This window comes from Falco peregrinus, chromosome 2 (assembly GCF_023634155.1).
Source record: "Falco peregrinus isolate bFalPer1 chromosome 2, bFalPer1.pri, whole genome shotgun sequence".
In the NCBI taxonomy this organism is placed as follows: Eukaryota; Metazoa; Chordata; class Aves; order Falconiformes; family Falconidae; genus Falco; species Falco peregrinus.
In genome coordinates this window covers 89,596,390-89,729,006 of record NC_073722.1, presented here as the reverse complement: position 1 = coordinate 89,729,006, position 132,617 = coordinate 89,596,390, and the positions used below count along the sequence as shown (strand labels likewise).

The window sequence follows — 132,617 nt, the reverse complement described above, 5'->3', positions numbered from 1 at the left end:
CAAACCTATCAGATGACATGAAACTTCTGGAAAAAAGGGCAGAAGAGACATGACATGAAAAGGCACTCATGTCTCTTCACCATTTTTGTGCTTTCTTAATTTAAATTAAAAATGCCTTCATCATCTGATAATAATTTGGAAGATAGTTCAAATCAGTTTATTTTATGCTGTCAAGATCTGATGGAATGCCATTTTGGTAACACCCCTCTGGTATTTAGTGTGCTTTCTCCTTAGGTTTTTAGCATTTATAGTGACTCCTAGAACACAAAAAGCTAAAACTACTGAGTTTTTAAGGTATACTTTTTATTTCTGCAGTAATGTTTTTAAAAACATTTCCTCCATTTAGCTCATTCTAAATTTATTTTCTCCGTAGTTAACAACAAAAATTTAAAATGGAATGTCAGTATTTTTATTAGCTCTGATCTGTAAGCCCAAACCACTGAAATTGAAAACATATATTTCAAACAACAGTTTTTCACATTTGTGCATGTGCTTTTCAAAACTGTTTTTGAAGTCTCACGAGTATGGCCTTTTGCTTTAATGAAATAAATTATGTCACATATATGTTGGAGTATTTTAAAATTCTATTTTAGTAAGATTTGCAGTTAGTACTAGTACACTTGAACCATATACAAGGCACAAGGAAGACAGACTTTTAAAGACTTTCTACACGGGTAAGCCCATCAACAACTATCTTAATTTTCTATTCTATCTTGAACAGAGTATTATGGGACTTTCATGTAAGAAACATTGCCCTTTAACACCTGAGAACACAACACAAGTTTTACCGTCACAGACACAGAGTTCCAGGTTCCCTTTCCGGATAGAGAAAACCCGAGACCGAGATTTTTTTCAAACCGATACAGCATTTACAGCACAAGTCCTTGCAAGAGAACTTTCATACCAACACTTCACTTCAAATCTGAATAGATATACTACCGTAAAGCTATTTTTACAGTGATGCCACTGCATTTACATCTGATGATATGTAATATATTAGGAAGGATGTAAAACCAATACTGGCACACCTCCCTGGGGTGGATTTTCTGACAGCAGCTGTTAAGTTTCAGGTGCTGAATTTAATAACAAATATGGCTTTACACTAGAATTCCCTATGCCTACTCAACAAATATCCCTCTACCCAGACTTTTCTTAGCAGCTAGGATCAAAGAGTATTCAGGTGTTATTAAGAATTACGTATACATGACCTGCAGAGTAAGACAAGAGCTCCACAGCAACCTGCTGAAGGGGGAAAAAAGGGCAGGCTGCCGAGAACTAACAACAGATAGCTACTGTAGACCCCCGAGTTGAAGATAAAAGTACAGAAAAGTACATATATCACAACTGAAGAAACCAAGAACATATGACTCTCAAAATACAACGGAGCAGAATCACCTAGCCCAAGTCATTCAGGGTATTAATAAACAGTTATTATCCTCTGAAATAATTCAAGACCTACCCTCAGATACAAACTGCTGCACTGAAAATCTCACTGGGCCACAAGAGAGTAAGTTTTTCCAGATACCAAAAATTCACTGTAGATATGGAAAGCAACAGTGTTTGGTGGGTAGAGAAAAGGACATAATGCACAGATATAACAGTGATAATTCCACGTACAAGGTACTTCCCTTCTTTCATGCATGTATCTAATAGCCACATGCATGCTGAGATGAGCCTCTTTATGTAGCAATGTATTAAAATCTCACTGCCAACCATTACAAGAGGACTACATAGAGGTATTCAGTGTTTTTCTATGCAGCTAGGGACACAGGAAAATCTTAAGTTATAATCTCTGCTATACAGTATTTTTCCTGAACTCTGCAATTCTATTTGTAGAGTACATTGTTTTACATAATGAAAACTGCCTGCAAAGTGTGTTAGCTCCCCTTTATGCACTTGGCAGATGAACATGTGAGTCATCAACTTCCATCAAAGCAGTAAGAATGCCAGCTGCTTCATAGGAAGCTCTTTAAAGTGAGATTTTTTTGTTTTGGTTTTATCCTTTTTCTGAAGCACTTAGTGCTGGCCTTTTTTTTTTTTTTCCCACCAGACCTTAATTATGAATGCCTGTCCTAGGAAGATGGGAGATTCATAGACAATAATCCTTTACTTTTAAAAATCTCTTTAATAACAAAGTCAGGCTAATGCAGAGGATAAAGTGGCAGAATTTTTCAAAGAAGCGATGTATTTATGGCTTTACCCATAAACATATTTCAGCTTTGCAGTCGATTATTTCTTCATACCAGAGAAACTGACATTAAAAACATGCACAGAGAGGAAGCTATCTGCTTTATATAAATGGGACCCATCCCTTGATCTCTTAGGTAACATCTGTAAGAAGACAGACTATAGAAATAATTGCAGGATGCTCCTTTTTCAAAAATTCTAATTTGGATTTAGCTGGAACATGCAGAGAACGCGTCCTGCTTTAATCAACTCTGTATCCACCATGAAATTCACCATCCACAAGAATTCACCTTATTTTAAAAAAAAAAAATCCATCTGACTCAGGATTGGAATATTCACCCTTCCCCTAATTCATTTGGTTTCTGTGAAACAACGTGCATGTGCCTGAAACAGAAACTGAATCTTCCAAGTTGCACACGTTATCACAAAGTACCAGTTCCAGACTTGCCAAAGTCATTAATCTCTTAAGTTCTATGAAAAAGCCAACACAAGCAAATGAAGCTCCTAATGATGGTAATACAAGATTATGTAACACCAAAGCAGAAGCAGGACTTTTTTATTTAAACTGATTAGAGATTTTGTCTTAAAAAGTGAGGATTGAGGATTAGTGTTCATAAGCACATTTTAGATCAATCCTTAAAAAAAACCATACACACCCCCCCCCCAGAAAACCCCAGAAAAAAACCCAAACACATTGCACAACTTTCCTGATTTAAAAAGATTTAAGTTCTTCCATAATTACTCCAAGCAAAAAGACCCTAAGTAAGAACATAACCTGGAAAAAACAACAAATCACAGATGATAGTTTTTTGACATTATACTCTCATTTTGTAAAATAAATAAATAAATAAAATCAGCAAAAGGGTACCCACATGACAAGGCAAATCAGTGGGTATTGCTTTCAGTCAGGTACCGAGTTCCCCATCTCCTAAACCCATTAAACCTTTAAAAGAACACGAGACACTTGATTAAGTTCTACAGAAAAGCCTTCGGTCTGATGGGATAAACTGAGGGATCCTAAGCTCTGCTTTCAACACCAGGACATGTTCACTTGTGTAAGGCACCTTTTCACCCACCTTTTTTTTTTTGGTGGGCCAAATTCCAAAATTCTCTGTATAAGCAACTTGAGCGTTCATGCTTGACTATTACTATACCCAGAATTTGACAATTACTATAGCCAGAACTAGCTACGTTCCAATAAAAAAAATACACCAGCATGTTAGCTGAGGGAAGAATAAAGCAAAAGCCCATTGCACAGGCACCACAGCCACAGCACAATCACAGCTGGGGGGACAGTGCTGGCTTCTGACTGCACCAATGCCTACCAAATAGATGTTTCTAATCCAGAAATTTTCCACTATACTTCATCTTGCCAGGCTCTACAATTTAAAGAATATCTATTTAAAACAATAAACATTATAGTTTGATTCTAAAACACTTTGGATTAAAAATTCTGCTGTCATGGATCATAAATCTATAAATCAAAATTCACAGCATAAAACAACACGTTCATAACACAATCGTTTGACAAATCCAGTCTGTAACTTCCCTTTCCTATGAATTTTAATACTGGGTACATATTTAACACTAGATCACCAGATTAATTATGTTTTCTAAGTGCTGATGAAAAGTGAAATTCACAGCAAACTGAATTCTGACAACACATATGAAATACACAAAGTGTAAGAAGAAGGTAGTCGCTTAAAGTTTGCTGAACAACAGGTTCCCTAGCCTTCTACAGAGAAGTGTGTGTTTTATTCAAATTCCCACTGCACATTTAAACGTGCAAAATGTGAATAAACCATTTAGTCATTTCATTGTTTGAATGCCGGATCTGTCTTTGTCATGGTGGCTGAATTTTGAAAGAGCTGCAGTGACATCCAGTGGTAGTTAAGTTGAAACCCAAGGTTACAAATCTTGGAAACAAGACAATTCTAACCCATATGAGTTTCTGTTTGGCACCATGTTCCACTGAAGGAGAGCAGGACAGCACCTGAATCTTGGATAGCATCTTCCATGTCGTTACCAGAAAAAGAATCGGGATAAGCTTAAGCAGTTTTTCAGAAGACAGACCTTCAGCTGAAAAGGAGGCCAAGCTTCACTTCATACCATCAACCTGGAGCTTCAGAGCCTGAACATTTTCTACCCAGACGCCTTTTCCACTCAAACCGTTCACACCACTTTCAGGACCTAACAGACAGTTCAACTGCTGGAAATACCTCCCTTGCAATTTAATGTCTCTGATTATTCATCAGCTCCCAGTCATCCAAAAGCTCCCTGTACAGTCCTCACATTAAATACCGAACAGCTTTATTCTCTCAAAAGATTTCACCTCTCTTAAATTAGAAAAGGGAACATACATCATGAAAAACCAGACTCATAAAAAAAAAAAAAAACCAAGATCCCAAAACACAGCAGCAACCTCTTCCTACACTTACTAGGTATATATGACTGTGTGAGCCAATAATATAGTTTCAAGTTGTGTACTAATCATTAAATAAAAAGGACACCAATAAGTCAAAATTATTTTTCCAGCTTGCCTTACATCCCACAAAGCCTAAATTTACAACTGTCTCCAACCAAAGAGAACCACAAACAGATAGAAAATCTTGAAAAGCTCTTAGTCACGTGGTTTAGATTTAGCAGCCCTGTGAGGAGCAGGGAGCTGGACTCAGGTCCCTTCCAACTTCAGATATCCTGTAATTCTATGAAAAGCTGTATTTGTACAAAAAAAATGGTAAAGCACATTTCTAGTGCTCTTTACAAAACCTGTTTCAGAAATGTACGTTAATACAAAGTAATTTATTGTGTTAAGAGGGAGAAGCAGCTTGACTACTGCTGCACCAGGAGGTTAAGCAAGACTGGCAATAATGTAGATTTTTTTATGTGCAGTGTATAATTTTCAACTTGGTGTGTATTTCAGTGACTCTTCTTCCAAACTGATTACACAGATTTAAGACGAACCAAGTACAGAAAAGGTATATTGTGAATAGTAGCAAGGCAACATATAATGGTTATTGTATAGGGATCTGGCTATTTAGCAAATACAATTCTTATAACTGTCTAGAAACAATTTGCTTCAGATTTAAACTGAATTTCTTCAGGAACTATCAGCCATGTAAAAAGGCCAGACCTACAGCTCCATCGGTTTCAAGGTTAAGTATTCAATAACGAAAACAGAGAATATGTACACATATATGGTATAATCTCCTCCTGTTGCAGACAGAGTCATGTAGCTTTACAGCTTCCCTCAAGTGCTGTCCCACCCCACAGAAATAAAAAAATGGTTTCTTCATTACCTCTATTACAGATAGTGCAGAAATTGCTTGGTCCTTCACTATGCTTCTTCAAATGATCTGCCATATATGCTGCTCGCAAGTACTTCCCACACACCTGGCATGGAACTTTGTCTTCATGACATGCTAGGTGTGAGCGCAGTCGGTCACGAGTGGCAAAGGAAGCATTACAAGTCTGCAGGTATAATGAGAACCATGTGACTCACCAACTCTGCTAAAAGCACTGATACTGTCAAATATATTTAGTATTCTTTAGCTTAAGTACCTTAGATCCTGTGCAAACATGCAAATGACATGATGCACAAGCCATTTTCCCACAAAGAAAAAATTCAGATCACCAACACACTACGTAAGATGTGATGTTACTACTTGAAAGAATTAAGAAAGCAAGAAAACAGCTCTAACATACTACAGATAGTAAAACTTAAATCAAGATAGAGTTCTAAGGCCTTGGTTCCTCTCTGCGGATGAAGATACTAAAACTTTAAGGACTATTTAATGAAAGAAATAGCACAAACCATTTCATTTACAGTAAGTTCTGCAATTTCACTGAGCCATTACAATCACTTTAGACCACCCAGAATGTCCTGCCATCTTCCTAAATTTTACTTTTTGATCTGATCAATCTAACTTCAGTCCACAGAAACCCTCTGGAGTATACAAAGACATACGAAGCAAGCATTGGAGAATTGGCTGGGATGAGAATATGACTAAAGACAGTAAAAGAGCCATCATGGTATCCACAGTAGCAGCCCAGACAAATTGTAGAAGTGAAGCCTCAGAACTGCGCAGGTATCAAAATAACTGCATGACACTGTAATCTGTTTATAACTTACCCCTGATCAAGGTATCATATTGCACTTACTACCATGAAACAAGCTGGATTTGTTGTAATATAATATTGATTCTACTTGCCCGCTTCCCAGATGTAATCCGTATGATGAGTGAAGTCTTCCTCCCACTTTTATAATCATAGCAATTGGCAGGCATGCAGACTATGTATATAGCCTATTGTAACAGCCTGCCAGTTCTTCTGAAAGGCTTGCACTATCTCTAACGTGTGAAGGAAAATAAATCACCAGCAATACACTGTACAAGTTATTAAAGATATAGTCTGAAACCATTGCTCACAAATGCGAAAGGAAAAACAAAAGCAAACATACATTAGAATGACCAGACCAAGTGGGCAACAGTGACATTCAAGAGTGTACAGTGTTTTGTTTATACCACCTTTACATAAAATAACACAGTTTGAAGATGTATAACCAGAACCCCCTGAGAGATAATAGGAGGCTACTAAGTGACTTTGGAACTGGATATATTCTCTGTTTTTTCAAGTATCAGTGTGTAATTAAGCGACTGTTTCAATATAGACTTCTTAAAGTAACAATCTGAGTAACCAGAATTATAACTTCAAGTAAGTGAAACTGATAATACGGAAGAGGATAACCCATATTCTTTTATATATTTTAGTCAATCAAGAGCTTAATCCAAAAAAACATTGAAGGCAGCTGAAAAGTACCTATCAATTTCAACAGGCTTTACACTCAGTTGAGCCTAGAGATGCTTAAGTATGGTAAACGCCCATAGAGCTGAGGCTACTTTGCAGCAAGTACAAGACTTAGCACCTCAGAGGATTAGGGCTTAATGAACTTAAAAAGACAACAGTAACATTATCTGGATTTCTGTGATACACACAGTTAAACTAAGATCACCAGACAAAGAATAATAAATTACAAGTAGTAAATACTAAGAGGCAAACTCTTGAACATGAAAGATTTCTCTTCATTTGGAATCTCAGTACACAGCGCTGAGCAAAACAGGTGCAGCTTTCACTTACTAAAATGTTCTTAGAGGTAAACACTCATTTAAGGCAGGACTCCAGCACTGATACTAATCAATCTGTTGAATATCAACTAAAGATATGTAACTAGATAATCAAGGATGACAGCCAAGAGATCCATCATCAATAAGTCTAAAAATACTGAGCCACAGTAAGCATCTATACAAAAGCATTGGGAGTGCATTAGTTGATGAAGCAGACCAGAGACAAATCACATAAATACAGGGATGCCAGAAGTAAAACCGTATCTGTCCCATATTGAACTTAGCAGGTTGAAAGCTTAGGGAAAGGCAATATAATCATTTCTGTGTTTGATTTCTCACTCTTGCTGCTGAGTTGTGCAAAGTTCACCTTTGGATAAGCTATATAGTAAATATATCTGCAAAGAAGCTTAAAAAAAATTAAGTCCAGTGGAGAAAGCAAGAACCAGTTTAGCTGAATCATAACAATGGGAGAAAAGACTAGGTTTAAAGAAAACCCCAAAGTTAATATTCAAATAGTTAATATTTATAAAAGGTATAGAGAAAAAAAAAAGTTTTATTTTACAAAAGATGTGAAGTGCTAAATGAGCGCTAAGTATTTATCATTAATTGTTAATCACAGAAGAAAACTCTCCAGTGCTTTCCTATCAAACATTGCACAGGTATATAAATAGATCAAAAAGAATATATATAAAGTTTAAAAAACATTGTTTAAGAAATACCTCTTGAAGTTTCAACTTTCCTATGGATGTGGATGTCTCTGAGCTTATTCCATGGTGGCTGCCATTTTCCTGCTAATAGGCAGGAAGTAAGAGAAATTAGGACAGGAAGAAACTCATTCTGCATTGAAATCAATGGGAAAAGCACTGGACTTGGGATGCCAATTTTAGGTTTACTTAAATAAATCTTTTTCTTTGTCAAAAGCTGTGCTTCAATTTAACCTGCATTTTTCTCTTTCTTATTTAAATTGCCAGAAGAACAATCTGTCTCTTGTCTCTGAAAAGGAGTGCAAACTTCTGTTTTCTCCCTTTGTTCTTTCCCGTCCACAGATTTTCAGATCACCATTTCCTCCCAAACTGCAGCCTAACTTTCATACCATTCACACTCAAAAGCCAAAACCCCAGCTTCACCCCTTCCCATGACGAGTCAGCAAACTGATCTATCTCATTATGGCCAGAAAACTGACTTACCCCTTCTTCTACATCCAGAACTCAACTGTCAGATTAAAAAAAAAAAAAAAAAAAAAAAAAAATCATCACCAGTGCTACAATCCAGGGGAAAAGAGGAAAAGATCCAGCGTGCCACTTGGTGTCTTGTCTGGACACCAAAGCAACTTCTTGGATCCGATTTCTCAGCTGCCTTGGCTCTGTGGAGGCCTCCCCTATAACGAGTCTATTTGAATGGCAATGAAAAAGCTGGAATCACATCTTTGTCTGGCATCAGGTGCTACAGGTGCTGGAACTTTGGATAGTTTTTCAAAGATCTTTGAAGCACAGCCATTATTTTAGAGGGGTGAGTGCACGTTTACATGCTGAGCACTGAAAACTATAGCTGTTGCAGTGATGTTCGGCTTACAATTGTCCTGCTTCTCACAGTTTCATTTTATTTATTCTGAAGTTGGGTTGACACCTTCATGCTTTTGTTTTGTCGTCCAAAACGTACCATGATGCCACATAAACAAAACATTACATATCCACTAGTTTGCAAAGATATATGATGGCTCAGGTAAATGGCCAGTGGATTCTGTTCAAATCGTAACAGAGCACAACTTCCAAGAATGCCACTACAATAGAGGATTCTGGAAAGCTTTTCTGTTTACTGACAAAGTAATTCTCTTTGCAGTAAACATAAACAAAGCACAAAGCATGACAATAACAGGAATTTTCAACAGGAACTCAACAGATTCAAAAAACGATGCTCAATGCTGTTCAGGCTACCCTCACGGGGAGCTAATTTGCCAAACAAAATCAATGGAAAATGGGGAAACAACATGCTAATATTAAGCTATTTTCCTTCTTATTGGCCAGATTCTGTGTTTAGATACACGTCATGGAACAGAAGTGTTACTGGTATTGAAATAATCACAAGGAGAACCTTATTAATTTATACATTAGCTTTTGGATTTGAAACACATTTTCAGTGTGATAGCATCTCTTCTGAGGTTTGTACCATGTGTATCAGATCTGTACATACTTCAGAAGATTTTCTAAATCTGACAGGATATTATGAAGTATTTTTTGCAAAGACACATAACAGCTCTTTAACAAATTTTCTACACCTTAAGATTCATAAAAAATTAACTTTGCAGAGTTAAGCATTCAAAAATCAAGAACAAACCAAGCCTGAATGACAAACTCGACTGTCCTGATGCTTGTAACCTATAGCCTATACTTTTTTAACTAAAATGAACGGTGCATACAGCATTATGGCACTTTAGACAACACACAGTGAGAAAGACTGTTCTTAGAAACTGTTATCACACAATAACATGTCTGCAAGGAGATGGAGTTGAGCTTGCCTGGACAACCTTCCGTATTTCTTTCCTTTCTAGCTCTTCATGTATCCTCTGACTGACACAGGTTTTATATTTAATATTCTTAAATCAATCAGCAAACTATAAAAAAAAATCAGGCATCAGTTGGCAAAGGACAATTCATGCCTATCAATGTTATTCATAAACGGTGTTCGTTCAGTAACCCTTGCTATCATCTGGCAGAAACTGCTGTGTTTCTGTTTATGCTAGGATCTAAGTATTCATTTCCATACTTGCACACAAATAAATGTTTATGGAAAAAATTTATAGTCATCTTCAGTTCATCCACCCAGACCTCTTGCTATCCCCAAATTGTGAATTCTTTTTGTAAGTGGAAATTTGCAATTTATATAAATCTATAACCGCTAAATCATCTTAAGAAGCTTAAACCAATCTAAGGCTTTATATAGGATATGCAGTTAAATCAATGTGAAGGCCATGTGGCCTGATTTTCAAAGGTGCTGGGCTTCCACAGATCATATGGAGGTCAAGGGAAACCTTTAGATGGCTCTATACGCCTGAAAAACTGTTCACTGGATTATCAAAGTTTCAAAATGTTTCAAAACTTGCACAATTTGGAGGAAACATAGGAGAGGTGTGTCGAGATGGGGAAAAAATTGCAGCTCAGGAGGCAGCAGTCATGTAGGATTGACTAGGTTCATAAAATCCGGTTAAAAAAAATCAGAAGAAAAAAATCCTCTAACCTTCACTGTCTTCAAAGAAAATTAAAATGATCTTGCTCCAATTTTCTTTAAATAAATAACTAAAGGAATCTTTCTTCAGAGACCAAGCATAGTGACTTTTAGTCCAACAAATCACTCAGAATTTGCCCAACAATGATGTGAAGGCAGTGGGTGATAGTGGAAGCTGATTCTCAACTTTGGTTTTAATTAATACCTCCAGGCACCTTTTAAATCTTTCTACAAATTAATCACAAAAGATCTTTCTTGATTTGATCTTTCAAACCCTAATGAATAATACAACATTATGACATTGTATTACAAAGGATACTGTGATGCTGTTATTTATATTCTCCCTGGGATAAAAAAAAGCTTCCAATTTTGCTCAGTGCAATGTTCTGAAGGCTATGTGATTAAAAAACCCAAACCAACCAAACAAAAAAAGCCACAAAAAAGAGGGTATCTTGGCAGGTTTTGATAATTTACCGATTTTATTTGAAATTATTCTAAAAAAATGAAGTCAGCATTGGAGCCTCCTGTTGGCAACTACAATAAAAAATAAAAAAAAAAACAAAAGGAGGTGGGGGTGAGGCACAGGGAATCATCGGTGACATTGACTCTAAGCCCAGGGCAAGGTGGCTGGGTAAGAGATCCAGGGTGAGGCTGGGATCAAGCATTAGGGAAGAACATCTGGGAGAAGGGGAGGGAGGCAGGAGAACCAAAGCTGTAGATGACACAGGGGGCTAGGGGACAGGAGGGACTTAAAGCAGCTGTCACTGTTGAACACTTATTTACAAACAAGTATCCCAATTCACACATACAAGGTATTTTTACTGATACTTTGCAATTGTCTGCACACACAAACACAATGCCAAAGATTACCCATACCCAGTCTAAACCCCTCCAGCTCCTACCTGACACTTGTGAGGTCTCTCTGAGGTATGCACCTGTTTGATGTGTCCATTCAAGTGGTCTGGCCTTAAAAGAAAACACACATAAGGACACTTAAAACAAAAACTAAAAATAAACATAAAATTTTAACAAAAAAAAAAAAAGAAAAAAAAAAGAAAAAGATCCCAGTGGTGGATCTATTACAAATATAGTGATATTTAACTTTCCAAGAACCAGATCACCAACAATTGGGACTCTACCTGGATCAGTACCCTCTCCAACTTGCTAAAAAGGCAGCATTTTCTCAGGAAGAAATTATGACCGAATGATCAGAGAAAACAGGAAATACAAGCTACAGTTTTCAAGCCTGTACGTCCCTTTCCAAAATCCTATTTAGATCTTGACAACCAGTGCACTTAGATTTACAGTTGCTGAATATTTGAAAAATCAGATCCTTTTGGTTTATGTCCCAAACACAGATGCAAGACGACAAATTTAAGGACCTCTGTGCAGAAAGACCGACTCTAAACTCTGTTGTGGTGACACGTTTTCCACCAGCAAGAGGAAAAAATTCTATCCTAACTCACAACTTGGCGCGGAGACTGCACTGATACAAATAAAGTGCTCTGAAGGTCCCAACTAGAAGGTGCAATGGAAGAGCAAATTATTACTGAAAAAAAGGTTAGACCATTCTTCACAATCAGTAAAGTCGGCTTTGTAGAGGAGAGGACTGAATAGCTGCAGATTTCCCTGGTGGGAGTTTCTCCTACTGGGAAGAAAGCTTTTCATTGTATGAGGCCAAAACTGCTTGGAAACAAGTCCTCCACCCTCTCCTCCCCCAACTTTCCAGCTGCGCCAATGAGAGGGCACGGGATGGAATTCACGCACTGCAGACAGAAAATAGACTGAACTTTGCAGTCAGGCTGTTAAACCTGATGCTCCAGCGAGTGGGCTGGAGCAGTGTAACCGGCAAGACTGGTTGGGGGTCCTTCTAGGTACCTCAAGCCTAGCGACCTCACGTGCTGCGCTACTGGATGAAGGAAAGGATACTGAAACGAGACATCGCGCTTCCAGCTTCCTTTGGCTGCTCCTACGACTGAATACTGAAACTTAAAGAAGGAGTCTCTATTTTTCATTCATACTTCGATTTTACAAAGATATGCAGACATTTTTATTGTTTACTTTTGTAACAGCGCTCCCTCTGCCTGTTCGCATTAACTTACTGGGGAAAATGAGAAAACATGTATCTTTCACTTTCCCTTGTTGACAAAAACCTTTGACACAGCAACAGCAGAAATTTTGAAGTGTGAAGTAATGAAAGTTGGCAGATGATCCCAGGTAGCACTATAATAAGAAAACTACCTTCACTTCTAGCCACAGATGAAACTTTCATTTTAAGACTTTCCATCATTAAATCTGCAGTCCTTATGAAGATGCAGCCCTAATTATTGCTGATTAAAAAAAAAAAAGGGGGGGGGGTGTCTAAGTTTTCTTTACTTATTTCAGTAACAAAAAGTCCCTCTATCAAAAAGAGGACTAAGAGGGGCACAATACCGATGTATATAACCTAGTAGCCTTTTGATACTTTTTCGTATCTCAGTTCCTTCCCTCCTCTTAGAGCAATCAACTCCCGCAGAAAAGCGACTGCTGCTACAGAAGTAATACAGCATAAGCATCCCCCTCCCCCCACTACTTCTAGTCTCAAAGCGAGCATCAAACTTCTGAAAGAAGTTTCAAATTCATTAACTCAGACTATAAGATACCACTAACACGACTACGTGTATCAAACTACTTATTAAATTAACTCCCACAAACAGCAACAACAAAAAAAAAAAATCAGCAACATTAAATGCACAGATCTTACGTATGTTGCAGGGCAGAAACAGGATCCCCTTCAGAAGGATGTAAACCCAAAGGACACAAAGATCATGTATTAAAAGATACTTGATGCTGCAGCCTTTGAAATCTCACCTCTTCCTTCACATTTGGGTGATAAAAAACATTACGAACTAAGAGAAATGAAGGGAAGTTAAGAAAAAGAAAATTTAAAATGGATACGAGAAAAATAATAATCTTGAGATGTATTAATATTTTGCACTTCAACAGCACCTTCAAACTACCTGCAAATCAGTAGTCTCAGGACACTTTTGTGAGGTAGGTAATTACTTCAATACCCATTTCGCAGAAGAGTCATTTGAGGGAGAGACTAGCTGATTTGCCCAAGGACACGCATACACCAAGTCTGGGACAAAGCTGGGAATGTTACCCAGAAGCCAGCTGACTCCCAGTTCTGTATCTTAATTACTTTTAAACCCTTTCAAGAGACTGCAGAATAGCATCCCAGTGGAAATGATGGAAGTCTCATTTCTCGAGACATTTTAAAGTGGAACAGTCAAACTATCCTAAGTACAAACTGTTTTTGTTTCCCAAGGGATAGGAAAGACAACTTCCTAGGTCTCTGTTTGTGTCTATGGTCCTTGTAAGTACTCTCTTACCTGGAAAAGCCTTTTCCACAGCTCTGGCAGATGTAGGGCTTTCCCACAGAGCCATCGTGAGATCGAACATGATAGGACATCCTGTCTTTCCGCTTGAACCGTAAGCCACACACTGGACAAGAGTAAGGCTTCTCGCCAGAGTGTGACAGCTTGTGCCGATTCAGGTGGTACACGTCCCGAAAAATCTTGCCACAGATCTCACAGGCCACCTGTTTCCTCGTCCTGCTTCTTTTTCGGGGTGCATCGGGGTCATCCTGACCAGGGACACCATTTTCACCCAGTCTCGGGGGTGGGATGTCTATGTAGCCCAGCTGCAAACTTGTCACCCCGTGTTGAGCCTCGTGCTGCCGAAGACGATTAGCATCCGTAAATACTTTTCCACAGAGGCCACAAGGCAGGATACCAGCCTCTCGCAGGCCCCCTGGGGTACCAAACATCATGGAGTCCAAGAGATTGGCTTTACGGGGACGCCCTCTGCCCCTCTTGGTGCTTAAAGTGGGGGCACTAGCAGCAACATTCTGGAAGGGTGAGGCCAGCAGCGGCGGGGACAGAGGTCCTGCCACCATGGGCAGGCGGTCCACACCCTGCAGAACGGGTAAGGAAGACTGCGCAGCAGTGAGCGCAGCCCGCGTGGCCTCATCTTCAGGCATACCAGCAATGCCGTTGCCATTGGGTGCCAAAGCGGCACCATTGGTCATGTCAAGAGGGAAGCCGAGGTCCGCAGCCCCCGGACGGAAGAGCATAATGTCGGGGCGCGTGGGGGGCACGAGGAGCTGCACATTGGACTGCTTGATGACCTCCTGGCAGATGTCAATCACAGAGCGCATCAGCAGGAACTTGGCAGCCGTCATGAGCTCCGGGAAGCTCTCCAGCCGCACCACGATGCGAGACGTGTAGGCGAAGTCCAGGATGTCTCCGAACACCTTGGAGCTGATGGTGTGCATCTCCAGCTCCCGCCCGCCCCCGGGCGCCCCGCCGGCCGCCGTGGCCCCACCGGCCGCCGCCGCCTCTGTCGCGCCCCCCTCCGCGCCACCGCCGCCGCCTCCACCTGCCCCGTCGCCCAGCTGCGCGCTGAACACCGACTCGAAGTACTCGCTGCAAGCGGCCAACACCGCCCGGTGCGCCGGGAAGCTCTCGTCGCCCACGCGCAGGAGCACGTCGCAGAAGCGGCCGCCGTTCTTGCGCTGCTGGTTGAGGCTGTGCAGCATGTCGGCGCTGTGCCGGCTCACCTGGTACGTGTAGCAGCCCGACGAGGGGCCGCAGGCGGCGGCCTCGCTCACCCGCTCCATGGGGCTGCGCCGCCCCGCTGGCGCCCGCAGGGGGCGCGCGCTCTCAGGCCGCCCGGCGGCGCGCGCCGCCTCCTCCTCCCCGCCCCTGGCCGGGCCGACGGCGGCGGCGCGCGCTGCGCTCCCTGCACAGCGCGAGGGGATTGCAGGGGGGGGCGAGACAAAAGGCTCGGGCGGCGGAGGGGCGCGCGCCGCGCGGGGCCGCCGCGGCCGCCGGCGCGCAAGCTCCGCCCGGGCCCGGCCGCCACGAGGCGCTGCGGCCGCGGAGGCCGACGCGGGAAGGGGCGTGCGCGGCGCGGCTGCAGCGAGCCGGGAGGGAGGGGGCTCCGGCGGCTGCGGCTCCGGGCTGCCGGCTCCGTCCGTCCCTGTGTGTTTGGAGCGGAGGAAAGATGGCAGCGGCTGCACTTCCTCTTGCACTTTCACCCCTGGGGGGAGGAGAAGGAGGGGGCGATACCACCCCCCCTACAAAAATCCAGCGGGGGCCCCCCGGCTGCTGCTCCCCGACCAAGCGCCGCCGCCGCCGGCTCCGGTCCGGGCCCCGCCCGCTTCGCTGCACCCGCACCACCGGCGCCGCAAACTTTCCTCTCTTCTTTGGCCGAGAAGACCCCCACCCTATTCATAGAGACCCCCCCTCCAGCCACTCGGGCTCCCCCCTGCCCCCCCGCTTCCTGCCCCCCTCCCTCCCCGCATCCGCCAATGCAAGAGCAGCCAGAGCCAGCAGGCCGGCCCCCACCCCGCCCGCCCGCGGGGGCTGGGGGCTGCAGTCTCCCCCTTCCCCAGCCCCTATCCTCCAATGCCGAGCCGGCACCGAGGCCCCCGCCCGCGGCACACGGGGGCGGAGGGGCTGCGCTCGCCCCCTCCCCCAAATATCCGGGCTGCAGCTCGCCCCCCAGCCCCCCCCTCCCGCCGGAGAGGGGGGGGAGGAGGAGGAGGAGGAGGGGCCGGGGGGGGGGGGGGGGGGGCTGCAGGCAACCTCTCCCCCTCCCCAGGCGCAAATCGTCCAATGCAAACCCTCCCGGAGCTGCAGAGGCGCAGAGCAGCCCCCACCTCCTCGCCTCGCCTGAGGAGAGCCGATCCCAGAGGGGCCAGGGGCTGCAGCTCCCCCCGGTCTTTCATCGCATTTCTCACCCCCACCCCCCCCCCGCACTAGGCTCAACTCTCAGCCTGACTAAAAGAGCGAGGCGCCGGCATTGTGGGGGAGGGAAGGGGTACACCGGGAATTCTTCAAGTGCAAAAATGCCCTCCACTCGGGAGCGGTTGGGAGAAACGGTACCAGCGGGCCGGGGGCTGCGGGGAGGCACAGGCAACTGCACAGCCCCGAGCGCCTGCCTCCATGTTGGGGAAACTCCGGTGCCCCGCGCAGCCTCGTGCTGCCCGCGCACCCCCGTGCTGCCCGCGCACCGCAGCTCTGCACGCCCCAGGCCCGGGTTACCCGCTCCGGACCGCACCGCCGGTAAGGCGCTGCCGGGGGCTGCCTGGACTGTCCGAGTGCTGAAGCTTCCCTCTGTGCTCCAGGTCTCTCTATGAAGAGCTTCTATTTCAACATCAGCATCGTTACTCATTTTCGGCTGAAATTTGCTTTCTGCCTCAAAGAATAGTTTTTCTCTACTTTTGAAGAAATATCCCTCCCCCCGCACCCGCCAAAACACACACACACTCCTAAAACTGAGTTCTTTGTTTTGTTAAAGCCAACACTTTCCAAAGTGTTGAAGGGCACTTTTTTTTTTTGCATTTGTAACATCAAGCCTAATTAAGAATCCTTGGGTGACCTATTCACGATCTAGTATCATCGCTTCAACTATTCCGTGGAAAATACTGAACTCAGTGCATGCGAGGGCATCACGAAACTACAGAGCCTTCCAAGAGCTCGAACCCAGCACTTGAATTAAATAGTGGTGGAGCTGAAAAAGCATTCTGGGTACTGATGTGCAAATGAGCGCACCAAGCTTCCAACTTCCAAAATGCAATATTACATTAACACTTAAGGCCACGCAGTGCCCTCAGCCCGTACGCCAGATTTCTACTGCTTTTGATAGGTGCTGTTTGTCTACTCTGCAGGCAGAATATTACCGGTAGCTTGTTATTACTGCATTATGTATGCACACACCCTGATATGAACATACATGTTTAGAAATTTGAGGTGGTTTGAGCAGTACCAATGCTGACAAACCCAGCTCAAACACAGCGTATTATAGAGATACTAACTACAGCGTTCACATTCTGTAAGTCTGTCTGTGTGCCACAGACCCAAGAGCTGTAGCTGCTACAGTGAGGAAGATGACTATATTTAAACATAGTAGCCCAGGCTGCATGCACACACACAGAGCAGTTAAAAAATCTGAAATTTGCTTATCTTTCCTAGTGGCTTTGGTCAGTTGTGTGCCTTTCCCCCAGTGGTTTATTAATTTGCTTTCTTTTAGTCCCCAGCCTCCTGACATGGTTCCTGCTTCCTATTTCAGTTCCCTCCTTGCCTGTTCTTTGTCTCTCCTCTAGGCAGGGGGAGGGGGGTCCTGCCGCTCTCACTGCACTTTCCTCAGAACTTTCTCCAGTTGCCATGGAATGTTCTGGTTTCAGCTTCCAGCCCTCCTGTTTAAAAGGCACCATCCAACACACCCTGCCTGCTTCTTTAGGTAAAAGCTAAGTATTCATCCCAAAGCATGGCTGTTTCTTGGCAAGTGACCCGTTCACACTTGCCATGAGGATGCCCGATCAGCATGCTGGGAGCTCACATTCTGCAGAGCTGCTGGATGCTGGTTAAAGATGACTGCCCACACCTTGCACTCCCAAGGAAACCACAAGGGACCAATACAGCCGTTCACCTTAGCTCCCCAGCGCTCTGACACGGTAATGGCCGGATCTCCCCTTTTAGTGCTTCCACTCTTACTGTACTGGCCTCCCTCACCTTACAGCTTCACCCACACATTGAAAGGACCACTCCTTAGAACTTCTGGTCCCAAACTCACCCTGTCTCAGAATGTGAGGCTATCTAAGTAGTCATTCAACTCATGTTTGTTACATAGTAGCCAGATTTATTCTATTTACAAATAAACAGTTTGTGCCATAATGAGACAAAAACTGGCTCATCAGTATAAACAGACTTGGAAGATGAAATTCCCTAAATTTAATGTGATGCCTAATTGTCATTTCCCCATAGTTAACTATGTAAGTGTACAGGTATAATTACCCTTGAACTCACTTATCATCACAACTAGCTAGTTACTGTCTTGAAGACAAAGTTCCAGATGATGTGAAAGTTTTAAATCTGAATTTTAAAATTTACATTTTCAGTATACAGGATTTCCTCTCCTTTCCAGATGATTCCTAATCTATTTTCTCTGACATCTTCTGCACTGGGATCTGCTGAACTTCTTTTGAATTCATCTCTCTTTTAAATAAAGGCATTTTCCTCAGCTACTTTATTCAGCTTCTCACTATTTCCTGCCTCACTTCTGCTCATGGGAATTCCTGAGCTGTCCCTAAATGTTTTGCAGCTGTCTGGTGTCTGCTGAAGCACTTTGATTGGTATTTCCATAGTATTAAAAATCCTCTTTTGCTCTGAACATGTGTGTACCATTTGGGACTGTACACTGCTCGCTTCACTGCAGATCAATTGCTACTGGCTTTACTCAGAAGTGCAGACCTTAAATTGGTCTGCAAATACAGGAGGTAACAAAAGACTGTGTTACAGTCGAATCTACTCAAACATATTTGGGTATATGTTAATTGGACTTGAGTCATACCTCTTTGTTGAACATTCTCAGCTCAGGAACTGGTGCAGGTCTTGAGGCTACTGAAATCTTTCAGACTACTCTCCATTATTATACTCTTTAAGAAGGTTAGTCACTACTTCACATGGATTATAATATGAGCAGAAACATTTCTTCATAGCACTTGTGCCAGCTAATTCAGTCATATGAACCGTTTCCTTTTTATGTGTGTTCCACAGAAATATATATAACATTGCACATTTCACGCCATGGCACACTTGCAATTTCAGTTAGTAGCTGTCAGGTTTTTTGAGCTTTCACTGGAATTTTAATTAACTGCAACTGATCTAACAAGCAATTAATTCAGCATTCATTACTTGTTAGGTTGATTATTACTTAAATTTAGTTTTTAAAGCTTGCTCTATTTCTTGTTGAGAATCATCCCAAGAGAATGCTAACTCTAGCAGCAAGGATTCGCAGACTTGGAGACAGCACGATTTCCTCTGTAATCCAGACGTGGGTTAGTGATTTGTCAGCTTTCTCCTCTAGAAGCATATGAACAACTCTTGTTTAAAAATACCTAGGGTTCTCATAAAAAAAAAAAAAAGTGCTAATAGGGAGGTACATGATGCTACGAAAATTATGCAGAAAGAGTTATTTTAAAAAGGGAAAACTGCACTGTTTGCTTTTCTTCTTTTTGATCACTCTCCTCACTGCACTCGTGCTGTGTAGTCCATCTGTTGCATAGCAATCCACGACAAAGTCTGGGGAGCTGATGCTAAACTACAGAACTTTTTGTTGTTAAACTAATTTAACACAGTCTTGAAAGCCAACCTTTGATACTTAATCTCCCTTTTGTTCCCCTCATTTCTACACTCTGCCCAGTTTAACTTATTCTAGATTGCCTGAAACCAAAGCAACCTGAGCCATTCAAAACAAGATTGCCACATTAAGGATCTGGTCAAAATGGGAATACAACCAGGGATTCCATCTAATCCACACCCCATGAATTAGGCATCCATGCCTAACTAAGCAAACCTGACAGACAACTTTCTCTTGTAAAACATACATTACAATACAATGCAGGCAAGTAGCAAATGTTTGGTATTTACAGATTAATATCTAAACTACTGTGCTATCCCGAGAAAGACAACTTCTCCATAAATACTAAGCAAACTAGCATAAATGAGTTAATCCAGAAAGACAGCTAAGAACGGATGACCTGTATTTCTACAACTTTCAAAAGATACACAACTTTCTGTCTATTGCCTCAACAGTCAATTAAGATGTGAATTGCATCAACCAAATTCCAGGGTCGCTTCACCTCAGGCAATCAGTATTATGGCTCCATTGAAGCAGGGGTCCCCAAACTATGGCCCGCGGGCCGGATACGGCCCCCCACCCAGGGTCCTCAATCCAGCACCCGGTATTTACAGAACTCCCCCACCCACCCCACCCCACCCCCGCCGGGGGTTGTGGGGGAAACCAAGCAGCCGCAGATGACTTACCGTCACTTCATCCGTGCGCCGGCCCCCTGTTTAAAAAGTTTGAGGACTCCTGCATTGAAGGCTCAGTACTAGGGATCTCAAAAATCTTACATTTGATAGCGGGTTCTCAAAATCTCTTTTGTCCAAACCGGTGTGATAGTCATCAGCTCATTATAACCACCTTAAAAAGGTTTGTCGCCCCTTCAGCATGAGCAGTTCTTCCCTAAAGTAAAATAATAGGGTTAATTGGCATTAGTATCAAAGTACAATTGGGGAGGGGGGGAAGGGCAAATTTACAAAATTGTTACTATTGGGAAAAAAAAAAAACCCACAAAAAACCAACAAACCCTAACGGGAAAACCACCTTAACAGATTCTCTATATGCCTTTTACAGTTCCATGGCCATAATTCTTAAAATCCTAAGTACTCAGGTTGAGGTTATCATTTGATACAGATTGTTTTTCACTGGGCTGGTGATAATTTCTGAGAGGGTATGAAATTTCAAGAGCCTTGTTTCACCTGATTTAATTAAATCATGATTTAATTTCCTCCCTGTCATTCCACCTTTTGTAAACTGTGCAGAAATCCCACCACTAAGCCAGAAACGTAGTGCCTAGCAAGCCCACAAACACACACGTAGCATTACTGCAGCTGTTTGCCAGTATATTCCACAGCTTCTGTGATAAGGTGAATTACCAAAACCACAAGTGCTGTACTACCAGAGTGGCTCAAACTAAAATGACCTTCTCAGTGCACTGTGAATAGACTCGATACCTACAAGTACTGGAGTTGTTTATCAGAATAAAAAGGAGGAAAAGAAAAAAGGAATTAAAAAATACTTAACTAGGCAAGCATGCACTGCTTAATTTTAAGAAGGGTCTTTCTGTGATTTTAATGAAGCATACACTACACAAGTTATCATGATTCATTTCATACTCAGTTTTCCCCACATATTTTACAACGGTAAATTTTACATGGTTATCCTATTCTCAACATACTTAGTTTGCATCTCACATAAGTAAAACTCTCACTCAACCTAAAATAATAGCTGTTTCAGAAAGATTTTCAGAATTTAGCCCATAATGAAGCAGCTTGTTTAAAATCAGTAGTTTGACAGAAAACACACTAAATGCATTAACTACTCAGCTCTCCTACTGAAGTGATCTACAGTTATCATACTCACAGGGCAGTGCTACCGAAACATGAAAGTTTCAATCATTCTGCGGCAACTGCACATTCCTGTTGTGCAAAAATAAAACTGAGGCACAAGTAAAGGAAATGACTTGTTCAAAATCAGTGAGTCAGCAAGACCAGTGTGTAGAATATGGATTTCTGAAACTCATTTTTGCTACAGCACTCCATCATTCAGATCTTGCTAATGAGGTATGTGCCATTTCAGTCACATTCCTGTCATTGTAGCTTGATGAAACAAACATTCCTGTTTTTTCCAATCACTGATTCCATACTGTGTCATGCTTCTTAATTGTTTGATCAAACCGTCTTTATTTCAGATGCAGCTTTCCTGCATTTTCTAAACACCCTATGGCATGTTGCTTTCCTTACTAAAAATATTAGGAAAGTGCTTATGTTACATACTTTCAGTTTATCAGTTTGTAATTCATATGAGTACTTGATAATTAGTTTTTTCCCCTCCATATCTGAATCTTTATTCTGTGTTACCTGACATAGTATGCAGTTGGGTGCCTGAGAGATTGACTCTGCAAATGTTGTGTAGGTTACAACCTTTGGAAATATACCCTTGAATCTTGCAGTTTATCTAGACTTCTTAAATGGAATTATCTCAATTTAAAAAACATACATATACATTTTAATTAAAAAAACAGCAATTCACATACTCCGTCTTTCATCAGTGCCCACTATAAAGCTCAATTAACCTTTTGAGTAGATCTCAGTCTTTTGCATCTCCTTTCATTTTCTTTCAGGTTCCACTGGAGACTTTTTCCTCTTCTGACATTATATCCAATTTTCTATGAAAATTTACCTTGATTTTTCCTTTCTCTGCCTGCCTTTTTTATTATTTTAATAAACTTTTTATCATTTGCACTCCGTTTTCCAGTTTTGACTGCTGTTCCCAGAGGACATCATTTATCAATTCCCAATGATACACCTTTCAGTCACTTTCCCAGTTCTCACACCTAACTTCCCATGGTCATAACCACGCTGTTATCCAAGTACCACAATACATAAAGCATCTTTATGTTGAAAAATTCACAACTGTCATCACAGTAAATAAAAATAATTAGACTCTATTCATAACCCGGAAGCAATGTCTATTGAACAAGCCTTTCTGAAGCTTAAAAGAGGGTGCTGCTATAAAGTAATATGAAGTACTTTAAATATTCTAACCAATTAGAAAGTGTTAATTTGGCTAGAAAAAAAAAATCAGACAAATTACTTTTATTAATTAAACTCTTATTCCTTTCAGGTAATTAAGCACAATACTCAACACTGAGAGAAATTTTTAGGTGCTTAAATTCCCTGTGGGATCTTTGCTTGAGTAACTTTCTGGGGAAAAAAAAAAAGGGATTTAAGAGCATATACTGAGCAGTTGTGCATTAAGAAAACTATGAATAGCTAAACAAAGAAAACAAAAAACCACCCACTAACTACATTTTCAAACCATGTATTTAATTGACCTCTTTGTTCATTCATCCCACACTTGGAAAAATAATTTTTACTTAGACTCAATACATGGGATTTGGAGTGAGTTTGTAAGAACAAGTTCTGAAGTTAACCATCATCTACCGCAAAAATAGAGGTGGCCTTAAACCCTGATTTGAGCATTCAGAATCTGCGTTTTTCGCAGATTTTTCTCGTGTTACTAATACGGACCACAAACACAGACTGATTGTATGGCCAAATTCAGCTGAGGCATAAACAAGTCCCATTCCACCTGAAGTAAGTAGGAGTAAAATTATACCATGACCAAATCTGCTACATCCTATGTTGAAAACAAATATTGTTCACAAGGCGTAATTAGAACACCATGAACAAATATGCAGTGGTAGGTGCATTTATATTTACCCCAGCTTAGATGAGCTAATATTACCAGGAATAGTAATCCCATTTTATTTGAGATTCGATTTTGGTAAGCTTATATTCACAGTTCCTATCATAAAGTTTATGACATTAAAGGCTGCTTTCTTGATTAAGATAAGACAAGCAGGATATAGCAGAGGCAGAAAGAGATAGCAAATAGCAGTGTGATTTCCATTGCAGTAGTGCGCACTCCCTCTCTCTTTTTTAACTGTAAATTGAGAAAGACTTAAGGATCTGTAACAATTCTATTACCGGAATTGTTATAAGGTCAGTTAAATTTTGTCAATTGTATGACACTCAGAATACTGTCTGAAGACATGGCAGGTGGTTTTGAAGTGTCATTATAACCAGTTTGGGCCCAGGAAAGTACATTTTTTAAAACAAAACATGTTAAATTTTACATTTAGACATCATATAAAAACAGACTTTGTAATAAATTGAGACAGAAGGGCCTTCTGGGAAATGTTACTGAATACGGACAAAAAGGTGTCTATAAATGATTCAAATTCAGACACAATATGATAGGGAAATAAACTTGGAGACTAATATAAAAAAAACTTAAATAAAATAGATTTCCTTATGTAAAAAAAAAGGTTTTTTTTCTAAATCCAGCTATTCGGCTTCTTGTGATACTGTCTAAAGCTGGAGGTACTCGGTTCTTAAAAGTTTGAAGGGCATCATTAAAAAAAACTCCTTTATTTAATTAGCTTGCATTCAAGGGATGGTTACAGATACCCCTGAGGCAAAGTGGCATGGCCTAGGCTCAGCTGAAAGGAGCCGTGAGAAAGCTTCGGTATGGAAGTCCTGGTTTTATAAAGCATCGGCTAAAGAAGGCTCTCCTACGGGCAGCTTAGCAGCTCTAACCAGTTCAGCAGGGCTCTGGGATCCACACGCACATCTACACACCTGGCGGTGAGCAGTACTGCAAGGACTATAAGGAAGACCAGGGCAGACAGAAGCAGGTCTCCGCGAAGGTCGAAGCGCCAGGTCCAGTTTCACCAGAGGGAAAGGCACAGGCCAGCTCCCCTCAGGGACGCCAGCGCCCATGGCTCCGTGCGCAGGCCTGCTCACACACCTGCCTCTCCTCCCCCCGCCGCACCTCACACACGGTTTCTCTCACAGACACCCAGAACCTCAGCCTCGCCGGCTGTCACGCTCGCTCCCAGCCCCGCAGCCTCTCTCACAGACCAGTACCTCAGCCTCACACGACCCGTTTCCCTCCCCGCACCCCCCAGCCTGCTACCATGCCACCTGCCACCGAGCGCAGCCGGCCCATGCCCACTCCCCACAGCTGCCTCTGCCTCGCTCGCTCACGCTTCCCTGCTCGCACGCCCTCACGCTTTCGCGCTCTGCCTTGCCCCCCTCTTCCCTCGCTTTCATGCTCTTCCCCTCGCTTTTCTCCCCCTCGCCCCCGGCGCCGCAGCCCGCTGCTGTGAGGCAGCCGCGCAGGGGGCGCTGCGGCGGCCCCTGCCCGGTCAGCGCGCGAGCTGCCCGCCGCTTTCCCGCCCGCCGCTGAGGCGCGCTCCCGCCACTTCTCGCGAGCGCTGGTCTCGCTCCCGCGAGCGGCCGCCGTGCGCCTGCGCGCTGCCGGGCCGGCCGGGCCTGAGGACGGGGCTGGTTCCGCGGTGGGCTCTGGGGCTTCCAGCCGCCAAGATGAGCGGCACGCTGGCGAAGATCGCGGAGATCGAGGCTGAGGTAACGCGTCGGCCTCGTCCCTGGCTGGGACCGGGCGAGGCACGAAGCGCCAGGCGGGGCAGCCGCGGTGCCTTCCCGTGAGGGGACGGTGCGGCCCGGCAGAGCCTCTCCCGGTGGTCAGTCCTCGGTTCCGTGCTCTTGCAGATGGCGCGGACGCAGAAGAACAAGGCCACGGCTCACCACCTGGGGCTCCTGAAGGCCCGCTTGGCCAAGCTGCGCCGGGAGCTCATCACCCCTAAGGGCGGCGGCGGCGGCGGCCCCGGGGAAGGTGCGTTGTTCCGCGGGAAGGCGTCGGCCGCCTCCGCAGAAGCGGCCGCTCCTCACGGCCGGCGTGCGGGGTGTGTGAGGGAAATCGATCTGACAGGGGTGGCCCTTCTCCGCTTAAATTGTGTCAGACTGTCTGCTGAATAAATCGGAGCAACCTCCTTCTCTCCTCTCGTCCTTGTCTCCTCTCGTCCTCCTCGGTGCAGGACCTTAGCCGTGGTGTGCGGCCTGTCCCAGGGCTTTGGGGTGGAGCCTGTCCTGAACCATAAATGAAGGAGCTTCTGCATTTTGGCTAATAAAACCTTGTATTTCCAGAACTCTTAGGAGTTCCACAAGAAGCATCGTGCAGCAGCCACCTGTTTTTATATATAAAGGTGTGAATTTTCTAAGCTGCAGTGCTTAAAGAGAATGCTCTATCTGTACTCAAGTATTGCCCACTGGGAAGCCTTGTAGCTCACACTGCAGTGACAGGTAAACACCTTGGTGTGTTGTACAGACAAAGGGGTGCAAGACAATGTAGGTTGTGAACTCCCTGTTTCATACTTTCATCCTCCTTGTAGGGAAGCTTACCTGGCTTTCAATCGGGAAGTATTAAAAGCAATAGCAGGACTGCTGTCCAGAACCTTAAAAGATAGAAAATGTCCATCTTCAAGTGAATATTTTTGCTCCTTATTTTCAGGTTTTGATGTTGCAAAGACAGGTGATGCCAGAATTGGCTTTGTGGGTTTTCCGTCAGTGGGGAAATCTACTCTTCTGAGTAATCTTGCTGGTGTATACTCTGAAGTGGCAGCGTATGAATTCACTACACTAACCACCGTGCCTGGAGTCATTAGATACAAAGGAGCAAAGATACAGGTGCGATCCTTTTTGGTTTGTTGAGGATAAATTGGTATATATAGATGCAGTGGTGTTACGGCTGAATGGTGTAGCATGACGTTAGTAGGTTAGAAATGACATGTATAAGTGCTTGAGAATATAGTGGAAATGTTTCCATGAGGTACTGATTTTACCCTGCCTTTCACTTTGCTCTGGGAAGAAGTTCCAGTAATAGTTCTCATATTCTCTTTGAGATGATCTGTTCCACTGTACCAATAGGGCACATGGGGTAGTACAATATATGAATCAAAACGGAAACAGTTTTGCCATATTTTATTCAGATTTGTGGTAGAGTCAGTGGTTTAAGAAAAAGGTAAAAGTAGGATATGTTGTTTTCTCCATGAAGAAAAATACTTTTCTCATGAGTTACCTTCTTTCCTCTGAACAAATAGCTACTTGATCTCCCAGGAATTATTGAAGGTGCCAAGGATGGTAAAGGCCGAGGACGGCAAGTCATTGCAGGTGAGTATATTAGAGCTGGAGGCAGCATCCTATCACTGGTTCACAGCTGTAGTACAGCTTATGAGAATGAATGGTTGAATCACTGTTTCTGCTCTCTATAAAAAGCTGAATTGTATGCTGGAATTGAGCTGCCTGCTGTGAAGCAGTAGCTGTTTTCATTTCGTTCTGTTTTCAGTTTTGGCTTTATGCATTTGCTGAGTTCGTGCTCTGCATTGACACTGCAATGAAAGTATATTACCAAGTTTGAAGTCAGATGTGGTCCCATAGTAAACAAGGCTGCTGTCTTCATTTCTTTGCCTAGCTTATTCTCATCAGTCTGGGGTCTGAATGTAGAGAGGAAGGAGGATTTTTACAGCCTCTGTGATTTTTAGAACATGTAAGGATCTGTCTATCAGTGATGCTTGGCCAGCACTACAAATTTCAGTCTTGTGCTGAAATTTAAAAATAAGCAATGTGCTGGCCTTCAGGGTTTGAATATTGTCATCGGTCCACTGAGCCATATTTTGTGTTGTTTTGACTCAAATTGTGGGAGCATACTTTTTTGAGAGATTACTTTCTTTTTCTGATTCTTAGTTGCTCGAACCTGTAATCTTATTCTGATTGTTCTGGATGTGCTGAAACCACTCGGTCACAAAAAAATCATAGAGAATGAACTGGAGGGATTTGGAATTCGTCTGAATAGCAAGCCCCCCAATATTGGCTTTAAAAAAAAGGATAAAGGAGGCATTAATCTTACAGCCACAGTAAGTTGGAAGTTTTCTTTAACCAAAATAAAAAAAATACTGCTTGAAGAAAGAGGCATTTGCAGTTAATGGCATGCCTGGGACCATTCCTGTGCTGCGACTTTAGAAGCTGAACTGCTTGTTGTACTGTGCTGTAGTCAGCTACTTTTCTGGGATGCTATCCATACCTGTCGTGGGAGCCCTGACCCACCTCCTTGCCCTCAAATCAGAGGCTTGGTCGCTTTCCAACAGTTAGAAGTTCCAAGGCCTAAAGGAGAGTGTGCAAAAACTGCCTCTTGTTAAAGCGTTCTTCTGGAGAAGATTGCTCAGAGTTCCCGGCCTTTTGACCTGGACTACTCCTCATTTCCCATTTACCACTGAATCTTTAAAAGTGTAAAAGTAGCCAGAGTTACCAAAAACCAGAACTCTGCTCTAAGATCTAAGTATTTAACATGTAGTTGTCTGGGCACTGAACTAGTGGATATGTGGGTTTGCTTTGCAACTGGTCCCAGATTGACAGGAAACACCTGAAATGTCTGATTGCAGCCATCAGTGTGGCATTAGTGTAAAGAAAGCTGTTAAGATTTAAATTTTTTCCCTCTCCTGAGGCTAACTGTGTAAAATAATCAAGTCCAGTAACTTACCATGCAGTGATTTCCAGGTGATATGACATGATTTGACTGTAAACTCTTCCATTCCTTAATACTGTGTCTACGTACAGTGTCCTCAGAGTGAGCTGGATACTGAAACAGTGAAGAGCATCTTAGCAGAGTATAAAATTCACAATGCTGATGTCACACTGCGCAGCGACGCCACTGCTGATGACCTAATTGACGTTGTTGAAGGGAACAGGTACTGTTGGGACCCTGGCTTTGACATACCTGCAGTTTATATGACAAAGAAGTGTCTCTCAGCTTTGCTTCCCACAGAAGCTAAGCTAGCAATGTGGTATCAACATAGGGATATCCTTTTGAAAGCGTGATTTTTTTTTCTTTCCAATGAAGGTATTAGTGTACAGCTGCTAGGCTGCTGTAATGGTATTTCCTTCTCTTTGCAGGGTTTACATCCCATGCATTTATGTCCTAAACAAAATTGACCAAATTTCCATTGAGGAACTAGATATTATTTACAAAGTACCCCACTGTGTACCAATATCTGCTCATCATCGCTGGAACTTCGATGATCTGCTGGAGAAAATTTGGGACTACTTGAAGCTAGTTCGAATGTGAGTCCCAGTTGCTGCCTTCTGTGGAGTTAAGCATAAGGCTGAGACTGAAGAATGTTTCAGGAATGGATGAATGATGATTTTTTTATAATGGTTTTCTACTAGCTGAGAACTCTTAGCTTTCAAATGTTGATATCTTAAACATACTGATAAATGTTTACTTGTAAATTGTGAATTGTGCTCCTCTTGTCTGTTGTGTGACGAACAGAGTTTCTTAATAGTCACAAGTGCTGTTTTGAACTTGTAGGGGAATTAAATGAGGGCCTTGTGAAACCAAGTCCAAAGTACATCCTAAAAAAATGGCAAAAATGTGGAATTCCAACCAAACTTTGTGCAAAGTGGTGTATTTCAGAGGTGGTTCTTTTTTTAGCCTGCCCTGCATTCAGCCCTCTTAACAGAACTGAATTTAGTTCTTCATGTAGCATTTCAGATATTTTTACTATAAATTATTTTAGGTTTACTTCATACTTCTGATGCATTTCTTTGGATGAATTTATGAATGAATCTATTTATACTCATAATTCAGTAACTGTAGGCTTGTAAACTTACATCTCTCTACATGTGACAATATAAAATCTATAGACTTTGTCAGTTTTATTCCTAATATATATTGAGTTTTTCACAGAAAAAAAAAAATCACAAGTCAGAACCATTATGCTGTAGATGTTCTTTTCCATCAGCCCATTCCATTCCTGTTTCATTGTCTTTTAAGCAGCTACAGAAAGCTCACTAGGTGATAAAACCTTTGCAGTTACAAGGGAGAACCTGCTGCAGCCATTGGGTACTCAGATGCAGCTTAAGAACACCAAACAATTTACAGACTGTCTGTCATCACTGGAGTAGTGGAACTTGGCACAGGCACCTAGGGATGACAGTGCAAATGGCCTATGAAATTTCATGATGGGTTGGAAGAGAAAAGGAGGTGTTGGTATTGACTGAATGTTCCATCTGCATTACAGCTACACCAAACCTAAAGGGCAGCTCCCAGACTACACCTCGCCTGTGGTACTACCTTACTGCAAGACCACAGTGGAGGATTTTTGCATGAAGATCCATAAAAATCTCATTAAGGACTTTAAATAGTAAGTATTATTGTAAAATAATTTATAGAGAATAGTAACTAATCTTTCTCCTGGTTATTACTTCATTCTCTTGTAAGAAGGGAAAACAGGATTTGGGGTTTCTTTTTAATGTTGAATGGAATAGATCTACCTATGGCAGTTTGTCCTGGATACATTTCCTCTATTGGGAAAATGCTTTTCTTTGTGTTTGAAAGTAGTGCTAGCTGCAGCATTACAGGCCGTTGTCCTGTATGCACCAGTACTTTGGATGACTTCATACTTTGTTTCGATCTGCTTGTACTCTGGTTCACACAGACCACTCATCCAGGTACTTGTGGGAGAATAAAAATAGCTCTTAAGCATTGCTTTCTGTATTAGCTTTGTGACAAAAATAGCTGTTCTGCTGTTTGCATATTGTATTTCTAAGCCTTTTAAAAATTATTTTTCTTCTCCTTTCAGTGCACTGGTCTGGGGTTCATCTGTTAAACACAATCCTCAGAAAGTTGGTAAAGACCATACTCTTGAAGATGAGGATGTTATTCAGATTGTGAAAAAATAAAGTTGTTCTCTCATGGTTTGCCACTGTGCCTGAAATTTGTCATTAGTTGTTAGTGGCAAAGAACAGGCTGTTTCTATAAAATCTAAGAAATGGGTAGTGGTTTGTTATGGTACCTTACTGGATAGTAAAACTGAGGTTTCTGGCCAACTTGTACTGCAGTGCCCCATTCTGGCAGAACTTAAAGATGAGAAACTCACGTTAAGTAACTTTCACAAGGACAAAAACCTTACAAGGAAGCTTAGATAGCTGGGATGATTCTGTGTTGCATGTACATCTTTCCAGATTGGAAAAAAGCTCACACATCAAATTATTTTGTTCTAAATTAAAACAAAACCTAGACAGCAGAGGCTGGATAACTGTGTCTTGTGAAACAGTGCTAGAGGGCATAGAGTTCTCACTTTGCCTTAATCTGAAATGTTCTCGTTTAGAGTACTTCAAGGCTATTAATAGTCCTGCAGTTGTGGAAAAGAGGGTAGATTCTGTTCACAAGCAGTCACTTTTTCAGTTGTTTATACTAGTGGAAGCTAGCTCGATGCTTGTGTTTCACTGCGTTAATGACTGGAAGCTTTTAAGTTTTCTTAAAAATGTTTCCTACTTATTTTAGAGAAGTTGCACAAGAGGAGGCTGCTTTAAAAGCAGTGGTTCTTTTGCTTTTTAATGGAAATAAAGCTAGAGCCCTAACATGAACAAAAAACTTACCAAACATGTTAGGCCCTAGCACTTAAGTCTGCTAGAAAAAGGAAGTAGGGGCATTTTCCTAGATGTTTCAAAAATGCTCCCTCCTGTTACTACACACAGAAAAAGTACTGTGATTTTGGACACCCATTCAAGCACTACATCCTTGCAACAGTGATCACTCACTACTTAACCCAGTAAGAAAACATTTAACCCTTGATTATACTCCACACATTTTCCATAATTTTTTTCTAAGCTTAGATGTATATTTCTGCATATATTTCAGTGAACTGAACTCCTGCACAGGTGCTGGGGTTATCACCCTGAATTGGAAGGGGAGAAGTAGGAGCTATAAACAGTGAACCTTATTCATAGGACTGGTTAGTTTTAGAAGTTCTGGGTACACTGGAGTCTCATTCTTCACACTTGGCTGTGGCTGTACAAAAACATTTAAATGGAGCAGTTCCATTATGTCTTCAACAGGACCAGTTACCTTCAAAGCAGACTGTGCTCCCCCAGATGGACAACACTAACATCAAAACTTTCAGCAGATTCAGCTCAAACCATGGTTTGAACTCTCACACAAAAACAATGCTGAAAATTAATCAATATACTGATAGTGTAGTTTAGTTCAAGAGTAGTCGATACAGACAGCTGGTAGAATCAACTTTATTTACAGAATGTTACTGGGAAAGTGTCAAGTTAAAAAAGTATGAAAACAATCTTACAAGGACAAGCTGGTGATTGCATGTTTTACACAGATTGTTTTAGGAACCCACTAGAAGTATGGGTGACCCCCAACAGATTCCACATGGGAGATATCAGCTTGCTATTTCTGTACAACATTGTCTCTGCTGGACTGAAAAAACCCCACCACAGCATGCTGGCAATTGTTACAATACAGGCAAGAAATTTTTTTTTTCTGCTGCTGGTTTTGCATTCAGGGGGACCTAAGAACAAGTTTGTGAGAATTCTGGTTTTGCCTTCACCTTTAAAAAAAGAGCACAATGGCCTAAGCTAGATAGAAGACATGACAGCAGTACTAGACTCAACACAAGTGAAAAAAGTGAAGTGAGGAACCATGCAGTAAAAGGACGGAAGAGAACATTTAACTGTTCAGGAACGTGAGACAGGCTTAAAAAGGAACATAGTATTTTAAAACCAAATATACACAGTAAGATCACAAAACTACCCCATCCTTCTCCTTTCAAGCCACAGAACAAGACTCCAAAGTCAAGTTTCACAGTAATTGCATCAGTAGATGCACACTCGATTGAGGACAGCTCTTGGGACTCCCTTTGACAAACAGAACTGAAGGCAGTACAGAACATACCACAGCTATGACTGAGGAGTTGAAGGGTGAGGATTCAAAGGCTCCATTTTGATAACCTTTAGTAACTGGTTTGAAAAATTGAAACAAGGAAGATACTGCAGCTAAACAGGGACCAGCACCAGCCCTCTTGAAAGAGCAAGACCAGTAGGTACCTACAGTCTGTTTGCTTATGGCAGACTGAAGATCTGGCTTTGTCATTACTGTATCAGGTCCCATCCTCAAGGCTGTTTGAAGACTAAACAATTCTCTTATTTGGTGTCAAGAGTCATACAAACACTCAGACCTTTGTTACACAGACAGCAGGATGGGGGCTTCTTACTTTGAAACTTTAGCTACGCTTAGTGCACAGTACATGACCAAAGAATGTGAGAGGGAAACCTAGAGGAGATGAGCAGCAAGAAAAGGCAAAGCAACTTTATCCTGTTCACTCACACTTAGGATATGCAACTTTAATCTTAAAGAAAGTCCCACACGTACAATGGAGAAAGATCCAAACCATAGGCACAACTAAAGCTCAACTGTTAACCAGCTACTCTTTATGTACAGCTGTATAGATTCAAAAAGGCTATTCTATGTGTATATATACAAAAGATTGTTTATACACAAGTCTGTACACAAGGGTCTATACAGTTTAGTTTTCTGTGGGAGGAATCCTTAGCTGCTACCTCTACACTAGAGAATATCAGCACTTCATTCACATATCTTACAAAAAACCAAAAAAAAAATAGACACTTCCAGGATTAAACTGGCTTTGTCTTGCATCTAAATTTCTTCAGGCTTCACTACTCAAGCCATAATGGATCCTTTAGTCTTGATGCAGACATGAGACCAGGACAGGTGCCATGTGCTTTAGTCTCTCAAAAAGAAGTGTTGCACAGAGTGCTGAAAAATAAAGCCCCAAAAAACCCAAACAGAGGTGAAGTCCTGACTACGGACATTTTTATCCAGTCTAAAGAATCATAAGTGTTCCACCCAGTGGTCACCATTCACTGCCGGTATTCCAGTTCATCTACACTGATGACTTTGGATGGCATGGAAGGGAGAGGCTGCTGCAGGACATCTGAACCAAACCATTTTGCAAGGCCAATGGGGGAGCCACTTCTCTGGCTGGGGCGATGGTCAAGCTGTGTGTGCCCATGAGATAATCCAGTCCGAGGCAGCACATTTTGAGGGGTTGTTTGCACACCAGTGGGTGATCCCTGTGCTCCAGTGCCTGTGAAGTGTAAGGGGTGGAATAATACATTCACCAAACATTGATATCTGCCCTAGAACAATCACCTGAAAGCATGCAAGCTGAATGTGGCTTTTATGCTTTTCATTCTGTTAGCCCTGGCAAGTCCAGGCCCCACATGTTTATTCTCATTAGCACTCCCATAAACTGCCTCACACTGCCAGTTCTGGACATAGCATCATTCAGGTTTTAACTGGAAGGCCAGCATCAAATAGCATTTTATTTGAGATAGTGTGTGGCCTCTCACCCAGCAAGGAAAGACAGACTGCATACATACTGCAAAAGGCAGATCTCTCAATAGCAACATTATCTTTAACCCAAATGCTTGGCTTAGACTTCCTTCTGGCGTAAGAGCCTGCAGAGGCCAAAACTGCTCCGATATTCAAAATCATTGATCTTGTTAATTTAGATACCCACACAAAGTAGCTTCCTGTTAGCACAGTATACTGAAACAGCCCAACAAATATAGTACCTGGAGCAGGCCAGTCAGTGTTCTAAAACTCACTCTCCTGTTTTATGTTTTAGCCTACCTGATCGCTGTAGTTGCTGTTGCATCATCGCTAGCTGCAAAGGTGTCCCAGAGCGTGGATTTAAGATGTGATGGCTTGCTGTTGGTAGTGGATAAAAAGGTTGGCCAAGGATGGGAGCAGATATTCCTTGCAAGTGGGACAGGTCCACTCCAGGAGGAAGCATACCTGTTGGATAAGAGTGAGGAAGCTTCTTAATTGATAAGCATAAGGAACTTACAAGAAAAACAAGCATTTGTACATTTAGATGGGTTGAGTTCATTGCCTGGTTTCAAAGGTAAGTGTTAGTGTAGTAAAGTGTTACTAGTAATGAGTATCAGTTCATGCTGTTCCTAACACAAAGTCAGTCTTACAGAGAACACGCATCAACTTCAAGGGAAAAAAAAAGTATGGATTACCTGCTTGCAGCAGAGGAAGATGTTGCGGATGAACCCCCTGTGCCAGCATTCTCTGGACCAATCCTGGATGCAGTTGATGAGCAGGTCGTACAATTGGTACATGGGGAACAAGGGGTACTTGATGAACAGGACGAAGAAAAGGGCCTCCTGGTACTGGGGAGGCCATTGTAGGAGTCTTTCTACCAGCTGATTTAGGCCTGTAGTCTTGCTCTTTGGTGCAACGATTTGCTTGGGTAAGAGTTGTGGAACATGCAGAGCGTTGCAGTGCAGGTAGTTTGGTACCTAAGGTGGGCAAAGTTTCTTGATCTGCATTCTCCACAGAACTAGACAGTAGGTTATCTTTAGCTAGAATTGAATACAACTATTATAGTCCACAACTAGAGATTACCCCTCATGAACATTACAGCTAATGGCTGGATTTGATAGCTAGATTCCAGGACTTGCTGAACTTTGGTCATATATTTTTAATAGTAAGCATCTATCTTTCCTGGATGCTTTTGACCAAATTATTTCAAAACAGTAATAAGGATGTAATTTGGAGTTGTGCCAGAAGTCTAGCCTGAAGTGGGGTTTTTGTTTTCGGGGTTTTTCCCCGCCCCCCCCCCCCCCCCCCCCAGTTTAGATGTGTCTGGGGCTTACCAGCAGCCTTTATCTGACATCTGCTTAGCAAAATTTGGAACACTAAAGCACTTCAAGAAACTATTTCCACAGACCATTTAAAATCAGTTAGACAAAGCCTAAAATATCTTGGAATCATCTGCTACCAGTTGAGGTAACAGTAATAGCTGTAAGTGCTAAAAGGAAAAAAGAGAATCTACTGTATAGTACAAACTGCAAGCCACCTCTGCAATTACCCATACTGAAGTACAATGTCACCACAATTAGGCATGTTAATCTTACTGGGTCAGGCAGTTTATATTAAGCATTTCCTTTTAACAGCCACTTATACCAGTTAGGGTGACAAAATGCTTCCTTGACCTGCTACATTTAAGAGTTTAATTGGTCTCAGCTTTGATTGTTCAGTTCAGATGTCTCAAGAGGGCTATAAGTTGCTTGTATTCAGTTACTGGTGTGGAGAGGTATGGAATGTTACTGTTAATATGCTTGTTCATCAAGACCAGTTGCAAAGGAACAGTTTTAGTTCAGGCCTCTCAGTGTCACTATTGCTCACTGACAGATACGGAAAAAAGGGATTTAAACCCAACACTGCTGGAAGACTGCACTTGGAAGGGTTAAAGCTATGGAGAGGACAAGCTTCCTCTCCTTACAGGCTCATTTCTACGCCCTCCTCATCTCCACAAATTGGGAATGTCTAAAGTTAGCCTGGGTGTATTATGTGCTGGAAGCTCTCTGATTCTATTCCAAATGTCTTGTGTGTGTGTTATTTTAAAGCCATTACAATACCTTCATTTGGCCTCTGATTTTCATCTTTACCATCACTGACTTTCATTTTCCCAGAAACTGGCTCCTCTTTGCTCTTCTCCTTACTCTCATACATCTTGCGAATCACCGAGGTAGGTGTAAAAGAAGGAGACAGCTATATAGAACATAGTAAGAAGCAACACTTTACTCAGTGCTCATGATCTAGGCCACACTATCTTAGCTGTGGGTGGACACCAGTTCCAGCACATCCTTTTCATTTAAAGCTCTTCTGAATCAGCCCACTGCATGCCCATGACCTTAATTCACCTAATTCCATAGCTTTATTCTATAGTTTAAGCATTTCTCTTTAGCTTTTGCAGAAGTCCAATACCTTTATTAAAACCAGCAGATGTTCTCAAAGTTAGATGTACTTTAACAGGTTTGAAACAAAATAGATGAGCTGTATTTTAAGTTACAGCTCTTTCCTCTTTGCTATTGGTTCAGAACAACAGCTCAACAGAAGTTTGTATAGAACTGCCTTATCTGTATTAACTCAGGGCTGCTTGACCTGCAAAAGACTATTGCCTCATTTGTATTCCCACCCCCCCTCGAAGTTACATAGCATCTGTGGAAGCCACTTAACTGGTATACAAGCAAAAGTACTTGTTTGATATAGCAGCTGATGATCCACATCAGTACTTGCCTGCAGCCCAGGACTAGACTGAATTAACTGGAAAATTTAGATCAAAGCAACCTTCTACATAGAACTGAAGGCAGTGAGGCAACAGCTTGGCTTGGAGGTTTTGTTTTCAAGTGACCCTGAAGCTCCTCAGTAATATTTCAGCCTACAACCAGTCACTTCATACCAGAAAATCTGTTCTCTCAAGTGGCTAATGGCTTTCAGCACTTGTCTTCTGAAAACTTAAGTACCAAAGTATGAGGACCTGAGTTTTCATAGTTATCTTCCACTGGTTTCAGAAGACCAGATCAAGATAATATTAATGGTGCTTCTTCAGTTTTAGATAAGCTAGTGGTCAGACTTTTCCAAAGTGAAGACGTTCAGTTAAGTGTGAAGCCTAATTTGTTCTTGTATCACGTGGCCACTGATATAATGTGAACACGATCAACTCCTCTACAGCCTCCCTTTCTCCCATCAACTACAATTGCTATAATCTAGTTACAGCCCACACTTTTACAGCTTTTCCTACAATCATTACACATTAGGTACTGACCATGCTAGTAATGGATGCTATAGGGGCTGGAGAAGATGCATTCCCTCTGTGTCCTGGCACAGGTGATTTAGTCACTCGCTGCTGCCTGTTAACAGATAGGAAGTTAGTAAGAAGCAGCTCTGCTCTCAGCATAGACTGAAAGACAGGATTGCCAAGACCAATACAAGTCTGAGTGACTAGTATCTAGTGAAACAGCACATTGAAAAAGTCAGTTGACAGTGTACCCCTTCAATTTTGCAGTCAGATACTCACCTGTTTCTGTAGCCATCTCTGCTTTTGTCCATTTGTGGTTTACCAAAGCCATGCTGATAGAAGTTTGCTGCCTGTATGGCCAAGTCATGTGGTAATGCCAGTCCCTCTAGTGTAGCTTGCTGTATTTCCAAGGGACTCATCTGAAGTAAGAGTTGTATAAAAAAACCCCACACAAGTCAGAGGTTGCATTTTGGTTGTTTTGGTTTTTTTTCTTTTTTTTTTTAAAGATACTGAACATTTACTGCTATAGCTACTAATGTCTTCAAAGTAAGCTGCCCACCAACAGCTATCATTTTTACTGACAGGCAACAGAAGTCTCAAAGAGTCTTGTACTTGAGGTACTAAGATGCCTCCAACTGCAATGACATTTTGCAACTGTACTAAATTAGACTTTGCATCCTCAAACTCAGAGTAAACTTAAGCACAAACATCTGAATACAACAGCTAAGTATGTTTCCACAAGTTAGTTCTAGAGCACAGAATATAAAAAGATGAATACACATTAAGCAAAAAGTATTTAATCTAACCTGTGCAGCAACTGGACTCATGGGCTTCCTTACACCTGGAAATGGGTCACCAAGCAATTGCTGAGAACCTTGTCCAAAACCTAAAGAACATTCAACAGTTTTATTTAAAAGGACTAACAGTTTCTTTCAATATATACACACTGTACAACCCCAAGTTAAACAATTCCACATGAATTGAGGATTCTTGTGAAGACTCTCAGCTCGTCTCTAAAGTCTACACAGAGCTAGATCTCTTCCTTGACAATAGGCTGGAAAACTACCAGGAAGCTACTGGCAGTGCTTTGCAATACAAATGGCCAAGTAGTCCCTGAAAATTAGCTTACTATGCAGTAGCTGAGCACATTACTCCACACCAGAATTTACTGCAAAGTCTAGTTCATCCATCAGACATCTACATTTTTTGGAGATTAATTTAACATTACAGACTATTAAATTCAAATGCATCTTTCACTCAAGAAGCAGACGCTGACCTAGTTGCCCACCAAGTGCCAGGAAGTTTTTACTGTCCTGCAAAGCATTCTTTAAAGCAAACTCAAGTAATAAAACAGAAAAAAAACCTGTTTTGCAACCAGTCTCACCAATGGGTGAAGATATTCTGTGGCGTAGATAATCCGCAGAAGCAGCTCGAGTTGGAAACACTGGTGGAATAGGGGGAGAAGGTGCTCTCTGCGTCAGTAGAGAGGCTGCAGGTTCCAAACCACCTATCAGGCCACTTAAGACATTTGATGAAGCAGGTCTGGTAATGGGTGGACCAAGAAGTTCCTAAGAATAAGCAATGAAAGAATGTTCAGCATACAGTCTATTTATACAAACTAGCTCATTTTACTACACTATAGGCTATGCTATTTATAGCAAGTTAGAGACAAGGCAGACTTGTGCAACTAGATACTGCAATTCTGAACTGCCCTTAGAATTAGGCACTTAACCAGATTTTTCATTTTCAAGTTGTAAGCATGGGAAATAGCATGACAAGAAATTTCTAAGCAAGCTGAACTAGTTACTAGTTCTTTCTTCTCCATAGAGTTGCATCTGACTACTAATCCAATAACTGCCTTAAGTGTCTTATTTTAAGATAATTTTTGTTTTCCCACTGGGGATATGCTTTTAAGTTTTTCCTACCCCCACTAAGAAGTACCTGCAGAATATTCTTTGACAGAGGCTGGCCTGGCATCTCTGGAGGTGACATTAAGTGGCTCTCAAGGCTCTGCTAAGAAAATGAGAACACTGTAAATTAAATGTAGATACAAGCAGCATCAAACTCCTTAGAGACAATCCACATTTGTCTCAGTGACAGAAGTAATTTCACCTGTTCTGTTAGAAGCATATGTTATGCATCAGCCCAATAAAACTCCAGTAAAGTTAAGGGCTGAGCTGGCTCACCAGATCTTGAACTAACTGTATGCCAACTAGCTATGTGCCTTATTCAAGTCTGAGTAAGATACAGGAATTTACATAATTGCGTAAAACTGAGATGAAACATTGTGCCAAGCAGTCAACTCAAACTATGCACAAACTGAGAAGCGTTCATGTATTAGAGAAATTATTTAAGATATTCTTCTAGGCATCAAAATTGCCTGTCAGCGTAAAGGGAAAGATAGAAATGAAAACCTCAACTTAAGGCATGAAATCAGTCTGCAAATTTTCCACAGGGCAAATTTACATTCTTCACTATCTTTTAGTGAACTGGGATGAGGCTAGAAGTCCTTGGGCATAGTTCAGCAGGAAAAAACGGATGCTTATGGTGCCAAAAGTAGTTATTGATAGCTCCTGGGTCAAGCATGCTCTTTAGGCAGTTAGCAGCAGAATGAAATGTCACTCTAAAGCTTAGTATCATCTTCTAATATTAATCTTTCAGCTAACAAGCATCCAGTTTTATCTTGGTATAAATAATTTTTAAACCCAAGCATAAAATATTAGATTGTGCACTGACATACCCCTATTAAAACAAAAATAAGTGAAGCAAGACATCTGAGCTTCAGGTGTTAGCTGTACCTGTACTACAAGCATTTTAACAGAGCTGCCTTTTAATAGCAGCACTAAGGCAACCATTTAACTAACACTAATGAGTCTTCCACAAAGAGTAGACTAAGGCTGTCTGTTAAATGAAGTCAACTCTTAACTCTGAACTGAAAAAGCCCCATTTTTAATTACTTCAGCTATGGGAAAATGGCCAAAGCACCTCCTGTACTTAACCCTGCAGGCAACAACATTCTAAATTTAAGCCCATATTTAATATCATGCTGCTGTATCCAGTCATGGCTCACATGTTACCAGACATTTCAGTTCATAGCTCATGTCTTAGCACAGTTCAGAAAAGCTGGGTGTCTGCTACTTACATTGACTTTGGGCTGTGAAGGTAGAGTCCCACTTGCCTTCATACTGCTGACTAGTTTGTTAAATGCAGTCATATCTCCATCTTTCTTTATCTGTCTGGAGCCAGTGACATTCAATGCTTCCTCCATTTGCTCGGCCATAAATGGAGTAGCAATTTTTCCCTCCTGATCCACTTTCAGGCCTTTCAGCCCAGCTTCAACTTCCTCCACTGAAAGTACAACTCCTGAATGTGCTGAGAAATAGAGAAATACTGGTAAACCATAGCTTTCTGTTTACAATTGAGCTCAATTCTTGTGCAGGTGTCAAATACAAGTTGTTTGAGAACGAGGAACAGCCTAAAACTTGTCTTCTGATATTCATACTAGCTGTCAAACCACATCTGACCTGTGTTTAGACTGATACTCTGATATCCAAATTCAGAGTATTGCCATGCGCAACTACAGGCATGTAAGACTCCACAAGAACCTGTTCAGGTTTCAACTGAAGTTCCTACTAGCTGTCATTTATCTCACAAGACATGTTGTTAACTATATTTTACAACTTCACTTGCTTTTAATAGAGACTATTCACCTGACAACTGAGTTTGTTCTTTTTCATTTGGGAAAGTTTAATTTATCTTTTACTCCAGGAGACCAGATGGTCTTACAGCCACAGTGTAAGCAATGTCAAATTGTTTGACGCCATAATAAGTAGAGAGAATACGTACCTGGAAAATTTAGATACTTCTGAGACTCAGTTACACACTTAGCTTGGTGTGCATGAAGTTGGAAGTAGATTTTTTTTTTTTGCTCAGAAATTAAAGCCACTATAGAAAGATTTCAATGGCATAACCAGAATAAGGTACAAGTGTTATTGAGCAGTACTTTTCTCCTGCATGGGTGTACATGAATACCTACTGGTGCCTGACATCAAGGCTAAACATGCTTTATGGACCAGCTAACACATGTCACAATATGACACCTTAAGAGAAAAGGAAGAAGAGACAGGAGCATGCCATGGGTTGCTGTAACAGATGTTGGCCCAAAGAAGTAAGATTTACTGGAAATCTGGGCAAGAAGATGGAGAAAAGAAACAATGATGTAGGCATGCAGTATGGAACATGAGAAAAAAATACAACATTGGTGGAGAGGAACTGGTCTGAAAACTCCACAACACCTGAAGCATTTTACAGGAAAACAGAACCCACAGCAGGCACTTTTGAGTGAATGGAAGCTTCCCCACAATTTTTCATTCCTTCATCCTTTGTTTATGAGGATCAACATTTAAAAAGCTTTTAGTAGGAGCATCAGACTAAGCACAACACAGAAGACTTCTAGTTCTATTTAAGTCAAATTAAGCAAGTTCTTCATATGTTAGCTGACACTCCCTGCTCCCAGACTGGATGCTTAAGAATATTTGCAGTGCTTGGATGCTTTCCTTCCTAGCCATTTCACAGAAATCAGAGTAGCATTACTTTTTGTTCAGTCCAGTTTAAATGGCAATACATGCTGCTTGCCAAGGAGAAACCAATTTGGAATTAGACCTTGAGATTTCAAAGACCACATGCATTTTGTACCCTTCATGCATGCTGTGGGCCTGAACATGCAGATCCCTAACTTGGAGGTGCCCTTGAACATCAAGTTTAAAGTCAGCCCTGAACTCTTTAGAACAGCTGATGCTAGCAAAAGTGAATTCTAACAGACTAACTTCCCTGGAGTCCCACGATTCTAGCCAAGTTAGCATAGCTAAGACAAATCTGTTCCTATGTTGTAGCTTTATGTTAGTTATCTAATTAATGCGCTGAACAGCAAGCAGAGACCACTGTGCCTCAAGTGCTAGCAACAGTCTTGAGAAGTTCAAGTTTACAGTACGCACTTGAAAACAACTGACATCCTCAAGCCACTGTTCATCTTTTTAGGTACTGATACTTTATAGATCAATGTGATCCATTACAGATGCTTCAAGAATGACTTAAACTAAGTTTTTGTTAAAGCCACAGTTTAAATTCCACAGTTTCAGAGCTGACATTACCAGTCTCCAGTATGAAAAACTTATGTGAATTCCATAGACAAAGCTGAAACTCAGATCAAGACTTGCATCATCTTAACTTATGATTACTGGCCAGTAAAGCTGTCTGATAGAGTCCTGATGTCATCCTGTGATTAGGATGAAAAGAATCAGTGATGCTACTGACACAACTGAGATCTGTTTTCAGTAGTGTAAGTAAACCTACAATACTTCCTACTCCTGGACTTGGCAGTTGAAGTTTCTAGAATACCAAGCCTCTTGCCTTGAGATACTGCATCACCAGAACTTGACAATATCTGAAGAGGCACTTACTGCTCTCTCTAAGCTTTTCCTTGTTGGCTGAAAGACTTGAGAGAAGAGGTTTTAAGTCCACTTTGGCTTTCTGTAGCATTTCTAGGATGTCCACTTTGTTTTCAGAGTGGTCTTCCAATGGAATGGGAGCAAAGTAGTTTCCAGAGTTCTGGCCAGGGGAGAGAATGGCTTGCTCTAGACCTGAAACAGTAAAACCAGGAGCACTACGACATCAGTTTACCCATCCAATGTCTCAAGATGAACATACACTGGTAACCAACTTCAATATGTCACTGAAAAGTTATGCCTCACACCCCTTGCCCAAGATCAGCTGGAAAGTCATCAGAAAGCATGACAAGAACATTTACAAAACAAAAAGAACTTAGCTGCTTACTCTAAGAGCTTCCAAAAGAAATGTCAAGCGCTTAAACTGTGGGAGAATTCACTACCCTAGGATAAAGCTTTATCTGCCATGTTCTTATTGAATGAGTAGGAAGAAATATGGAAGGACACTACCTCGCCCTGCATTGTCCTATAGTCTTACCTGCTAGCCTCTCCAGCTCCTCATGTGGTGTAGATCTCAAGCTGCTTGACGGACTTCCAGAACGACTAGGATTAGAAAACCACCTGCTGAACCTGCTGGCAGAAACTGAACCTTCCCCCAGCACATCCTCTATCATCTAGGTTAGGGGAAAAAAAAAAAATAAAATAACCTTAACAGAAGCAAGATCAGCTGTACTGTTGAGAAGCTGTACTGTGCAACCAAGATTCTCCTGCTACAGACAACTAGATGCTGCTCCCGGAGTTTCAAGACTTTGAACTGCTTTTTTTTTTCCTTCCAATATGGCAGCATTTGTGGAGTCAGTTAGCATAACCCATCATACATCTTTTATACCAAATATTTGTTCAGAGTAAAACTACCTGAAACAGCATAATCAAAGCATCCAAAGACCATTAACTGCATCTTTTAAAGCAGATGTGCCAAAGATAAAAAGGCATTTTTTTCTTTTAATTTTAATGCCATTTTAATGCCACAAGAATTAAAACAAACTATAACAGCTAGTAATTCTGACAGATGGCTCAGGGCTGGTCCCTATCACTGTACAGAAGGAGTACTCTGATACACTGGATTGTCTGCAGTGGCGATTCAGTTCAGTTCCAGCACTGGCCGAAGACAGTGCAAACACTATCCCCTGACCTCCGAGCAACCCACAAGGGCTGGGGGAGAAGGCCAGCAGCTAAGGCTTCCACTTCACATGCTGAACCATCCTGGGAATAAGAGGAAGGCAGCATTCTTCAAGCCAGAGCCTGCACCATCAGCAAAGCACTGGCAGCTAGTGCCTCCTGCCTCCAGGCAGAACAGAGTTCACTGAGCAGTACTTCATAGCATTAGTCTGTCAGAAGTCACTACAGTTTACAGCAACTGTTTAAGGCTTTTTAAGAATATTTGTAATGATTAGCAAACAGCCCATTATAAAATTTAAGCCAAACTAAATCTTTTCCCATCTTGCAAGATAGCATCCAATTAAAAGCCCACTCAATAGGCACAGATGCAGTTTCACCATGCAGCACATTTACTTTTAGACAAAAGTAAGAACAGCTTCTTTATGCCAGAGAAGCTGTTTTCTATGAAACAAGGGGCACTCAATACTATTTACAATAGCAAAAAACCCCCATAGTGTTGATCTATTTGGCTTTGATTTTTAAATCTAACATGTTAGAACAATTAAGACTGCTATGTCAGGAAATGTACAGATCTACTATGAACACTTGTCACAGACACGTCACCAATAAAAAGAATTAATATAATACATTTGACTAGTCCAAAACTCATTTTTGACAAGTTACAACATTTGCCCACTAAAGTTTCATCAGCAGATATTTTGTGACTTGAGAATTCCCTGCTTCTGAAAGGAGTCACCATTTTGCAGAAATGCTGAAAATCAGATTGTCAAGTCAAGACTTGATCATTTATATCTTCTACAGGGAAAACAAACTCTCCACTACGTACTTGTCAAATTACTGCCACTGTATGATAAGCCTTTTTTAACACGAGCAGCTTTTCCACATTAAAGACTAGGTCAGGATTTATTTTTTGTAAACCTTAATATTTCTAAACCATATCAGGTCTGTTTCTTTGCTGTCAGAATAAAAATTTTTTTAAACACATTTATGTCTTGACAACACTAAGCCCTTTTACTCAAATTCCATCTACTCAGTTATACCATATAGAATAGGAAGAAAAGCTACTAGCTACTCCTGACTAGTGTAGGAGAGGTCAGAATAGAAACATCATCAGTTTATGAGTTAGGCCCATACTTAGTCAGTACTTGCTGGACCACCTTACCCCTTCCTGTGGTGAAAGAGCACGCTAAGGTGCAGTTACAGCTTTCAGACTGAAAAATCAGGGAGTGCCAGCCATTCCCTATACCTCTAGAGACCAGAGGTTCAAGAACTACATGGTACCAACCAAAGTACCAGAATCCCCATCAAATCATGGCTGGAGGTAAAAATCCACTATTGGAAGAGACTTGCGGTATAAGCGTCAGTCTTTCTTCATAGTCATGTTACTAGCTCCTAGGTATCCGCAGCATCCCACATCTGACTTGGGTTACACAGAGTATCTACTAGTCACATCAACACTGTTCAAACATGCTTTTGACTACATTAGTAGTCTATGTTTGTTCTTCCAACTCAGCAGCAGTAGCCCTAAACAACAAAATTAACCACTACACAGAGGTTTAACTATTAAAGATTCAAACCTTCTCGGACATAGAACCTTTCAACCACATTACTGGTATTGATAATGATGCAACTATCTCTCAGAGCCAGTATTCATCAGGCATCTGTCTCCAGGCTTACTGCCTTCCAGGAAGTTTGCACAAAACATCTATTTGCTGTGATTCCCAAACTTAGATACAAAAGGTTGTTTCCAGCTATACTAAATTTGTACAGTTAATATTCTCTGATCTTATCTGTAATACTTCCAAAGAAGATCTATCCAGGATGCTGGTTTTTAAGCCTTCAAGTAACGATCAAAAGAAAGCAAGAATCATCAGCTGACTTGCCTCATACACTTTCTTTGGGCATAGAGCCAGTCCCAGGTATATAGCACTTTAGAAGTAACACCCTAATACTCCAAAGCTAAATCTCTGCAAATTCATCAGACTGACACACAGCATAAAGCTACTTTCACAAAGCAAGAAGCTTTAGTTTTCACTCAACACAGCAGCAACCAAATGCTTCTCATGAAAACAGCCAGTCTTTAAAGAGACAAACAAAAAAAAATACCAAAAACCTCACCGAAGCCAGGCCTGGAACACTTTTATCCAAGTTAAAGAACTCATTGAAGTCAAACTCTCCTGGAGCTGGTTCTTGTAAAACTGCTTCCCTAGGAACTTCTTGATCTGTTGGAGTTTCACTGGCAAGGACAGTTTGCACTTCATCCTCTTCTGCCACTCCACCATTGCATTCTACCCCTTAAAAAGAAGGCCAAGTTATTGCCAAATCGCTGAACTTGACTATTTCCTGTGGGAACAGTGCCTAAATGTCAATGCATTTGCCTAGGAATTGGAAGCACAGGACCAGTTACCTAGCCACCTACGTGGTATTTCTTCAATTATCTTGTGCTGGCTGCAGTCTACTACAGGAGAAATTAGCACCCACTGTAACTCCTGGCACAGAGCTTCTAGTTGTAATTAAGACTGCCTGCTTCAAGAAAGTAAGAATTGCCATTTGAATCCTGCATAAAAAACCGCATCTTGATCAACCCAGAAAGCACACAGAACATATCAGATGTTACGTCACACCAAGCAGATACAGATGTTCAGTTAACAGCTGCTGCTGTTTTTCCATTAAGAATCCTTTGGCAGCTCCTGCTTTCTTCCTAGGTGCCCCAGAGAGCAGACTCTTTGGAAGCTGGTACTTTACATGAGTTCTTTATATTGTCAACATATGACAAAAACCACTCCTACTCCCACAACAGGAGCAAAGCACGTATCATTTTGAAGACTCTTCAAGCTTGCATGAGTGCTGCAAAAAAAACCACCCTGTGACGTGACTACAAACTTAGTATGCTTGAATTTTTACTACATTTTACTTCGGTGAGTACACAATTAAACCTGAATTCTTCAGGTTTACATTGTCCACCTGCAGAATTTCTAGCATTTAGAAGTCATCTCTACTGCCTCAGAGAAGTTTATACCGCAGCTTTTGCGGTGGTAATAATTGTAAACTTGAAGTCCAATGACTGCAGACAAATTTAGACAGTCTCCAAACTCAGCTTAAAGCTGTATTACTGGCAGCTGAATGTCTAACTCTGTGTTCCTAATGTTGGTATTATTACAAAAAATTATTTCAAGTACCTCAGAGCATCAGCTTAGTTTAAACAAGCCTTTAGCACCCAGCAGGATGCAGAAATGGACAAGACCCTTTTAATGGCCTACAAACTCCTGAGATGAGTCAATATCCATACAAGGTTTTTTCCCCCCCGCAGCCTCTCAGCCCTGCCTTCCTTTTGGAAAAAAGGTAGTATTTTATTAAAGGTATATGCAGTCTGAAAAATCAGTTACAGGCCTTATATCTTGTGCTTCAGGATGACCAAAAGCTATGCAAGTTTAAAATAAAGGCTAGTAAACTGCATTATTCTTTACACTTGCCTAGATCTATAACAGTCACCCCTCTATCCAGCAACACACCATCATAGCAGACAAGCAAAGCTTTTCTCAGATGTGCCATTACCTTCTTTTAGTGAGGCTGTGCGTCGTCTTGTACGTTTTCTCCCTTTGTGATCCTCCTCCAAAATTTTATCATCAAAACCTGTGAGCTCAATGGTTTCAGACTGACTTGTAGGACCAGCAGAGAACCACTCAGGTTCCTCTTCAGTGTAAGAGTCATTCCTCCTTCGCTCCCCAAAGACACGTTTGCTGTCACCAAATTCTCTCTGGAGTGGGATATTAAAAGCATTAACTGTAAACTGCTCTTTCTTAAGATACCTCCCTGACCACCAAAGCAAATGACCACCTCTTCACATTTTTTCTTTTTTTTTTTCTTTTTTTTTTTTTAAGGTTTACATACACACTCTGCATGCTCAGCAAGCCTTTAAATTTTAGGCTTCACAGTTAAATTTCTGCTTCATTACACTGAAGGCTATTGGTCTGCAAGAGCCTGTATAAAATCAGTGTTGTATCCCAAGTGGCAGGCTAGTGGCTCCTCTTTTTTTAAAAAAACCCAAAAATTAAAAAAAAAAGCCTGAAAATGGAAAACTTCCATCGGCTGAGGTTAAAGACAATGCTTGCTGACAACTGCTTGGTCAAGAACTAAAAATTATCTATAACACTTTTGAGTATCTTGCTATTAAGCCTACCACAGGTAAGGTTTGAGAGATGCACAGTATTAGATGCATGCCATTTGAGCTGTCCAAAGGATTGAAAACTAAGTTTTTGAAGCACCAAGTGCTCACCCTTTACACCATAAAGGTGCTTTTAAGAAGCAATTGCCCACTTGCATGGAACACTTAACTACTGTATGCAGTGAACTTGCCCCCGTTGCTTTTAGTGCAGCATCCCAAACTTCCAATTTAATATTCAATCAAGAAAAGAAAGAACAAACCCTGAAGCGTTTATCTTTGTAGTCCCTCTCACGATCTCGGTCTCTTGCATCTCTAGAATCACGTAATTCTTTTTCACCACCTCGGTGGTCTTTATCAAAGTTACGAGAAGAGATAATTCTTCCACTGCCAATCCTACGGCCACCAATAACACGGACACCATCATTCTCCTTTTCTAAGGGGCTCCCTGCTTGACGTGAGCTAATCGCTGCAGTTACATGACAGCCACCTCCAAAGCTTCGCCTTTGTGGACTTAAGATTACATCCAAGTCATCTTCTTTTACTCGCTCTCTTGGATCTACAAGTCAAAGACCACATGAAAAGCACTGAATTTAATGTCTTAATAAATGAGAGTTAACTGTATAATAGCCTTCTGTTCCATAGCCTTGCTGCTATCCCACAGCTTTTTGAAGGAAAAGACTCAATTTATTTTGGCAAAAACTTATCTGAGACCATAGGAAGTACAGAGGGAAAAAAAAATTTACAGCTGGATATTGAGAAATCATTGTGGTCTCCCATGCAGGAAGTACCTGCTTTCCCACTATAGACCTTCTAAGTAACTCAGTCTTTAATTGTAGTGAAATTGTCTCCTGCACTTGCATTATTACATATGTATTCACTATCAAATGGCAAGAATAGTGGGATATAACAACTGACTGCTAGCTATGTTTGTTCTTAGATAACCCAGAATACCATAAACTATAGTTGGAGCAGCCAAGACTTCCTTGACATTTAATTCTATGCAGTCAAACAATTTTCAAAAAGACTTTGTTTAGTCTCATTTGTGTCATCTCCAAGTGAAGGTTTTGCCAACAGCCTAGGCTCAGTTTTGAGTCTTGTGCTACAAAAACACACTTACCTACTATCCTACGCATAAGGGAAGTCCGATCCAAATCCAAATCTTTTTTAAAGCTTTCCACTGGTGAAGTTCTTCCTGAAGTCGGATATAAAGATGCATGCCACTTCTCTGGATCCCAGACACCATCACTACAAAAAAATTTGCAGAATTGTTTGCTACTTGTACAGGTTGCTAGTCAGTAAGTTCTAGGTTTTCAGTAGCAGTACTATGAATTATTTATTGAACTACAAGCAAAACACCTTCCATACCCAACTTCTAAATCTTTGCCTTTATCATCTCATACATGGCATTCTGGATCCCTTTGGCAATACTAAGGAAGTACAATACCCAGGCATCCAGATTACAAAAGGGACAACATATGGACATGTTGTCCCACTAGTTACTGGAAGTTTGCCTGGTACACTGAAAAATAAGAGCACATGCTGCTGTTCCAAAGCATTCCAAAAATTTTACCACTTTACTATTCAGATTAATTTACTGTACAAGTAAGATACTGCTGTTCAGCAAACTTCAAAACAAGCCAAGAACACTCTCCCCTTCATTTTTAAATGCAGTACACTGTCAACACGGGAGAGTAATCCATCAGGCGAGTCAGCTTGTTGCAACATGACCTAGTCAGTCTGTGCTACACAGCCATCTATATTCTTTGTAGTTTTTCCTGCAAGTCTGTAAGATTTTCTTGTGTGAAGTCATCTTTCTGCTGGATCTCACATTATAATCTTTGGTCAGAGCACAACATTCTTAGCTAGAGCGTTAAGCCTCTCCTAGTAGATTACTACTTCCGAAAACACTGTCATACACTAAACTCTGGAGCACATATGTCCTTCATCAAAACAAGTCACTTCGCTACAGATTTTTTTTAAATTTTAACTTATATTTTGAAACAATGTATATAGTTTTTTAATAATACAGAAAATACCTGTCATATTTTTCAGAAAGACAAGAAGGTCTTCGCTTAGAGTAGGGACGCTCTTTAATATCCAGCAGTTCCTCCTAGAAAAAGCAAGAAGTTAGTTCCAGCTCTTATCCAGACAAGATTCAAGTGACTATCTATTCCAGACTGCCTGTTCAACTCTGTTTTAATTTGACAACTGAAGTTTACCAATATGTTGTTTCATTTCCTGTGAAATACTGTAGTGAAGACTTGCCATTAGACAGCAAGTTTATTTTTCAGTTCTTCTACCAGTGGCCACTAAGCAAACACTTCTTTGCAGCACTAAGCCTTACTAAGTCAGGTTCAGTCCTCATTAACACTTCAAAAGCTGTTCACATCATACATGTTTACCTATTCACTTCCCTGGACAGTTCAGCTTATAAGCAAGATAGGCATCATTGATAGTGGAGCTAGCAAGTTCTCGGGATGCAATCAAAATCGGTATGTTTAATGCTGTATAAGATTCAGTAGGTTAAAAAAACCAATACCACAATACCAGTTACTAATGTAGACCTGGAAACCCCAAACAAGCTTGCTATTTCTGACCACCACCCAAGATATCTCAATGTACATTATCCAATTATCTACTCTACCCAACACCAAATTAATGCTGAGTGATTACTTCAGTCTTCCCACTTTCTATTAGCTTTCAAATACAGTCCTTAGTTTACTATTGCATTGCACAGCCCTGAGCAGTTAGTCATTTGATGCAGACTAATAATCAATCTAGGCACACTGCCGTTTGCTACATCTAAAAACCATTATCAATGGTGTGATCATCACTGTGTTGAATCATCATTAACTTGGCTGCAGCCACGATGCACATTTCTAATAAGGCTTACTCTAGACTTCTCCCTGGACTACCTTTCTTCCATCCGCCTCACTCCCAACTGTACTGAATTCACTCAGAGCTGTGCAGGAATCAGTGGCAGCTGGAAGGATAAAGAAATCCCGACAGCAGATGCCATACATCGGCCAAAATGAAGAAGGAAGTCTCTTTACCTTTTTCACAAGAATACAATATCCTCTAGAGCTTTCACATCATTATCCCCATGTGAATAAAATAGTTTAATTAGCCACACAAGCTTGATACTTGGAAGTTTCCAGATGGCAGCTTGGTAGCTGGACAAAACCTTAACATGTACAAACACACACACGTGTTTGCAAACATCACCCTGTACTAGCCTTCAGCAAAAAGAGTTCCGTTAAAGGGAGGAAGCCTGGCCTCTCTGCCCACAGCTTCCCAAAATAAACTTTGATCTATGAGCAACATTAGCGCTGTAATACTATCATAGCCTGATGCAGATATTACAAGTATTAACAGCACTGTCCATCACCAGACTTGAAATGGACTGTTTTGCTGGCCACGAGAGGGAGTCCACAGACCCTCAGTCAGATCCTATTGCAATTTTGCCATTGAAGTGAGGAAAATTCGAATTGTTTCTTGGCTTTTGCTCAGTAGCTGTGCACCCCTGGAGCAACAGCTTCTACACAACTAGAAAAGACACAGCTTGGGACTATATAACACTCTCATAATAGAGAAGATTAACACTGACACTTCCAGAGCATGGTTTTGATTGTTTTTTGTTTTAATTCACACACTCGTACTTTAAGTGTGTGGGGGACAAGTGTGTTCAGCTGTTATTAAACAGTTTTACTCAAACAGTTTGTAAGGACTCATAGTATGAGAACTGCTTTCCTACTGGTAGTAAATGAATAGAAACTGTTAAAGGAAATCAGTCCCCTTTCCAAATCAGCAGCACATGTCCTGAAACAGCATTCCTCCCATCCCTAATTAATAGGAAACTGGATCATGAGAAAATTCCTTACAACACTGATTATACAAGCACCTTAAACCAGCTGTATTTCAGATGCTACTTGTAAAAAAACCACAACATATGATGCAAGATATTTTAACACAGATTAATTTCTGATGTTTCTTGACTTTAGACTCCTTCGAAACCAACAAGGAGACAAGACTAGGTGCCTTCTAGCATTAGTTCTGCAACTTCATCCTGATCAGAAGCTATAGGTACTGAATTCACAACACTGAAGCTACAAATGCATCAGTTCCAGCGTATGGCTACCGCCAGCACAACCTGAATACTGCCCCAAAAAGTAGGCAGAATTCAAAGCTACATTCAGTTATTACTCTTGAGAGGAGTCAGGCAAGACCAAACAAGTATAAATGCTGCTTTTCCAGCAGAAGTTTAAAAAGACAGCTCCTCTCCTTCGCTTTGTAGTTAACTGAATAACAAGGTCTGAACAATATCACACTTTGCCTTTTAGAAGATTAAGTGTAGGTATTTTCCAAGGACTTAGAGCATTATAAAGCCAAAATACTCCCATGCAAGTTTTGCCAATTCTGAAAGTACTTGGTTTATTGTTGATGTCTAGCCCTATCTCAACAGAACAGAGCCACAAAAATATTTTTTTTCTTTAAAAAAAAAGTCTACTAGGAAGCTAACAGTTCAGAAATTCCTCAAGTAAGATAACATAGCCAGCAACAGTACACTGTCTCACCCTGTTCCGTACTTCAGGCCATTTGTTGCAAAGTATCTTAATAGATTTTCACAAAACAATGACCACCTGCTCCCACAGCTTCCAGTGATGGGACAATCAGCCACCATTAACGGCTCTCTAAAAGCACATTTCAGCAGCTCTACCAAAACCCCAAACAAAATTTGAACCTTAAACCCCACAGTGTTATCAAACTCACTTAGCACCGAAAGAATCTTGATTTGCAAGTTATTTAGTTGGTGTTCTTCCACTCATGCACATATTTAGGTATCACAGCTAAACAAAAGCATCTGCGTTAAAAGTTTTAACACTAAGCATCGGATGGAGCAGTAAGTGCTTAGGCTTCCGGCAGCCACATACAAGCACTTTTAAGATGCCAAAAAGCTTTTCTGTAAACACCTCAAAGACCTGGTGTGCTTTACGTTCCAAGGAATTGGCATCTACTGTAAGGCAATGTTTTGGTCAACTTAAAGGAACACTGCTAGAAACAGAACTAAAACTCTGAAGCGCAAGTACTTGATAAAGCTGGTAGAACAGCATACTTCAGCACCTACCATAACCTCTCCGACGCATGCTGTGAGGTGCTCCCGTGTTAAAGTAAGATGGTGGGAATCAAAAGTATATCAAGGATGGGACTGCAGAACCGCATGGTGTTGAACAAGCTGCTGGTTTTATCCCACTGTGCAAATCCTAATCCAGGCAAAGCCTTCCCAGCTCTGCCTCACGGCTTCTCTCCCGCGGGAGCCCCCACCTCCGCCTGGCCTCCGGGACCCCCAACTCCGCGAATACTTTGTGGGAAAGAGGAAAAGGGGAGCAGGCCAACCTTTGTGTAGCGGTGCGGGTACTTCGTGGCAATTCTGTTCAGCTCCAGGAAAGCATCACCGTTCTCCGCCTCTGTCACAGCTCCTCTTTTATCCATGGCTCCTTCCAAGCCCCTGACCACGCACCTAGTTCAAGCAAACCCAAGCCGTCAGATCCCGGGACGCCCCCTCCCGCGGGTGCGCGCTTCCCCCCGCCGTGGCGGCCCGGCCCCGGCAGCACAGCCCCCCGCCGCAGGTACCCCAGCCGCAGCCCCCGGAGCCCGGCCCCGCTCCCCTGAAACGGCTCCAACCCCACGAAGGTCCTTCGGCAGCCGCGGCCGGGAGAGGGACCGAGAGGCGCCGGGACCCCCAGCGGCCCCGGACTGCCCTCGCGTGGCGGCGGCGCGGCCCGGCCGAGGCCTCACTCCCGGCGCGCCGGGGCCGCGGGGCAGGGGGGCGGCGGGGCAGGTGACTCAGCGGATCCTCACCTGCCCCGGCGGCCCCGCCGTTCGTACTCACCGCGCCGGCGGCGGGTCTCCCCGCGGCGTTCCGCTGAAGGCCTCACCGCCGCCCGCGGCGTTTCCTGCTGTCGGCCACCGGCTCTGCTTCGCTCCTGCTCGCTCGCTTCACCGGCGGCACCCGGCGCCGCGCTCGCCGCCTCCGCGCCACACGCGCCCCGGGCCGGGCCGTCCCCCGCCCGCCTGGCTCCGGCCCCCTCCGCGCTGGCTCGCGCGCCCGCTCCCTATTCGCCCGACTCTGTCTCTCCTCAGCCGCCGTAACCGGGGCCTTCCGCTGCCCACCCGCACCCATTTAATGGCCCGCGCGCAGGCGCGGCGGCGGGCGCGCGCACCGGGGCTCCCCCGCGCGGCGCCTGACCGGGAGCGGCGCCGGGGCCGCGCTCCCCCCTCCCCGGGCCGTGTGTCCCCGGTGGCGGGCGGGCCCGCCGGACCGTCGCCTCACGCTGCGAGCGCCGCGGTGGGTGAGGGCAAGCCGGGGTGCCCCGAGGGCCCCGCAGGCACTCTGGGCGGGCAGCCCTGCGGGGGAGGCGGCCGCCGGGACGCGGTGCGCGCCATGTGCCGGCGGCGGGGCACCGGGGGGCGGCGGGGCCGGGCGGGGAGAAGGGCGGGAAGCGGCGGGGCGAGCGCGGCCCCCTCAGCGCTTCAGGCGGGGCCTGGCGGTGATGGCGGGCGGCTGACAGCGCCCTTAGGGCGCCCGCCGGGCTCCTGCCGCCTGGTGCCGTTCCCCGGCTGAGGGGAGGCCCGGGTGTCGCCGCCTGTGCGGCCTGGCCCCGCGGCGGGGGGTCCGGCGGGGCCTCCGCTGCCGCCAGCCGTGCTGAGGTGCCAGCGGGCACCCAGCGTGAGACGCCGGTGCCCCTCGCAGGCTGCCCCCTTGGGCTGGTGTGATTTGAAACGCCCGTTTATCAGTCTGGTGTCAAAATGGAAGTTGGCGGGACGCACGGTACCGTGGCCAGTGGAACCGCTTGCTCCGAGACACCTGATAAATTTAAGGAGCAGACATCGGTTTTGAAATCAGTTTAAGGCATTTGTTTAGAGAGCGGGGCGACTGGCTGCGTTCGCCTACCGTGCCCACTGCCCTGCCACCTCAAAGTCCCCACCGAGGCCGTGGCGGCCTGGGGGTAGCACTGCTGGGAGCAGGGGTGCAGTGGTCCTGCCCTGCCCTTCAGTGAGCCTCTGCCTGCATTAAAAACTAGTTACCTGTAGAAGGAAACAGAAAGAAACGTTTCTCCCCTTTCTTAAATTACAAAGTGCTGTGTTGTAAGTGGGACAGCACTGTCGCTGTTGGGAGGTTTCTCCTGGCAGGTTGGCTTTTCAGACAGGTACACAGCAGGACTCGGGAGCAGCCAGTGGCCTTGCCAGGTGCTGTGGGCACTGTCTCTGAAAGGTCCGGCATAGCGGTGTGTCTCGCAGTAGCTTCCGCACGCATCGCTACTGCGAGCTGAAGTAGTTTTGTTGGCTCCTAAAGGCGCATGGTTTTCCCGGACGCCGGTCCCGGGGTACTGGCAGCGGCAGAGCCGGATGGCCCAGCAATGGCAAAGCGCTCGTTGCTCTGCCCCCGCACGCGGTTCAGCACCAGAGCACAGGCAGCCCCGTTCCCGCGGCCCGGGACGGCCGTTTGTGCCTGAAGCCGGTACCCATCTGTCCCGGCGGGCGGGCAGCCCGCAGGCACGGGCTCCGCGTAGCCCCGGCCCGGGCAGCGCTCCCGCCGCGCCGCAGCCCTCCGAGCCGCAGGGGGACGCTGTGGCGGCGACGCCGAGGGGGGCGGGCAGCGCGCCTGGCCCTCTTGGTGGCGGTGGGCGGGGCTTGGCGGGCGGGCGGCGAGCGGGCCTCGCTGAGAGCTGCGGCCTCAGCTGCGGGGGTGGCGTCGTCTGAGGTGGGGTGGGCAGAGTTCCCGGGGTCCTGCTGCTGTCCTCCGGCTCCGGTCAGGCGCTGTGGGGCCGCCCCGAGGGCCGGTGCCCCGGGCGGTCTGCCGGGGCCCAGCCGGGCCGGGCCGGGCGGGAGGCGGCGGGGCCCTCCCGCCCTCAGCGGGGCGGCCGGACCCCGCGTTGTGAGGCGGGGGGGCGGCCCTGGCCCCCAGGCCGTAGGGCAGGGCCTCAGAGCACCAGCCTGTGGCTCCGCAGCGTTTGTCTACAAGCACAATGAGTGTTCAGATTGTAATTCTCTGCTGAAAGGCATTACGTGCAGGGAAACTCAGACTGCAGTACGTTTAGTTTGGCTTGGTTTTTTTGTTTTTTACACTTTAAACCTTGCTTACAGGAGTGTCCGGTTTGGATCTCGCACTTGTGAGGAGACTTCAGCTCGTAATTCCAGGTGCTTTCCCCGAGTCTTCCTCTTCCTGAGACCTTTGGCAGGTGGGAGGTTCTGTACATACAGAAGATACCGCTGGAATTAATTGCTTGCTTTATTTCCTTGTGCTTATGAAGGGAGAGAAGCTTAGTAGTTAAAAAAGGTGAAAAGGAGTCAGTTTGATTAGGTACCAATTTTGTCAATCTTGATTATTAATTTATTTCTAAATAGGGGAACTTAGGCTAATTTCCTTTTTATGGCATCTTTCTAGCACAGTTTTATTTAGGTAGGCATAGTTACCACCTTAGGATTCAAACAGTTATGACTTTATTACCAATAGGTTATGTTAGCCCGGTATCATCCAGGTCAGCAAGGTCATGTGCAGACAGGTGCTTTTCACATTAAACATCTAGAATTACATTATGCTGTTTGTATGCAGGTCGACTGAGTGGAGTTCCTCTGATTGTTTATCAAGACACAGACTGCGTTTAGCATAGATCCATTTGATGGATTCATCACATATAACAGGAACCAATTTATGCATTGTCCAAAGCTAGTATACAACATTGCAGTGCAGAGAGTCCGTGTGTTCGCTACAGACTTGGAACTATAGCAAAATGGAGAAATCCAGAAGCAGGTAAGCAATAGTAAGATGCTACCTTGTTAAAGACCTCAGCTGCAATTTGTTTTTTTTTTTAATTATGGTATCTTGGGCATTCTGTGAGACAGAATAAAGTTTAGTTGTTCTTATGTGAGGGCTTATCAGTCTCTATGGAATATTATTAAGGAAACAACATTACAGAACATTATTTTAGGGAAGTACTCCTCTTAAAAAGAAAACAAAAAATCCCAACAAACACACACACCACCCCTACCCCTAAAACCATTAGGAAATACAACTTTATGGGGTTTTACATTATCATAATGTTACCGAAATCTCGGAATGAAAAACTTGCCAACACCAATGTGATGTAGATAAGCAGACACTTCTTTATTGACAGCCGGGTGCGTGAGTGAGTCCTCTCATGATCAATGCACACCAAGCTTCAAAATCATACACCTCATATATAAGTTATTCATACATATTCATTAAGTATTCATGCATAAACATCGTATTCCCTGAAAATCATTGACATACTCTCACTTTGTATGTTAATTTGCTTATCAGTCCTTCGTGCAAATTCTTCCAAGAATTGTGGGCAGGGGTCTTTGGGAGGAAGGCTGTAGGTCTTCCTAATGGTGTACTTTTCACCTTTTGGCTGGTATGTGATGGTCTTGCAAGTTTGCAGTGTTCTTATCAGTCTGAGCTAATTTATGTCCTTGTCGACCATCTGTTTCTTCTGCTTGTTTCTTTTAGTCCCTCCCTCTAGATAACTTATAAACAGGCCCCTTGTTAGAGAAAGTTAGAGAAAGACTCCTTCTTTCATTAGTTATTTCATTATTTCTTTCAAACTATGGTTACATGACCTAATTACTATACCTACATTCTTTGAGTAAATATATTTACACTTAAGTTATCCCTATTCCATACAATTTCTTTATATCAATTAATAAAGTTCACGATTTCTTGGCAGGTAACTACAAGTTGTTTCATTCGGTTGCACTCAGTTCTTGGCCTTGGTACAGGGCTGTACAGAGGATTTCATAGCAGCTTTTGTTGTGCAACTACTAGTTTCATTAAAATATATTTCTTATTTCTCTATATTTCTATTAAAATGAAAATCAAATAAAGTTAATTAATTCTAACCATTAATAAATCTGTAACAATAACATTCAAGTATAAAAAAGATGTTCTTGAACTTGAGGTATTAGACTGAAATGTAAGATATTTGGATATAGTTGTTGGCCCCACCACAGATTTATTGCATGGTGTTAAGTCTCTTACTCTTCCCATGCCTCTATTTCCTGACTTCACTAAGGGAGAAATGATCCCTCTTTGACTCTTATTTTTCATGGTTACTTGCCATGAATTTTTGTGGATGTGGGCTGTCATCACTAAATATGTGGAGCACATCCAGTGTTTTGAATTTGGGAATAATCTGTTAAAAATTACTTATGTTGGAAAATCATGAAGTATTCACATGCTTTAGACTTTACTACAAAACTTTTACATGTTCTACCCAAGCTTGATTTTTTTGACTACTTTGCCTTATGTTGTCACTGGATATGGTCAGACCAGGTTTACCGTTGGAGCAGATTAGATGGTTTTAAAAGGAATTGGCCCTAATAGACATGTATGCGAACTCATGCTGAAAGCTATTTTGCATAAATTTAAAAGTGCCTGAAACTCCTTCAAAAGTGCATCCAGTTACCTTAAGTGTACATCTTGATGTGAACAGAATTATTTTGTCTGCTTGATGGGGCCCACCTCTTTCAGAAAAAATTCAAATAATATTTTACAGAACAAGAATTTCTTTCACACACAGAATATAGGTCTTGTTTCATCAGCTTTGTTTTAGCTCCTTGCAACTTAGTGGAACAAGCAAAAAATACAGTATTTCTTCCTAAAAGATTTTTTTTGTGGGTGGGTTTTGGTTTTGTTGGGTTGCCCCCCCCCCCCTTATTGGTGTTAGTTCTGTGAGCAGTTATTTAGCTGTACTCCTGAAACTAATGGTATGGATTGTTCCATTAACTTTGTGGAACCAACATTTTTTTTCTGGCTGCAGCCATGTTTTCCCTAGCTCTGTTCAGGTGATTATTAGGGTGAGACTTCAGACTATCCTCTTCTGTTGCCCATTATGGCGTTCAGGAATGTATTTGTGGTTCTAATGTGCAAATTTTCAGGTTGGTGGCAGTATTTGTTTTGGGAAAGATGCTTTAATACAACTGGTTCAGCTAGTTTTATCTGGTTAGATATTTTTTTTTCATCATTCTTGTTTTCAGAAAACTACTGAGACAAAATACCCAAAATTCATAAGAGCATACTTGTTATTTTTCAGATCGTATCTACATGTGAAAGTAAACTATGATGGAAAAATAATTTTACTTTTTAATGATGAGTATGTAAAATCAGGAAAAGATTTTTAGGTTTTTTTAAAGAAACACATTTAGTTAAAATATGAGTAAAACTAGGAAAGAGTTCTTTGTAAAAGAACTGTGTATGTAAGTGCATTTCATGTTAAAATGGGAAATTCTTGCTTCAGTTCCCTGGTCCTCAAGAGAATTTTTCAGCAGTAGACAGAATACTTGATATGTTGGAGAATAAAAGATAGAAACCCATGTTTAAATCCTTTCCATAAAGGCACACTGTATGGACACACACGGGAGGGGACGCACAAATGTGTTTTAGTGCTTTTTCATTTCAACTTCAGAGGAGAAGGGAATTGCCTGTGACATGATTGCACTGAAATGTGTCTTCATGCTTGTCTTGGGGAAACAATTTTAGAATTCCAGGTAGTGAAAAATGCCTGATAAAGAGTCAATAAACGTGTGTTAACATTTTGTACCTGTTAACTTCTGTATGTGAATGTATACCTTTGTTATAGATGAATTTATTGAAGTAATGCTACTTCTTTGCAGTTCATGTAGTTTTACACAAAACATTTCTTCTTTCGTTTTAAGTTCAAAATCTCTGAAGGTGCATGAAATCCAACAACTACTTAGGCATCCGGTGGAAGCAAGTGGGCAATGTCTTGCTCCCCAGCCTGACAGACATCAATTTCAGGACAGAGGTCATGAGAATCTGGATCAAGTTGCGTACACCTGGCATCAAAGAAAAAGGTTAAAAGAATTCCAAATCAGGTGATAAGTACCAAACAGTTTTCACTGGATGGAGTAGGGGGATCAGACTGAAAGAAATCTGGTTTTAGTAGTGCAAGTGCAGTCTAAGACAAAGGGTTTTATTCACAGGCATGCCAGACAGTTCTGAAGATGTCTTAGGGTAACTTGAAGACATGCATTGGCACAGTCAGATTTCCTACATCTTTGATTTTCTAATGTAGAATTAAAGAATGGCTATTTCACAGTGTGTTTTGGTGGGGGCTTCCAGGTATAATGATTTAGTCTTGCCCTCCTCTTGTGTTTCTTTACTTCTGTTTGTTGAAGGGAATCTTGAGAAAGATGGGATGATAATTGTTCAGAGATTAAAAGCTTAATATTTGTTGAACAAGGGGAGCTGATCTAGCAACTCAGACTTGCTGGAAGATGGAGGCCCTGTTCAAATGTGTTTTAATTACCTTATGATGTCTTTGGTGCTTAGTGGGGCCTTCTGTGTGGCAATTAACTCTTAAATCCTTTAGAAAAAAAAAGGGGGGGGGGGGAAGGGTGTTTGTATCACAATCCGAGTTGAACTGGTACTAGGAAAAGCTTGCTGAAAAGCAGAGTTGCTGTGGAGGGAGGTAAGCAGAAGGAAGATCTGCTGGTTTCAGGCAGGGTAAACATTAAATTGGCTCAAGTAGTCTGGAAGCAAGTCTGACTCAGCTGGTTGACTTCAGGGGGAGTGATGTTACTGCTTCGAAATCACAAAAAGGCTCCCCAGTTAATCACCAGCCTGCTCATTGGTATCACAGGGTGTAAGTGGGCTGCCTGGAAGACATTTTAGCTGCCTTGGTTTGCAGTTCAAGTCTTGCAGTGATGCTTGAGCCTCTCTTTATGCTTGCTGAATAGTCCTCTTAAAGGTGCTACTTTCATGGTGTAAATATTTCTTATATGCATTGATCTCTGAAAACCAGATCCGTAGTTTCATTACACTGGCATAGATGTTCCTATTTTTACTGCTGCCTGGGGATTAACAGAGGAAGAATACAAAGGCAACTAACCTTTCCTTATATTCCAGATATCTAGCAAGGAAATTCTTCTGTCTGTGGGCAAAAAAGACATTTGGACAAATTCTCCCTTCCAGAGCGAGGTAGATAAAATGACAGAAATCAAGGGGGGGGGTATTGTGGGTTGTGGGGTTTGGGTTTTTGTTGGTTTTTTGGTTTTTTTTTTTAGTATGATTTAGTGCTGTATCGTTGGGCTAAAAGAGCACTGGTAGCCAAGAAAATGTTTGGATGTCTTTTGAGATTGCTTGAAGGTTTCCTTAGAATACCTTTCTTGCTTCTGCTTTTTGTTTGTTTTTAATAATCGTGGTTAAACTTTCACTAAATTCATGAGCATTGTGGTTGCCTTGAAGTTGAGCTGTATGTGCATATAAATGATGGGGTATGATTGTGATACCTGCTTTAAATTTAACAATTTGTTGAATTTATATATATGTATATCTTGAAAATCAGTTTATTTTACTGTTTGCACTGTGGTTCTTAACATTTATCTATATATGCTTTGTATCTGTCTGACTTTGAAATACCTGTGGCAGGTAATTAGTTTCTGTTGTCAGTGTTCTGTCAGCTACTGAGAAACCAACTTAGATACCCTTTTCTTGTTTTGCTTTAATTTGCATGTTGTTTTTTGTTTGACCACACCCATGGGAACTGAAGCAGTTCCCAGTGGGAAGACCTGCCTTTGTTACAGTCAGAATAAGATCAGGACCGTGGTTATCCAGTTTCATTGTACTGTATCAAATATATTCTGACTGTCTGCCTTAGTTGGTAAATGGAAGTTGTCATGTGAACCTTACTGTTCTTGCTGTCCCATATACTGAATTTGTATTACTTTGGCTGTGTGTAAATTCAGGACAATGATTATTTTATTTTTTTTAGGAGCATGAATGGAAATACATTCAGCAAGGAACATAATAATTAATTGCCGTTTTAGATTTAAGAGTCCCCAGTTCTCTGTAGCTTTTATTTGCAATGTTCTGTTAATGCACCAAATTCAGAAAAAAATGTATAGTTCATTTCTTTTTTCTTTTTCTTTTTTTTTTTTCCTTTTCTGCGTGAGTGCTTGGAATGACTTAGCAACTTGGCTTGGGGTAGGTAGCTATGAATTGCCACTTGTGAGAGGATTCATATGGTTTCACTGAGGGACCTCTAGGGATTCTGGGCCTAATCCTGTTGTTATTAGACGTGACCAATTTCATTAAGCTAGTGGGATAGTTCTGATTAAAGGTTGTGCATCTGGGCTTGTGTGCTTTTTGTTTGTTTTCATGGGTCCTTCTATTTTCCTTCTGTCCTTCACAAACACAAAGAGATGAGAAATTTTTTGAAAGTATTCGTACTCTAGCTGATGTTTCTGGTTCTTAGGCTGCTACCCAGGTCATCTTGAACACATGGAAAAATGTTTGAGAGAATATTTTAAAATGGAAAAGAAAAGTTATTTGCTTGAAATAATAGATTATGACCATTCTTTTTAATTAGGAGATCAAAAGCCCAATTCCCTCATGTAGACCTTCCTATATTTGAAATTTTAGTTCTTCACAATTCAGTTGAAAAGTGGCATCACTTATTACCTGGTCAGGTATGTGATAATTAAATATGAGTGTAAAAGCAGAGACTGTTCTACTGAGGTTAAAGAATTTGAAGGTCATACGTGATTTGTGAATCTATTTTGTGCATGGCTTAGCATCCATTGGATGGAGAAGGTACATGAGCAGATGAACAGCTTTGTTATTAGTGTAGATGATGTACAACTAGCTGAAGGAGTTCTTAAGCCTATTTAAGTGTTCTTTGGGAAGATTTTAAATCTGGCATGACTTCAAATCAGCATGCTGTTTCTAAGAACACAATGGAAATATCAAAGCATTATAAAATCTGAAGTAGCTTTTGTATTTTTTCTATACAGAAAACATTTTCTGTTAAAATAACAAAGAAAAAATTAGCAAGGAAAATACATGTATCATTATCAGCTGTGCTGTTTGAGTAAAACACAGAACTGAGGATGAAAGATGCAAGTTATTCATAGGTTTAAAGTCAGCTGTCACTTTGGGATTTGGCAAGTCTGTTAACAACATCTGTCTTTCCTTCCTTGACATTATGTGAAGTGTTTATAGTCAGTAAGGTGATTGCTTCTTGTCATACTTCATGGAGTCTTGGAATAAAGCATCATAGTTGGTTAGTGGTTTTTAAATGCAATTAGATGCTGTTAGGCTAATCAGACAAGACTGGAAAAGAGGTAGCATAATCTTCATTAAAACTGATTTGTGGTCAACCTGGAAACCTAACCTGTATGAAGTCTCCCATGTCCAAATCTTTTGACTGTTTAGATGCTTGTATGACCAGAAGATTCTTCAAAAAACTTTTGGAGAGTGGAAGGAGTGGTGGACTGTTTGCAGGGAAAGGAAGCTCAGCCTCAGGGCAGACAGCCATTACAGGTTTGTGAAATTACTTCCTATTATTGTGCGTATATAAAAGTATGAGAAATTTTCTTTAGGTTCTGAAGGAGTTCTTAATACCAGTAAGCAAGTAATATCAACAGGACCTCTAGGCCAAGAGCAATGTCTTCATTGCTTATTTTCATATTTTTCTTCCCCCTTTTTTTTAATATTTGCTTGCTGTTGTCTTAGGATGAAGTAAAAAATTTTTTATCCAACATATCTTTAGAGTGGAACTGAACTTGAAAGAATCCTACCTCTAGGCCTTGGTAGCTATTTTACTGAATGGCACCTTTCTTAATTTTTCAGGCATTTACTGTATAATTTGATATTCAAGGCTTGGAGAGCCTATGTGTGCCGGCAACAAGGAAAGAGGAGCAAATACTGTGTTGCAGAGTCTCATGGTAAGTGAAGTAACTACTTTTATTTGGGCATATATTGAGATGGGAGTTTCCATGGGAAATACTTGCACAGAATCTCTGTCCTTTGTACATATTTGCACGTTGACCTCTCCCCCACCCTACAGAAGTGTCATGCTTTTAGGTACAGATGGTTGTCTGTCTAAAGCTGGCAGGGGTTTTCCGTTTGATGCACTACTGTGTAGCTATATAGTTATTTAGGGATGCCAGTGAATAAGCTTAAGGGCCTCTCCATCTGCTCTGGATTGTGGTGTTTGTTTTTGAAGGGGTGGTTTGGTTGGGGGTGGTGGTTTGTTTGATGTGTTGGTTGATTTGTTTCGTGTTTTTTTTTACTTTATCACAATATGTGTTCAAATATATATTTTTTTTTGATAGAATATGTTATTGGAATTCTTTACCAACTGTGGCTGTTAAAATGAGATAATGATTTATTGTGGTATTAACTGCACATATTTTATTTGTATTCACTATTCCTTCCATCTTGTGTCTTGCAACTGAAAAGAAGCCCAAGCTTTCGAAGTGTACTTTGTCTTGTTGTGTATATTGTCTTAATTTTTGTTCTGCAATGGATTTGTCCTCCTGATGAAGTTGCATGTATTGGTTCCAACTTCCTTTGGTTTCAGGGAGTATGTTTCCCAGAAGGGGAGGATGACCCCTCTTTTAAAGATGATAGCGTGGTTTTGTTCTGTGCTGATTTGCAAAATAAGTTAACTCTCTCTTTTTTTTATATGAACGTAGCCTCAGAATATTACATAGACTGGCACCTTTGGAAACAAATGGATAGGCTGTCTAGGTTTCCTTTCTTACTGAGTGAGGCCAGAATACTTAAGAGAAGCAGCTGTGTGTTACTTAGGCAAAAAAATAGAAAAGTGACCTGTTTTAAGGTGGGTTAATACTTGATTCACCAGTTCACAAGGAAATTTGTGTTTAAAAGAAAAAGGTTTTATTTTAGTGGAAGTGTGGAGCAGCATAAAATTGATTATGTTTTTTCTAATAACTTTGCTTCAATAGTGTCAGTTCTGACAAGCCAGACTGTTGTGAGGAGAAAGTGCAGTGCACTGCATAAAGTGGTAAACTGGAATTTGTGACACCACTTCTGCTTTTAGCTGCATGACCAGCCTGCTAAATAAACTTGACTTGTTTCTGGTTGATTTCTCTGCTTTTAATAGAGAATAACTCTTGAAAAGCTGCTGCTGAACCTCATGAACTTTTGGGGTTTTTAAACGGAATGAAAGAAAATCCTGTAATTCTTACCCAATAAGGTGGTTACGCTGGATATTGTTACAGAGTGATATACCCTGTAAGCACTGAAGACAAAGCAATGCCATTGTCTGATAATTCACGCTGGTCTGAACAAGTGGCATGATGCTGTCAGCGTTTCAGATTCTTGTCAGTGTGACACCCTCAGCCAGGGTGGATGGTCGCGGCTGCAGCTGTGGCGGCTGTTGTTTCAGGGTTTCCCACGAGGTGTCACTGCGGGTTGAGGGGACTGGAGGTGGGGGACAGGTGGTGGTACTGAGTGGTTAAAAAATGCCAGGTTCTTGCGTGAAGTTAAGATGCTGTAATTTTTTTTGTTGTGCACAGCAAAGAAGCAAAAGTTGCTCAGGACCTGGCAACACTGGCTGGTCTATGTTGGTGTTCAAAGGACAAAACATGGGATGCAGTCTGTGGCGCTGGCATTCAGGGAAAGAAGCTGCTTGCGGTAAGAATGGAGTGGAAACAGGCAGAGAGGCACTGACCCTAAGCTCATGGTTTTTAGCGGCATTCTGTTATCTTTGTCCCATGTTCTTTTTTTTTATTTTTTTTTTTTCCTTTCTGACGTGTGTATGTGTGTCTGAATTCCTCTGGTATGCCCATAGACGTGGGCTTAAAAGATTGTTTTTAATACCTTTTTCCAGTGAGAGGAGGGTGTTTTCTTAGGCCATCAGACTACGGAAACTGTGTTTGAACGTGTCTGTAACATTGTTTTGGCAGCATATCGTGGGCAGTGTGGAGAAGACGGCACTACCAGAAATGCACTGGGCATAAAATGAATATTTTGGCTCTGCAGCATTGGGCCCAGAGTCTGCAATTTCGAGTAAGTCCCAGGAGCTTCAGCTACTAATATTTCTAATGTTTAAGTTACATGCACATGTGACTAAGGTGGCAGATTAATAAAAAATAGGTCTTACGCTCATTTGCTTCACAAATTGCAGTACTTAGGATGGAAGAATGTATTAGGACATGAGAAAATGGAATGAAGCTACATTAGGGGAAGATCAGGTTGGACATCAGGAAAAGGTTCTTCACTGCTGAGAGGGTGGTTGATCACTGGAACAGGCACCCCATGGAAGTGGTCACGGCACCAAGCCTGTCAGAGTTCAAGGAGTGTCTGCACAACGCTGTTAGTCATATAATTTAGTTTTAAGTAGTCCTGTGACAAGCAGGGAGTCTGATCTCTCAGGGGTGCCTTCCAACTTGACATATTCTGTGATTCTATGGAAAAGGTCAAAACAGTTGTTTTACAGGAAACATTTACAAGAAATCTAGGCAAAGCAAACTGGATCCATGTCTTAACTTTTGCTAGGAAGCAGACTGTCCAAAGGAATTATTACTGTCTTATAGAATGCCTGATGATAGTGAAAGTAACAGAGTGCTCTCTGCCAGAGAAACTCACCATGGGTAAATAAGAGGTAAAAGAAAACAGGTGTGTGAGTTTGCAGCTGTGGTATTTTGAGCAGGGCATGAAGGGTAGTTGTATCCAGCTCTCTAGAATGCTGAACTCCACAGAGGCCCAATCCACTGTCCTGTTAGGAGACAAGATAGCACTGGTCAGCTGTTTGATAGCACCGTGCCTCTTTGTAAGACAACATTTCTTATGTCCTAATGAATTTCTGTGAGTGTGTTTAACTCCATTTTGGGGTAAGAAACTACAATCCAGCATTTCATATTGTTGAGAGGTTGTCAGCTCCTTTGGTAAATTGTTCATCTTAGCTGAAGTGAAAACATTCGGTGGAACTGTAGCTTTTTGTCCATTTTGTTAAAACAGGTGATGGCATTTAATTTAGCTTGTGCTGTAAGATGGCAACACTGCCTGTTTGAGGCCAGTGTTCTACCAACGAGCTAACTCGTGATTTGGGAATTTTTAATCATCTCAAGATGTGATTCTCTTTTGTATGAAGATACTCTGTCTGAAAGAAGGCTTCTTGTTCAAAAAGTATTATTTTGGCCTTGTAATGGAAAAAGTGCGAAAGTATCAAAAAAAAAAAGGAAAAAGGACATTTGATATCAGCATTATTTGTCTTTCACCTTTCCTATGCTGACATTCCTTTGGCATTTGTTTGGTTTCGTCAGTTGGTATTTTTTCCCCCTTGTGAGGAGGAACCTCTTTGCTCATGGCTTTCACTTTCAGATCTCATGTGGAATTTCTTATTGCCTGTGTGTTCTTCCTCTTCTCTTCTTTGTCCTGTTTCCCTAATCTTGTCTGGTTTTTTTCCTCTTTACTGACCTCCCTCATCATTTGTTCTGTCAGGCTTGGTTGCAGTGGCGAGAGCTGTATTTATACAGCCAGCGTGACAAGCAGAAGGAGACTAGGGCAGTAACTCACCGTCAGCACTGTGAACTGAAGAGATGCATGGAAGCATGGCTGGGATACTTAAACTTCCACAGAGCAAAGAAACTTCAGAATGGTGAGTGAAAATGGGAGAACAGGGCTCAACCCCTTAGGGCACAGTGATTTTTTTAAATTTCTATTCTAGGAGATGCTGCAGTGTTTCTACTTGGTCACATATGAAGAGATGCAGCTTGGCCTGTACACTGTTACAAGCCTGGCTAGCTAAGGGAAGATGACCTGCCTTACGTATGATTCAAAAGAAAATATAGTTCCATCGATGAAAACTTGCATGTTGCATATTATATTCTGACTGAGGTATCTGTGAGAAGAATGTATTCAGGACTATTATCAGTCAATCTGTGTGTGGATTTTCTTCATAGTCAGACAAATCACAACTCACCGGATGGTGAAGATTATTACACGAGTTCTTTTGTTTCTTCCCTTGGAGTTACTAGAATGAGTTCAGACATTTGTGTGAATTGCCTGTTGATCAGTGGTAGTGGAAAAGAATCCATCTTGGATATCTGGGAACTGGTAATAGGAATATGCTGAAATGTTAGCAAGCTTGCGTATGTTGAACGAGTGACACAGTGTCTTAACTTCCCTTTAAGTCTGTACAGTATGTTACTGCTTTAAAACTGCCTTTGTGATCAGTAGGAAGAATATAGGCCATAGCTGAGCATTACTGTGAATTCCTACTACCATTTTTCAGTGTTAAAGTTTCTGTCACTTCACATCCAGTGGCTTAAATGTCATGGCCTCATCTGATATAAATGAGCCCAGAACAGAACAAATTGTGAGTAATTTGTGTGTTTGTTTCCTAGCGCTGGCCCAAGAGCATTACCGAAGCAGGATAGTCTGGCAGTATTTCTCTGATTGGCGGCTGTCATGGGAATGCAGGAGAAGACTGCGTGCACACCGAAAGGACATGGAAAAGCTAGCAGCAAGGATTGCCTTACGGAGAGTCTTTGCACACTGGAAGCATTGTATCCAGTCTGTGTTTAGTCCCTGGCAGGGACAGGTTAGAAGTGTTCCTGCAGGGGAAAGACCTGATTAATAAGCAGGAATGTTGTGCAGTGGTGTGGGTGACAACAAACATCTTATCATTAGAAAGGCCTATGTAAGGCCATACTAACAATTAATAAAGCTGTTGCAATTATGGATGCTAGCCTGTTGACAGCTAAGAGCCTGCAGAAGATAATTTAAGGTTGGGAAGGAATTCCTTATTTAGCAGCGAATCAGAAATGTTGTGATAAGCCAGCAAAATCTAAAAACTTAAATGTAATCAAGGCTTGTGCAGGTAACAGTGCTGGAAATTCAAATATTGAAGCAAATTTAGATGGAGATCTAGTGCCCCTCTGTGGGACCAAGTTGTTCATATATCGGGAGGGATGTTTCTGCGCAAAAGATACTTTAACTCATTGATAGATGTTGTGCTGTGTGTGGAAGAGACTCAACGGTGTGAGCTGGCTGAAAAACACTACAAGTGTCATCTGTTGGTAAGAGCACTATTACACATCAGGTGGAAGAGGCTGTGGAGAGCATTCAAATACTTCTGACTGGCAGTGTGCCTCATAGTAACGGTGGGGTGTGGGTATGAAGTGGGGGATGCATCATTTTCTGCTGTGGTGAGTTTGGATTGAGCATCAAGTTTTTAAATTCCACCTGTGCTGGAATCTGCCAGTTGAATCCAAATGGGGGAACTGGTGAACTACCAGATTAATCTCGATGGTATTGGGCTACCGTGTTCCCTGGCCATTTCACCATGAGGTTGCATTTTCCCCTTTCATTTTCCCTGGTATTTTTTTTTTCCCTCTGTAGTAGTGCATATATATTTATTTTCACATGAGTCCAGAGACAGCTTGTTGCATATGTGGGCAATTAAGTTACTCTTTTTCAAAAAAATAAAAAAACCCAACACCCCACTCCTCAGCCCCCAGAAAACCCAAGACACACACCCCTTCCAAAAGAAAACCCCAAACCCCTCAAAATCAAACAGAAATCCTTGAAGGCTGTCTGAAAGGTGGGCACAAGCAAGGCTCCAGCTTTTTCAGACAGATTATTTTCAAGTGTGGATCAATACCAATTATCAAAAGAATGGCAATAAACCTGTTTGGATCATAGATTGAAAACATCAGTGACTATAAGAGCGCTTTAAGGCAGGATGCTCTCATATGCTATTTGCCATTCTTATCCCTGAATCAAGCTATTGTGGGACTGTAGACCTTGCGCAGAGGAGACCTGAAAGGGAAGTGAACCTCTTCTATTTTTGATAAGGAGCAAGTTACAAGCCTTGAACTGGAGGAGAAGATAGATTGGGAATGGACTTGGGTAGTCGTGTTGATAGCTGAATAAGGAGTTAGGTGTCTCGCGATAAAAGCCTGGGAAATTGGAATGAAATTTTATTTTAGCTGGCGAAGTGACAGTTTGTGAGAGGGAATTGGTGCATGGCTTTGACAAGTTCATAAATCTTTGCTATTGCAAGAGCAGTGTCAAACATAAATTGTCTGTAAGCAGCAGCCAGTTCTAAACTTAGCCGTGTTTGCTGATTTGGATTGCATGAAAGTTGTGTACATTTCTTGTTGTTACAGAAATTTGGATTTAAGGGTCTTTGGCAGAATGTCATGAACACTCGTCTTCAGCAAATGAGAAAAAATCTGTCATACCGTCAGCATCAAGTTACTGTGAGTTTTACCTTTTTTTTTGTTCTTGCATTAGTTTTTCTTGAGCTTTCCTGTTGGCTTCCACTTTACCTACAAAATGCTTTCTTGTTAATTTAGTAGCTTTGTTCCTAAATACTAATAGCCACAGTAAATGTCTTGTGTAAGTTAACGGTCAGTCTTAGATATGTTATTTTAGTTTTCTGTTTTTCTATGTTTATGGTGACTTCTACCAGAAAAACTCATAGCAGGTTATAAAACAAGTTTGGTATATGAAGCAGTGCAGGAGGCAACCATTGCAGCATGCAGTTCCATTCGGATTTTTAATAATTTCTTGCTTTACATTCTTCTCCTGCCTTGATACCTGTATTTTTTCATGTCTTTGTTGTTTTGTTTCAGGTGCTGCAGAAGTTCTGGAATCGTTGGAAGTCTCGTTTGGAAGAGAAGGAGGAAAAAGAGCAGCAAGCCTTAATGTCAGTGGCTCATGCTCGTTATAGGTACGCACGGAAATATCAATATAAATGTATACAAATGTGGGATTTGTGGCCTTTTGGTTCTCTCTTAAAATCTAGTAGTACCTTTGGGGGTTTATTGTGCTGATGCTAATTGCAAATTGTTCATTACTCAAATAAAATATAAAAGCATCTGCTTCTCTGTGAAATGGGAGAGGGAAATCGGTTAAGCCTACCTGAGGCTTGCTTACATACTGGTAAGAGCAGTAGGTTGCAGCACGAGCACGGACAAGAACAAAAGAACCTGAACTCAAAATGGTGATACTGGTTACGTTTCACAACCTCAGTTGCACCAAAAGAAATCCTTTACAACTGCTGGGAGTTAACTCGAAGTTTGCAGTATGGAATTACTGGGAATCTCTCTTCTTCAGAGGTGCTTGGGTTTTCTGTTAAATGGATGCTGTGGGTTCTCATCATCTCTTAAAATTCAACCAGTACCCTTTGTCTCAGAGTAATGATGTATCTTACTAACTACTTTTACTGGCATATTATGGAGGCACAGATATGCGCAGGAGTTACAAGAGTGTGTACTTGTTCGTTGTGGAAACTGGGGGTGGACGGGTGGAAATACTGATTGAGAGAGGAGATAAAAAAGGGTATTTGTCTTTTTTGAGATGCCTTAAAGACCTTGCCTGGGCTTGTATTCTTATTCAGGGATGGAGTGCTGACTGTCCAGGTAGAGTTGTGATTTATGATGCTATTAAAACCTATTTCCCATTTCCTGTATTAGAATACTAACAAAAAATTTGCTTTCCTTGGGAAATGATATGTTTGGAAATAGGCTTTTAAAATGAGTCCCTTCCTAGGAGACTTTTTCCTTTGTAAGCTGAGAGAAAAAAGTGGTTCCTAACGTTGAATCTTCTTTCCTGGTAGACTTGGGACCTTGCATCTTTTGTTGGCAGAGAATGGTCATACCCTGTGTTGTAGATGCATACCTTTCTGTCATCTGGCTTTGCAGTTGAAAGCAAGCTGCAGAAAATCTGTTTTGCCTTGGATATTGGCTTGCTTTTGGGAGATTCACAAACAGGGTTGGAGGGCAGGCTGAGTAATGAGACACCTGCATTTCTGCAAGCAATTAAGAGTTTTTCCAACTGGTGTGAGAGTGCAGCTGTGGTGCATTAGCTTACCCTCTGGAGACAAGGAGAGAGAAATGGCTCAGTGACTCAGGAGGTGTAGTGAAGATGAGTTGCAGCATGCAAGTGCTGCAATGTGACGTATGCCTGTCTCACCAGGGAAGGGGTGAACAGATGGTTTGAAGGCTCTTGTTGGTTCTGTAGCCATACCTTGATTTCGTGGGTCAGGAATGTTTTTTCTGTGAAATCTTTTCTCTTTAGAAAGGGTATAAACGAAATCCTATTTCCTGAACACAAAAGAACAAATTATAAGAAGTGTGTTCCTGGTTCAGAGGTCTGGGGCTGCTTGCCAACCAGAGCTAAGTAAAACTTTCATGGCAGCTTGCCAGAACTCAGCTTTCCTGTTGGTATCTGATGCGTGTAGGTGCTGTCTCACAAGTCAGTGCCCCAGTTGCTGGAAGAGCTATCAGCTGAGATTTGTCAGTGTCTACAGATCAAAGACACTCTTGCTGGCAACTACCAGTACCCTCCAGGAAGACTTACTTAACTCATGTTTTTTACCAACCTATAAACTTGTAATGAGCTGTAACAGCTACCTACTGAAAATTACCTGGTAAGAATCCCAAATATTTTTTAGGCCTTTCTAGACTCGAGAAGAGCTGAGGCTTGCTGACAGTGTAATTAGTGTGCCCACGTGACTTGAGTTCTGGAAATAACTGATGTAGTCTGAACTGCGTGCTGTTTCTGCTAGGCTGTAGCTCTGATTTCTGGACTAGAATGCTTCTACTGCATGCTCGTTCTGTGAGAGAGTTGTATAGTGCTCAATCACAAATATAAATAACATTTTTGGGATACTGTTTGAGCATTCTTGTGCATCCCTGGGGAGGAGGAGGCAAACTAGAAAGTATTATCTTCATCTAGAGAGAAATAAGCTTTGATAATGAGGGCAACCTGACCTTGTTCATAAACGAAGCTCTGGTAGAATCTCCAGTGTTGAGATCACACCACGCTGCTCTTTGTTATTTGTTGTTAGAACTTTTTTTCAGGTCCTGTCATGATGTTTGCTTTGTTTTTAAGAACAAAAGTAGAGTAGGGTTTTCAAAATATTTCCAAGGGAGGAGGGAGTGGACTGTTTACAGTGGAGAAGAAATAAAGGGTTATTATGTACTTTTTTCTTTGTGTGTGTTTATAAATAAAATTAATTGGTCAGAAGTCAGACGAATCTTTCAAATTATCTGAATAAAAGCAGGGAGTTCTGGTAACTTTAGAAAGTTCATTAATCTGGTCTCATATACTCTGGGTAAGATTTCAGGGGACAAATTGTTTGGTTTTTTAACCTAGAGAATAGTGGGGACATATAGCTGCCTCATTGCTAAACAAGGCTTGCATGATTTGAAAAGTGAAGTAACTGAGTTGTAGATGGATTGGTCTTTTGTCATTCATAAAACCAATCTCTGTTCTGAGGGGATTCTTTCCTGTGCTGACATTCTTCCTTGTTGCTTGCAGGAGGGTGTTGATGAGACAGGTATTTGACATGTGGTTGCTGAACACCTGCAAGCAGCAAGAATACCGAATGGGAGAGAAGAGGGTAAATGTAACTTTTACCTGGCCTTGCTTAGGAAATGGAGGGGATAATTTCTTAGTCACTGCCTGTGAACACGAGCTAGCGTGAGATGGACTTGGGTATTGTGAATTCCCTTGTCCCTGGTGGGGGATCAAGTCAGGGGAACCAGATAACAGCTGATATTTACTCACCTTTTTAAAGTTAGGCTGTTTATTAATAAATAAAACTGAGCTGTTACCAGAGGATAACTATTCACACAGTTCATTCACTTATTCCCTCACTCACAAATGCGCGCACTCTCTCTCATGCTCTCTGTTTCATGGTTACCTGGTTGAGACAATAACAGTAATAAAGAGGCAACCCGAACCTATTTAAGAAGCGCAGGGTTGTACTGACAAACTAATTGATTCTGGGTTGGTGTCTATAAAGTCCCTTTAGAGATCATTTCCTAAGATGTATATATAATCCTGTAGTCTTTATATATAAGCATCTACTGCTGCTTTTTGTGTGGTCTGAGTTACAGAACTCATAGTTGATGGTAGCGTGTGTGGATGGCCTTGTGCAGATATGGTTGACTCGTGGTGTTCTGAGATTATCAGTCCTTGTGAGTTCAACAGGACTGGTTTCTGGAGCTTATCGGTTCTTGGGAGTCTTTCACATGCTGCTTATCAATTTGTATTTTTACCCTCTTTGGCCTGCTGTTTTCTGGTAGCAGTTTCTCCATCCACATGTGAATAGGTATCTGTAAAGCACATTGACATAAACTTGCAGCAAAAGTGTTTTGACATGTCCGTTGCTATTCAACGTGGGAAGAGGAAAACAAACACTGGACAGTTTTGTGCATGTCAGCTTTAAGGAATTGTCTTCTGTTGTTTTTAACTGGCCTCTGTCATGAATTCATTGCCACCTTTCATTATAGGCTGTGCTTCATTTTGAAAGGCAGCTATTGCGTTGCTTCTGGTGCTTCTGGCGTAGAAGAACCACTGCACGTTTGGAGGAGCAAGAGGGCTTGGTTTGTGCAAGAGATCACTACAGTAGCTTGCTGCTGCTAAAGGCTTTCTGTCTGTGGAAGCAAAATACTCAGGAGAGAAAAACAGAGTAAGAAGTTTTTTTAGAAGGGAGAATTATTTGGATTGGCCCTGTGGTGACCTACTTTTGTCAAAGCAGGATTTAATTCACAGTGATTCTGACTCCCTAATTGTGCTTTGGAATCTACTAGGTTGTCTTTCGGTAAATGACTTACTGGAAGTAGCAAGTGTGAACTCAGGTCTGTGCTAGAGGGGTTCAGTAATGTGGATTCATTATAGAAGAGATAATTAAATTATTTTTCTTATAGGAGGCTCAAGGAGGTGCAAGCCTTAAGATTTCACGATTCAAAATGTCTGCAGCAGACTTGGAACAAATGGAGGGAGGTGAGATTTAACAGATGGGAAAGAGCTTGAATCCTTTTTGTTATGTTCAGATTGCTTGTGCCCATATGGCTAGAAATTAAATTGTTTATTTTAAACACTAATCATTCCTAAGCTCTCTTCCAGGTGGATAAAATCAGTTCAGTGTGGGTGGAACAGGCATTGTGTAGGGAGGAGAGGGAGTTCTTGGACTTGATTTCAGTTGTCTAGGTATAGTAGGAATGGGACTACAGTTGAGGAGGTTTACCTGAGAATGTAACCAGAGTTAGTGTGATTCAGTTGTCCCTCAGCAGTCCTGTGTATGACCTTCTCAAAACTTCACTGAAGTTAGGAGTTTGCAGCAAGGCCATGGTGCAGGGCCTGTAGTCACGTACAGGTCATAGCAGGCGCTATCAGATGGCACTTCACTTTTATGCTGAGCCTTTTCCTTACCATGATGTGAGGTACCAAATGTGCCCTGCAGCGTGTCTTGAGAATCTGTGAAAAATTTTAGAGTTGATGCTAGTATGTTGGTCCAGAGCTGTTAACTTGAGTGAATTGCATGAGTCCTCAAGAGGATTCTTAGAAAGGGCAGGGGAAAAAGCTTCAACAAGGCCTTTTGCAGGAATAGCAGGGCGCAGCACCAGTTTGAGTGAAAACTTATTACAGGAAGGTAAAGGGCTGAAGTTTTCCCAGAGACTGGGAACAGTCCTTTTTCCTCTGCTCTCTGCTGTTGCTTGTTTTCCCTCCATCACGTGTACATATCTAACCCCCCTCCCACCCTGCCCACCCTTTATAGTACATGGGACATCAGCGTGAGAAATGGAGGAAGCTGGTGCAAGCAGACACGCACTATCAGCACACATTACTGGGCAAGACCTTGAGAGCCTGGAAGGTAGGAGGGAATGTCCTTTTCTTCGAGGGACTTGTCTGTGTGTGCTTAAGTGTTTGAGTGAGAACTGAAGGGCTGCCGTGCTGTTGCACTCTGGGCACTTACACACCAAGGTAGAATGGAGGCTATTGTAGATGTGGTTGTGTAAGCTTTAGCATTGCTTTTTAGAGCAGAAGAACCAATGTAATCTTGTGGCGTTGGTGAAGGGTGTATATAATAGCTAGCATGATCTAGTGTGTAATGACTGTTCATCTCAGAAAAGCAGCATTCAATTTTAGTGGCTGTAACCTCATTTTTTTTTTTATCCTCTTCTACTTTACTGCTGCTACTACTCTCCTACGCTGCTGCTAAGAGTTTCCAAATGTCCTCTCTCCTCCAAGATGTTGGCAGTTGAGGGAAATTTTACTTCTCGCTGCTTTTCCTGCAGAGTTACCAACATAATGTACAGTGCATTCTATACCAGGTAGCTGAAAAGGAGAAACAGCACACCAGACTACTGCTGCGGTAAGCCTACGTTTCGTTGTGCAGCACGAGAGAGAAGTGACTGCATTGCAGTCCAGCACTCTCTTTCACTGCCGTCTTTGTAAATTTTTGAGTGTTTAGTGCTGGGAATTGACTGTGCCATGCATTGCTGTTACTGTGCAGGTCATCTAGCTAAGAAGTCAGCCTTTCTAGATTGCCATCTGTTTTGCTTTAACTTTTTTTTTAATCTCTGTGTAGTCCCATGACAGAATAAGCAGACAGCAAACTGTACCATTTCATGCAGTGCATGGATTCTGACTGCTGTGATATTAAAATTAAAACAGCCTGGAAGATACAGAGGCTGTCTTGCATTACAATGAGGAGAGCGATTAAAGATAATATCACTTTGTATTGATTGTAGTTGCTTTTAACTACCTCATTTGTTCTAATGCTGTACAACTGGAGGCACTTGCAGAGCCTGACTGACTCAGCTTAGGAAGCTGGATTCGAGGGTGTGTTCTGGTTTGTACTGCCTTCTCTTCAGCAGAGACCTGAAGGGGCAGAAGTTGATTTGCAAGATTGACTTTATAAAGGCAGCTGGTTTTGGTTCTCCTGTGAGTGGGAAGGTACCAAATGACTGTGTAAGAATCATTCTTCGTGGCTTCTGTTTGTTTTTTAATTTTTTATATATTTTGCCTTCAGACAGCTTCTGTGTACATGGAGAGAAAATGCTCTTGCTCTCATATGTGAAGCTAAGGCAACTACTCTGGCAGATGAGCACTACAGGAGAGCAATCCTGTCCAAGGTAGGCTCTGTGTAGCAGATCCCAAGGTCTAAGTACAAATGCTGGTTCAGGCAAGGGTTAGGTAATGCAATTAGAAGGACCGAAAGCTTAATCTAAGAGCCACTATTAAGAAAGGTCTCAAAAGTTGGACTGCCATTTTACTCCTCCTACAGGTGTCTCTGAAACTTGTCTCTGAGTTCGTTTGTGGTTTTTTTCTTTTCCTTTCTTTCTCCCCATTTCCTAGAAGGAAGGGAAAACCAGTAGTATGATACAGCATTGTAGTATTACCTGGAGGGGAGCAGGCAGATGGATGGAAAAGAAGAATGCTTTGAAAAATGCCAGGGCGACCTTTTGAAATACTGATTTATTTCATTTGTAGGAAATGTGCACTGTCTTGCTGAGCCTTATGTGCAAAATGAGATGGAAATGGCTATGGTGCCAGCAACGTGCAGTGTGTTGCTTCCCCTACCAAAGAACATTGCAGTGTCAGTCTTCTGTCTCTTGTTTGCGTTGTATCTTTAGGTGTTGCTACAGTGGAGATATGCTGCCTTGCTACAAGCGTGTTGCCGTAAGCAGAAGGCGATAGCTGTGATGGAGGCTAGAAAACATTTGGATATAGGTGAGCGGCTGGAGATACTAAACTCTCAAAAGACTTAGTTATCTGTGCACAACCCTTAGAAAGACGTGGCTTAGTAGGGCAGTCTTTTGTGTCATCTGCACATCTGACTGGATGGTTTATTAAGCCTACAAAGGACGTCCCCCTAGAACGGGGAATGAGTTGGGTACTCAGTGATCTGTTGAAGGCTGCTTGTTTGACTTCAGCTGCTCTGTTGGTTCCTTTTCTGTGTAAGAGACTGTAACGCTCCCTTTCTGAAAGAAATTATCCATTACTAATTGTGAGAAGCTCAGCCGTCTCTGTTTCGAGGGCAGTGCAAGTAATCATCAGTTACTGCTTCAGCCTTTCTCTAGTAATTAATACAGAAAGGCCCTCAAACACTAGAAGCATTTTCATGGTACCTGCCACGTTCTTGACATGAGAACTGTGAAGCACAGAGGGCAAATGATTCCCTGAAGATTATAAAGAGTGTCAGTGGCTGCAGGGAAGACTTGCAAGTCACTGCTCACTGTCCATTACCTGCAGTGTTTCACAATCCTTCCTAGTGCTGAGTACTCTCAGTGCTGAGTATTGACAACTGAAACAGTCTGAAAGGGCAGCTGATCACTTGATACTCTCTGAGATTAAGTCTCCTTCTGCAACAGTAGTTAATTTATCTTCTAACAGTGCGTTTACAGACCCTGTTTCTTCACTGGAAGGAATTAACTAGGGAGTCTCTGATGCTGAGGGCACAGCAGCACAGGGCAGTACAGCACCACAAGCAGCACCTGCTCCGCAAGTACCTGGCGGAATGGAAGAAATATCAGCAGCAGTGTCTTGAGAAAATGGTGAGAAGGTTCAGCAGCCTCCCAGCTAGTGACCCAGGCTGGGAAGTTACAAGTTCCAGTGTGGAGGAGCAGGTCATGTCGCCTGGTGAAGGGAATGGTAGTCGTGGCTGAGGAGGAGCATGACAGCCTTGTGCGTTGGGGAGGAAGGAACATGCCTGTGTCTTGCCTGAAGAAGATTTGGTACAACTAACTGACTTAATGAGACAGGACAAGCTGGGCTTGCTATGTGTGGGATCACTTACTGATAATGAGATCCTTGGTGGGCTTGTAGATATTTGCAAATGGCGTTACACCTTAGGGCACTTAAGATACTGAGGATGGCCTCAGTAGAGAAAAGGGAGGGTGGCAAAGGCTGTTTGGAACCTGTTCTTCTGTAGTAGCATTTGGCTTAGAGAAGTGGGATTTGTCTGCAAGTAGCTCGCTGTTTTATTCCCTTACAGCTACTACAGAGACAGGGAGATCAGCTAATGACTCGCAGACTTTGCTCTGCTTCCTTTTCTTGCTGGAAGACACAGGTAATGAATTGTTCCCTGGGTAGGTGTCCTTATCCCTTCTTCTTCATATTCCATTTACACATGAGGACCAAAAAGATGTATTTAAATGTTTTCTGGATTTTTGGTTCCACTAGCACAAGAGACACCTTGCCATATATATACTGGGTGAACTGAGCAGATTGTTCTGCTGTGGCTCCACCAGCAGTTCCTGTCTGGTTGATGCTCTGGCTAGTGTTTCTGGTACGGGATATGTAAACTCCTGACCTAGCTGCTGTGCAATTTTTTTCCCCTGATAGCTGTTGCAGCAGCGATGGGAAGAGCAGAAGACAGTGCAAGCATTGTGGCACTGGTCCCTTTCATTGCAGAGAAAGGTAAGGATCTGTGGGAGCTGGGGGCAGGCAAGTACATTTGCACATGTGCAGATCTTGACTGCTGATTTGACTGCAGTCGGCAAGAGTGCACATTGAATATCTGTTTCCTTTCATCTTTGGGGTGCTATGTGTTATTTTAGGACGCTGGAAAATTGTCCCTAAATCCTCTTATCCGATTAAAAAATTTGCGCTTGTTTTTCCCCATCCAGCCTCAGCTGACTTAAATCCCTGTCCTTTTGTCCTTGCGATAGTGCCCTCCTGTTGCTGTAGCTCTGCCTGTTACTGTCCAGTGGAAGGGAAGGTGTTCCTGTCTGCAGGGGGAGTCCCTGGCCCGGAACCTGTCTGTAACACTCACAGCTATCTGTTGTTCGTGTTGTAGGTGTTTGGTGCTTGGCTCAGATTTGCTAAGGAGCAACAGCAGAAGGAAGATCGCACTGAGAAACCCACAGGAGCTCACCACACTGCGCTTCTGAGAGAAGGTGTAACCCGGGTCTTGAGATATACCACTAGCGTGAAACAGTTGCAGGCACAACTCCAAGGCCAGCACCAGCTGAAGGTGACGGAGACAAGTGATTGCTCAGATATATCTAGGACTGGTCTGCTCTGATCTACTCTGTGTGTGTGTGTATGTATGTATCTGGGAGGCTGACATCTTGGTTCTTGTTTGGATCTGACATATGCTTTTGCCTGTCCTTTCATTCAGCAGAGACTAGAGCACTTCAGACTTGTGTTGCTAATTGTGAACCTTTCTTAATTAAGCTGTTTCAAAACTGGCCAGTTCCTACCATAGGCAATGTTGCTGGATGGAACCTTTGTGTATGGCTAAGGTCTGGTCTCTAAATTCTGTGCTAGAATGAAGCCTCAGAGGCTGCATCTAATCCTGTCTTAGCTTTAGCACCACTTAAACCTTCAAATGTGGGTTGTGTCACTTCTGCCTCTGAGTATCAGCCCAGCCCTGTGTGTGGAAAGGAAGATAGGGATGCCTGTATTGATTGCTCTCTTCCTGCTCCTGGGCAGCTTTCCCAGCTCTTTTCCAGGTTTTCAAGACACTAGTTGTTCTGTTTGCTAATGTGCAGCCCACCTCATTGCAGAAGTACCCAGTTAATTCTCCTTGCCCAAACGTTACTGCAGTGAACCTGCTTAGAGAGCTGGTATGGGTGTGGGGTCATCGGAAATCTCAGTTCCTTTCTGCGGTGTTCTCCCTGGGTGGCATGGTGTTACTTCCTATTCTCAGCCATCAAATGCTCTACTGTTGTTCGTGTTGGCAGGCAGCCTACAACCTTCACCAGTCAGTGTGTCGTTGTGCCATGCTGTGGAAACAGAAGGCTCTCTCCAAGAAGTTAAATAAGCCTTGTTCTTTTCTGCCATCTCTGAAGAAGCGAGGGGTGTTTAAAACACCTGATGTTAGCCCTGGGGCAAGAGGGCATTCAGCAGAGGAAGAGCCGTGGACTTCAAAATGTAGTCATCTACCGTTTCACCCTGCTGGTGGGGACTCTGTTCTTAGTGATCTGTGAGTTTGAAGTTCTAGTCCCTCCAGCATTTCTCTAGTGCATATATGTAGTTTTGCATGTATGTTGTCTGTCTGTCTTGCTCGGTATATATGTAGTCTATCTGTCTCTCATTTTTGTATTTCCAAGTTTTTGCACTGGCTGTTAGTCCCATGCAGTTTCCCTAACTCTTTCTCTGACCCTGCATCACACGGCTGGCATTGCAGAGTTAGACATGAGCTGCTGCATAATGTATACACCAGCCCACAAATAATGAAAGAATTTGTGACTTTACACTTACGTATCAGCAACAGGTAGAATCAGCTAAGCTATATACTATGCACTATGTGCTTCTCAGTATACAGCTATGAATTCATGGAGCGCTGGTCATTTGTTGTAGGACCAGTTACACAGAGAAACATCTGAAAGATGTGGGTGATGAGACTTTTACCGTCATAAGAGCTTGTTTTGCCTGAGTGACCTAGAGCTGTCACTGAAGCTCTTCTATTTATTTTTTTTTTTCACTGAAGTAATGTATAGGCTCTTTTGAAATTATAAATGCCAAGATCCTGGCTGTGCAGGAACTGAACTTTCTTCTTGCCCCTTTCTTCCTCCTGGGGAAGCTATTCCTTAAAAAATTCATACTGCTCGTGGAGCAATTGCAAGGAAGAATCTTCCGTGAAGCTTCTCAGTCCAGGAGAGGAGCCTTACAGGGAAATAAGGTGACAGCTTCACATTTCTTTACGCTGCTGCCAAAAGTAGCTCTGCCTTGTTTGGTTCCATCCACTGCTCCTTGTCATTCATATGGTGAACCACATAGCAGCATTAATACAGGTTGAAATTCAGGCTTTAAAAATTATTATTGCGTAGAAGGGGATTGTTGCAGAGCAGGGATGAACGATGGGATAGGACTGTTTCTTTAGGTGCAGTGCCAACTTACGCCAATTGAAAATAATCCTGAATCTGGGACATTATTGGTTCTGTTTGTTCTTTCCAGGAATGCTATTCGACGAGCAAGGTTAGCACCACAGAGGCCTGACTTCCTTCTGGAATCTCTAGAAAGCAAAGAACTGCTGGCACATCCTCTAATGAGGTAGAAAATCTGGGTTTAAAAGTAAAGAAAAAGAGGGTGACTTACAGTGGGCCTTACACTATGCTTATCCCCTCAAATCCCCTTACCTCTGTAATACAGAACATTCAGTAATTACGGGCTTGTGCGTTGTTTCATTAGTGAGAGATTTTAATGGAAAAATAAGGCACATCACTTACATCCAAAATTAATGGGCGTAGTAAGTAAAGTTTCCTTTTCTGTCAATCTTGCCACATAAACTGGAAAGTTAGAGTTGTGCAGGATGCTTTTTGGCTCATAGATCGTATTTGCTGCGTAACAGGTTTGGGTCTGCATTTAACTGATCTGCTGGGGAATCATTAATGATTCCAGTAATGCAGAGCCAGAACTGAGTATTTCTCTCTGTCTTGGCCGAATTTTGCTGCTCTGAAAGGAGATGCTTTTTTTGTTGTACTTTCCCCAAAAGGTCTGTGCTGCTGAAATCGTTCAGCTAAGCAGTGCTTTCATGGTCTTGAGTGCTCTGCATTTGTTTTAGTTATGGTGTCACTTAGCGCTGAAAGTGAGGGAACTGAAACTGCTCTTCATAGAGAAGCTGAAATTGCTTTTAAGCAGATGTTTAGAGTGAACTTTTTTTGGTGAAACTGTTCTGTATTTAGCTTTAGAGAAGGGAAACATCCATAGATTTCCTGTCAAAACCCATCTGGGATTGCTGCTTCTGCTGCTCTCTTTCTCTTGTCCCCAAACCAAAATAAGGCAGGGTTTTATTAATGGGTTGAATTCGCAGCTTTAAAGAAATCGTTTTGGCCTGGATTAACGTGGAGAATTTGGAGCAGGGCAGGTAGGAGTAATGGACATCTTAACTGCTTTGCTGCTTTTTTTGTTTTTAAACTGCTGTGGTGTTTTGGTTTGGGGGTGGTTTTGTTGTTGTTTTTTGTGTGTTTTTTTTTAAAGTGGGGTTTCCCATGCATAGTAAAGCAGTTAACTGGAAAGCTGTATGCAAGGGAGTAACAAGATTCCCTGTTTTTGCACTGACTGCAAAGCACAAGACTAACAGGTACCAATGTAGAGTGACCTTATCCTCTTTTTACAGGTCAGAGGCGCCCTTTCAGCAAACACCTGCGAACAGATGTGCTGCCCAGACTGGGGACTTGGTGGCAGCACCTCGGATGGAAGAAAGTACCTGTAAATGTCTATCTCAGATGAGCAATACCGCTCATTCCTGTCCATCTCTCATACGTGCTGCTCCCCTGTCGGTACCGCTGTGGACACACAACACGCACCATACTGCTGAGAGGCCAGAGCCGTGGTCTCCTTCAGCTTTTGTGCCCCAAATGAAAGCTGGAGCAGGAATGGTGAGTGTATTGCTAAAGGAAAAAGTGCGCTTACTGGGCTACCGTCAGCGGGAATGCTGCTTGTTGCTGGCTTTTCCCCCGACTCTTCTGGCCTGCCCATCTGGTTGCTGAGCCAGTTGTCATCTGAAAAGTTGACCAAAACTGGCTCTGGATGCCCAGGAACTGTTTGCCACCAGTCTGAAGCAGTATTTCGCTAGCTGACCAGCCCACATGTGTGTTATACTGTAATTCGTGCCTTTTTTCCTGGTCTTGTGTCCTTCCTAGCTGGATGCTTTTCCTAGTAATTGACTTGAGGGTGCTGCTCCTTCACATAGCTCGGGGCAGTTACAGCTTGCCAACCAGATTACAGGCATTTAAGAGTAACCTGGTTTAGGAGCAGTGGATATGACTGAATCTCAAAAACTGAAATTTGCTTCACCTGCAAGTAGGTGCTTCTGTGTTAAGCTCCTCTGTTCCACGCAGAATGGGAGGCATTAATCTGATGAAATACCTCCATGCTAGAAATGAAAGAGCCCAACGTCTTAAGCTCTGCTTCTTCTGTGGTATTTTATGAGGGGCTCAGTGACTATAGGGGGTGTCTGAGCTGGAGTAGGACGGGGTAGGTCAGGTGCAGCCTGCTTGTAGGGCTTACTCAAGAAAACCCTTTGAGGGAAAAAACCCCAGTGTCATTCTGACCTTGTAGAGAGGAGGTCAGCCTGCCAGTGGTCACGCAGGAGCCTCTTCCCAAGACTATCAACAGGCCTCTGCGGAGAAGTGGCGACCACACTTGCAGCCGCATTTGCTGTCACCTGAAGACTTGGTGGGAAAATGGAGTCACCAGGCTGCAGGTAGGTCCTCAGATCAAAACCATAGCAGTTGTGTGTCTTCCTCTAGTATGTGCAAGTCAGCTCCACAAAGCCTAAGGGGAGACAAGGCAGTCTTGTATGCCTGCATCAGGAGGTGAAGGGTATCGGTCATTCCTTTTTGGGATGGAAATAGTTTTGTGGATTTTCCTGAATCGGGGGCTAAAGCCCTGTTGTAGGGATCGAAGGATGGGAAGTGCTAGGGGCCAACTCCTTTCAGCAAGAACGCGCTCAAGTGCTGGGGCGTTCCTGTGCACGAGGCTGAATGCGCAGCAGAACTCACTGCAGGAAGGAAGAATTCACTCAGTAAGGTTCTCCACGTTTTCTCTGGACTTACAATGTAGTTGTAAAGGGGACAGTGGTGTCTAAGTGCCTCTGAGTGTGGTGCTTTTAATGACGTAAGGACATGGAATTTGTGTTCGTGGCACCAGACTCACTACTTAGTTCTAGAGATGTAAAAAGCTAAATCACAAATAGGCCAGAACAGTATTTGTAGTACTAAACCGTTCACTAGAGCAGAACATTTCTTACCTCTTTCTGTATGTTAAATCTGAGTCTTCAGAGCTTGTAACGCTGTCAGGACTCCTGCCCCCTCACTGTCCCTGATCGTTTGGGCGGATAGGTCCATGTCTCAGGGTGACAAAATGTGTGAAAAGGGCTCGGGAGTACTGAATGTTCCCCGTCTGGTAGCCTGACTTCCCTTCAGAAGAAGCAGCAGCGGCAGTCTGCTCTGCTTCCATTGCTTGCGCCTTCTGTCTTCCATTCAGCTGAAGGGGAGGAAAGCGAGCACTGTCCCAGGCAAGAACCGGTGTCGCAGAGAAAGCTGGAAGTTGAACTCCAGTGCATCCAGCAGCAGATGCAGTACTACTTCAGCAGGAAGCAAGAACTCAGGTATGTTGAGAAGCCCCTTTAGCCAGCCTTTCTCTGTGCTGCCAGCTCAATACTGCATTTTTTGTATCTACTTTGAAAATAACCAGTCTATTCACAGCAGAACTGTGAATGAAACAGAGAAAATTTCTAGAGATTTTTTTCTCTTTTCAGAGGGCACTCCAGGTGGGAGAGAGTACATGTGCAACTTTTTGTAATTAGCAAGTGGCTTAATTATACCTTTGGCAGCTATTGGAGAAAGCATGACAAGGGTATCGTTGGGTGTAATCTGAAGGCAGTACAAATGAACTTGGCAGAGAAGCTGAAATTTAACTTTTAGCTCTTTTATCATGAGTAAAGGCTTCGCTTTTCCAACTGTCAGTTAAAAAACAATATGGCTGGTGTTTGAACACTTCTCTGCTAGAACAGGAAAACATTTACAAAAATGCTCAAAAGAAAATGGGGCTTGGAGGGGATTCAACAGTCAGAGGCGGAGGAAGTCAGGAACTAGGAGCAGGAAACGGAAACACCAGTTTCCAGGCAGGTTTCTCCGCTTTCCAGCATTTTTATTTATTTTTTTTAACTTTTACCATTCACTTGTTTAAGACAAAAAATTGGGTCTTAGTTGCAAGTATCAGTTGCAAGGCTAAGTTGGCTTAGACTGTTGAGCTACTACTTGGGATAAGAATCCTTCTAATCCATTTTATCAGGTCCTGTTGGCAGCAGGCACGGATTCTACAGAAGTGGCTAGAAACAAGCACGCAACCAGAGGATCAAGATGGTGTGCAAGGAGTTCAGGAAGAACTGGAACAGGTGTGTAAGTGCCAAACAAACCGGAGTTACTTAAGTGACCATCGCTATGCTGTGCACTTAGCCTAAAGGCTGATGGTAGTTGTGAGGAACTGCATAGTAAGCTGTTCCCGGAGTGCCAAGAGCAGGGAAACTTGTAATCAGAAGCGGGGAGCAGCACACACTGCTGCGTAGATGCACCTTCCTCGTGGTTCAGAAATGTACCTCCAGCTCAAACAGGCCCTGCCAAGACTATTTCTGAGCTCCACAGCAGGCTCAGGTTTTTTTCTGTGGTTTCTCAGGACAGCGCAGCTACACTACAGTGACTGCACCTGCACTGCTCGGTCCCCAGGTTCATACGGCCGTGCGTGCGCGTACTGTACTGCTGCCTTTAGCGCTCGCCAGTACTTGGCTCTCGCCAGGTGACACAGCCCTGTCACTTACCTTGTTCTTCATGGGGTAATACAAAGGCTGCTCGAGCTCATTCGCTGTCAAAAAGCCTGAACGCCGTCCTGCTGTACAAACAGCTTATGCAACTGTCTTTGCTTTCAGCTGCAGGTGAGGATCGACACTCTCACCAAAGCACGACTGAAAGAGAGACGTCACGTGCAGGACCTGGTTGCCCGCCTGCGTGACATCCAGACTGCTCTGGGTACATAATCCATTTCAACCCATTTTTCAGCTCACGGGAAGGACTTTTTGCCCCTTTTGTAGCAGGGGAGGATGGAAGAGATGTATACATTCTCTTAGCCTACATATGCCATTTTTCTTTTATAAATGAACTTTAATATTTTTGCTTGCTTTATTTTATTACTATACTGGTTAAAAACCAAGTAGGAGCCTACTGTTCCTCACACTGCGCTCACAATACCTAGTTTAGGTTACCCTGACACTTCAGAAAGATAAGCAACACTGATAAGACTCTTTATTTCAAAATGTTTGCAATTAAATGAGTTCATGTCAGTAAGTCATACACGTTGACATACAAAAATACCGTGCTACTGATACAGTTGAATTAAATGGATTCTCCGTGCAGGAGAAATTCACAGCATTATCAGTACCTGCTAGGAACTTTGCTTTCACTTCCAGGGTGCGTTGCTGACAACTGCGTAACAAGTAATATTTGTTAATTAGCTAGCTCTGCACAGTATTAAGACCATCACAAAAAAAGCCACTTGCACGCTGAATCCTCCCCTTCTCAGATTTCTAGTAAAGCAAACATCAGGTAACCAGTCCTCTGTTACTACGCTAACAGGAATCTTCAGATACTGTGGATGATGATGCTGAGTAGGAAGAAATTAAAGCTTAAATTGCTTTGGCTGTGTCTGGATGTCATAGGTGCCCAGTGGCAAAGGGGGAAAAGATCCAGTTGTCTGTTCTCTCATCCACTAGAACAAATTTGCTTTCTACTGTTAAAGTGCCACTGAAGGCCAGTCACAGCTTTATCCTCTTGGGGTTGATGTTTGCCTTAGTCTTTTCTCACTTTCAGTGGTTTAAAAAATGCACATTTCTATAACATGTAGATGGTAATATACTGCTGCAGGAGGAACCTTGCTAATGCCAAGAAGCGTAACAAGATAGGTGGCTGAGAGCCACTTCAAGCTTTCAAACTCCCCCCTGTGTAAAGTGAGGAAACATTGACTCTCAGAGCCAAATGAATTTTCTCCTGCTTGTCACCCAAACAGCCACCATCATCTGTGTCATGGCTGGGCTACATCACTTTTGAGGCAGTTTATCATCCCTTCTTTCCTGATGACAAGCTAAGCATACAGGACTTGGCAAACCAGACATTTGTACAACAAAATTATATTCTATTTTCTGCAGTGCATACAAAGAAAAGTTTTTCTTTAGGAAACTGGAGCTGGTCAAAGCCTACCATCTCCTTCAAGCAGCAGAAACGTAGCTCAAGCAAGGAAGTAATACGTGAAATCTTTCAAAGAGCAGAAAGGCAGGTTTCATAAACTCTGGACAGCCAAGTCAGTTCTAAATGTTTGAGTACCTGGACTTGAAAAAGTTTATTCTCTAAAAACAATTGATACATTGCCTTAAAACTCAATTCCTCTTCTTCACTTTGGTACCAGTTTCTATCAGTGCCATATTCAACAGATCCAAGGTGTTAAGATTTTTAACTCTTCTTGACATGAAGTTACAAAGAGGCTCTGAAGTTTTACGGTAGGATGAAGCTTCAGCATAGAGCTTTCAGCCCCTGGTAAGTATGAGGGCAGAAGTCAGGGCTGTCGTGCTGTTTATATATTTTGAATAAGATGAAATTGTTGCCAATCCATTATAGGAGGGCGAGGTTGGCACCTGGGAGGCAACCTGGGATTGCTTGAAAGATCCGTAATATTTTTTATACACAGTCAATGCACAGGGCATTTCCCTCCATGCAATAAAAAATGATCCTGAAGTATCTGAAACTGTTCTGTAAGTAGAAGAATTAATTCTTCAAGAACTTAGTGACAAAACAACATTGAAGATACATAGCAGAAAGCAAAAACCTATTTTGGCTGCCATCCCATTGCATCCCAGAAGAAAACCAGCCCCTATGTCTTCTAACCCCTTAATTCAAGAGGTGAAGTAACTGTCTCTCATACAAACAAAATCTTTAAGGCCAGAATAGCAAAATGAAACCATGGGTTAGGAATAGGAGACACAGCTTTGCCTTTTTTTTTTTTTTTCTTCTTCTTTAAAAGAAAATCCCTCGATAACCAGTTTCATCATGTGGAATGTAGACACAGTGTTGTCAAGTTTAAAATACAGTGCAGTCCATTTTTAAAGGGATAATGTCAGGTAAAAATTTAAATTGTCTAACAGTAGAAAACCTGGATGAGTAATTTATTGTATGAATGCTGTCTGTTGTACATTTTGCTTAGTTGGGGCTGTGAAGCCATACTAGCCCCTTTAACTGGCAATCTATGCATTCACAGGCTGCCTTTATACAGGAACGTCTGCTTGAGTGTTGTAGAACAAAATAAATACAGGAACACATTCTTTAGTAAAGGTCTGACTCAGCCTGTCCCTGTCCCTTTAAATTCAGCTAATCTCCACCTCCACCCTTCCCCATTGCACCTGCACAGCCTAGGAAGGCTTAAAAGGGACTTAAGATGCCTTAACAACATAATTATCCTGTGGCACATTGAGGGGAGAACATGAAAGACTACAGGCACAGGGTGGGACAGAAACCTCCGTCCACTGTCACCATCTTTACAAGGCAGCTGTCCCTGATACGTCTATGGTCATTCAGGTCTCTTTCTGCATTCAGCAGCATGTAAATGTAGACCCAGTACTCTCCAGTTTAACACAGCAGTGACATCTGTGTTCCTCACCCAGGTCCTGCTGAGTGATACATATGTCAGTGAAACACTCAGTGGTGTGCTACGCATTCCTTCCTATAGAAAACCTTCTTGCTGAGAGAGTTTCTATAGAGAGCCCAGCGCTTCTCCAAAGCGGATCTTCTGTCCGGCTTTGAGGTGGAATTTGAAGTCCTTGGGTGCCTCGAAGATCAGTACGATCGTGGAGCCTAAGTTAAATTCCCCTAAATGTTCCCCCTTCCTCATGGGGATCCCCTCCTTGTTGTTGTTGGTTATGAAGCTGAAGTCATTGTAGGAACCTTTAGAGTAACATGGACTGTTGGTATGCAAATCCTGTACGGAGAAGAGAGAAACTGTTACTTGAGGATTTCAATTTCTATATTCCTTAGCACAGCTGTGGACTGTGGAGATCTGGAGATCCAGGCATTTTCAATGCAGGAGGCTTGCTTACAATTCCAAAGTACAATAGGAATATTAAAAAAAAAAATAGTCTATACTGGCACTGGCTTCCTTATTTAAATCAGTCTTAGAACATCAGTATTGCAAAACATCTTAATTTCAGGGTAAGAATATTTTTTAAAAATTTTTTTGTAATTTTATTTTATTATACTGTACCAATCACCCATCAAAACCAGAAAGCTGCCTACTGCTGTCTTGCTTACCTGGTCAAAGTAGATGCGGATAGAGCCCACATTTGTGGCACCCACGGCTGTTAAAGAGAAAAAGCCGTATTTCCAGTCACCTGTAAGGACAACCCGTTCATTGTGGCAGAACAGTTCCTTGATCCAGCGGGCAACTCCAGGATTCACCGACATCAGAGAGCCTACAATAGTGAGAAAATGGTTCCGTTAAGTTGTCTGGTTTGTAGCAGTATTGTAACGCTATCTGAATGCTATTTTCAATATGACTGTAACCGATCAAGTAAAGTCTGTCACTGGTTTGTAGCAAGAGAGGCAAATGCTAGGCACAGCGAATGAAAGACAAGGCTGCAGTGAAAACAAAAGGGTCCTAGGAAGATGTAATCTTCAGTCTCCTGTCCAGAATGATCCACACTCCTGGGCAGGGTTCATACTACTTTTCATTTTTCTTAGCAGAATCAGAGGAAAGCCAATGACCCTGCTCATTCTTCGTTTTAAGGCTAGAATATAGTCTGGAACACCATCTCCAGTTCTCTCTGCTCGAGCACAAAGGGTTTCAGTTTTCATACCTGAAAATGGTTATTTTCAGGCTGACTGGTACCCCCACTGCCTCCCTCGGCTTTCACTTATTCCCATCTACAGCTTCACCGTGACTGCATTTCCAGACAGTTAAAGCCTGCTCTTAAAGGAGGGAGCAAGATCTGGGGGGGGGAGTCCCTTTCAAAATGTCTGCATTAGCTGAAGCCTGTTCTAGCAGCAGTCATACCTACACCTCTACCACCAAACTGAGGTGGTACCAGGGACTCATTCCCACACTACAAAATGACCAGAGGGTGTTTGGGAACAAGTCAGGTCAGCATGCGTCAACAGTTACTTCAAAGAACTAAAACTAAAAAAAGCTTGAATACAATATTACTGTTTTCACCACTTCTATGGGATTTGTTCTGGTAAACTATACTACTATAAAATTCATTACCATTTGTGACAAATCACTTTTCTACTGTTACCTATCATGTGATGGTACAACTGCCCCAGCAGTGTGCCTCGTTCAGCTGCGGCCCATACCCGTGCTGTCTGCCATAGCTGCTCTGCATCCATTTTCTAGGAACGGAAACATACCTGGGAAGTGACGTCGGTGTGCCACTCTCCAGTCTGTGGGTGAGTGGAAGCAGTGATAATCCCCTGGTGCAAGGTAGATTACACAGTGATACAGCTCATTCCCCTCCTTTGTGACTAGTTGTTGCTGAAAAGAGTTACCAGCTGGGGCTGCAAAGAAACCATGGAAAGAAAGGGGTTAAAGAAATACTTCTCGCAGTCATCTACCACAGCTGAGCAGTCTACAGGAGAACCAGTGGTGACAGCAGAGGACTAAATGCAGTCCACGTATATTGTTGAGACAACAAAAAGATACGCTTTGTCCAAGGATCCACTATTTCAAAGTGTTCTTTTCCCTTTACAGCAGAATTAAATCCTGTATTGTTTTAATAATTTTAGAATTTCCTTCTTTTTGGAATTTGCCCTTCCCTAAACAGAACAGGAACTGAAACCCAGTGAAACAGAATTAAAACTACCCTTTTAAGAACAGACTTTTCTCAAAGCTACCCTTTTAAGACAGAATTTGTGAAGACTCCCTGGTTTTATAAAGGGCATCAGTTGCATTTGTGCTCATGCTGCAAATAATGCTACTGTTTGCAGAGCCGTAACAGCACAAGTCATTACAAGTTTAGCGCTTGAGCATAAATCATGTTATAGAGTAGCTTATACAATTTTTGCTAAACAGGTGCTTGGGCACACTTCAGTCTGACAGCAGGAATGCTACTGTCTCATTATGGTGGCAGATCTTGGGAGTTAATTGTAGGACCCAGGTGATTAAATTCAGATAATTGGAACGAGCCAGGCAAGACACTATAAAGCTGCTGTTGAGAGACGCATGTTTATCCCCAAATAAAACCAAACAAAAATCAGACCTGCTTTTGTTCCTGACAATCTCAGAAAGGGGGAGGGGGAGAAAAGCAGCAATTGCTTTTCTCATGATCTCTGAGAACACTGAAAGGGCAGAGCAGAAGAAACACAGCACTCACCCTGGCTAAAATGCAGTTGCTCTGTGGAGATGCGAGGTCCCAGGAAAGATTCCAGAGAATAAGTAACCCCTTTTACTTGCTCTACTTCACAGGTTTTTACCTGTCCAAAATTAAGGATCTTTCCATCAGAGGGACTAATCTACAGGGAAGAGAAAAAAATTAAACACATTAGTAATTCATTATACCTCATAAAGCAGACACGTTCCTTTGGGGGGTGGGAGGAAGCTGGTAGTGTAAAGCCTTCGTTTCCTTTTACTCACCACACTGTGCACACAGCAGACTGGCCGCGCTTGTGGCTTCAGCTTCCTGCGGAAGAATTCGCTGAGGTTTCTATAGTGATGCAGATCTTCAACAGCTGCCTCCTTCATATTCACTCCGAATGTCCAGATGTACAGGCTGTAAACGGGCTTGCGGAGCCATGTAGGCAGCTCCACCTGGTTCAGGCGACCCCAGGCTCGCGAGAGCAGTCGAGTTGGTACCGATTTGTACAGAGCAACCTAAAGAAAGATGAATTGCACCACGTCATTCGGTTCTTCCCACTGACAGCTTTCTCTTACTTCTCCCCATAAAACATAAAGGCTCAAACCATACCCTGCTAACCACTCCTTGAATCCAGCGGGCTACACTACACACAAAGTAACCTTTATGGTGGCAAAAAACACTGTGCTTCATCCTCACTCCCTCCGTTCTGATGGGAGCAGACGAGGGACAGGATGAAACCTACTATAACCTTACACTGAAGCCAGAATCTCCACTCCCCTGCAGGCTGAAGCTCCGCATTTGTTACTGGAAACTGCCCAATATGAGGCTTACAAAAAAAAAGACACAGTAGAACACTCATCAGGAGGGTTAAACATTACCAATATATTCATTTATGTAGATAACCAAATGAAAATTGACTGAAAGATAATTTCTCAGTGTTCGATGATGTGCTTCTCAGAGGCATCTACCGGTGGGGGTGGTTTTCCACATCCCCGTACTGTACTGCTCTAATGATACTGGTACGATCAAAGAAACATATCCATCCATATGTTTACATATGGATGCAGCTGCACCAGTATAAACTTGGGCCAGCCTTACCCTTTCTCTCACAGCAATGGGAGTTGCTAATTGCAAGAGTATATAGTGCCTTTATTTCTGTAGAAATATACCTTTGGACTTACACCAAAGCCTAAGTTTTAGTAGCAAGAAAAACAAATGAAACAATGTCGGTAAGAGGTACATGCTGCTGATGTAACTGGACAGATGACGGTGTCTTCCTGTTGGTCATTCCAGCAAGTAACTCCTCTGGGGTTTGCGGTGCTTCGCGGCAGCCAAAAAGCTTGCATGACCATCGTGTAATCCAGGCGTGGGGGGGTGTGGACCAAGGAAACTGAAACCAGTTTTGCTAAAGAAGCAGTGATCTGCTGAATCTGGTACCATTTGTTTGAACAGTACAGCTCAGCTACATTTAACTCCCGACTGAGTCGTCATTTATTCTCAGTATTAAATCATATCCTCAAAATTAAGTCTTGCAAAACACAGCCATAAACACGAACAGAAGCACATAGTGGCTGAGAGCCTGTCCGTTGTATCAAATATGACAAATGAAAATTTCACTCACAAATCACTGTTGGGTGTCACATACGGTGGTATTTCAGAAAGAAAACACCAACCTAATCTTACTTCACATAAAAACTTCTAAATGAACACTACCCTAGGTTACAGAAGCTGAAGAACTGAAGAAAAACCATTTTGCCATTTGATGTGCTATATTAACATACAGTGTTTATTTCTAAAATAAATTTCTAAAATAAAAGTTTCCCAAACGCTGAGAATATGCAGATACAACTGTAAAATCACAAAAATTGTCAAAAGTACTATTTCCTAGTAGCCTCTTCTCTCAAAAGAGCCTGGTTTTCAAGTTGATGGGATCAAACCGAACAGCTGTTCAGTGAAATAGTCTTCAGAAGGACAATTTTGTTGCAGTTTTCAATCAAAATATGCGTGTGCTTGTTGCATTCTGAAATTGCATGATTTGTGGGGAGAATAACCATGTGCAAGGCATCCTACACCCTGCTCTCAACAGCATCTGAGCAGAGATTTGCATATCGTTTGGACAGGCTGGATTACAAATGCTCAAAGAACTTGAGGAACAAGCCCTCTCTGTGCAAAAATGACAGAAAGCACGAGACCATTTCAATGGGGCCAGGAAAGGGAACTTGAGAAGATGTTTGGTCTGCCTTATCCTAGCCCGAATACTTCGAGGTGACTGAATTAATTCAAAAGTTTCTGTTGATTTTCCTGGGTAGATCTCTGACTGCTAGAGGACAAAGAAATTCTCTGCTACTGAAAAAAATCACTTGTCTGAAGCAATTAGTCAACACAACTATGCACAGTAAAAACTAAAGGGGAACATGAATTGCATCTCTCTGCTTTCGTGCCAGTGCTCATCCGCCTGTCCGACGTTAAGGATCTCTACACCCAGCTGCTGCCAGCTCCCTTCAGGATAAAACTGCTAACAGACACGAAGCGCAAGAGACACCTGCTCACACTTACCCTGCTCACAGGCCTCCATCCCACTCTGGTCAAGGGTTTAAGAGCACCAAAAGGCAGAAGATAATAGAGAACAGTCAGAGGCCAAGAACGGAGTTTCAGAGCAGGCCTAGACATACAGCTTAGCTGGCCCAACCTTCGCCTCAGGGCCAGCTGGGGAAATTGCAACCTGAAAGATTACATACACAATATGAGGGTCAGCCATCTCAGCTTCAGAACCACCAGCTTCTGGTAGCTGGGGATGATTTATTCCTGCTAATCTTTACTTAAACATTGATTCTGCAAGTCTTTACTCCTTTATTTTGAGCAGTTCTTCCCCTTCCCAAAATAAAGAGCAGTTTATGTTCAAAAAAAGGAAGAAAATCCTCTGCCCGAAAAATGGCGTTCACTCTCACCGGTCACATTTTATGAATGATACCCTCAAAAATTAAAGGCACGATCACTTGCAGGTGAAATTTGAAAACAAAGCCACAGCTGGCTCATCCAGCTAACAACGTAACACAATAGTTTACGGTGGAAATAACAAATCTCAGTAGAGCACATCCCCAGAAAACATGTCTTGCGACTGCTCCAGCTGCTGGACAGTCAAAGTAGACAGCAAACAGCATTCCCTAAGCTAGGAATGTATGATGCTGGGATTTTAATTAGAACTCTATGGAGGGACAACTTTAAGGCAACAACAGATACTCTGAAAGAAATCCCTGAAACCTAATAAACTGAGGTCGCTCAGAGGGCTCACATGTTGAAGGCATCTTGACTAGATTGTGCCTCCAGTTGTATTTTGTACCACAAAAGATGCTGGAGTGAAATTTACACAGACCTGTGGGTCACTCACAAACTGAGAAACAAGCACTTGCTTGAGACGCAGCAGGAGCGGCACTCTGGAGTTAATGAATACAATTTACAAGTAAAACCTTAAAACCTTCACTGGGTGTGCTGGTTCTGAACAGAGAACACGTGGACAAAGCTGATATTGCTAATGCTGCAAGATAACCTAGTCTCTGCAGCCCAATAACCAACTCCTTTGCCTCATAGCCAACCACACCTATGATTTTTTTCTCATGTAGATGTCCTGACTGAGAGGAAACTCACTTTGCACGTATGGCTGTGGAGGAGTTCAACTTGTAAATCTCAGAGGGAAAAGCTGCTCAGCTTATTAGCAGAGGACACCATGGGCCTCAGTTCAGACCCTTGCAGGAAGTCTGGATGACAGACCCTTTCAGGTCCCTATTTATCCTCTGCCTTCTACGCATGAAGAAACCATTGGCGTTTCCACGGAAGTCTGCCTACCTGAGGGCAAAACATTCAAATCTTCCAGGCACCGACTTAAATCCTGGCTAAGAGATTGTTCTCCACACACAGCTGAAGGCAGTGTGCCTGCGACCGGGATACAGCTGTGTGTGCACACAAACTGCAAGTGGTACGCTCTGGCTCTGAACAGCTCGCTCTCACTGGATTATATGATATGAACTATGAAAAACTGCTTATGTCTTTCCAAGATGGAAAGAAGCCTGGAAGTTAAAAGGAAATTTTCCTGGCAATATGTTCTTTTCAAAACTTGGAACAATTAAAATACCATGCAGGCAGGTACAACTCTCACCAATGGTGCTTTTGGCTCAGCAATTTTTTCTGCAGTGAACACAACTACTTTTCCCCCAAGAATTAGTAAGTAAAAAACAGAGGATGATCTTGCATCACAGTGCAAGGGGAAACTAAAAACAACAAAAAGAAAACCACCCTGAGAAGATGAAGTGCTGCCTCAGCAGAGGTAAAGCTGGCTTTCTGCTCGGCAGGGGGGGGCTGACTCAACACGGCAATAGGAAGGCACAGTTGACATTCTTCCTCCCATCCTCACCACCCACCAGCCTGCAGTCTGCTCGCGGGAGCCAGGTTGCCAGCGCTGAGAGCGGAGGTCCCGCTCCCCCTCCCGCTGCTCTCCCCCCCCCTTCACTGCAGTCGCCCATGGACCAATCCCTGCAGAGCTGCATCCTGGCAGCTCGCTCCGCTCCGGAGCCCTCGGGCTTCTCACTGCCTTGGCCTGGTTTCAGAGCGGTCCTTCACTAATTTTTCCATTCTCCTAGCGATGGAGAGTAGAAAGCAAAGGAATGACAGGCTCCTCATTCCCCTTGTCATATAACAGCATGCCCTTCTCTACCAATTCAACGCGTAAGAAGCTTTATAGTAATTAGGCCAAACAAAAGCTTTTGCAGGCGGCTGTCGTTCCTTCTGCCCAGAAACCCTCCCATCCTCCCTCCCTCATTTCTCCCTTCAGTCACCATTCCTGCAACGCAGAAAATACTGAACAGTACCTGAAACGAGTTCTCCTATTTGGTGTACCACCAGCAGAGCCAGCTGGGCCTGGCCTCTCCGGCTGTGGGTGCTGGTCCCCGGCACAGCTGCCGCTGCCGCCGTTCCCTGAACGCAGCCTCCGGACATGAATTTTAACTTTGTGGAGGTTGTAGCAAGAGGGTGGAGGGTTAGATAAAACTTTATAGCATCTCACCATTTCCCTGTGTGCAGATCTGGTCCCTGCAGGGTGTTTGACTGACACATCGTCAGGGTGACGGTTGGTTGCAAGGCTCAGTCTTTTTTCCTCTACCTCTCTTTCCTTTGCTTGCTCCGGCACAGGAGAGAGGACACGGCGTCACAGTTCCTAATTCCCCCGCTGGTTTGTCTCTGGATTCCCCCTCTGTTTCCCACTTGAATCTCTGCTACGAGGGTTGCAGCTATTGCAAACAAACAGGCATTGTGTCATATTTCAACATCCCACTACAAAGCCGACTCTGCACAAGGTAAAAACGAGCTGTCCGTATAAGCAGTCCTTGCTTCTTGCTAGCCAGGGTGGCCATTGAACCCCAACTCTCCAAAAAACACCCTGCAGTCTCAGGCTGCTGGGCAGCGAGGCACTACAGTCAGCTGAACAGCCAGCTGGCCTTGCACAGCTAACCCCAGAGCTAGGCTGAGTCCGAGGCTGGGAGGAGGAATGGGGCGGAGAAGAGGAGGAGATAACTCCCAGCTTCAAATCTGCAGTGCAGCAGCTGTCTCTTAAAGAGTTCTGGACTGCCGGGCACCAAAAAACCTTTCCTACTCTTAATGTCCAGCTTGGAAAGAAGAAAACAGAAAGGAAAGGAACGTCTTTCTATTTTACAGCCCTAGTCAGACACAAACATCCATTTCATTAAGTCTCTTTCCATCTCAAAGAGACTCACACAGGAAGCAGGTACAGGACATTCTTCTACAAATACCCAGATCCGTAATGAAATAAGCCAGGTTTAGGGCCAGCTTGAGAACTGGGTATAAAAGAAGAGTTAACGAGTCTTATTATGTGGCTCCCAGTTCTGTCACAGCTTTTATGTCCAGTAGAAAGAACTAAAATACAAAACATGAGGAAAGGAAGCTGTTTTGGTTTGGTTTTGTTTTTTAAAACCAAAAGGCTGCAGTACATCTACCTGAGCATTTTGAATATACATAGCGAGACATTTCCCTCTTCGACCCTGCAGAGCACATCTCAAAAGATGTTCTGCATCTCATGTGACTGGGTCTGGACTGTTAAGGGAGCTTGAAACCTAATCCCTGGTTCAGGAAGTGGAACTAAATTTTAACAATTGCATATTGGGGGAAAAAAAACCCCAACATTCAAAGAAGGTAAACTTAAGATCAACTGACAGCACTCAACACATACTGCTTCATCCTTGAGCCCTGTGCCAACTTTTTTTGTTTTCCTATTTAAAATACTATTCAGTCTTTCTCTGGCTAGCACAAGGAACTCCTACACAACAAAAATGAAGCCATCTGTAGATTAAAATGATGAAAGCAGTTACCCAAAATCCCATCAAAAATCAAAGAAAAGCGACGAGGCACACAGGGGAGCTACTTCTCTTGATTTGCCAGCAACATTAGAAATTACCACCATTAAATACTAAATTTCAAATAGAAACATGCTAAATTGCCAACATCATTTCAAAAGGCACTTCATCAGTCCAAGATGAAAATAATTTTCACACTGAACACGTGTCTTCACAAAACTGTGGAGAGAGAGTTTGGCACTGGTGAAGCCAGGCAGAAGTAGGCAGAGCACCCCAACCCGCAGCCTGCCCTTTGTTCAGGCAGCTTGCAGCACCCAGCTGTACCCAGCTCCCGCAGGCCAGGCTGGCACCCTGCTCCCTGCTCTGATCTCCTCCTCTGAAGACCTTCACCTATGCATGACTTTGCGGAAAGACAACAGAGCAAACAGAAGTCTTATCTACCTTTTCTTCAGTACTCTTCCCTTAAGGATAAGGAAGGTAAACCCACAAGCTCTCTCAGCAGAAATTCTATCTTATCCCCCAATACATTTTCAAGACATTATTATATTCTAGATTGAACAAGCCTGATTCTATGAAAGCATGGAAAAGGTTAAATAGCTTACCTGCTCCCTAAAAACAAATGGACATTGAAATGTTCTACAGCCCAGTGCAGTGGGTACTACCACCTTTCAGTTCAAAACAAAGTATGTCATTCAAGAGAGAGCTTCTTCTCCAGGGAGACAGGAATACTGGTGTTAAAAGTTTTTTTTCTCCACTTCTTAAAAAAAAAACTTGAGTTCAGATGAGTAAGAAAGCCTATGTTTCTCTGAAGTTCAGTTCTACTGACCTCATTACATTCACACCAAGATGCAAATACCCAAGTCCGGTGTAAAATGCTGACATATATGGCAAGTTGCCATCCCCGCTGCGGCTGCCCCAGAAACAATGTGCTGTTCCTACAGTGTAAGAAGGCTGAAATGAAAAATCCACCCTGACTTTACCCACTTTCCACAGGGAAACAGAGGAACTCGCATAATGGCATCACAATAGCTGAACTTTTTGGGACAGGCAGTGCCGCAGAGCCTACGATACTGTCTTAGACAAGAATCTTATGATTGTTGGTTTGTAGAAGGTTGGACATCAGTACCAAACTCCCTGACCTGTCTGAATGCACCCAGAATCCATGTGAGGTAAGTAAAAGCAGTTACCAGCAGGTATAAATCCCTAGAGAATTATTATCTAATAGAGAACTGCTAATCTGCCAGCTATGCAACACCACTCTGCACTGTCAGCTCAAATAAGCACAAAATCCAGCGGCCCCGTTTAATTACTTGTTATTACTACCTCAAGCCCTTCCCTCAAGTTTTAAAAAACAACACAGCAAGGCTTTTGCAGGAAAGACTAATAGGCAACTGAACTTCAAACCTGCAGCCTCACTTTTAAGTCGTAAGCATGAATCATTAGGCTTGGAATGTGCTCGTTGGAGTGCTCAAAGCCCTCTGGTCATACTTTCTACATTTGGTAACAGGGCTACTGTTTGAAAAATGCACCGTATCCATCCAAACGATCCTGTGTTCTATTTAAGTGCCAGCAAAAATAAGGTCTTGCAATCGAGGGAGAGGTACTCTGTGACCGTTTATTAAAGGTCCCATTCCTTTCCCAGCAGTATCTGTTTAATTCCAGTCACGTTCCCACCCATCCTTCTCCGGAGCCAGCCCAGCTAGGGAAATGCTGGATGCTCCACGCCCACTCAGGACCTCCCGAACTCAAAGAGCCCCCCAGAACTGCTCTCTTGCTGCGGGGAACCCCGAGTGCAGAGCCAGCCTCTGCCAAGGCCATAGCACTGTGGAGCAGCACGGTCACCTCCAGCTCGGGCACACAGGACCTGGCCAGCTGTGCCACCTTCCCCAGCTGTACTGCTGCTGGCTAAGGAAACATACCGTGCTCTGCTTGATCTACCCATCATTTCTAAAATTCTTTACTTTTCATATGAAGAAGCCTTTCTATATAAACATTTTGATTGTTTTCCGCTAGTTTTATACTGCTATTTTAGTTGCATTCTATAAAGGGGGGGGGGGGGGGGGGGGGAGTATTTTAAGCTAGCCATGAAAAGTCGGGTGGGTTTTTTTAAACTTCAACCAGAATTCTGGGCCAAAAGCCTGTTACATACCCTCAAAGATCTCTTCTGTGAAGCAAGGAAGGAAAGTTTTATTTACTTTTGCAAAGGGACGTGAAAATTTATGACACCTAATCCACACTGTATTAATATTTTGTAGTAACGTATGCCACTTCATGTTTAAAACCCTGGTATTTTAGCTTCAGAGATGTACAAAGCAAACCCTCTGTCCCGTGTAGGCTCTCCCACGGCAGCCTGAAGCCGCGTTGCATCTCCCCAGCAAAGCGGGACCCGGCGGCGGCAGAGGCTGCCGGGGAAGGTACCGCCGGGATCCGCGGTGCCGGAACGCTAAATCCGCTACGAGATTGCTCATCAGAGCGCAGAGACTTCACAACAGCTCTCCCGCAACTTCCAGCAAGCCAGAGCCCAGCGATTAACTAAGGACCCCCGGCCCCCGCCGCGCCCCCGCCCTAGCGAAGCCGTTCGCGGCGCCTGAACATAGCCCGGGCAGCGCCCCCCGCCCAGCCCCGAGCCCTCCCTCCGCCCGGCGGGGCAGGGGGCGGCGGCCCCCACCTACCTCTCGCCGCTACCGGCCGCTCCCCGCCGCTGGCCGCGCCGCTGCCGCCCGCTCCGCGCCTTAAGGAAGCGGCGTGGGGCAGGCGGCCCTCCTCCGCCCGCCGCCCGGCCAGTGGCGCCGCAGCTGGGCCTACCCGCAGCGCCCCGGCCCCCTCCGGAGGAGGGGCCAGGGCAGGAGGGAGCGAGGAGAAAAAGGGAACAACGAGGAGTAAGAGCGAGCGGCGGAGCCGGCACACGGCGACATCGCTGCGTGGCCCGGCCGCGCCCCGGGGCGGGAGAAGGGGTCTGCCCCGGCGGGCAGCCGGCGCTCCCGGGGAACAGGGAGGCCCCTGCCTCACCCTTAGCCTCCAAGGCCAAGCCAGCGGGGCGAGAGATCGTGCTGGGGAACAAGGCTCGAATCCAGCAGCAGCGCATTGCCCTGCGCCCCATGGCCCTGCCCGAACACAGGCTGACACGCGAGTCCAGCCAAAGTGGCGAGGAAGCACGCCGCAGTCTCCCAAAGCGCCCCTGAGACGCTCCCAATCAATTGCTCCCTAATCCCAGAGAGATGCTCTGCAAATTGTGTGTGACAGAACAGACTTACATAGTCAAAAAGCCACCTCACTGGTCAGATTCTACACAGTTCAGTCTTCCAGGACAGCTGAGAAAAACCTTTACGCCATCATGCCCCTCACACATTTTGATGATGTTGAAATCTCACCGCTTTAAACATTTTCTGAACATCACACACATTGGACTGCTCTACGAGAATTTTTTTTGTAATTGCATGTTTGCTCAAATAAAACTCCAAACATCAGAACACAGAAGCAAGAATTACGAATAAGAGATCAACCAAGTGGTGACTACGTTTCATTCTTCTAAAACTGGATTAAAAAAATAATCAGAGTTTTTTCCATTATTAGCTCTTTCCTGAACTTGATACACACCTCTTACCATAATACTAAATGTCTGTCTCCTCTGGGCCAAGAAAACCACCTTCCGTTTGTACTGCCAAAATAGCATGCAGTATCCTTTGTTACATAAATACGAGCAGTTTTTAATATCAATAGGAAAGCCTGTGTTGTTTATCTCTGAGAATCAAGATCCTAAACCTAATACTCAAGCACTTCCCCACTGAATTAAGCTGTTTTTAGAAACTGTGGCCCATGACAATAAATTGAGCTTTGAACAGGACAGAATTGCGTATTCATCTCATCTGTACTATCAGATGTCACTACAGCTCACTTCCCTTAAAGGTTCACTGTGTTCTTCCTGGTGCACATCACTCCAACAAACACTGCTTTTCACTTACACAAAACAGAACAAACTATGGAAGCCAAGGACAGCTACAAGAAGTTCCTCTCTTTAGAGGAAAACTCTTGTTCATCTGGTCACACTTCATCCAAACTCACCCTTTGGCCAAGGTTTCCCTTAGCAATTCCTCCATACTCTACGACTGCCCCAGTGCCCAGGTGAGAAGAGGTGAAAAGCCTCTAGTCAGCATATGAAAGGCATGGTATGCATGCAGATCCCCACTGGGAAAGGTTCTGTGACAGCAAGGATTTGAAACCGTAAGCTTCCATCCCTCTGATAAATATCTACCCGTCTCCCTCCAAGCCCTCTGCTTTACCTCATCTAATTAAATGAAAGCTGATCCTCACTGGTATTCACAGTAGGAGACACACTAAGGCATTAATCAGCTCAAGCTATTAGCTACATAATGTCTCTTAAGAAAATCTAGGAAGAAAAGGTCTATGCTAAACAAAAAAATAGTTTCATCTTTTGCTGTGGAAAGGCTTAAGGGACACTTGACTTAAATCAGATTGATTCCCCTGCCCCCCTTCTTTTATGAAGCTTGAGCAAAGCAAAACCATATTCTTTCATTCAATCAAAAACTACGCACACTTTGACGACGCTACTGACATGCACTTCTGCAACAGGGAGGTTGTCCCTGTGTAACATGCTGATGATCACCTATTTCTGTCTTCTGCTCAGAAGCAGGGGATCTGCCTTACACACAGAGCTGCCAGGTAGAAGATAGTGCATGTTCACACATGAACATGATGTTGGTACTGTGGAATCAGAACTTCACAGCAGCAGGCTCAGCAGCGAGGGCATGTGCAGCAGTTTCTTGTTCTGTGTTACTCTTTCAAAGCCCATTCAATCACACTTGGTCTATTTTTGCCCATGCAAAGGCTTATTCCACTCTAAAAATGACACTGCTCTTCCCCAGACTTTTAAGTGTGCTTCCAAGGATGTAAAAAACACAATAATGGAAAATGACAGGTCAGCAAAAAAAGACACTCCACTTTCCAAGGAACAATGCAGCTCTTATTTTTCTTGAATCCTTCACTGTTTGGAATATTTCTTGCAATGTCTGAACAGTTTCTCTTTTTTCTCATAATTGTCAAGTTCCCTTTCCCTCCCTAGTCTCCTACTAGTATCTGCTGCATTTGGAGCCCTGCTTATCAGGTTGAAATGTTTTGTGATTCCCCACTGCAAAAACCAAATCCTTTCAAGCAGTTTCATCAAAAGCAATACTCATAGCTTCCCCAAATAACCATCAAACAAACTAGTATATCAGTATAATAAAAGAAAGCAAATTTAATAAGGGAATTGCCAATTTCATACCAAAAAGTATGAACAATAAAGAAAAGAACATTTGTTTTCAAGTATCAAAACTGAATTGACATTGCTTTTTAAAATAAATACTCCATGAGCACTTACCAGTTCCTTTTTTTAATCAGAACATAAAACCTGTTTGAAATAAGCCTCAGCAGGAAAAGAACATACAAAAGACAGATTTAACGGACAAATTCCTCAGGAGCTATCATGGTCTAAAATGTTAGCATCTGGGTTGCCTGGATCATATCTGATTTGGGTCACAAGTGAAAATGAATTTAAAAATTCCAGCCTAGTCCCCCACAGGCATGTGGCCAAACCACTCACAAACCGGCAGTGTGCTCAGGAATGCAAAGAAATGGGGATGCTAAAGGTCAATACTGAAGCATCTCCTACACATTGCTACAATCCTAGAAGTTTTAACTCCTTGCCTTCAGAAATGGCACTGAAGCAGGTACTCACCTGGCCGTCTGGAACCACATACACGTCGAAATGTCTAACAGAGTTGTACAATATCCCTAATATTTCAAAGGAGATACAGCAGTTATAGGAAGTTATAAAGTATTTCTTACTTCAGTGCTGCCATGGGTATTTGACCTATGAATGTCATATACACACTGCAATCCCACAATGATTTCTAAACTCCTTGGAATCCAGAAAGAAAAGGCAAAAAACCCTCAGGATTAGCCATTACAGACCTATGTGTTAACCTGTGAGAAGAAGGTCTTGCTCTGTATTCACAAATAAAACAGCCAGATGTTTATTAACTAGCTATTAATACTGTCTCAGCTTCCTTGTAAAGCGTGTAAGGCATGATGGCATAGAGGAAGTAAATGAAATGCCCGGAGTAGCTCAGATTGAGCAGCCTGTGAGAAGATAAACCCTACAACTACTGCGCAAGCTGTACCCACAGCTAGAACTGCGAGGACAAAAAAGCCTCAGCACTGATTTTTTTTTTTTTTTCATTTTACAATATGTAATTTTAGTCCTGCCTATTTTGATTTCTGTATTTAATTCTGTAAATAGCGTAATGTGCTTAATTTGCTGCCTGGCAATGCAAGGGGGGGAAAATGAGAAAATGCATTGTACTACAGAGAGCCACAGCTCCATCAGTTACTGCAGATGCATGCTGTATGCTCTCTCAGGACTGCAAGTGGACAGCAGGTTGAAGAGGAGTCTGCATCATGCCTTGGCAGTGATGAAGGCCAACAGCATGGAGGAGCAGAAGCCAAGGGAAGGTCATTCCCTGTTACTTTGTGCATGTCAGACCACATCTGGAATACTGTGTCCAGTTTTCTTAGAATCAGGAAAGATCTTGATAGACTTGAGCATGTCCAGTGAAGGGCCAGCAGCCTGGTCAAAGGGTTGCAGCACACGGCCTATGAGGATGGGCTAAGGAGAAGGCCTTGGAGGGACCTAACAACAGCCTTCCAACATCCAAGAAGAGGTTACAGAGAAGATGAAACCAGGCTCTTTATTGAGGGAGATGGAGAGACAAAAGCCATAAATTGAAACAGGGAAGGTTCCAACTGGATGTAAGGAAAATATTTTTTACTCTAAGGACAATTAAGCATTGGAACAGGCTTCCCAGAGACACTGTGGAATCTCTGTCCTTGGGATTTTTTAAGACCCAAGTGGACAAAGCCCTGAGTAACCCAATCTAAATTCAGCGTTGGCTCTGCTTTAAAGCAGGAGGGTGGACTACATTACTTCCACCTGAATGACTCAATGACTTCCAAACATCTTTTTATTCAAAATATATAATACAACCACTTGATTAACTATCCCTTCTAACTTTGATTTGCAAATATTTAAAATAATAAACTGTCAGCTAAACTAAAAGATGGAGGAGACACCAACAGTTCCTAATGTGCCATTACATTGACTTTGGTCAAAATTATAATTACTTAAATTACTAAGAAACTTCAGTTCCATGATTTGTCAAAAATGCATTGCCAGAAGAGGACAAATTAAACATTCCCTTGTTGGAATGAAAGCAGAGAGACTTTTCATCAAAGGTGGAAGAAGCAAAGTTGCCCCACGTTTCTTACCTCCCACTCACTTGCAAGCTTCACAGGCACCTCTATGCCCCTCTTCTCCAGCTGTTCCAACTTGTAATCCTCATATTTTCTGTATCCTGCATATCCCCCACCTGTAGCTACCAGAACATGGAAGGGGCGCAGGCGGAAGACTTGCCCTACTGGAGCAGTATGAAGCTTCTTCCTGTCTGTAACAGAAAAAGAAAACAACGCCAGACTTCAGGAAAAAGAACAACTACATGAAGTAAAGAAGCAGTGAGGGATGTCAGCTTAGGTGGTGAAAATGTGATCAGAAATCTACAACAAAGAAGGTATGTACAGAATCTGCTAAGCACTCCAGTTATTGCAGTTCACCAAGTCACTGGAACTCAGCTGACGAACACTCGTTCACCTGTGTTGTTAATCTCATCCCCGTCCCTCCCACCCTACATCCTTCCAACATTCTTACCCCCAAAAATACATGAAATGAGCTGCCTGAAAGCACTATTGTACTTTCCAACTAAGAGATCTTTCATGTTGTTACTGTACAGAATAACCAGTTGCTGGGGAACAATCTGTAGAACTGTGAAGCTTCATGCTTCTGTCATTAAAGCTCTCATTATAGTTGGGGAATCCCCAAATTGTACAGCTAACTGGAAAAGGGAAGGAAACGACAATCTGCTTTAGTGTATGTTTGGTAAATGGGACAATAAGCACATTTCCGCTGTAATACAGGTCATCACGTAAAAAAAAAGAAATCTAATATTACGGCTGTTTCTCACTGAGGATTACCAAGCTCCTCCTGCGTAACAAACCTTACATGTTGTCTGTGAGATACACATACACTGCATTGTCACTAAGCAACAGGACAGTCGCACAGGGCAATCACAGCAGCGGGAAGCATTTCCCTTGCAAAATCTTCAGAGAAAACAAGTATGTTCAGGCTTAATGGGCTAAGTCAGTATTAGACTGTGCTTCTTCCATCCGTATTACAGTCTGAAGGTTCTTGGCAATGAGTGTAAGTCACTGCCAGACAGAGAAAATGCCCAAAGGAACTAGTTCTTGGACACTGATTGGTGTAATTTCCACAACAATCAGTAATGCAAAAGAGCCAGAATCAAAACGGATGGACTTTATCTTGTTCCATGAATGTCCAGCTTAAGGTTTGACTGTGAAAGCATGCATTAACAACTAAAAGAATTCAGTAAACACCAAATCTATTTCTAGGCAAGCATAGAGACAAAGCGTAATAGCTTATAAATCTGGGAAGCTTTAGTTCTAGAGCTGATTAGAAGCATTCAGCTGTTCTTCATCCATGATGCTGTAAAAAGATGCCCAATAAAAGTAATTCTTGCTCATATTTTGTTTTACCAAAACAGGATTTTTGCTCATTTATTTCCTACGTACGTGATTTAAAACGTTGTTTGAATTATATGTCCTGAAATATATAGTAATATGAAAACAGCTTTATTCTGACTGAAAAAAATATATATCTTATTTTCTGCAGGGACACCACCCCCACCCCCCCAAACCGAACAAACAAGGCAGCAACAACCGGTACAGTTAAGATTCTAGAAAATATTCTGCCCTAAAGAACAACGCTCAATAAAGGACAGGGGTCATTTAGAGCAGTTCAGTGTTTTTAAAGACAGACTTATATCTGTTTTGCATTTACAAAGATACTACAACCTTTCAACTTTACATCACTAGTTCAACAGAAATGTCCGTACACAGACCAATGACAACTCTTTAGCCCTAAACCCTTTAACTCCCTCTCCACCACACCTTTGGCTCTAAGTTAGCAAAGCTGCTCAGCTATTTCACCAGAGCTTAGCAAATTCCCAAACCAAAACCCCTCAGCCTGAACACCTCTTTCTCGTTTGCGTCCAGGAAGAGGATGTTTCCTCTTGAAGAGCCTCTATTGATTACACTGATGTGCTAGAGACAAAATAGCTGATATTCCACTAGCTGCAGCAAACACAATTTAATTTGTTGATAAATGATTTGAAGAGCTGACTTTTCTCCATCTCCAGCATTAATGAAACAGCACTTCTATAATTGGCATCCTAAAACATGATCGTTGGCAAAGGCATCTAACACACCATTGTTAAGCTGCTTTTGTCCTCATAAAATGAAATCCCACACCTTTCAGACATGAATGAAATTCACACAAATCTACAAATTCCAAGACAAAAGGATTAGTTCCTGATTCCGGCAACAAAACCATGTTCAGGCAGTTGGCGCTGTTTAGATTTCAGCAGAACATCATCTTCTCAAGTGATACTAACACTACTGCAGCTCTCTGGCAAGCAGCATGAGAATGTGAGGAAAGTTCATGTCTTGGCACATGAGCCACTACAAACAAGCCCAGGACACGAGGAAAAAGGTGTAGGACTTCGAACATATATTTTCAGATGCTTCCAACACCAAATCTGAGCTCCTTACAGATAAGGCTAACCTGGTTTGGATTTCTCTTAAACATAGAGTACATTCAGCAAACAAGAAAAAAAAGAAAGCAACGTTTTCCTTCTCTGGAACAGAGGAAAAAGATTAATTCCCTCAAACATTAAAAAATTCAGGATGAGTAAGCCAACTACATAACTGAAGGCATGCTCTAATCTATGCAATCAGATGTAATGATATAAATGTTGCTTTGTTACTCTGACCAAATTAAGAATTTCTTCTAGAAAAAGATACAAACTTAGAGGGAGGCTGTTACAAGGGGTTGAGATAAAACTAAAGAAGATTTATCTTTTCTTCCTAATGGCATAATTTGCAAGTCATCTAGATTTAAATCCAAATCAGAATCTAAAATATCAACGGATTAGAAAACAGCTGGCTAAAAAGTTGATTTGCTCAAAGCTAACTTCAAACAACCTTTTCTTCCATGTGATCAACAATTTTGCATTATGCAACTCATCTTCCCAGGTTTTTTCTGTAATGACTAACTTTGATTTCTAGACAACTGAACTCTTTTTTCTATTAATCTGTGTAAGCGTATTTTTCAATAATGAAATATCCAAATATGACATACCAGCCAAAGGACTTGGACAGGAAAGTTAACCCAAAGAAATGGATTCAATAGCAAATGGAATTAATACGTCAGCTAGCAAGGAAACAAAAATTGAAGACTATATGCAGTTGTTATACTAATATATGATTCAGACTTTTCAAGGTGAATAGCTGATGAGTTGCACTACAAATGGTAATACATTTGAATATTTTCAACAAATTCTCACCTGGTTTATGCTATTACTTTCTTATTATCCACTCTATATTAAGCTTGATGTTGCCCTTCTCAGTCAGCCACTTCACATCTAACACTGGTTTACTGGCTTTCATGTCGATAATGGATATAATTTTAGTTGTCAGGTTCATTATTCATAACTATGCCATTACAAAGATGTCTCAATCAACATCCACACAGATTCTTTCATGCCACCTTCATGACACTGTCCAGCAAAAGAAAGATACAAGCATGCCTGACCTGCTACATGGCTGTGCTTTCCTCTACACTGTTGAGCAACAGACGGATTAAGAAATGTAGCAGGACATTAAGCTGATTTAAAAAAGTCAAATTTCAAACTGAGGAAAAAGGATACAACGTAGGTGTGGGAAGCACTTGAACTAGTGGCTCAGCAAGTTCATTAAAGTGGGCTTTTTTTAATATAAAAACACATTCCTAACATGCATCTCTCTGCTAAGTTGTATCGGTCTTTTAAAAAGTAGTTTTTCAGCTGTAGACTCTTCAGAAAACTAAGTACCATGCTGAAGTTAATGAAGGAAAATAAACCTATGGTTAATGGGTTTTAATTTACTATGCAGAGATCATCTTCACTAGGAAAAATTCAGATGTTTTGGAAAGTTTAAAAGCTACATGTAAAGAAATTCCATTATATATGCTCTTCCTCAGAGTCCTCCTTCCTCTAGCACCTGTTATTAGTATCACAATCTATCTGACTAAATTTGCTTTACAAAATATCCTACTTTCTGCAGTTGTTGAGAGTAGGGAGTACCAGGAAACATTTCACATACAGCTGACCTGGTGAAGCCAAGAAGTGACACTGTTGTTACACGACGAGCTTCTAGTTTACAGGATGTTGTTAAGTTGTACAAAAATGCTCGCAGGGGAAAAATCTAATTCATTAGTGTGCTGAGATGAACGCGATATGAGAAAGGTGCATTTGTATTGTATTTACATACAACAAGGCATGTATGAGGGGCACAGAGCTGCTATTAATGTTTGAACACATTAATTAAATAGCAAACTTGTCAAAAAAGGTATATTGCCAAGGAAACAGGTCCCAATATAAATTTCCTGTAGAAAAAAAAAATTAGAAATGTAGCAGCCATTCACTTCATTATCCCAGCTCTTCTTTTGCTGGCTCTGTTACACAGGTTTCTTCAGAAGTGATAATCCCAGTGAAAAAGGATGATTGCCAAAGTATCAAAGGAGGTTAAAAAAAGACAAATACTCTCAAAGTGGGTACATTAAAAGAGACCATTAGGGCAGCAGATATCACAATGACAGAGCAAGCCGGTTATCTAATAAACAGACAGGTATAATGCAGTGTTAGAGTGAACAAAAAGGATGAGAGAGAGAAAATACCCCAGATGATAAATAGTTGTATGGCCCCTGTGGAGGTATTCCTGATTTGGGGGGCTGACATTCCTCCAGATGGGATCAGCTCTGCCTTTCCAGTTTTAGCCAATACCACTCTGGATACTATAGCATCTAAACATCTGTCCAGATTTGCATCTCTGCAGGGTTCCTCATACCTGTTGTGGAACAGATGGCAATTCTAAAAGGACAGAGAAGCAGCTTTCAACCATGGCTAGGGAAGCTATTTGTCCAAAATGCTCCTTTTGTTAAAGGAAGTGATTTCTGGCTTTTTTAAATTTTTATTGCTACAACATTTGCTATCCAAGTTTTCCAAAATAGCTGAGAAACAATGTGTAACACCTCATAAGGAAATATGAAATAGGTAATGAATGAAATATTACCTTATGAAATAGGTAATGAATGAAACAACGAGTAACACCTCATAAGGAAATACGAAATATTACCTTATGAAATAGGTAAATACACTTCTTTTACTATATGGAAAACATAACACTAAATGAGTAAAGCACAATTTGCATGCTTGCGTCTATGGAAATGCCATGAATTGAATAGGTCTCTGATCCTGGACTCCCACTTCTGCTTTAATCTCAAGAACTTCAAATTCACCAATATGTGACCATAATTTGTCTAACTGAGTAATACTGAACTGAAAAACACTAGGTATACACAAGCCTTCACTTACCACTGAAAAATGTTCTGGAAGGTGGCCGCTTCCACAGGAGTCCAGTTCTAACACGCAAGTTCTCACGTATAAGGAAGTTACAATTAGTCAGCAAACTGAAAATACAATGAACAAGAAGCAGTTGCTTAAGTACAGATATTTAATAATGCAAATGTAAGCAGTTCAATGTAGTGATAATCTTACGTTCAGAAGCTGAATAACATACAGGGAAAACTCTCCTTAAAGTATCATAAAATTTCCACTGAGCCTATTCTCTTCTGGCCTATTTCTTCCCTAAATAACAAAAAACCTGACAATCCAACTACTCCTGTAGATATTGAATGTTGCATCTATTTCATCTTTTTCTTAACAAATGTTGACATATGTTCCTCTTGAGCTTAATTCTATTATAACAATGATACTCTTCTGAGTATTGTGTGCTGATCTTGGCAATAGCCCTTCTCAGGCAACTAATTATGTTGTCATTATGTACCATATCTTTGCCTGTTTGGAGTTCTAAAATGTTTGTGACTGTGAATACAACCTGAGCCTTTTTTTAAAAAACAAGCTAAAATAATCTAATTTACTCTTGCTTTGTGCACTGCCTTGGCCTATGTGTTTAGTAATCTATTTGTCACTTTTTTTTTTTTATAGGGATTCTAGAACTGATGAGAGTTAGTACTCTCTAAATCTACTTCCAGTTTAACACAGACCAATTTATGCAACAACATATAAACAACTCCTTTAAGTTAAGTACCTTACTTGTATATTGCTGGGGAAACAAGATTAAAACAAGATTGCTCTACTTACAAGGAAACTACATAGCACAAGCATCGTTATCTTCTGTGACAACGTGGCTAACACATATTTACTTCCATCCAAAGGTAGTATTTATAATGGGCAAAGTTGAATTCAACCGTGTTGATCAAAACAAACTCTGCCTGCAAATATAGTGGTAAATTTTGTAATGATGGTTTAGCGCCTGGGATTATTCCATCCAGGCAGCTACACAGGTCTGTTATTTAAGAACCTCCTACAACAGCAACTATCTTAAGAGACATTTACAAACTGGGTTCATGTATCTCCTTCCTCACCATGCTGGTGAGGAGGAGGAGTACACAGAAAAGTTACGGATTCTGTGAAGAAGTAATGCCATTCATTAGACCAAACAGCATAGCTGGAAAAGTAAAAAGGCTGCCAGGCACAGAGTATCTCCTTCAGAATTTGTCTTATCACTCTGTACGTTGGTGAACAGTAATGCAAGTAAGTGGTTCTGCCACTAAAAACACTTAAAGTAGACTTGTAACTGGCCAACACAGGGGAAAGGCTCAATCAGGATTTTTCATGTTTAATATATAATATTTAATTTCATGTTTCTAATAAATCTGAAAAGAATCCATCCAATTGTACAAGAACTATTCCTGTCTAAAGTCTATAAACAAGCAGGATTAGACAAGTACTAAAGATTACAGAGCAACACACACAGCTGTTAGATAGAATCACAGGCCCAAGCCAGGACAGGAGAGGAGCAGCATTCTCACACCCGACAGTCTCAGTCCCTTGGGAAAAACCAGGTCTGGCAGGTCTTTGTGCAACCCACTCATTGCCGGGGTGCAAATACCACAGCTTGATGTCTTCATTTGGCCCTCTGACCTTTCATCTGCTCTTGATCAGATACACGCTGAGTACAGAAGTACCTCATTAGCTTACAAGCTATTGCATCATTCAGGGTGATTCAATGCAAGGAAGTGATTATTAAGAGTTTAAGAATTACTTTCAGGTGCCTACTGAGTTACATACAGACAGCATCTCTATTTAGAAGAAGAGTCTACAAACAGATTTCTTGTCTAGAAATCACATTATGATACTAGTAACTTGCTAACAATGTTTTAATGTTAGCCAAGGACAAATGGCTACAGTTTTCACTTACCCCCATAATATGGTGTCAGTAATATTTCATTCTGCCCTTCAGATTTACGGTCTCTATCAAAACTACTGTATTAACCCAAATGTGACAAGAAGGTCCCTCCCCAAAACACAAATTCCTGTAACCAGGTGCTAAACATACCACACTGCTGCATCACTTCCCAGGATATTATTTCCTTAGCAAGTCAGAAAAACCTTCCCACTCTGCTGCAGAACCTGTATGTTTTGCATAGCAACATGATATAATTTTGTCATGAACAATGAGGTCAGCTGATCCACTTGGGTCATACACCAGACCTGCACTAATTTGTGGTATTACAAGGCCTGCTTTACAACATATTAAAACACCTGGAATTAAAGCAGTACTTGCCCATTAGTAAGCTGAGAGCCTGCGGGTTACTTCTAAGGGATTCAAAAATCTAAGAACTAACCCAGTTAGCACTATAGTTAAATTTACCAGAAAAGTTTTAGAACACTAAAAAGTTGGCGAAAACTGCCAAAAACTTAGCTACAGCCTAAAGCACCAGTATTATGTCTTGAATCATAATAATCTAAAAAAAAATAACGCAAAGGCAGAACAGAAGTAGCTGGTTTGGCTTCACAGGAGCATCCAGGAGCTGTCCATGTTGCTAAGGTAGGGCAGGGCATACTGGGACTTGGTACTTCAGCAGATGCATCATTACAGAGGAAGTATGCAACAATTAATTGTAGACCCTAAGCTCTTACCAAAATTGGTTTTGGTGTCCAACATGGGAAAACCAGCCTAGTCCTTACTCTGAAACCTGGTAAAGACAACAAGACTAAATAGTTTACCATCAGCCTCATCTTCCCTGCTCCCGACAATCCGGCCTTGATGGGTACAAGCATGTAGGAGGGTGCTGTCCTCCAGCCTCTACCACCCAGCTGGATGTTGCTGGAGCAGGAGCTGACGGGATCCCGTGTTAACTTACTTACTTCAGCTGTTGCGGGATCAGGGACAGCAAAGGAGGGACAACACTTTGTTGACGGGCACCGAAGCCGGCGGTAACGCACACTCTGCACACGAGGTGCTTTCAACAGGTTTTAAGAGAGAAGTCAGGGGACCACGTGTTCTCCCTCAGAACACAGCATTATCTCCCAGAAACAGGATTCTTAACACTGTTCCCTTGCTATGAAAAACACAAGCTTTAGGCGAGTGCCTCCTGCCAGGCTCTGCCAAGGCACTTCTCCTCACAGCTGCTCCTCACCGGGATTATATAACCGGAGGCAGCAGCTGCCCCCCTCTACCAGCTCCTACTAAACACTTACACACTGGCAACCTCACACTGCGCAATAAGTTAAAATTATACGAGGCCACACGCTTCTCTTTCTTTAAAAATGTAAAACCTTCATCTTTCTTTTCAGCTTGGAGAACGAGGCCAAGCCTCCTCGCACATGCCCAGAGACCAGGGCCGAGGCACCACGAACAACCGCGTTTTCACCTCAGCAGGGCAGCTCCCGCGACCGAGGCAGCCGGAGAGAAGGGGCGGCTGCAGCCCCCGGCCCGGGGGAGGCCGGGCCTCCGCCCAGCTCCTCCTCACGCCCCCCGCCCCCGGGCTGCCGGCTGTCAGGCAGCGGCTGCCGCTCGCCCGCAGCTCTGCCGGGGCCGCAGAACCCCAGCCCTAGCCCCCTCGCCGCCGGGCAGCGCAGTGCCGTCCCGGCTGCCGTGCCCCTACCTGCTCCGCCACAGCGCGGCCACAGGGCCCCGCGTTACGGCCGCCGCCATCTTCCCGCGTCGCCGCCGCGTCCTCTGCGGCGTCCCGCGCGTGAGGGCGGGGCCGAGGCGGGGGCGGGAACGGGGCCGGGCGGGAGGCGGTGTGAGGTGCTGTGAGGTGCTGTGAGGGAGCGGGGGTGCTGTGCGGAGGGGCCGTTACCTGAGGGGAGTACGGTGGGTAGGGACGGGATCATTCCTCCAGTGGTACTGTAAAAGCCGGTAGCGAAAGTCTGTAAGAGTCGTTTTGGAGTTTTAGAAAGTAGGCTTTCGTATTGCAGCGCTGGGCACATATGCGAATACTTTCATGGACATGAGTGTGTCCATTGCCCGAAATCGTGTGGGTTATGTAGCTTTCAAGTTATATATATTCATTAGATTTCTATTTAGATAGTCATTACATTTCCCGGAGACATCATACATATGCTAATATATGTTAATATACTATGCATTCGCCATGAAATAAGCCGGTGGTCTTTTAGGCGTCTCTTGCAGCGATCCATAGTTTTCATCCCTCAGGGCCCACGCATACTCACAGGGGTCTTCTAGGGAGCTGTGCAGCTATGTTGGTTTTGAGCTGGCTTGTTCTAATTTGTAGTCTTGTCCTTGTTCCTGTTATCTCTAAGAACACGCCTTGATGCTCTTACTACTTTCTTATCTTCAAACCTCCTTTTATCCACACAGAAGGCCACAGCTGCATATTCCAAAAGGTTATATTGACCTATCTTCCAACAGAAGGTTAGTAAAGCAAAAATAAGATATTTTAGGCTACAAGGGGAGGTACAGAATGGGGATAGGTATGAGGCTGTTCCCCAAAGGGGGATGGGGTATGTGGTGAGTGCTGTTCTCTTGGGGGGCATCCCCGAGGTGATGTGGTGTGAGAACAGGGCCATCTCTGAGGGGACATGATGTGGGGACAGGGCTGTTTCCCTGAGGTGATGTGGTGTAGGGACAGGGTTGTTTCTCTGAGGGGACATGATGTGGGGACAGGGCTGTTTACCTGAGGCAATATGGTGTGGGGACAGGGCTGTGTCTGAGGGACATGATGTGGGGACAGGGTTGTTTACCCGGGGATGTAGTGTGAGGACAGGGTGGTCCCTGAGGGTTTGTGGTATGAGGACAAGTGTGCCCACAAAGGGGGTGCAGTATCAGGACAAATCTGTTGCCCAAAAGGAGGTGTGGTTTGTGGAAGGGACTGCTTCATGGGGAGCTGAGGACTGAGCAGTTGAGGTTCAGCTGTTTCAGTGTTGCTGTTGAGGGTCAGGTAAGTCTTTGACCACAAATATGGGAGCACCAGGGATGTCAGGGCAGGGATTTTACTGGGAAGTACATGACATGGGACAGACACAATGCTGTTCCTGCAAGTGAAATGTCAGGCAGGTTGTGCAGTAACATCTGTTCTTACTTTGGTGTCCCTTGCCTGGCTCCTAGCAGCACAGAGGGGATTTTATAGAGATTATTTGGTTTCCACCCTCTTAGCTGCATCCCTAGACAGATGCATAGATGCTACATTACTGGGAAGTAGCTAATTACCTTTTTCTGATGGTGGTGGTGGGGTAGTTTCATAGAGTGAATCAGTAGAAACAGAATTCCAGAGTCCTGCTGCTGTGTTTCCACATACTTAGTGTTTCAGGACATGGTCCTCTCCTAGGACCTTATCACTTTGTTTGTTTGTTTTCCTGACCAGGCCTAAATGAAGGCTACAACACCTTCATGTCATTCTGCTTTTTTCACACAGACAGCAGCATAGTACCTGTATAAGTATCTTAGACATATACAGGAAAGTCTTTTATAAGCATGCAAAATTTAAGCAGAGATCCAAATACATCCTGGTGTAATAGTATTATTATTAGCTGCCTGAGTTGTTGAGCTGTACATATATCCTGTACACAATGGCAGGATTAGCAGGAAGGGAAATCTCAAAGAAGGTGGGATTTGATCCTGTTAGGTGCTTTGCTACAAGCACTGCAAGAGCCATTAGCTTTGATGTCTGACTGCACCCTGCTGTGGGCCAGACAGACAAGTTTTCCCAGAAGTGATTCAGGAGTGATTCAAAGGTTAAGGTGTAGTTAAATGAAACACACTTGTTTATAGTGTATATTAATTGACATTGACTGAACTGATTAATGATCTGTCCTGATCTAATCTTTTTCCCTGGAATTAAAAGTCAATATGTGGAGCTTTAACTGTTTTAAAATTACTTTTATCATGTGGTTTGTTCTTATGTGTGTGGGGGGGTTTAACATCTGATAATACACTGTATCAAATGATTATATGGACTGCAGTCACTGAGGATTAAAACGTACTTTCCAAAGGGTACTCAGCCGTGCTAGGCCTGTGCAGGTGAGCCGAGTCAAAAGGTGGATTAATACCACAGTTCTCTTAGCAAATGAGAGATTGGAGACCTTAGGGCTTGAGAACATTCGTTCAGGGAACGCAGGAAGGAGTGAGAAATGCAACTCCTTCTGTGATTGAATTTGTGGGAAACATAATACCTCAACAAATGTTGCAGATCTAGTGAGGGAATTTACAAAGCACAGAGGTAAGGAATAGAATCCGTGTATGTGAATGCGAAAGAAGCAATTGGGGAATAAGGACTTAATCACTAGGGAAGAGTACATAAGACAACAAAAGATGTCTAGGAAAAGTATTGGCAAAAATACATGAACCAGAGAAACTACTAAGAAAATCCATAAGATGAAAAAGCAAAACAAAACAAGGAAAAGGCTTACTTTCTCCAGGACTCTTGAAATAGCCAATTCTTTCCTGAACAGGAAAGATGGAACCATATTAGCAATATTTTATGCATCATCAGATCATTTCAGTGTGCACACTTCTGAGCTTATATACGTCTGTAATTTTTTTCCCCTATTATAGAATTAATTATGTTAATAATGGTTGCTGTTGAGTAATTTAGAGGTAATAGTCCATGCTAAGTGTTAGGTAAATAAGCCAGTTTGGATGAGACTGCTGTGCTAGAATGGAATGAAAAGGGTCAAGAAAGTCAACAGTGTCACAGTTCTGTTCTGAATCCTTAGGGAGTCATTGGATTACTTTTTGTTTAAAATTACTCAGTAGACAAACTGTTATTAGGTGAAAAAAATAAGGTAAGGGGGACCCCCTCAATATTCTGTAGAGAGATACATTCAGTAGTTTGGGCAGGCAATTCACTTAAATTTAGGTATCTTTTTTGTGAGATAGATGTCTTACTTATCTCCCAAAGGCATTTTGGTGCCTTTTGAAACACAAGAAGCCTGATTTATTTGAAAAGCAGAGGCTTATGTTTCTGCCTATGTCTTTTTCACAACAAAGCAAAACATGCATGGATATTGTCCATCTGTGGATAGGAATAGGACGCTGCCCCTTTCTCCTTTGCATACAAGGATATACCACCTCTGACAGTTTGTTATTTTTCTTAAGTCTTGGTTTATCCTTGTTGATGCCTAAATCCCCCTTGTTATCTTCCAGAAGCTTTGGTCATCACTGTGGAATTTCTGGTATGAGAAGGCAGAGCAGCGTCAGAGTAGAGAGAAGATCCTTGCTGAACTGCTGTAATCATGAAGACAGTGATTTTAATTGTCCTAATTATCTTCACTTTGCTGTCTTCAGGTAAGGCTGATGCAGAAAGGGAAAGAGAAAGGTGATCTCTGGGTGGGTTACCAGGATACAAACTGTAACGCATGCTTTGGTTTTTTCTTCTCTGCAAAGAAGTTGCAGCTAGAACTGTGTCTGTGATTTCCATTTGCCTGTATTTTTCCTTTTTTTATCACTGGCAGATGGTGACCCTGTTAGTTTTGAAGCAGCTCGATACACTAGTTTCTTAGTAATTCAGTGACAGTCTGTTTCCTTTGAATAGTTGAGATCTTCATACTCATGAACACTGTCAAAATGATTCAGTGTTATTTCAAGCTGCTCTCCTTTGAAACCACAATGGGTTCTTTTTGGAATTGTGTTGAATTAACATAAAAACAAATACAGTACTAATGTCTGATGCTATATTCAAAGAAATAAAAACTTTAATGTTTTAATTGTAAATATTATTTATTCCAGGCAATATTTTTGCTTGATATTAATAGATCGTGAGCAAGCCAAGTGCTTAAACATCTGGAAATGACAGTGTTAGAGATGTTGTAGTGTTTTCTATGCATTCAGTCCTGGTTTTCATTGCATGGTATAAGATTCTGTCAAGTTATATAACTGCATGCTATTTTTATATATAATAATTATATTTCTCCTTAAATACATAGTGTCTTCTTAAGATGCATATGATGATATATTTCAGAGTAGAAAGAATACAAAATAAGTCATAGTACATCCAGGATGGAATAATTGGAGACTAAAACAAAAGAGGAAATCTTGTTGGTATGTCTGGACTCCCTTAAGATGCAGCTTTATAGTCAATTTAAACCAACCAAACCCTTGACTCCCCCTGGAAAAGGAGGTTTCACCTTCTCCTCCACTTCTAATTGCATCTTCCTATCTGCTGGCACTGTTTTGTTTTGGTTTTTAATTGGTTACTTAGTTTTCAGCTGGAAAGATCTGACATCTGAATAGTTCAGTTGCGCTGCAGTTCTGCACAGTGTTCCTGTGCAAGTTACTTAACCTCTTTGTTTGGCATTCAGCAATGAAGATAATTCTTACTAACTTCCTGTTCGGAAAAAGTAAGGTTTTGAGGATTTTGTTGTTAATGTTTATTCAATACTCTGTTCAATATAATACATGATTCTTCATTGTCAATAACCCAATAGTCCCTAGTTTCTGACTTTCATAGTGGGTGCTGTCATGGAAGAAACACTTCTCTATCTTGAGGGAAATCCAGCATATTACTTGTCATTGCTGAAGAAACATTTAGATAGTACATTGTTTTAAAACAGAGGAAGGTTCAAGTCACAGAATTTCCATCGTAATTTCAAATAGTTCCAGATCCTCACCTACTGGATTAAGGGGTTTGGTTTAGTCTGTTATAAAGTAGCATTCAATTGTGAAGTTCTTCCAACTTCAAAAATTCATATTTCTCCTCTGATCTAAGGTTTTCTGACCCCGGAGCTCTGATGTGGGTCTTATTACTTAAAATCGGGTAGTCTTTGTCTGGGGAAGGAAATACTGTTCTACCAAAGCATAGCACTCAGTGGGAAATGCTGTTCTACCGAAGTATGTAGCTCAGTGCTGTGAGACACCTGGGACTTGGAACACCAGTTGTCTGCTTAAACTACAACAATCTACTCTCTAAAAACTAAATTCAACAAAGCTAAAGCAACTTGACCCCCTGTCAACATCCTTCCTCCATATTTCTTGTTATTTTGAAGGCTTAGATCTGAATCTCTTGGACTTCGTAACAGAAATATTAAGATTGCTACGGATAAATTATGTGTGGGACTATGTGTGTGTGAAAGCACCAGAGGAAACAAGCAGGGCGAAGGTTAAAAGAATGGCCTGTATTGATAACCAATGACAAAACTGACAGCAATAAAACTGATAAGATGTGGGGAATGCATTGTTTACATCAAGATTAGAAGGTCTGGGCTCTGATAAGGTCACATCACAGTTGACTTGTTAGGAGAAGAACTTCAGTCTGATAACAGGAAGAGGGCAACAAGGTTACCCTGCATTGTAAGTGTCATTCCTCTTCTTGCTATCCCAACAGGAAAACAGATCATAACCATAAAGATGTCCTTGCCTTTGTTTCCTCATTCTGGATGGCAACCTTGCCTAAAATGCATGAAGTATAAAGCAAGGAAGATTCTGAGGCAAAAGTTCATGGCATAATGATTGTTGATTCTTGAAAACCTACCTAAAAACTCATTGGTTGCTGTCAGTAAAGAGGAAGCAAAGAGACATGCTAAAGCTCCAACAGCAAACATTCATTGTCCTCCATGTTAGGCAAAAGTCACCCTGGTCAGACTGCTTGGGGACATCTCTTGGGTGCCTGCAAATATGTGGATATGTGAGTGTGAGTGGGCAAAATCAACTTACTTGTGAAGTTAAATAAAATAAAATAACCTCCTTCTTCCAAAAGATCTGAAACTGAGGGTTGGGGTTTTTTCCCTAAATTCTACAAATCTTGACTTCTTTTTTGATTCTACAGGGAAGAAATTCCGATGGTGCACCCTTTCTGACCTAGAACAGAGAAAGTGTGCTGAACTGTCCAAAGCACTTATGGCTGTGCTGCCCCTTGCTGTCAATTCGTTTGCTAGGATTTCTTGCATCAGAGCCCACAATACATATGACTGCATTGATAAAATCAGGGTGAGTTCACAGAGATTTTTTGAACTGATTCTGAGTCCAAATCCTCTTTTGAAGAAGTAACTGGTAAACAGAATCCATGGGAGAATAAAATGATGCTGAAATTATGATATTGCATATATGACAAAGTACATGGTAGCTTGGAAAGCAAGAATTAAACCCCATGAGCATTCTACTAGCTGTACTATTTTACTCCAGCTGATGTTCTTGCAGTCTATAGGAAATAAATAAAAAGCTTCTTGGAAATACGTGGACAAAACCAAACTACTAAATTCAAACTTGCTCAGAGCATTCCCCTTGCTTCTGATCTGTGGGTTTTGGTCCTACTCTGACAATAACGAATATTTTCTCTTCCCTTTCTTCCCTGCTACTTTTAGCCCCTAGTCAGTCTTTTCTGATGTAAAGAGCAAAGCCTTTTCTCATATAAAAATCTTTAATTTAAATAAAATTAGACATCAGACTTTTTGTAAGTATAAGCTCTTGTATTTGACCGTTTCTGAAATGAAATTTTCATAATGCTAAATATGCTTTGAAAAAAATCATTAATGACAAAGGAAGATAAGCATTTCCTATAGAATAATTTCATTCACATGCCTAAAACTTGATTGGGATAGAGAATTTCAGTTTTCATTTTCATTCAGTCCCAGCTTCCTTCCATGGAGTCCAAATCTGACCTGGAAAACAAACCTAAGAAAACCATTCTTGTTGGTTCAGGGAATAATTTATTTCATGTTTTCATTCAGTCCTGCAATGCTTATTAATAGACTTCAGTTCCACTTCGTGGCAATATTATAGCCAGCAGAACTCGGAAAAGGATTTGGGGTCTTGTGGGAGCAGTAGGAGGAAACAGGGGTTGCCTTTTTTTTTAAGTTGGCATCAGAATTGTGTTTTTTGGAATAGAAAGCCCAAAGAAGAGGGGGAAAACGATGTTACTGGAAAAGAACTGGTATTTTTTGAAGGTAACTCAGCCTTCACTGCTAACCTTTCACCATGCTTTGTAGCAGGGATTCAATTAAAACCAAAGCAAATTCTTGTAAAAATCACTGGTTACTACTTCTCAGGCAGAAACTACTCTTGAAGCTGCTCTGTTTGTTTCCCTGTAAACTTGTTTTGAGGGTTTTGCTGTTGTTTTCAAGGCGAATAAAGCAGATGCTGCCTCCTTGGATGCTGGAGATGTTTACTCTGCTGTAAAGCTGTATGGTCTGACAGTGGTGGCAAAGGAGGTCTATGACCAAGGTAGGTTCATGAAGCAAAAGAATAAGCTGTACTTCCGTTTGGCTAATAAATTTCTGTGCAGTGAAAGGCACAAGAATGTTAAGAATTCTTGAAAAAAAGTATATACATTTTCATTGACTTTAGAAGAGTATGGAGGTGACTAACAACTGTTTCCAAAATACTTAGTGATGATGAATAAAGTAGTAGTGGTGCTTTGTATCTAGTAGCCTTTCTGCCTGTGGTACTGTCACTATGACAAACTGACTGTATCTACCCCTGCCCATAGCACTGGTGTACTGGAGTTCTACATCTTGTAGGGAGTAAGAAGGGTTTTATTCCCTCTGTGTCAACTCTTATACCATACTCTCTGCTAGTGTAACTGAACATTCACTAGAGGTCCCTTAAGAGATTAGCTTTTCTCATGAATTAATTTTCTCCTTCTCACCCTAAAGAGACAAGAATATACGGTGGGAAATCTTGTTACGCTAAGATTCCTCTTAATTCGTGGCAGACCTGAACAGCCTGTGCAATGAATGACTTACAGGGCAAGAATAAATAAGTCTGAGCCAAAATCAAGCATACAATAGAAAATACTTGTGGGACATGAATCTGAAAAGGAAGCCAAAATAGCAGATGGATGTAGGAAGAGACGTATGGGGATGGTATGAGAAGTAAATTTTCTTTTGGCTGAAGAACCATGAAATCATAGCGGAACGGATATGTTTCAGGTGGTAGGTATGTTCTGAGGATAAGACATAGGAGTTCTTCCCATTGCAATACCTAAACAGCGTGATACAAATGTTCAGATTTCTTGAGAAGCAGTTGCATTGGATGATGGAGTTGGATGATCTGTAAACCTTTTCCACCAGGTTATTATGTTCTGCTTTGCACATCACTTGCATCGCTCAGTTTGACAAGGTGCCATGTAGCCAGTATATGATAAAGTTCCTGGCATGAGTACCTGTGTTTCATATGCTGAAGTGATTTTTTTCCTTTGCCATGTTCACAGAAATAGTTGAACTCCTGTGCACAGATGGAAGCTGCAGAATTGGGATTTAGTTATTTCTGAAACATATTTTGTCCAGTCACAGGAAATTGTGTGTTTGCTGTGGCGATTGCCAAACGAGGAACTCTGGATATCCAAAGGCTACGAGGTGCACGCAGCTGCCACAATGGAGCCAGATGGACATCAGGCTGGAATATTCCACTTGGCTTTCTCCTTGCAAGAAATGATCTTTCCTGGGATGAAGCACAGCCTCTGAGCCAAGGTGGGTGAAGGGAATCGCCTCTGCCCTCAGCAAAAGTGAGTGAAATGCTAGCAGATGTAGAATGAACTGAGCTATGTGGAAATTGAAGGGATTTTGTGGATGAGATATCCTCTTGGAGTGTTTTTGATACTGGCTCTTAGCTCTCTTCAGAACTTTTCTAGCAATCTCAAAGCAGCAGAACTGTTACCGAAACAGGAAATCTTCGTCTTCTTTATGCAACAGGGAACAAATCTTTGCAATATCTAACCAACACAAAGATGGTTTTAAACAAGCAAAATTTGATCACTCTGTTTCCAGCAAATGTTTTGAATTTGAAGTTTAGACAATGAAGCTGCATTTGCTGATTCGTTTTAAAGCACCATAGTCCTAGCTATGTCCACAATATGCTTGGCCCCTTTTCCTTCTTCCATTTTTTCCCATTTGACTATTTTTCTTTCTTTTTGGTGGTTTTTTTCCCCCTTACATCTGAAGTAATCAGTGAGTATTTCAATGCAAGTTGCATCCCTGGAGTTGGTGTTGCTGCTCCTCGACTGTGTGCTCTCTGCCAAGGACAAAAGTCCTATGTCAGAGATAAGAACCACTTCTGTGAGACCAGCAGTAACGAACCCTTCTATGACTCTGAGGGTGCCTTCAGGTGAGCTCTGTGACACTGGTACTTAACTTATATTCATGGAAAAAGAACTTGTGTGGGAAGAAAAGCCAGGTGATGTTAATGGGATGGCATTTGTCTTTCTACAGATGCTTGAAGAATGGAGTGGCAGATGTTGCCTTTTTAGATCATCTAACAATTACAAGTGCCACAGGTAATTCTTAAGAACTCAGATTCCTTTTAAACTCTGGCTGTGCTCTTTACTGCACAGAAGTTTGGAGGATATACCTATATTTGTGTTGTTTCCAGGGAAAAGTCAATCTCTCTAAGCAGTTCAGTGGTATTTTTTGGCTCTCCACACAAGTCAGAAGGGAAAAGAAGAGGAAAGAATAAGTGAGCAGTAATTGCTCACAGGAGATTCTTAGAATAGGAGTAGACAGATGTTTTTATACAGGTGATTTCTTTAGCCTAAAGTCTCTGAATCAGATGTCAGCATTTGCATTGCCTGAGTTATGATAATCCTTTTAGAATTCAGTGTATTGAGCTGCTAGAATGTGCAGTTCCTGTATACCTGTTTGGTATTTTTAAACTCAGTCAAGCTCTGTAGCAACACTTTTGAAGGTGGTTAACACTAGCTTTTCCAGGTAAGTATTTTTAAACAAACATATTTACAGGGTACAGCTTAAAGAGTATTTTGGAGCACCTCGGGCTGAGGTCCCTCTGTTACATGAAAAGCGTATCAAAGACAGTTTTCCACGTGTGCTTGGTACACTGTGCTGCTTGCATGCTCTTTGCGCAACCTCCTCTGAAAAACGTTTTACCTTCTACTGCAGTGCCTGCTGCTAGGTCATGTCTCACTTCATAGATTCACGAGTATCCTATTGTTTCAGACTCAGAACAACAGGAATATGAACTCTTATGTCCCGATGGGACTACAGCTGAGCTGACTGAATACAGCACCTGTAACTTGGGCAAGGGACCTGGCCGTGGAATCGTCACCCGCCACAACTTCCAGAAGATTACCAACAAATTTCTTAGCATGATCCAAGTGAGTGGATCTTATAAGCTGTATATCTCCAGACACAGGAGAAATTTATAGTTAGTGTGAACAAAGTACTAAAATTTGGTTGTTCGGGGGAAGTATCTTGCATTGGCTTCTGGAAGAAGGTTTTACTTTTCTCTGAAGTGTTCTTCTGTAGAAGGCTGGGAATAAATAAGTAAAGAAGGGAAAGATGCTGTAACACCCAAACTGGAAAATAGCTAACGATGTATGTTCATCCTGCCCTGGAACTTATGTCGACCCTTATGTAGCTGAGGGAGACACATAGGTTCAGGCAGTGTTCACCTTTGTTCCTCTCTTTTTCTCAATATATAAATAGTATCCGTTACCTTGACATCCAGGAATCTGAAGCTGAACCTGAAATGCATATGTAAATGCAAATTTGAAGAATTTATGAAGTCATCCAGGCCTTAAAATAGTCCAGTAGACACTGACTAATTCAGCCTAGTGGGCTGGGTTGTGCAGTCACACAGACTGTGGTAGATAGGAATTGTACAAAACCTCTTTATTGAGAGATCTTCATATGCCTTTTTCAGTGCACTTAATAACACATATTTTAGCTGTGTTCCCCCATACCTAGCAATGGCCGTGCAGCAGTGTTCCCAGTATGCTTTTCAGTGATTTCTTCTCTTCCAGTATCATCAGGCTGAACAGAGCTGCTTTGCATATGGTACTTCCCCATCATAAAGCACAAGATATCGTGCACTCCTTTACTGCAATGATCTTTATCATAGATGTTTCTCACTCAGCAATACTCCCTCTGTTGTCTTTCCAAGGTAGCAGACATTGAGCACAGCCCAATAAATTGGAATAACTAAGATGGAAAAAAACTCTTCAGAAAAGTGAATCATATAATGCTTGTAGGACTGGGGTCATCCACTTGCTGCAGTATCTGTGGGCTTTGTCCCAGTGTGATGGAACCCTGAGTACTGTGTTACAAACCATTGATATGAAGGGAGGGAAGGATAAGGCTGCTTGTTACTGGAAAGATGAGAAGACTTGTTGCAATTAAAAGTCTTGTTCTTGTCCTAGCGCCTCTTTGGGCGAAAAGGAAAGGAAAGAGCCAGATTTGAACTCTTCACCTCAGGACCCTTTGGGGGAAAGAACCTGCTGTTCCGAGATGCCACTCAGCACCTGCAACTTCTCGAGGACCAGCTAGAGATTGCCTATGTCCTTGGTCTGGATTATGTAGCTCTCCTTAAGGGACTAGGCCATGAAGGTGAGAAGCCTTCCAAAGGGCTGTAGCTAAGGAAAGGGAAGAAAAAGTTGTCTTTCCATGTTATTCCTCCCAGCCAGGCACAAGCGCATAGACTTAAATGTCCCCTTAACAGAGAACAGATTGGTGCATAGGTGATATGGTCTCACTGTGTTCCTTCCTTCTCATTCAGGGAGCTCTTTGGATAACAGTGTTGTGCGCTGGTGCTGCATCAGTGATGCTGAGCTACGCAAATGTGAGGAGTGGGCACTGAGCATCAAATCTGATCCATTAGTCTGTGTCCAAGCAACTTCCATGACCAAATGCATTGAAATGATCAAGGTAGGGGACTCCCTGTGGTCAGAGTATATGATAAGACTGCACAGGGTGTGTATGTCCTTGTCTGAGCTGAACAAGAGGACAAACAGCTTGTACACTAAAGGAACTGGTGGGAATGAGAGGGAATTTAGGGGAATTTCCAGCCAACAGGGAAGTACAACTGCTTGATTACGCAATTCATGCCAATCCTGGTTTTGTTATTTTCTCTGATGCTATTGGCAGAGTAGTGAGGCTGATGCAGTCACCCTGGATGCAACACATGTCTACATTGCAGGGAGGTGTGGATTGGTGCCTGTAGCTGTAGAATGTTACGGTGAGTGCTCATGTGACCTTAGAAAGAAGAGAGGGAATAAAAAAACTACCATTAAAAATATAGTTAAATTTCCCCAGTTTGTGATGTTTTGTGATGGAAGCAGAAATTAATATATATGTCCAAATACTCTTCCTAGCTCTTCCACTAACTGGATTTAGCATTTGGTCTAGCTATTTGTTATATTTCTTTTACATATATATATATGTAAAGGGGACAGAGATGCTGACATAGCTCAAGAGGACTGCAAGGTTTTTAATGGGGTGCTGCCATGTAATAGGAATGACAGCAGTGACAAGATCCTTAATGGTTGTTTCTCCTCTCCAGGGGGAGATTGTGTCCCAGCTGCTGAGAGCACAGAGAAATCAGGGAAACTAATTCATCTTAAGCACAAAGGTAACAGAACAACTTTGAGAAGGCGAAAAGTTTAGATTTTCCTGAGGCTGCCTCTAGGATTTATGTAGGAATGTATTTGCATGTTGTTTTGGGAAATAATTTCCTGTGCATGTTCAGTAGGCAGCTAGGACAAGAGCTTTGTGGCTAAGCAAAGAATGCAGATCCTGTACTGTAACTGAAGATGTCCTGACAGGATGAGGGAGAGAAGAGGGGGGTTATACCTGTCTGGAATACTTAATTGCCTTGGTATAACTGGTTATTGTTGTTGTTTTACAGCATTGCCACCTGTTTATGCTGTTGCCCTAGCTAAGAAAAACACCAAACAGATCAACATCCATAACCTTAAGGGAAAGAGATCCTGCCACAGTCACCTGTATAGTCCTGGAGGGTGGTTGATTCTTTCCAGATACACAGTGGGAGCTCTGAAGAATGATACTGAGATCTGTGACATTGGCTCTGGTAAGGGCTGCTCTACGTTACCTGTTGGCTAGACCATGGAAATGTGAAACCCCAAATTTGGGAGTAAAATGGAGATGGCACCATGAGGATTTGATCAGGAAATGATGATTGCAGTCTCAGAGGGTGTTGAAGCAGCTCTTCCTCCTATCTGACTATTCTTCACACTGTTTAGCCCTCTCCTTGCTAGCTATTAGGATGGAATTCTATTCCTGTCTTTTGTGTGAAGAGGCTTTGGAATACCTTGCCTTAATCTCACCTCAATTTTCTTTATTCAGCTTATCAGAACTACTTTTGGAAGGGCTGCATGCCAGGAGCAGATGGAAACTTGTGCAAGGTGTGCATTGGAGACAGTGAGGTGGAAGGGGCTCGAATATCTAGCAGATGTGCTGCAGGTCACAACGAACATTACTATGGCAATATGGGAGCACTCAGGTAAGCTTTTGTCAGTCAGAAATGCAGAGCAATAGCTAGAATTTGCTTATTTTGCTGATTGTTTTCTTTGGAGGTTTGGGGTTTTGGTCTTGTTAAGCAACTGGCTGTATAAACTTCTGCTAGCATGTATTTTGTTTTGGTTGCGGTTGCTATGGGAACATTCAACTGATTGTTGATTTAAAACAGTCATGAAACCATTTCCAGGGCAAGACAATGCTTCCAAACATGCAGGGCTTGGAGCATTGGTACAGACTCATTAAAAGAAGGGATGAAAGACAGTTAGAAGGTCAGAGAGCAGAAGTGATGTGGTAAGGAGCATTGTAAGGTACAGGAGGTAATTAAATAGACCGAAGATATTAAAAAAAAATAGTTGAAGACAGAGGCAGAGAAGAATATTAAAGATTAAAGCACTCTTATAAAATATATATAATGCATTTAGTTGAATTACATTCTCTTTCATGGCTAGGCACAGTTGAGGCTGCATAGACATTGTGCCACACTTTGGCTTGGGAGCTGCTTTAAGGGATGTAAAGGATTGTCCTATGAAATATGTGAATGCTCTCCACTGAGATCTATACTAACACCACTAACTTGTTCCATATAACAACCATGTAAGTACAGATGAGAGGGATACTTCCAGCTGCTCCTGGTTTAGCTTCAGGACTATCCAAATGTCAGTCATTATATAGCAGCTGTCTCTGATATCTTGGGTTTTTTTTTCCCTGCACCAGGTGCCTAGTTGGCAATCCCAGTGGAAGAAGCTTCGGAGATGTAGCTTTCCTGGAACATTCTAATCTACTCCAGAACATACAGAGTGAGATGCAGATACTCTCTTTTCCTTTGAGAATGTTCATTAGTGTCAGTTACTTCCCACACAGGGACCATCACTCATGAGGATCAGCTTTTGCAGGTTTAATCTAGGTCCGTGAAGGTGTGTTTGTGGCTGGAAAATTGCAAGAACCTTCCTTCAAGTAGGTGCTCCAATAAAGCTCAAATTCAGATACTGTTCCATTTTAGAGAGGAAAGAGGAAGAATCATTGGGAGCATAACCATCCTTGGAGACTGCACTTATTTTTTGAAAGCTCAAAGCTTTAAAAAGCAAGTGACTTTTCCCACCAGACCTTCTTCCATAGGCAGCCATAGTGCATGTACCTGTTTTTTTTTAAATCAAAGTTTCAGGAATTCAGATAGCAGATAAGAGCAATGCTGTGGGCTGTTTGTGCTGGCAGATGTTCTATGCCTTCATCATGACATGGCAAATTCTTCATGTTGTTTCACAGGCACTTACGGAATGAACAGTCCAAATACCTTAATAGATAAAAAACCTGCAAGTTGTTTTGCCTTTCACAGTTCCTAAAACATTGTTAGTACACTATGAAATATTTAATTTTCTCTGGGAAATACTGATCTTAGCAACCATCTAGCAATTGGATTTTGTTGAAAATTGTTTTAGTTACAGTAGCTTAAATCCCTTCATTATGTCTACTGCTCCAACAACCAAAATAATGCTACCTTTGCATGGAGTTGAAGAGAGAGGGAATCCCCATTTTGTTCAGCCTGATAAAGCACACTGAAATTCTATTTTAGGCAATTTCATAAACAGGAGAGACTTTTCTAAGAGAGGAATCTCCGTAAAATCGGGTGGAGGTATAAGAACCTGGAAAACCACAGGAATTCATGCAGCGATGAGCAGTTTGTCTGAAGAAGCAAGGGACATGCAGGCTGAATTACTTTCTTTTCAGAAAGCAATCTGAATACAGATGAAGATAAGGCATGATAAGCTGTTCATATGCCTTGATATTATTCTAATTTTTAGTTGATAGGTTCAGCTTAAGTTCACTGACCTGTTTCCTCCGTGAAAACACTACCCTGCTCCTTATGTGTTCCTAATAAATGACAACATAGCGTGCTGCATTTGTTTTGAACATATTAGCTAAACTTCTTCCTCTCAATTTTTTAATGTTTTGCATGAGAGTCACCTTGCCTTCAACTTTAATTTTTTAAAAGGATTTACTTTCATTTAATCTTTTCAGATCTGGACAGCTCTGGTTGGGCAAAAGGTTATACCCCCATTGACTTTGAACTCTTGTGTCCGGATGGAACACGTGCTGCGGTCACAGAATGGGCAGGCTGTAACCTTGGCCCCATTCCCCCCAGCACAGTCATGACTCGACCAGTTACTGTCACTAAAATCTATGACTTTCTAATGAAATCCCAGGTAAGATATATTACAAGGAAAAAGTTATAATGTTATCACTTGTTATATATGGCTGCTGAAAACCCTTTCAAGATCAAAGCTTTATATGCTAAATACATAAAGTGCCTTCAGGTCCAATATAAAAGAATTAAGAATGTGCATAGGAGGTTGAGAAAATATTTATTTGGATTCTCTAAAAGGGCATTTTGGCAGCAGTTGCCATTCTGCAGTGGTCAGACTTTTGCTGAGACATCTGCTGCTGCAATACTGCATCTTTTTGTACAAAGAAAGACAGTGCTAGGTGAAAGTGGAACATTTTTTCTGCTAGATCTTGCTGTAAAACTGAGGGTCACCAGCCTAGCCTTGCCAATTGTGATCCAACTGTGGAACTTATTTCCTTTCTGTTTAGGAATCTCTGGGAAGCAAACTGGATTCTGAATTCAATCTCTTTCAGTCATGGAAGTATGGTGAAAGTGATCTGCTTTTCAAAGATACCACTCAGTACCTTGTCCATGCAAGTCACATGAGCTATCAGGAAATTCTTGGAGTGTCCTTCTTTCAGCTGGCAGAATCAGTGTTTAATTGTACACCTGCAGGTAAAGTCAAGTTCTTGATTGTGAGATACAGAAAAATGCAAAGCAGGCAGCCTTCTGTGCATAGCTATTGCCGTTTTGTTTAGACTGAATGGAGAAGTATGTTCTACATAATCCTGTCACTAACAATTTTCCAAGGAGTACTGTGTTTGGAGCTCCTTTAGAGCCTCTTACAACTCCGATCCAAAAGCACTGAAACTGGAGCTCCACAGGAACAGAATAACTAATACATTTTAGAGCAAATATGAGGTTATTGAAACAAGACTGTTTTGCTCCCACTCTGAAATTTTCCCCTTCAGCTCCAAAGATCAGTTCTGGGAAAAGGGAATATAACGTTCATTTCAATATGCCAAACGTGAGAAGAAGATAAGAAATTTTATATCTAATTCCTGAATTAACCTCAAAATGCATTAAGTAATTTCCTTCTTAAAAAGAGCACAGTAGAGAACTCAAGGTAATTTCCTTCTTAAAAAGAGCACAGTAGAGAACTCAAGATCAAAACCTTTATAAATTTAAGGGATGGCTTTTTCATTATTTTCCACTGAAAGATGTATGAAGTATGCATTTGGCTATCACTAAAACTGAAATTGTCCATGAGCCAGCATCAAGCTGTTTTGGGATCTGAAAATCTGTATTGAAGTAAATTAAGATTACACAGTAAATTAGACTTCTGAGTCTAAGTTGTTAGAGAACTGAAATTCAAAAGGGGAATTTGACCTCTATTCTGCTGTTTCTAGTGAATAGTATCTGAAGAATTTGTTATTTTTAAAGCTGCTAGCATCTTTAAGTGTATACTTTCTTGATGGTTTGTAGGCATCTTGGACTTCTGCAAACAGGACATCTGTGCATCCTCATCGAACTGATGGCTAAGACAGAGGCTTTGCAAGGCACATCACCATCGATACTGAAAAAAAGGAAACAGCAAATCGAACCTACCCAAAGCAATTTAGCAAGGAAACAGTCATCTCTAGAAATCTATGCTGGATACTCTTTTTTTTTTTTTTGGTTGTTTGTTTTTTTTTAAAAGCAGACTTCATGTTTATGATAATGTAATACTACCCATATGTCAGCCCTTTCTTGTTTGGAGCATCACATCTCATGAAAAGCACAGGCCAGCCTGCATAACCCACAGGACAGAACTAGGATCAGCAATTCTGTTCACCTACTACGGAGAAATTAGCAGTTTTGTGGAAATAGCAGGGCCAATACCGTGGACTAAAATACAGACTGTCATGAGTGGCACAGGTTAGTTGGCAGCAATTTACCTTGCTTGTCCTATAAACTGTTTCCATGCAAAAAACCAATCAACTGACATTTTGGTAGTTGTAGCATTGTCCTCCTATATCCGTAATTTTGGTTGCAACTAGAGAGTCCTTGCTGAATACATATATATGCTATAAATTGTATATGTAATTGCCATCAGAATCAGTAGTATTTTCTGCTTTTAACTGGGAAGAAGTATTTGCCTTTTTAATGAAGGATTTATACCAGTAAATAAAAACATTTTTCTCTCACTAATGAACATATTAAGGCGTCTAATAGCCAACAGAAATGGATGCTTGCAGCCTCAGGATGAAGTAATGGATGTTCATTCTCACCAAAGACTCCAACCATTACTTAATAGTACACTGACGCTTTGAATCTATGATACTTCAAATCTATGATTCTATGAAGTATCAAAATATGATTTATCAATTAAACAGCATTAGTTTTACAAGCAGAAACTGACTGAACATGTTATGAAGCCTTTTGAACAGAATGTATCATGTATTTGCTTTGCCTGTTAGTGGCAAAGATTTAGAGTGAATGGCTCTTCACAGGCAGGGCCCATTTCAGTTTGAAAGAGTTAATAATCTTCTGCTCCCATACACCCTGAACCAGGCTTAAGATTTAAGGTTAAGATTTTTAATTAAAAAAAAAAAGAAAAATTGGAAAAAATTTGCATTCTGACCAGTAGCAAGGGTTTTAGATTCAGTGAATCTTAGCTGAGACTGTTCTATATCTCATTTGTCTCTTTGCTTCACATTGACTGACTAACCAAATAAAGAACACAGAATGCAAGTCCAAACTCATCTGCCTTTCAGAGAAGGGGAGAGCTAAACAGTGAATGAAGCAAGTGCAGTATGGCAAGAGGAAAATCCTTATATACTGTGCTGTAGCCAGCAAGTTGTAGGCCTAAAGCAGAAGAGCAGGATGCTTGTTTAGGTCTCCGAGGTGCTCCCTTCCTTTCTTTACTGGAACTTACATGCCACCTGCAGGACCCACGTTAACACTGCACTTCAGAGATGGGAGTTACTAGAACAGAGCGAAGAAATGCATCTGCTAGCTTTGTTTTGCCAAAAGCAGCATGCAGCTGAATAGTAATAGATTGAAAATCTGGGTTATACACAAGATCTTATGGGTTGGAGGGGCAGGGGAGTTTTTTTCTTGCATAGACATTACAGGTGCTTAACAGGCCTTTTTGATG

General features: G+C 42.3%; 6 protein-coding genes across 30 annotated transcripts in view; 3 read left to right on the top strand and 3 right to left on the bottom strand.

Moving 5' to 3' along the window:
- The window catches only part of PATZ1 (POZ/BTB and AT hook containing zinc finger 1), a 25,297-nt gene extending 9,485 nt beyond the window's left edge, over positions 1–15,812 (bottom strand). Inside the window, exons 1-4 of one of the 6 annotated variants that reach the window (XM_055796618.1) lie at positions 13,907–15,809; positions 11,435–11,498; positions 8,030–8,101; positions 5,487–5,658 (exon numbers count right to left, since the gene is read on the bottom strand). In XM_055796618.1, the coding sequence (XP_055652593.1) occupies positions 5,487–5,658; positions 8,030–8,101; positions 11,435–11,498; positions 13,907–15,195 (1,597 nt within the window). In that variant the 5' untranslated portion in view covers positions 15,196–15,809. Of the gene's footprint in view, positions 1–5,486; positions 5,659–8,029; positions 8,102–11,434; positions 11,499–13,906 lie in introns of all 6 variants that reach the window. The other 5 variants (XM_055796616.1, XM_027780835.2, XM_055796620.1 and 2 more) reach the window with 5 other exon arrangements.
- A 9,171-nt stretch (positions 15,813–24,983) lies between these two features.
- Positions 24,984–30,333, top strand: DRG1 (developmentally regulated GTP binding protein 1). Its single transcript, XM_005233237.4, has 9 exons — positions 24,984–25,141; positions 25,286–25,409; positions 26,085–26,260; positions 26,674–26,743; positions 27,317–27,486; positions 28,187–28,317; positions 28,523–28,690; positions 29,650–29,772; positions 30,211–30,333. Exons 1-9 carry the CDS (start codon positions 25,100–25,102, stop codon positions 30,308–30,310), a joined length of 1,104 nt encoding a protein of 367 aa, XP_005233294.1. The 5' UTR covers positions 24,984–25,099; the 3' UTR covers positions 30,311–30,333.
- A 1,307-nt stretch (positions 30,334–31,640) lies between these two features.
- On the bottom strand, positions 31,641–53,962 carry EIF4ENIF1 (eukaryotic translation initiation factor 4E nuclear import factor 1). 5 transcript variants are annotated; one of them, XM_055797639.1, is made up of 19 exons: positions 53,720–53,961; positions 53,224–53,347; positions 49,866–49,939; positions 48,947–49,074; positions 48,090–48,385; positions 47,220–47,421; positions 45,783–45,958; positions 43,024–43,159; positions 42,501–42,680; positions 40,184–40,413; positions 38,983–39,054; positions 38,426–38,609; positions 37,848–37,927; positions 37,321–37,460; positions 37,069–37,153; positions 35,879–36,011; positions 34,475–34,819; positions 34,080–34,244; positions 31,641–33,531 (listed from the first exon to the last, which is right to left on the bottom strand). In XM_055797639.1, exons 2-19 carry the CDS (start codon positions 53,317–53,319, stop codon positions 33,305–33,307), a joined length of 2,949 nt encoding a protein of 982 aa, XP_055653614.1. In that variant the 5' UTR covers positions 53,320–53,347; positions 53,720–53,961; the 3' UTR covers positions 31,641–33,304. The 5 variants fall into 5 exon arrangements, with proteins under 5 accessions (XP_055653614.1, XP_055653619.1, XP_055653616.1 ...); XM_055797644.1 differs by having other exon boundaries at positions 34,475–34,537; XM_055797641.1 differs by having other exon boundaries at positions 38,983–39,051.
- An 83-nt stretch (positions 53,963–54,045) lies between these two features.
- Positions 54,046–86,045, top strand: SFI1 (SFI1 centrin binding protein). 8 transcript variants are annotated; one of them, XM_055797632.1, is made up of 32 exons: positions 54,046–54,175; positions 55,975–56,028; positions 56,444–56,641; positions 59,566–59,745; positions 60,779–60,850; positions 63,086–63,193; positions 63,503–63,597; positions 65,197–65,314; positions 65,587–65,689; positions 67,124–67,280; positions 68,029–68,190; positions 68,633–68,703; positions 69,796–69,888; positions 70,264–70,361; positions 72,956–73,037; positions 73,933–74,111; positions 74,350–74,425; positions 75,201–75,296; positions 75,721–75,797; positions 76,458–76,560; positions 77,062–77,158; positions 77,822–77,982; positions 78,423–78,497; positions 78,773–78,847; positions 79,227–79,403; positions 80,116–80,357; positions 81,332–81,427; positions 82,494–82,755; positions 83,438–83,582; positions 84,365–84,488; positions 85,175–85,277; positions 85,806–86,045. In XM_055797632.1, exons 3-32 carry the CDS (start codon positions 56,622–56,624, stop codon positions 85,911–85,913), a joined length of 3,555 nt encoding a protein of 1,184 aa, XP_055653607.1. In that variant the 5' UTR covers positions 54,046–54,175; positions 55,975–56,028; positions 56,444–56,621; the 3' UTR covers positions 85,914–86,045. The 8 variants fall into 8 exon arrangements, 7 of the variants coding, with proteins under 7 accessions (XP_055653607.1, XP_055653609.1, XP_055653610.1 ...); XM_055797634.1 differs by having other exon boundaries at positions 55,975–56,069; XM_055797635.1 differs by lacking the exon at positions 55,975–56,028 and having other exon boundaries at positions 54,062–54,175.
- A 106-nt stretch (positions 86,046–86,151) lies between these two features.
- PISD (phosphatidylserine decarboxylase) lies at positions 86,152–113,925 on the bottom strand. 9 transcript variants are annotated; one of them, XM_055797647.1, is made up of 8 exons: positions 113,820–113,925; positions 110,221–110,315; positions 104,948–105,123; positions 91,544–91,780; positions 91,284–91,422; positions 90,322–90,468; positions 89,227–89,387; positions 86,152–88,897 (listed from the first exon to the last, which is right to left on the bottom strand). In XM_055797647.1, exons 1-8 carry the CDS (start codon positions 113,867–113,869, stop codon positions 88,673–88,675), a joined length of 1,230 nt encoding a protein of 409 aa, XP_055653622.1. In that variant the 5' UTR covers positions 113,870–113,925; the 3' UTR covers positions 86,152–88,672. The 9 variants fall into 9 exon arrangements, with proteins under 9 accessions (XP_055653622.1, XP_027636497.1, XP_055653620.1 ...); XM_027780696.2 differs by lacking the exons at positions 110,221–110,315; positions 113,820–113,925 and adding exons at positions 93,822–93,987; positions 96,128–96,544 and having other exon boundaries at positions 104,948–105,084; XM_055797645.1 differs by lacking the exons at positions 104,948–105,123; positions 110,221–110,315; positions 113,820–113,925 and adding exons at positions 93,822–93,987; positions 96,128–96,544; positions 100,297–102,148.
- Positions 113,926–117,331: 3,406 nt separating this feature from the next.
- Positions 117,332–131,664, top strand: LOC101922870 (melanotransferrin-like). The gene is made up of 17 exons (XM_027780679.2): positions 117,332–117,463; positions 119,940–120,100; positions 121,234–121,333; positions 122,398–122,580; positions 123,052–123,214; positions 123,319–123,383; positions 124,060–124,217; positions 125,262–125,448; positions 125,618–125,766; positions 125,986–126,076; positions 126,401–126,469; positions 126,746–126,928; positions 127,204–127,360; positions 128,092–128,174; positions 129,394–129,578; positions 129,967–130,153; positions 130,964–131,664. The coding sequence occupies exons 1-17, from the start codon at positions 117,412–117,414 to the stop codon at positions 131,011–131,013; spliced, it is 2,223 nt and encodes a 740-aa protein (XP_027636480.2). The 5' UTR covers positions 117,332–117,411; the 3' UTR covers positions 131,014–131,664.
- The last annotated feature ends 953 nt before the right edge of the window (positions 131,665–132,617 follow it).

Coding starts and splice junctions, on each gene's coding strand:
- DRG1 (XM_005233237.4), top strand. CDS start 25,100: ATGAGCGGCACGCTGGCGAAGATCGCGGAGATCGAGGCTGAG. Junction 26,744..27,316: donor AGGACGGCAAGTCATTGCAG/GTGAGTATATTA, acceptor TCTGATTCTTAG/TTGCTCGAACCTGTAATCTT. Junction 27,487..28,186: donor GCATTAATCTTACAGCCACA/GTAAGTTGGAAG, acceptor GTCTACGTACAG/TGTCCTCAGAGTGAGCTGGA.
- EIF4ENIF1 (XM_055797639.1), bottom strand. CDS start 53,319: ATGGATAAAAGAGGAGCTGTGACAGAGGCGGAGAACGGTGATGCTTTC. Junction 49,940..53,223: donor ACCCGCACCGCTACACAAAG/GTTGGCCTGCTC, acceptor TGCTTTTTCTAG/GAGGAACTGCTGGATATTAA. Junction 47,422..48,089: donor ACAAAGATAAACGCTTCAGG/GTTTGTTCTTTC, acceptor ATCCCACTCCAG/AGAGAATTTGGTGACAGCAA.
- SFI1 (XM_055797632.1), top strand. CDS start 56,622: ATGGAGAAATCCAGAAGCAG. Junction 74,112..74,349: donor ACTCAGGAGAGAAAAACAGA/GTAAGAAGTTTT, acceptor TTTTTCTTATAG/GAGGCTCAAGGAGGTGCAAG. Junction 76,561..77,061: donor GGAGAGCAATCCTGTCCAAG/GTAGGCTCTGTG, acceptor TTGTATCTTTAG/GTGTTGCTACAGTGGAGATA.
- PISD (XM_027780696.2), bottom strand. CDS start 96,324: ATGGTGAGATGCTATAAAGTTTTATCTAACCCTCCACCCTCTTGCTAC. Junction 91,781..93,821: donor GATGGAGGCCTGTGAGCAGG/GTAAGTGTGAGC, acceptor ATCTTTCTTTAG/GTTGCTCTGTACAAATCGGT. Junction 88,898..89,226: donor TCCGCATCTACTTTGACCAG/GTAAGCAAGACA, acceptor TTCTCCGTACAG/GATTTGCATACCAACAGTCC.
- LOC101922870 (XM_027780679.2), top strand. CDS start 117,412: ATGAAGACAGTGATTTTAATTGTCCTAATTATCTTCACTTTGCTGTCT. Junction 123,215..123,318: donor GACTCTGAGGGTGCCTTCAG/GTGAGCTCTGTG, acceptor GTCTTTCTACAG/ATGCTTGAAGAATGGAGTGG. Junction 128,175..129,393: donor TCTACTCCAGAACATACAGA/GTGAGATGCAGA, acceptor TAATCTTTTCAG/ATCTGGACAGCTCTGGTTGG.